Consider the following 128,988-nt stretch of genomic DNA (forward strand, 5'->3'; position numbering starts at 1 on the left):
TATTACAGGATGATTTATGTAAACTAGAAGCTTGGGCTGATAAATGGCAAGTCAGCTTTAATGGGGATAAATGTAAGGTCATGCACTTGGGTAGAAGTAATAAGATGTATAATTATGTGCTTAATTCTAAAACTCTGGGCAGAACCGTCAATGAAAAAGACCTGGGTGTATGGGTGGATGACAAACTCATATTCAGTGGCCAGTGTCAGGCAGCTGCTACAAAGGCAAATCAATTAATGGGATGCATTAAAAGAGGCATAGATGCTCATGAGGAGAATATAATTTTACCTCTATACAAGTCACTAGTTCGACCACACTTAGAATACTGTGTACAGTTCTGGTCTCCGGTGTATAAGAAAGACATAGCTGAACTAGAGCGGGTGCAGAGAAGAGCGACCAAGGTTATTAGAGGACTGGGGGGTCTGCAATACCAAGATAGGTTATTACACTTGGGGCTATTTAGTTTGGGAAAACGAAGACTAAGGGGTGATCTTATTTTAATGTAAAAATGTAAGAAGGGAACAGTACAAAGACCTTTCTGATGATCTTTTTAATCATAGACCTGAGACAGGGACAAGGGGGCATCCTCTACGTCTGGAGGAAAGAAGGTTTAAGCATTTTTCCCCAATGTGGAGCTTACTCCTTGCCACATGTTTTTTTTTTTTTTTTTTTTTGCCTTCCTCTGGATCAACATGTTAGGGCATGTTAGGTTAGGCTATGGGTTGAACTAGATGGACTTATAGTCTTCCTTCAACCTTAATAACTATGTAACTATTTAATTTCTTCAAAAGGGGGATATGGGCAGTATGTGCACCTTACATTTGCACCAGATTAAAATATATATTTATGGGTGATCTCTGATGTATTTATGTGCATGTTGCAATTTTAATTCTAACTATAGCTATGAAAATTTGGTATTGAGATTTTTTCGCTAGCCCAAACTAGCCTCATCTCTGACTGTAAAAACTATTTTGCTACTGTCGGTGATGATCCAGAGAGACAAAAATGGACACTTTTTAATGGTTTTCAGTAAAATATTTATTAAAACATTATGATTAAACACTGGATTACTACATCAAAACTCTACTTAAAAAAAAAATAGAAATAAAAGAAAGCAGGAAGGGGGTTAGTTGGTACTTTACAAAACGATAGATTCCACTTCAAATATAAAGTTTTATTTTTTTCTTTTAATAATTAACAATAATAGTAAATACAAAAAAAACATTATACATCTTGTAGTAACTTCTAGATCAATGTTCTTCAATCGGTGGTTCTCCGGCTGTTGCAAAACTCTAAGCATGAAAAGCCGAAGAGCTACAGGTTGTAGATCACTGTTCTAGAGATTCACGGTTATCTTTACATAAATGTGTTGTTATCGATGATGAACACAGATATCACAACAGTCGGCAGGGCAAGAAACTCTCTCACACGCAAGTATCATACTCTAACCTCCCAAAGAAAAAAAAAATCCCTATGTTCTACACACAGCTACATAGACTCCGGTGTCTTCAGAAAAGTAGACTTGGACTAACTTGTGCTTGACCTTGAAACCACCCCTAAACTTCACGGGTACCGCAAATTATTTTCAGCAGAAAGTGACAGCGTTGGGTTATAGAGTTACTAATGTAGAATGATTTGAGGTCATTGAACTTTTCTTTTTAAAGATTACCCAGCTTCACTGGTAGGTGGTAGCTTTTATAGGTCAAGTCAAAGAAAGCTCTGAAGGACTCTCAAAAGATGGCCATGGTTTTGGTGTCGCTGATAATTTATATGGAGTTTCTAAAAACTTCCAAAAGTAGTATCTGGGCTTTTGTGACCCAGTAAAGGCTTTATAAATTTATACAGAGTATATGTCTCTTCATGAGTAGATCACAGGACCATAAAGGTAGAGACATAACCAAAGCTGTGATGAAGGACGCCATGTCACGATGGCCTCTTATGTTTACTTATGGCCAAAGGAGGAGAATCTCCAAAAATATGCTGGCCACTAGGCTTTCGGTTAAGTTATTTATTTATTTTTTTTTTTTTAAAAGGTGGGGCAAATTTATATAAAACGGTAATGTTGAGAATAAATAGTGGATCTCCACCCATATACAAGGCTAAAACATGGCGTAATGTTGGAACATTTACTTGACACAAAAATGTGGTTCTGAAGGATACATTAAACTGAATTTTTACCGTAATTTGAAGGTCACACCAAACTGACCGCGTGGAAGTCCAAAAATAAATCTTATACTGATCTCCGATCGCATTGTTGCAATTCTAAAATCTAGGTGGAGATATGGTGGTAGTCATGCTCTTTGTAATATCCAAGAAAGGCGTGTTCTCCATATAAATATCTGTCTATAGAATCACTTAGCTCATCATATGTTACTCAGTGAAATATGTGAGTTTTACATAAATTGAATGATTATTCCCATAATTATAAATGGGTATTGTTTGATAGTGCTTTTTAACAACAAGCCATTTTGCCAAGTCCCTACAGATTTGTTTTGGCACCTTGTTAATCCTGCCTGTTCAGCTATCTACTGTCTCCACTGGAAGGAGCTCCGAGGTTGCTTGAAGGGTTATTTTCATCTTCATAAAAGGGTATTGTGAAAATAAGGACTTTTGCAATTTGATACTTGTTAAAATTTGCAGCCATTCTTGATATTAACACTTTTATTTACATCTTGTTGTCTAGGAAACCAACCACCTTTGCTCTCTAGCTTGTAAGTTCTGCCCTGACGCTGGCTCGTATTAACAGTGGTGGTCGATTTCCTAGGTAACAAACTATAAGCAAAATAAAAGTCTTAATATTTCAGGAACAACTGAACATTTTGACAAATTGAAAATTATGAAAAGGCTTGGCTTGCTTTTACAAGCACTGTCTGATGATACACTATGAAGATGGGAATAATCCTTTAAGAAAAATATCTTGGGTGGGGGTCTTCAACTTGGGACAAAGATAATTGGGCAGGATTATGAAGGTGGTGTAACATTATTAAATGTGTGAAGCCACCCACTATTGTACTGTACCCATACCCTGGCTATGCATGTATCCTATAGAGTTTCTCTGCTCAACTTTGCCCAAATCACCTAATGGTCCACAAATTGTTTTTCTCAAAACCAAGCATTTGGGTGACCAATCTCATTATATAGTTTTAGGAAAGTGAAAAATCTAAAAATATTACTTAAGCCCCTGGGGATGTCCGTTATCTGTGGCTGTTCAGATTATGGTATGGTAGTTACAACCCTACTCAAAACTGTATTTCTTAGTGAGTCCATATTGCATAGCATGAAGCAAACACCTTATTTCATCTACATGTCTACACCTCCTCTAAGAACCCTGGCATGTAATGCGTTAAATAATAAACACATCAATTTAGAAGGATTAAAACACAGACAAGTATGGTAACCTTCATTGAGACAGTTTTGGAGGGGCGCCATTGTAGTTACTGAGGTGCAGGAGAAGATTAGAGGGGAGAGATTATTTTGGAACATGCAGCCTGCAACATTTCAGGATAGTTGGCAAATCAAGTCCTTGAGCTGACAAACATAGTGTCTTATATGGCCAAGGTCTTCTCTGTTACAGTCTCTGTCTTGATTTGTTTTGTTGTTGTAACTTTTATAAAGCCCAAGGTTGTTTCTTCCTCTGTCATGGTTTCTTCTTCTTGATGGGTAGTAAAGCTCACCTGCGGAAGGCTGATTTCGAAACCTTCTTGTGAACCTTCTTCTTTTATCTCTTTACTTGATTCCGTTTCTGCCCCTAATTTTGAGTTCAGAGATAACTTGGGAAACTTATATTTTGTTGACTTGTCTTTACCGGAGTCACCCACATTGTCTTTCTGTATGCCACTATTGTCCACTGTGTATTCCCCCTTTGATTTACTTGAAAGGAATCCAAGAGCGAGACGACTCATCCCTGATTTTGATTCACCCTCACTCACATTTTCCATAGTTGCCATCTCTGTTCTTGCAGACGAGGTAATTATGCGATCTTCACCCTTCTCTTTTTTCTTAAAACCAGAGAAAGCGATTTTAGGAGACCTAAATTTAGAGGAAAAGGAGCTTTCTGTGCCTTCATCCTTTGATTCAGGCTCATCTGTCTTGACCAATTTGAGGTTAATTTCTGAGTCTATTTCTTTGCCCTTGTATGGTGATGAAAATTCAACCTTAGGAAACTTGAGTTTACCAACTTTTATAAAACCATCTTGAGATCCATTCTGAGCCGATACTTCAGTCTCACCATTCACATGGCCAGATGTTCCATTGATATTTAAATCTCCAGAATGTCCCTTGGAGGAGGAAAACCCTAATTTGGGGAACTTCATTTTTGAAGGCTTAGCAGTGACATCACTGGAGTCTGCTTCTGTTTCGTCCTCTCCGTTGACTTCAGACCCTTTACCTTTGCCTTTTGACCGACCAAAAGAAGGCTTCATTTTTATTTTTGGTAATTTAATCTTCAGTTCTGGACTTGTGTCTACGTCAGATGATATTAGACCCCCACTTTTGTCCTTGGTTTTGCTGAGTGAAAAAATATTTTTTTTCGTCTTTTTCTCTTCATGTTGATCAGACTCCTGTTCAGAGCGTAAACCTTTAATACCGATCTCGCTGTCTTTTGTCTCTGACATTAATTTGGGTGGAGAAAGTTCTACATCTCCAGCTTTTGGTATGCCGACTTCTAATTTTGGTAGTTTTACTTTATATTTCTTTTCAGCATCTTCTTCAATAGTGTCATGTTTGCGTTCTTCCTTGATTTTACTGCTCTTCTTTGGAGAATCACGGCCTTCTAAGTCCTTTGATCGTTTCTGATCCACTTCATATTCACCATGTGCTTTACTCTTTGGAGTAGACAGTTCCACATCTGGCATTTTGAACATTGATTTCTTACCTTTGGATTCCTCATCAAGAGAAATCTCCATGTCATCATCTCCCTTTCGTCCCGGTAGACCAATTGTCGGCATCTTCATTTTTGGCATTTTCAACCCTACATCTAATTCTAACTCCTCAATATTTGATGATGCAATGCTTTTAACCTTGCTAACTGCATCAGTATGACCACCTTCCACTGATGTCTTTTCGCCTTCATCCCTTGAAAATCCAACATCAGGCAAAGTGATTTTAGGCATTTTAAGCTTTAACTCTGTACTCTCTTCAGATGGATGCAAAGGTTCTGTGCCAGCTTCTGCAGTCCCTTTTGATATTCCAAATGATGGCATTTTGATCTTGAAAGTATGGCTAATGTCAGAATCTTCACGATCTGACACCTTCAGATCACCTTTCTCAGCCATTTTAATTTTGTGGTCACTTTCTAACTCTGTATCCTCCCATCCTTTCCCTTTAAGAGATCCTACTTGGAGTTTAGGCATTTTTATTTTGAAGCCCATGATTCCAGATTCGGAACTATCTTCTGTTTTGGAAGCCTTCACACCTGGTTTGATAGGGCCTTGCTCTACACCTGTCACAGAGCCACCAAATTTGGGCAACTTTATTTTTGGCATCTTGAGTTTTAGATCATGTTGTTCACCTTCAGAACCACTTGATTCTACCTTGGACGACTTGGTAAAGTCACTCCCTTTCAAATCCTCTTTGCTTAGACTAATATCTAGTTCCAGTTCTGGAGCTCTTATTTTGGGAGCGGACATTTTTGGGAGCTCTACAGATGGCAAACTGAAGAATCCCTCTGTGGTAGTTACTTCAGTACTTGAACCCTGCATTTTAAAGTCACTTTCAATGAATGGTATGTCATCTTCATCTAATTTTACTTTTGGAAGTGAAATATCAACATTAGGAAGTTTTAACTTGGGCCCTTTGATTTTTCCTTCATATTCAATGCCTTTAGACTTAATGCCACTAATGTCTACCTTGGCTTCCAAGTCCTCAAGCTTTCGCAATTCAACTTTAGGCATCTTTATTTTAGCAGATGATTTTTCCATGCGGACATGAGCTTCGCACTCCAAGCCTACTTTGGGCAAACCTATATCTAATTCAACATCTGGAACTGAAACTCCAATAGATGGAAGCGTGGGTATTTTTAAATCTCCTCCGTATCTTTTAATGTCTGCATCAGAAACATCAACTTCTACTTTTGGTATGGATGTACAGATGTCCGATTTAACACATGGAGCAGAAATTAGTAATGCAGATGCAGCTGAAGGTGCAGATATTTCCAGAGAAGGTATCTTTATTTTATCACCAAGGTGCAGGTCAGAATCTTTGGGTTGCACAAACTTTACGTCTTCCGTCTTAGAAAGTAACACTTCAGCTGTTCGATCACTCTTTATTCCAAATGTAGCTAACTCAATATCAGGAACTTTAATGTGGACATCAGGCATCTGAATATTCTCTTTTGAACCTTTTAAAGTCAGATCTACCTCTGGTGCCTTCACTTTTGGAGATGACATTTTAAATGTTGGCATTTTCATAAAAGAAGTCTTTCCATCTCCACCTTCAGTCTCTAGAGACACTTTTGCTTCCTGTGCAACTGTCTTACTTTTTGCCTCTAAAACATCTGTATCTTTTTTTGATATTCCAAATGAAGGCATCTTGATAATAGGCATTTTCATTTTTAGTTCCCTGCCTTTCCCCTTGGCTTCTGCGCTTTTTCCATCTAGTTCACCAGAGGCTTCACCGGCTTTTACTGGTTTTGATGGAGAAATTTTACCTTGAAGTTTAATTTTTTCGATGTCTGAATCCTCTTTGCTTTTTCCAAATTTTGGCATGGAAAATTTGGGAAGATTTAACTTTACATCTGGAATGTCAATATTAATCTCGGAAGATTTGTCCGTAACTGTAGAAGCATCTCCTTTTGGAAGTGCAATATCAACGTCTAACTTTGGAGCCGAGATATCAAAAGATGGAAGTTTAACTGATGGAACTTTAACTTTCCCATCTAAAGATAAATCAGTTTGACCAGCAGAAGCATCCACTTTGGTTTTGCTAGCTTTTTTATCTATTTCCACGTCCTCATCTTGCTTGGATTTAGGAAACATTATTCCAAACCTTGGCATTTTAATTTTTGGTCCTTTGACTGCAAGTCCAGTGTCTCCTTCTGTATCTGTTGTCTTTACATCTGTGTCACCTTTCTTAGCTTTGGATCCAGCAATACCAAGTTTACGAAAAGAAAACTTTGGTGCTTTCCATTTGGCATCAACTTCACCTGAAACTGCTGCTAAGTCTTCTTTCCCAGACACATCAAGTTCAACTGCTGGAATGCCTGCAGTGATGTCCACATCAGGGATTTTAGGTGCATCTATCTCAAGAGATGGAAGATTTACTGATGGCAACTTCATTTTAGCATCTTTATCTTCAACAGTTTTTTCTTGTCTTGCTTTAGGAAGTTTCACTTCTTTCATTTCATCAACACCAAACTCGGTGGATTTTCCGAGTCCAATCTCAACTTTTGGCAAACTCATCTTTAGTCCCTTATCTTCTATGTCCTTCCCCGTCTTCATTTCTGCAGTAAGGTGTGGTGGATAAATGTCGCCTGTCACCTTTGGCACATCAAGTTCGACGGCTAAATCTTTGGCTACGTCACTGAGTTTAGGAAGATTTATCTTTGGCATCTGGAATATAGTATCTTTATCTTCAATAGAAACCTCGGTTCCTTCAGTTTTCACTTTTGGCAAGTTTAAATCAATATCAAGGCTAGGAGCATCTACCTCGAGAGTTGGCATTTTAATAGAAGGAATGCCTACTTTTGAATCTCCAGTCTGTCCATCAAATGCTATTGAATCCAACTCTACTTTTGGAAACTTGATTGCAACTTTAGGCTTCTCTCCTGAAATACTTAGGTCAGGTTTTTGGAAAGGTAAATTAAGGTCAAATGTTGTTTTAGTTTTAGGAACAGAAATATCCAAATCGGAAGTAATTATTTTTTCTTCTTTTACTTTCTCACTTTTTAATTTCACATCAGTAGTAGGCATGTGAATTCCGAACTTTGGAGGAGACATGTCGGGTTTTCCAAGTTTTGTTGTCATATCAAACTTTGGCAAGGAAACTTTGGGCATTTTAAACTTCAAGTCTGTACCCTCTAATTCCGATGCTTTTTTATCAATCTTGGCTGTGGGGAGGGTGCCCTCTAGTTTACTTGGCTCACTGTCTTGGACTTTTGGTAATGAAATATCAATTGATGGTATCTTAATTGCAGGAAACTTTAATTTTCCCTCAGCTTCTAAAGAAGAATCTGATCCATCTACCTCAGTCTTTTCTTTTCCCAGGAAACCTCCAAGACTTGGTAGTTTCAGTTTAGGACCTTTCAGTTTAAATTCTTCATGTTCACCTTTCTGAGCTGCCACTTCTGACTCAACATCCTGCACATCATTCTTTAAGCCCAATTTAGGAAGACCTATTTTGGGCATTTTCAGTGTAACATGTGGAATTTCAATAGTACTTTCTGCTTCGACTTTCTCAGACTTCATATCTGTTAGTGGAATAGTGCCAGCATAGGCATCCTTAACTTTCATGCCTATCTTCGGGGTACTTATTTTTGGCATTTTAAGGGACACATCGGGAACCTGAATAGGTTCAACAGAAAGTTCTTCTGACTCTACAGATAAGTCTAGGTCCACTTTTGGTGCAGAGATGTCTATAGATGGAAACTTTAGGGTACTTCTCTTTTGACTATCAGGACTATCTCCTTCAAGTTTACCTTTAGGAAGAGAAATACCAATTTGTGGAGACTTAAACGAAGGCATTTTTAACTTTTCCTCTAAAACTTTTCCCTTAATCTCTTTTTTGACTTGAGGAGGGGTTACTTCTGTAGTTTTAGTGAACATGCTAAACTTTGGTAGTTTGATCTGTAGGCCTTGACTAGTAGAGTCTGGTGTTTCGACTTCCACTGAACCATCAACTTTTGGTATACTTAAGTCAACGTCTAATTTAGGTGCTGCTATTTCAACTGAAGGAAATTTGGTTTCAGTCTTTGACCTTTCATCAACTAGAAGAGAAACTTCTTGCTCTTTTTCTAATTGTGGTGTGCAGATTCCAACTTTGGATAAGAAAGGCAAGCTTATTTTTGCCTCTGGTGTTTCCACTTCACCAGAAGTCACTGGCATCTTAATTTCAACATCTGGAATATTAATTGAGGTGCTTAGGCCTGGTGCCTTTATCCTTTCAGAAATCTCTATCTCACTCTTCATGTGTGTTAGTGGTATATCAAGTTCCACTTGAGGAGTCTTAAAAACTTTCTCTTCCTTGGCTTCAGTTCCAATCTTTGGTGTTGCAACTTCAATCTTTGGTGCTGCAATTTCAATCTTTGGTGCTGCAAACTTAATATCTGGTTTGGGCACTGTAACATCAACTTTTGGCTTCTTTATTTTAGGAACAGAAATACCAACTTGAGTTGCAGACTTTTCTTTAACTGAAACATCTTTGGACTCCGAAACATCCACTGAATGTCCCCCAACAGCTGCTGCATCTTTGACTCTAAGCCTTGGGAACTTCATCCTCAGCCTTTTTGGTTCTGTGGTGGTTACTTTGGTGGTAGTCTCTGTACTTTTAGTTCCAGCAGTGGCTTCTGTACTTCCCTTGGTTTTTAGAATTTTGGAAAATTTGGGGAAGGAAAATTCAACATCTACTGGTGGAATGTCCAAGCTGGCAGCTGAAAGTTCTGAACCTTTTACGGCTTCTATGGAAGCTTCTGAGTCAGTAAATTGACTTGGAACCTTCTTTTTTTTCTTCTTCACGGGTGTCAAGCTCTTGACAGACTGAAAAAAAATGAAAAAATATTAGGAAATATATGTATTATATGAAATGAATAGGTTCATTTAGAAATTACAGTAAAGCAAATAATTTCTAAATCAACTCAACGTGTTTGTAGGAAGAGAAATGCTGCCTATGACCCAAAGAACACTGTACTGACTGTCAATCATGGAGGTGGAAACATTATGTTTTGGGGGCGTTTCTCTGCTAAGGGCACAGGACTACTTCACAGCATAAATGAGAGAATGGATGAAGCCATGTACCGTAAAATCCTGAGTGACATCATCCTTTCCCCCCTCTCCCCCCCGCCAGGACATTAAAAATGGGGCTGGGTCTTCCAGCAAGACAATGATCCAAAACATACAGCCAAGGCGACAAAGGAGTGGCTCAAAAAGAAGAACATTAAGGTAATGGAGTGGCCTAGCCAGTCTCTGGACCTTAAACCCATAGAAAACTTATGGAGGGAGTTGAAGCTCCGAGTTGCCAAGCGACAGCCTCAAAATCTTAGTGATTTAGAGATGATCTGCAAAAAGGAGTGGACCAGAATTCTTCCTGACATGTGGGCAAACCTCATCATCAACTACAAAAAACGTCTGACTGCTGTGCTTGCCAACAAGAGTTTTACCACCATGTTTTAAGTCTTGTTTGCCAGAGGGATCAAATACTTATTTCTCCCTGCAAAATTTATACAATGTGATTTTCTGGATTTTATTTTTGATATTCTATCTCTCAATGTTAAAATTAACCTACCCTTAAAATTATAGACTGTTCATGTCTTTGTCAGTGGGCAAACTTACAAAATCAGCAAGGAATCAAATAATTATTTCCTTCATTGTATCTTGTATATATATCAAATACATCCACCAAAAGTGTCAATCAACATAAATAATTTTGTTTAATCTACGGAATAACTTACCAATTTTGGCATCTTAGCTTTTGGACCCTTTACTTCCACACTCCCGGAGCTTGGAGACACTGTAACATCACTAGACGGCACTGTCCTTTTTAAGCAGTAAGAGACTTTATATTGTTCGGCATACTCGAGGATCCTCAAGGCGTCTTCATATTTAATGTTTTCAAAGAAAACTCTGGCACTGATGATCTGGTCCCCTGTGAAAAAAGAATTATAAGCAAAAGGTACCTATATTAATACCTCTCCAAAAGACCACCTGTATTTCCAGATTATACTTTTGGTGATGGGTATATCATGTGAAGTTTTTCGTGTATTATTTATATAATGCCTGGTTCATAGTTATCTCTTATACACGTAGGAACCTGTATATCCTAACCAGGGTATGGATAGAGGAGAGTCCCATTTGACACTAATAGAAACCACCACTAACCATCATAGAAAGAATGTGTGCTGGTTTTCCTTAAAGGGAACCTGTCACCTGAATTTGGCGGGACTGGTTTTGGGTCATATGGGCGGAGTTTTCGGGTGTTTGATTCACCCTTTCCTTACCTGCTGGCTGCATGCTGGCTGCAATATTGGATTGAAGTTCATTCTCTGTCCTCCATAGTACACGCCTGCGCAAGGCAAGATTGCTTTGCGCAGGCGTGTACTATGGAGGACAGAGAATGAACTTCAATCAAATATTGCAGCCAGCATGCAGCCAGCAGGTAAGGAAAGGGTGAATCAAACACCCGAAAACTCCGCCCATATGACCCAAAACCAGTCCCGCCAAATTCAGGTGACAGAGTCCCTTTAAATTAGTCTTCCTACCTCAGACATTTAAGGTATATCTACAGTATAAATTATGTCTGCTTGGCGCATGTCCCATCTCTGAGTCTCTGTCTCCAACCTAGAGAGTTCCTGGACTCCTTGTCCTGCATGTTTAGAATCCAGGTCAAGAATGAATGGTAAAGTGGCCACATATCTACGCGGTTCTCACTATTTACTTCCATGGATGTACTTCATGAGCACAGCCGAGCATGCACAGCCACCTACTCATTCATTTGCACCCGGATGCAGCAAAAGGCAATCAAGTAAGCAACCGGGATAGGGCAGGAAATCCCTCAAAAGGGATTAAGTTCTCATCACTAGTTATAATACATGATGTTGACTTTCTCTCTGTATACTCAAGGGCCCTGTAGCTGCTACATTTTCTTCCATTATGGCACATACACACATGACTCTAAACCATATTTACCTTGAAGCAGAGACAAATTTTTGGCGGCAGGGGAGTCCTTGATGACATCCGAGATGAAGAGTCCATCTCTGCCTCCTCCCGAGATGCTTATACCGGACATTCCAGCCTGTGCCTCAGTTTCTACGATCACCTCCACCAACTCTGAAGCTCTTAGCTTCTCCTGGAGAAAGATGACAAGATGTTAACCGAAGCAACCTAGAAATATTTACAAGTTTGTCTGCACGTAGCAGCTACTGAAAATTCTTCTTTTTCTTACACTGGTGGTTTAGTTGGTTGCAGTCAGTGGTGAGCCACTGAAAGAGGAAGACCACGTGGCTGCCATTGAATGTAATAAAGAATAGGGAACCCCTCCGCTCCACCATTCAGCCTTTAGTATCTGAGACTCAGCACAGCAGGCACGATGACATCAGTAGATTGTGTCTGCTGTCCACACATTGCACAAAACAGAGCAGCACTTTGGGGGAACTGGGCAAGGTGAGTATTTTTTTTGTACATTTTGTCAGTCATTACTTGTGGCAGCTATCATACTGTATTGGGGGTTGTGGGAGATCTTAATGTTTTTTGAGGCTGCGGAGACCGCATACTGTATGGGGGGCTCTAGTGGTCATCATATTAAGTGGGGTCCTGTGGGGACATCTGTGGGAATATCATACTCTCTGGGATGACTATGGAAGTATCATACTGTGGGGGCTTACTGTGGGAGTGTATCATACTGTACACGTGGGGGTTACTGTGGGGACAAACTGTATGGAGGAATTCTGTGCGGGGTATGATATTGAGGGGAGGGGTCAATAGACTAGCCCCATCCTGAAAAGGCTATATAAAAAAATGTGAAAACAAAGGTATGATTAGAAGTTAAAAACTGAATGACATCTCACTTCTGTGATCTTCACGTTAGTATCCATCTTGGGTTCCTCTTGTTCCGCGGAGTTTTTTTGCCCTTTCAGAAGCAAAACTTTCTTTAACTCTGCGTGTAGTTTCTCTTTTTGTGCCTGAAAACAAAAAAAAAAAAAAGTCTAATCAAAGACCATAACCACCATTATCATTTTGGGAACCATCGCCATCGTTGGCATGCATACATATCAGTGTTACTAGTAGCACCTTTTAAAAGCTTCACCTATGTAATCTATAGGCTTTAGTTCAATCCAGTCTTGTTTTATAATTGGGGGAAGTGAGAAGAGAATTTCTTCGCAAGAAGCCAAAGAAACGCCAGCGCAGGAAATGCCAAAGAAATTAATTTGGAAAAGACTTTCTTGTTGATGTAACACTTAAGACATACTGCCACTGAATAAAACAGGAAAGGAAAGATCAAGACGGTGTGAGATGGAGATAAAATTGCACTAAGTTTCAATCTGCAATCTTCATTTTCCGACCCGTTGATATGCAATTTGCAGGTATTGTAAGTTTCAGATTTTTCTCCTCTGGCAGTGCCCCTCCCAGTAATATAGGCTGGACATGACATCTGCATGTTTTCAAGCTGCTGCTGTTTTCATTAGTTCATACATTGGCATATAAAAGTTTGAGCACCCCTGCTCATAATTACTGTTATAGTGAACAATTACGGTAAGCAAGTTGAAGATGAAATGATCTCTGAGAGGGCTAAAGTTAAAGATGACACATTTCCCTTGTGTTTTAGGCAAAAAAATAAATTATACATATATACTTATTATATATATCACACAGTCATTTCTTAAATTTTAAAAATTACAAAAAGGAAAATGAGCTGATGCAAAATTTTGGACATCCTTGAAGATTTGTTTGACCAAGGTTTCAGATCTTACCGTATATACTCGAGTATAAGCCGAGATTTTCAGCCCAAAAAAATGGGCTGAAAGTGCCCCTCTCGGCTTATACTCGAGTCATGGAAGGCGGGGGGGTCGGTGAGTGAGGGGGAGCGACGCCTGTCAAACACTCACCTGCTCCCGGCGCTCCTGACGCGGTCCCTGCATATCCCGCGGTCTTCGGGCGCTGCCGCTTCTTCCCCTGTTCAGCGGTCACTGGTACCGCTCATTAAATGAATATGGACTCCACTCCCATAGGGGTGGAGCCACATATTCATTACTGTAATGAGCGGTGCCACGTGACCGCTCACTACTGGAAGAAGCTGCCGCTCCCGGAGATGTGGGACTTGCAGGGACCGCACCGGGAGCAGGTGAGTATGTCATATTCACCTTTCCATGTTCCACCGCCGCCTCGTCTTCCGCGTCCTCTGCAGTGGCCGTTCAGGTCAGAGGGCGCGATGATGTATTAGTGTGCGCGCCGCCCTCTGCCTCAACAGTCAGTGCGGAGAGACGGGACGCTGAGGAGCAGCGGGCAGCGACGAGAGGTGAGTATGTTTTGTTTTTGTTTTTTTGTTTTTTTTTTAGTGCAGCAGCAGCATTACATGTGACACAATGCTATATGGAGCGTCTATGGGGCCATAAAGAACTGCATGGAGCATTATATGGGGCATCTATGGGGCTATAACTGCATGGAGCATTATATGGGGCATCTATAGGGCCATAATGAACTGCATGGAGCTTTATATGGGGCATCTATGGGGCCATAATGAACTGCATGGAGCATTATATGGGGCATCTATGGGGCCATAAAGAACTGCATGGAGCATTATATGGGGCCTTACACGTGGCCATAAAGAACTGCATGGAGCATTATATGGGGCATCTATGGGGCCATAAAGAACTGCATGGAGCATTATATGGAGCGTCTATGGGGCCATAAAGAACTACATGGAGCATTATATGTAACATCTATGGGGCCATAACTGCATGGAGCATTATATGGGGCATCTATGGGGCCATAAAGAACTGCATGGAACATTATATGGGGCATCTATGGGGCCATAATGAACTGCATGGAGCATTAAGTGGAGCATTACATGGGGCCATAAAGAACTGCATGGAGCATTATATGGGGCATCTATGGGGCCATTAAGAACTGCATGGAGCATTATATGGGGCATGTATGAAGCCATAAAGAACTGCATGGAGCATTATAAGGAGCATTATATGGGGCCATAAAGAACTGCATGGAGCATTATATGGGGCATCTATGGGGCCATAAAGAACTGCATGGATTATTATATGGGGCATCTATGGGGCCATAAAGAACTGCATGGAGCATTATATGGAACATCTATGGGGCCATAAAGAACTGCATGGAGCATTATATGGAGCATCTATGGGGCCATAACTGCATGGAGCATTATATGGGGCACCTATGGGGCCATAAAGAACTGCATGGAGCATTATATGGAGCATCTATGGGGACATAACTGCATGGAGCATTATATGGAGCATCTATGGGGCCATAACTGCATGGAGCATTATATGGGGCATCTATGGGGTCATAACTGCATGGAGCATTATATGGGGCATCTATGGGGTCATAAAGAACTGCATGGAGCATTATATGGGGCATCTATGGGGCCATAACTGCATGGAGCATTATATGAAGCATCTATGGGGCCATAACTGCATGGAGCATTATATGGGGCATCTATGGGGCCATAAAGAACTGCATGGATTATTATATAGGGCATCTATGGGGCCATAAAGAACTGCATGGAGCATTATATGGGGCATCTATGGGGCCATAAAGAACTGCATGGATTATTATATAGGGCATCTATGGGGCCATAAAGAACTGCATGGAGCATTATATGGAGCATCTATGGGGCCATAAAGAACTGCATGGAGCATTATATGGAGCATCTATGGGGCCATAACTGCATGGAGCATTATATGGGGCATCTATGGGGCCATAAAGAACTGCATGGAGCATTATATGGAGCATCTATGGGGCCATAACTGCATGGAGCATTATATGGAGCATCTATGGGGCCATAACTGCATGGAGCATTATATGGGGCATCTATGGGGTCATAACTGCATGGAGCATTATATGGGGCATCTATGGGGCCATAAAGAACTGCATGGAGCATTATATGGGGCATCTATGGGGCCATAACTGCATGGAGCATTATATGGAGCATCTATGGGGCCATAACTGCATGGAGCATTATATGGAGCATCTATGGGGCCATAACTGCATGGAGCATTATATGGGGCATCTATGGGGTCATAACTGCATGGAGCATTATATGGGGCATCTATGGGGCCATAAAGAACTGCATGGAGCATTATATGGGGCATCTATGGGGCCATAATGAACTGCATGGAACATTACATGGATCATTACATGGGGCCATAAAGAACTGCATGGAGCATTATATGGACCATCTATGGGGCCATAAAGAACTGCATGGAGCATTATATGGGGCATCTATGGCGCCATAAAGAACTGCATGGAGCATTATATGGGGCATCTATGGCGCCATAAAGAACTGCATGGAGCATTATAAGGAGCATTATTTGGGGAATCTGTGGGGCCATGAAGAACTGCATGGAGCATTATAAGGAGCATTATATGGGGCATCTATGGCGCCATAAAGAACTGCATGGAGCATTATATGGGGCATCTATGGGGCCATAATGAACTGCATGGAGCATTATATGGAGCATTACATGGGGCCATAAAGAACTGCATGGAGCATCTATGGGGCCATAGAGAATTGCATGGAGCATTATATAGGGTATATTTGTATATGGAGCATCTTATGGGGCCATAATGAACTGTATGGAGCATTATATGGGGCCTATTTTGTATGGAGCATCTTATGGGGCAATAATGAACTGCATGAAGCATTATATGGGGCTCCTGACTCAATATGAATATTCAAAAACACTTAACCTACTGATGTCTCAATTAATTTTACTTTTATTGGTATCTATTTTTATTTTTGACATTTACCGGTAGCTGCTGCATTTTCCACCCTAGGCTTATACTCTAGTCAATAAGTTTTCCCACTTTTTTGTTGCAAAATTAGGGGGGTTGGCTTATACTCGGGTCGGCTTATACTCGAGTATATACGGTAATTAGCCTGTTAGGGTTATGGCTTGTTCACTATCATGGTTAGGAAAGGCCAGGTGATGCAAATTTTCCAGTTTTATACAAACTCAGCCTCCTCTAACCTTGTGTTGAAAAACAGTGAACATGGGTTCTTCTAAGCAGCTGCCTAGCACTCTAAAAAAGAAAATGGTGGAGGTCCAGAAAGCCAGAGAAGGTTATAAGAAGTTGGCAAAGCATTTTAAAGTTGCCCTTTCCTCAATTCCAAATGTAATTAAGAAATGGCAGTTAAGAGGAACAGTGGAGCTGAAGATAAGGTCTGGAAGACCAAGCAAAATTTCAATGAGAGCTGCTCGTATGATTACAAAAGAGGAAAATCAGAACCATCGCTTGACTACAAAAGACCTTCAGAAAGATTTAGCAGACTCTGGAGTTGTGATACACAAGACGGCCCAGGAATCTCACAGAACTGGAAGAATTTTCCAAGGAAGAATGGATGAAAATACATCAAACAAAAACTGAAATAGTCTTGGCAGGCTCCAAAAAAAGTGTTTACAAGCTGTGATACTTGCAAAAGGGGGTGCTACTAGGTATGAACCATGCAGGGTACCCAAACTTTTGCATAGGACCATTTTCCTTTTTGTAATTTTTCAAATTTAAAAAAATTACCTTCACACTGAAGGCATCAAAACTATGAATTAACACATGTGGAATTATATATTTAACAAAAAAGTGTGAAACAACTGAAATTATGTCTTATATTCTAGGTTCTTCAAAGTAGCCACCTTTTGCTTTGATGACTGCTTTGCACACTCTTGGCACTCTCTTGATGAGCTTCAAGAGGTAGTCACCAGGAATGGTTTTCACTTCACAGTTGTGCCCTGTCAGGTTTAATAAGTGGGATTTCTTGCCTTATAAATGGGGTTGGGACCATCAGTTGTGTTGTGCAGAAGTCTGGTGGATACACATCTGATAGTCCTACTGAATAGACTGTTAGCTGCTTTTTTCTTGCCATAATACAAATTCTAAGTAAAGAAAAACGAGTAGCCATCATTACTTTTAAGAAATGAAGGTCAGTCAGTCCGAAAAATTGGGAAAACTTTGAGTGTCCCCAACTGCAGTGGCAAAAACCATCAAGCGCTACAAAGAAACTGGTTCACATGAGGACCGCCCCAGGAAAGGAAGACCAAGAGTCACCTCTGCTTCTGAGGATAAGTTTATCTGAGTCACCAGCCTCAGAAATCGCAGGTTAACAGCAGCTCAGATTAGAGACCAGGTCAATGCCACACAGAGTTCTAGCAGCAGACACATTTCTACAACAACTGTTAAGAGGAGACTTAGACTTAGTAAAATAGCTGCTAGGAAACCACTGCTAAGGACAGGCAACAAGCAGAAGAGACTTGTTTGGGCTAAAGAACATAAGGAATGGACAATAGACCAGTGGAAATCTGTGCTTTGGTCTGATGAGTCCAAATTTTAGATCTTTGGTTCCAACCACCGTGACTTTGTGCGACGCAGAAAAGGTGAACGGATGGACTCTGCATGCCTGGTTCCCATCGTGAAGCATGGAGGAGGAGGTGTGATGGTGTGGGGGTGCTTTGCTGGTGACACTGTTGGGGATTTATGCAAAATTGAAGGCATACTGTACCAGCATGGCTACTACAGCATCTTGCAGCAGCATGCTATTCCATCCGGTTTGCATTTAGTTGGACCATCATTAATTTTTCAACAGGACAATGACCCCAAACACATCTCCAGGCTGTGTAAGGGCTATATGACCAAGAAGGAGAGTGATGGGGTGCTACGCTAGATGACCTGGCCTCCACAGTCACCAGACCTGAACCCAATCGAGATGGTTTGGAGTGAGCTGGACCGCAGAGTGAAGGCAAAAGGGCCAACAAGTGCTAAGCATCTCTGGGAACTCTTTCAAGATTGTTGGGAGACCATTCCCGGTGACTACCTCTTGAAGCTCATCAAGAGAATGCCAAGAGTGTGCAAAGCAGTCATCAAAGCAAAAGGTGGCTACTTTGAAGAACCTAGATTATAAGACACATTTTCAGTTGTTTCACACTTTTTTTGTTAAGTATATAATTCCACATGTGTTAATTCATACGTAAGTCAGCGAACTGCTTCTATATTCTAATAAATTTGGGTCAACATGTTTTTTTTTTCCAGAACCACATGAAGCCAAACGTCACTGCATCACTATCTCACCATCTGGCCTTTATTCCTTAGTGGTGGGTGCATTCTATCAGAATGTTATTACATAATGCTACGCATGTGTTCACGTGTAACTGCACTCTTAGGAAACTTTTGACTTCATATACAGTAAATATAAGAACTTTTGATCGATGGTGTAGAGTTGTGCTAAAATTTACAACAGTTTCTGCCCTAAACTTTAAAAAAAAATATCTCTGGTGGCTGCAGACCTCACCAGTCACACTAAGCCCCCCACCTACTTTTGGGGAAAGTGTCAAGACCCAAAATTCTAAAAGAGGTGCAACATTTTTGCACAAACATGGCTTAGAGAAAAAATGGTGATTATTGATTGTGGGAGTACAAGCAATTATTAATTCCCCATTTAGACTCTCAACGCAATGCTTGACTCAATTTAGTTTTAACCATGGAAGAAAGTCTCTGGATCTGGACCCCCACTAATCAAAACATCAGACGTGTCTGTGACATATAAAAAGTTTTCTGAGCATGCAGTAACAATTTAGGCAAAACAATGGCGCTCTAAGATCTCTGAGCCATACAAATATATATTACTAAATGAATCGGTAGCAGTTTGGACTTAAAAATTGAAAGTTGGATATTTACTACCTAAAAATTACCCTAAAGCTCCCAGTAAAGGGGTTCCAGGAATTAAATTTTCAATGGAATCCTATGGTTTATGTGTCTGTTATATTTGATATTTCAATAGGAGGGTCAGAAGAGATATAGCCCAGCAGAGATGACATCAGATTATTTCCGGGGCAGGAAATAACGAAGAATCAAGTTAATTGATATTTCATGAGTCCTGGTATCAGGTCCAATCCTCCATGACTCTTCACCTAGTATGAAAGAACAGGATGTCGGGTGGAGGAGATGACCCTGCTGCATGCTACTTCTCAGCGTAACATCCTTTTTCCTTTCTTCTAATGAATAAGAGGAAATTCTCACCGCTCGATCTGCGTCTTTGATTTCCTCCGGGGACAGGTGGGGGCGGCTGGTGGGGGGAGACCTCGGCTTCAGGGGACTGAACTTCTCTTTTACTGGCTAAGGAGAAAGTGAGCAGTAAAAATCAGATTTATATAAGTGATTCCTGAATAATGTCAGCAGCAGGAGCAGAAATACTTACAGGGGGTTCGAATACTTTACTAGACACATGACCCTCCACTCGTTCTGCCTCTGCACCTACAAAGAAATGCAATAACCATTACCAACAAATATAGAAATCCCAAGTACTTACTGCCCTGATATAGCTGCCCCCGACCCTCATAAATTATATTATTTATAAGCCAAGTAGTTAGAGCTTTTCTGATTGGGAAGAAGTGATTAATTTGGCCTGATCAAATAAAAATTGGATGAGACGAGAAGAAAGAGTACACTTTTGGTGCACATAGATTTCTGCCAAATTTTAGCAAATTTTTTTTTTCCCTTTTGCATCTCCTTCACCACTTTTCAAAAGTGAAAAGAGATATTTGCAGAATTAGCGGGAGGAGGAGAGTGGGCAGACTTATCAGGAGGAAAGAAGAGGCAGGCTTAGCGGAAGGAGGAAAGAAGGAAGGAGAAGTGTGGGCAGACTTAACAGGAGGAAAGAAGAGGCAGGCTTAGCGGAAGGAGGAAAGAAGGAAGGAGAAGTGTGGGCAGGCTTAACAGGAGGAAAGAAGAGGCAGGCTTAGCGGAAGGAGGAAAGAAGGAAGGAGAAGTGTGGGCAGACTTAACAGGAGGAAAGAAGAGGCAGGCTTAGCGGAAGGAGGAAAGAAGGAAGGAGAAGTGTGGGCAGGCTTAACATGAGGAAAGAAGAGGCAGGCTTAGCGGAAGGAGGAAAGAAGGAAGGAGAAGTGTGGGCAGGCTTGGCAGGAGGAAAGAAGAGGCAGGCTTTGCGGAAGGAGGAAAGAAGGAAGGAGAAGTGTGGGCAGGCTTGGCAGGGGAAGGAGGCATTTGGGCAGACTTAACAAGGGGAGGAAAGATGTGGGCAGGTTTAACAGAAGGAGAGAGGGGGCAGGCTTATCAGGGAGGAGAGAAATGTGATCAGGTTTAGCAGGGGATGAGAAATGTGGACAATCTTAGTGGGGGGACATGTAGGCAGACTTAGCAGAGGGAAGGAGAGATGCGGGCAGGCATAGCAGGGAGAGGAGAGATTTGGGTCAGCTTAATGGGAGGAGAGAGATGGCAGGCTTAGCACTGGGAGGAGAGATGTGGGCAGGCTTAGCGGGGGAGGAGAAATGTTGGCAGTTTTAGCGGGGGAATGTAGGCAGACTTAGTGGGGGCAGGAGAAATGTTGGCAGTCTTAAAGTGGGGAAGAGAGATATGGTAGGCTTAGAAGGAGAGGTCAGTGCCTCCTATAAATCAACCCATTCTACCATTACTTTTGCCAGAAATTGGCACAAATGTAAACCTAATCACAGCTGACACCCTGGCAGTGACTTATCAAAATACTGAACCCATATCTTGGGGGGATGTGCTCTACTTTTATATTGATAGCTTCTCATAAGAATGGGTCATCAATATCAGATTGGTGGGGGTCTGACATCTGGCACCCCCACAATCAGCTGTAGACGTAGACTGTGTACAGAGCAGGAACATGGAGACTCAGGAGTGAGTACAGTGGCCATTCTCTGGTACTACAGATCAGCTTCCATTCTCTTCGAAAGAAGCTGCAAACAACTGATAAGTCAGACAAGGGAGATCCCTGATACACTGTAACGAGCCGTGCACCAATGTGAGCAGCCCATTATCCGCAAGTGATCTTGTTCTCAGCACTTAACAAGAATGTTGTTGTTTTTTTTTTAATTGTCAGCAAGTATATTTGATTACTGAATAATAAATTAGGTATACATTATCTCTTACATTTAAAGAAAAATTGAAAACACATACTTCTAAAAGAAATTATAAAGTTGTGTGTGCGTGAAGTTGCTATTAGGGTGGAGCTCTCAGAACCCCCCAAAAATTAGCGGGGATCTCAGTGATGGGGCCCACAATGATCGGATATTTATCACCTATCCAGTTTAATTTCTGGGAAAAGCCCTTTAAAAGCGCAGTGATGGCATTAGAGTCTCCAAACAGCTTCCCATATCTCAGCTCGCTCAAAGCTTTCAAAATTAGGAATGTGAGAAAATGGAGCATAATGATTTTTGGGGGTTAATTGCAGTCACATTTAGTTAGTATTTATCTTGGAAATACATTAAGGAGCATTTTGGCTTAACTTAGATATCATAATAACTCATTCTGTAAGGTCAAGATCAGCTTCATTCTTCAGGCTGGGCAGACACGAACTGCAGCTATATAAAGTAACAGGAGATGGACGTTTGCAGAGACATGGGTGTGCGGGTGGACACCTGCTACCCTCACTCTGGGGGCATCCCGGAGAATAATCGACAACACAGGGAGGTCCCTAACATGGGTGAACACAGTAATATATATATATGTACATGTATTTATCGATGTAAAGCATCGTTTGGTCAACAGCCATTAAAGGGACTCTGTCACCTGAATTTGGCGGGACTGGTTTTGGGTCATATGGGCGGAGTTTTCGGGTGTTTGATTCTCCCTTTCCTTACCCGCTGGCTGCATGCTGGCCGCAATATTGGATTGAAGTTCATTCTCTGTCCTCCGTAGTACACGCCTGCGCAAGGCAAGATTGCTTTACGCAGGCGTGTACTATGGAGGACAGAGAATGAACTTCAATCCAATATTGCAGCCAGCATGCAGCCAGCGGGTAAGGAAAGGGTGAATCAAAAACCCCAAAACCCCGCCCATATGACCCAAAACCAGTCCCGCCAAATTCAGGTGACAGGTTCCCTTTAAAGCTAGGTTTACACTAGGAGATTTTGCAGCGCTTTTTTAATGCATTTTTTTAATGCAAATTTTCAGCTGCGTTTTACAGTACCGGCAAAGTCTATGAGATTTCAGAAATCTCATACACACAGCTTGGTTTTTTTTGTCATCAAGATTTTATGCTTTGCATGTTTTTTTGCACAGTGGAGCATGTCACTTCTTTCAGCATTTTTTTTCACCCATTGAAATAAAGGGGTGGTGAAAAAAGGCAGAAAAAAATACACCAGAAACGCAGGTGTCAGGTTTTGTTGCGTTTTCTGTGCCAAAACCTGATTCTATAGAATAGAACTTGTTATTTCACTAATAAACTGTATCAGCATGCACAAAAGACAAATCTAGCACGCCAAAACCGCAGCAAAAAAACGTAAGAAAAAAAACAAGAAAAACATACTTTTTTTCAGCAGCTTCTTTCCTGCCAAGAGATCAGGTTTTGCTGCAGAAAAAAAAAAGCGGCTAGTGTGAACTTACCCTTAGTGTGTATGGCCAGCTTTAGTTAAACCACTTAAATGTGGAACAGCACATTTGGAAAATTACTGCCCTTTTGTTTCAGAGATTGTGGGGTCTCAGCACCCGAAGCAGAGTTACCAACCGTCCAGTAATTCCAGGGCAGTCCATAAAAATAAGGCACTTTCTTGCTCCGTCCGTAAAGAAAAAAAAGAAGGCGTCCATGATTTTTTTGCAGCTAAAGAAACTTAGAATTTTTTAACTGTAATTATCAGCTTTTTGCAGTTTTTATGTAGCGTGTGAATTCGTATCAGAATTATTGGTTATAGACATGTATCTCTTAAAATCACACTGATTTGTTATGGTTTTCCAATGTGTCCGTAAAAAATATTGCCTGTCAGTGATTTAAAGAAATAAAAAATAAAAAGTCAAGTTGGCAACCGTGACCCAGACCCTCACCAATCTAAACCTGGGACATACCACATGGTAACAATTTGTAAAGGTGTTATCCAGGGAATATAAATGATTACTAAGAGGAACTGTCCTAACATAGAAAAGAGCTTGTAAGTCCTGTGCTCGTTGCCTAGGAAACCGGCCACTGCTAAAAGACTACAGCAGTGGCCAGTAGGGTTGAGCGAAACAGATCGTTCATTTTCAAGTCGCCGACTTTTGGCAAAGTCGGGTTTCATGAAACCCGACCCGATCCCTGTGTGGGGTCTGCCATGCGGTATGCGACTTTCGCGCCAAAGTCGCGTTTCGTATGACGCGCTTGGCGCCATTTTTTTCAGCCAATGAAGGGGCATGGGCAGAGTGATGACATAGGTCTTAGGGGCGTGGACGCCTATCGCCATGTTGTTGCTTGTGCGCTGTAGCGATTTGCACTGTGTAACACCAGCTTTTCAGTTCAGGGACGGACGGAGGAGAGAGAGAGAGAGAGAGAGAGAGAGAGAGAGAGAGGGAGGGAGGGAGGAAGAGAGAGAGAGAGAGAGAGAAATGAAAAAAAAAAAAAAAAATTGACTTTGCATTGGGTTTTCGTGTTTCGGTCGATCCTCGACTTTTCGCCATAATCGGCCGATTTCACTCGACTCGACTTTTGAGATAGTCGGGTTTCGCAAAACCCGGCTCGACCCTAAAAAAGTCAAGGTCGCTCAACCCTAGTGGCCAGTAATGTAGGCAATCAGTAGACTATAAAATTAAAAAATAAGTCTGTCCTTGAGAATACAGATTATGTATTAGTAAAGATTATCTCAAAAGTGTTTTCTTCTTTTTTTTGCAAGCACTTTGCAATTAAAGACATTAAGAATAGCCCTTTAAATGTTTTAAAATTAGTGATGAGCGAATATACTCGTTACTCGAGATTTCTCGAGCATGCTCGGGTGTCCTCCGAGTATTTTTTAGTGCTCGGAGATTTAGTTTTCATCTGTTAGCCAGCTTGATTACATGTGGGGATTCCCTAGCAACCAGGCAACCCCCACATGTACTTATGCTGGCTATCAGATGTAAATCATTCAGCTGCGGCAATAAAAACTAAATCTCCGAGCACTAAAAAATACTCAGAGGACCCCCGAGCGTGCTTGAGAAATCTCAAGTAACGAGTATATTCGCTCATCACTATTTAAAATGCTTCATCGCTTCATCTTCAACACACCAGAAATGGTTTATAACAAAAAAAAAGACTGCTTAGCCAATCACTGGTTAAGGCGGTTCATGCTGCAGCCAGTGATTGACAGAGTGTTCATTTTTGGCCATTTGCAATGAGTAGAGGTTGGGACCCTGAAGCACAGACAAATGGGGACCATAAATGCAGCTACAGGGCATCGTTTATTTCACTTTATTAAGCAAGTTGAAGCATTTTATAATTATTTTATATTCTTTCCTTTAAGAAAGACTACACGTCTGCGATATCCGAAACAGTCATTAGTCTCCTAAACAAAACCTTACACCCTCAAATATACCTATGGGGCTGTTGAGTTTGGGTAAAGAGACCAGCGGGCAATCGGGACATGGCGGTCCGCACACAGAGCGTGAATTGCCGATATGTGAAACCGGCCTAAGTCTACCTTCATTTATACACTCTCAAGCAACATGACGAAATATCATTTTCCCATTACCAGGTCTACAATGACAGACAATAGTCAAGTTTTAATTGCTGCCATTAATGTAAAATCTAATTAGATTGCTTTTTTTTTTTTATTATTATTATTATTATACATTTTTATAGCGCCATTTATTCCATGGCGCTTTACATGTGAATACGGGGCAAATATAGACAAATACATTAAACATTTAATACATTGAATACATTAAACATTTTTTCCTTTGTTATTGATACGGGAGTCATATATAGTGGTTACCATTAAATGGTCATGTTAATATTTGTTTTTCTGCAGTTTACACTTTTGTTTCTGGTCATAAACCATTGGAAACCATCAGCAGGCTGGTTAGCTACCACTGAAATTAATTATCTATTTTTGTATTATAATTTTGCACATGCCCATTGTGGAATGTCTATTTGACCATGAATATCCTGTTTCCTCACACCAGAACATCCAGATAGTTTGCTTATAAGTTGGATAACTAAAGATGGCATTGGATATTCCTCAATTAATGACCCTGGCATCAACCAATGAGACACTAAATAAACACATAGTATCTATAATACAGCACGGATTTCTAGAAATTACTGCGTTCATAAGGTATCTATGGTGAGAGGTAAGCCCTCATTTTCTAAACAAGCTACCCTGGACACAAAAAATGGCCTGTGTCTATACAGCTACATATATCAGCCATCAATCACGTCACTGCTTTGAACCTTTTTTTGTCTGGTTTACTGAAAGAAAATTAAAAATGCAAAATTATTTGCTTAAAACCCCCCCCCCACTAATTTTATTACTGGAGACCGACAGTCTGCTTAGTGATAAAGGGCGGCATGTTAACAGTGGACACTATGGTGGCTTAGTAGTTAACACTAGGCCTCATTTATCAAAATTGTCTTTGTTGCCCATAACAACCAATCAAAGCTCAGCTTTCATTTTGGAAACAGTCCTGGCAAAATGAAAGCTGCACTGTAATTGGTTGCAAAGAGCAACAGAGACATTTTTTTTTCTCTCCTTCATAAATCTGCCCCAAACTCTGCCTTCTCTGTGACATAAATTATTACGTCACTGTTTGTTGATAAATTCCCCCGTAAGCTCAAAACATGTGTTGACTCAGAGAGAAGCATCGATGCCCATTCCAAAATCCCACGCCTGGCACAGAACTGCCCACGCTGACTGATTCACCTAAAGGTCAGTGCTTCATAGCCGAAATTCTCGGTCCCTCTGGGGACAATAAGGATCATATTCAGACTCCCTCAAAAGGCATTACAGACATACCAAAGAAAGGGTTTTTTACATAGCTGAACAATGGCTCCCTTAATACAAGGCAGAACGCCATGCTTCTTAACTCTTTGAGTTCTGGGTTCGTGCCTCAGATTAGTTCTGACTGTCAATAACGGGTCCAAAAATAAACTCAGTGATATCTGATATCTACCTGGTTAGGGCCCAAGACACACAGATCAGGTACAATGTTATAGATATAGGAGGCACAACCGGGACTTATTTAGACACGGAGCGTGAGAAAAATTATTGCCATGTTAGATGTAGTGTTACAAAGGCAGAAATGTAACTTGAAGCTTATGGGCCTCAATGCAAAATATGTATCAGGGATCCCACCATCCATGTGACATTTATGAGACTGATAACTACTAATTTGGCAAAAGAGCATGTGGCCTGTTATGAATTCTGTTGTCGGGCTCCCTCCTGTGGTCATGAATGGTACTTCGGCTGGTTCTGTCCATGGACTTTCTCTGGTGGCTGTGGGTGTTTCTGAGTTTCCTTCCACAGGTGACGAGGTTAATTCGTTAGCTGGCTCCTCTATTTAACTCCACTTAGATCTTTGTTCCATGCCACCTGTCAATGTTCCAGTATTGGTCTAGTTCACTCCTGGATCGTTCTTGTGACCTGTCTTCCCAGCAGATGCTAAGTGACTGCTTGTTTTTCTCTGGTTTGCTATTTTTCTGTCCAGCTTGCTATTTGGATTGTTGTCTTGCTTGCTGGAAGCTCTGGGACGCAGAGGGAGCGCCTCTGTACCGTGAATCGGTGCGGAGGGTCTTTTTGCGCCCTCTGCGTGGTCTTTTTGTAGGTTTTTGTGCTGACTGCAAAGCTACCTTTCCTATCCTCAGTCTGTTCAGTAAGTCGGGCCTCACTTTGCTTAATCTATTTAATCTCTGTGTTTGTATTTTCATCTTTACTCACAGTCATTATATGTGGGGGGCTGCCTTTTCCTTTGGGGAATTTCTCTGAGGCAAGGTAGGCTTTATTTTTCTATCTTTAGGGCTAGCTAGTTCCTTAGGCTGTGCCGAGTTGCATAGGGAGCGTTAGGAGCAATCCACGGCTATTTCTAGTGTGGTTGATAGGGGGGGTACTGTTGTATTTCTAGTGTGGTTGATAGGATTAGGGATTGCGGTCAGCAGAGTTCCCACGTCCCAGAGCTCGTCCTAAATTATCAGTAACTATCAGGTCATTCTGTGTGCTCTTAACCACCAGGTCCATTATTGTCCTGACCACCAGGTCATAACAGTGGCCGACTCAGGCGCAACTGCTACCTCTACATAACTATGGTTATCCTCTTGTTCAGAAGTCCCGCTTAACCCCTTCCCAACATAGGACCTACTGGTCCTCTGAGCTGGGCCCACTGTACACATGGAAGGTGTCGGCTAGTTATACAGCAAACAGCCGCCTTTAAGAGCAGCGACCAGAGCTCAGATTGCTTCTCTTTAACCACTACTGTCATTTTTACAGCGTGATCCCGGTAGGCACTTGGGTGCCTCTTGGTCTCCTATGAAATGTGATCACGGGCGGCCGATAGGTTGCCATGGCAGCCTGGAGTCTATTGAAGGCCTCCATTTCCTTGGCACTGCTATGAAGGCCACCCACAGACTAATTTTCACTATATAGTGAAATACTATTTTATTGTAGTAAATGGATCAAGTGATCAAATGATTACAACAATTTCAAGTTCCTTATTAGGACTAAAATATATAGTGAAAAGTAAAAAAAAAAAAGTCATATCACCCACCAATGCCCAAGATGGTGTATAAGTATAAGCTTAACTGGTAGAGGTGATCCATTTTCCAAAACAAAAACTAAAAAAATTATAGGAATCCTTCAGGTCTCATATACACTCACAAAGTTAGTGATATAGCAGGGAGAACTACTACTACCGCTATGTTTTGTTCCTACGATTGTTTCTGTGGGATCTTTGATTTTACAACTTGAGATTTTATTGTACTCATTTCTGATTCGAGGTTCTGTGCATCTATATTATGTAGGAAAGTTAGCACAGTAGCAACAAAAAAAAGTGAGATTAGGGTTAATAATTTGGGAATATTATTATTAATGGCCTTCTGCCCGATCTCGAGCAATGGCAACTTGATGGATCAACGCTCTGTAGGAAGATCAATCTCATGCAAGCCTAGATAGGTCCATCAGGGTCTTCCCCGATTGTATCAAGCGATCGAGTTGCTGGTCTTCCTCTTCACCTTGTTCCTTTTATTCTTCCGACCATGATGTCCTTCTCCAGTGATTGCTATCTTTATATGAAGTCTCAAAAGCTTGCAAGTCTTAAGGCCCCTTCACATTAAGCGACGCTGCAGTGATACCGACAACGATCCGGATCGCTGCAGCGTCGCTGTTTGGTCGCTGGAGAGCTGTCACACAGACCGCTCTCCAGCGACCAACGATGCCGGTAACCAGGGTAAACATCGGGTAACTAAGCACAGGGCCGCGCTTAGTAACCCGATGTTTACCCTGGATACCATGCTAAAAGTTAAAAAAAACAAACACTAGATACTTACCTACCGCTGTCTGTCCTCCAGCGCTGCGCTCTGCTTCTCTGCTCTCCTCCTGTACTGTCTGTGAGCCGGAAAGCAGAGAGGTGACGTCACCGCTCTGCTTTCCGGCTCACAGCCAGTACAGGAGGAGTGCAGAGCACAGCGCTGGAGGACAGACAGCGTTAGGTAAGTATCTAGTGTTTGTTTTTTTTTACTTTTAGCATGGTAACCAGGGTAAACATCGGGTTACTAAGCGCGGCCCTGCGCTTAGTTACCCGATGTTTACCCTGGTTACCAGTGAAGACATCGCTGGATCGGTGTCACACACGCCGATCCAGCGATGTCTCCAGGGAGTCCAGCGACGAAATAAAGTTCTGGACTTTATTCAGCGACCAACGATCTCCCAGCAGGGGCCTGATCGTTGGTCGCTGTCACACAGAATGATTTCATTAACGATATCGTTGCTACGTCACAAATAGCAACGATATCGTTAACAATATCGTTATGTGTGAAGGTACCTTTAGCTTGGTGACCCTTGCTTCAATTGACATGTCTGACTTGATTTGTTCCACAATTGATGTGTTTGTTGTTCTTGCCATCCATGATATTGATAACATCCTTCTCCAGCACCACTTTTGAAAAGGCGTTGATTCTTCTTATGTCTTGTTTCTTTATGGTCCAGATATTGCAACCATATGTTACTACAGGAAAAAAAAAAACAGAGTATGTATGAGCCGTGTCTTCATCGCCAGTGAAATCTTCCTCGATTTAAAGTCCTTGTCCAGAGACTTCATTGTTGATTTGCCCATAGCTATTCTCCTATTGACGACTGGTGTCGTCGCTGCATCTTGAGTGATCATTGAGTAGGTTGAAGTTCTTTACAACTTCCAGTTCATCACCGTCCATCTCAAATGTGGCCTAGCTATACCTGGCAGTATATCTTTTGGAAATACTCAGTTCCATGTGGCGTTAACTGGTAAAGAAAGGGTCCTGTAGCATCATGCCGGGAACCTACAATCTTACTTGATGGAAGATAAATCAGGATCTATTTTTGGGACTGGAGTAGATTCCCCGCTGGCTTCTGAACCTTGTAATGTCTGTATGTAATGACTATGGTAAAATGAAGCATACTCATACATATAAAAATGTGATAAATGGTGACATACTTGTACTCTCAAAGTGGGTGACAGATATCAGTACTTGTAAGTGCTAATGAAAAATGAATGAGTACTGGACATGGCTGTCTCCACTGATCCTGCGGACAATGAACAGAGCAATGGTGCGTCTATAGAGACAGAAGCTACTTTCCCAGGGCACTTTTTTGTACCATCCGTTTAAAAAAATTGTCGTGTCCATAATTTTTTTAGGAAGCTGAAGAAACTCATACAAATTATGACTGCAATTATCATCCTTATACAGTTAATACAGATAATGCCTTCATAACAGAATTATGAGCTGTATACATTTGTCACTTATAATTTTCATAGCATAGTCCAGTTTTCTAATGTGTCGGTAAAATAAGTTGTCGGTCTGTGATTTTTTGAGAAACTATTGAGAAAAAATAATGTTGCCAACCCTGTGCAGCATGTAGAAGGCTCCCAATCTTCACCTAGTGGTTTCTGCAGAGACGTCTAAGTAGTAGACTTGGAGCTCTTAAGAAGTAGTGGACACAGGTAATAAAAATAGCAAGTATGGAGTGCTGCCCAATGTGAGAACAAGGGGCACACTATAAAAAAATAATCAGAAAAATGCACATATCCAAATTAGTGTAGCAAAAACGATACCTATTAAATCAAGAACAGACCACAGATCACACAAAAGAAAGTTAAAAACAAAACCAAATGTATATTCAAGCGGTTAATAAAATGCAGGCCAAAGTACCAATATGGCATAAACTAATAAAATAAAATATCCTCGCACAATGAATAAAGCACCATGTGCTATTCACAGACGCACATATAATCCATAAGAGATATAGTGTTCAAATGGTACAATGTGATATCCAATAGTGAAAACAAAACATTAATTCACATGTACTAAATATGCAAAGGGAACAATCAGGATTAAGTCCCTACGTGTATCACTGAGAAGCTTCCTCAGGGGTCATCTGATTTAATAAAGTATCATTTTTGGTAATATACATTGGATATACATTATCAAAAACATTAAACTTCACAATGTGGCGTGTTCTATAATACAATATGTGGCTAAAGGTATGGAATTTACTAATTATTGCAGATCTGTGCTAGAAAAGCTGTATCTTCTGTATATGAATGTCATTTGTCACTGAACATGTCACAGTTACAATATTTTACCACTACATAGAACACCTTTAGTATTTTGCTAAATTTTGCACCTTCTGCTAGATGGCTGCTTCACTGCGATACCACACTTAGGTCCCTGACAAATATCTCAATAGGCAAGAAACAGCTGAGGACTTTGTAGCTGGCCAAGTAGGTGACATGTCAACAGTTTCAATTCATTGGCTAGCATATCTATCTACATAGGCTACATATTCATTGCATATGGTCTCCACAGAAAGTTCTGAAGGTCATGTTTCATTATAATATGGAAGTCAATTAAGCACACTGATTTCCTAAAAAAAAATCTATTAATATATATATTTCTATGTTTATTTATTTGTGTTCCAGATGTTGGCTCTGGTCCATTTTTGGACATAAGCTGGTTGGGTCTGGCCCATGGGTGGACATACCAAAGGTTCAACCGGGGCCCAGAGGCTAGGGGGGGGGGCCCTGCAGGGGGGCTAATAATAAGGGCAATCTGGCCAGTTTATCCGGCCCCAAGCTCCGGAGGGCCCCTGGCCAGATTGCCCTCATGTGCGGCGGGCAGGGAGCAATCCCTGCAGCTCTACTGCCTGCAAGAGAAAATAGCAGCAGAGCGGAGCTGCAGGGAATGGATTCGTCCTGCCCGCACTTCGTGTCTCATCATTCAGCGCCACAGCTGTGCGAGACAGGAAGCTGCCGGCGATGGTGGGGCTTCAGGATACCGTGCGCAGAGGTGAGGTGAGGTGTGTGTGTGTGTGTGCAGAGAGGTGAATGGTGCTGTGTGTCTGTGTGTGTGTGTGCAGAGAGGTGAATGGTGCTGTGTGTGTCTGTGTGTGTAGGTGGAGGAGAGGGCAATGATGGGGCTGATGGGGCAGAAGGCAATGATTGGGTTGACAGAGAGGGCAATGATGAGTGTGATGGGGCAGAAGGCAATGATTGGGTTGACGGAGAAGGCAATGATGAGTGGTGGGGGAGGAGGATATGATGGAGGTGGTAAATGGGCAATAATGGGGGTGATGGGAGGAGGAAATGATGGAGGCAGTGTAATGGGCAATAATGGGGGTGGTGGGGGAAAAGACAATGATGGTGGTGGAAAGGGCAATGATGAGGATTGTGGGGGAGGAGGAAATGATGGAGGTCATGGAATGGGTAATGATGGGGAGAAGACAATGATGATGGCAGTGGAAAAGACAATGATGGGGTGGTGGGGAGGAGGCAATGATGAAGGTGGTGGAATGGGTAATGATGGGGTGGTGGGGAGGAGGAAATGATGGAGGTCGTGGAATGGGTAATGATGGGGTGGTGGGGGAGAAGGCAATGATGGGGTGGTGGGGAGAAGACAATAATGATGGCGGTGGAAAGGACAATGATGGGGTGGTGGGGGGGAGGAGGAAATGATGGAGGTGGTGGAATGGGTAATGATGGGGTCGTGGGGAGAAGGCAATGATGGTAGCAGTGGAAAGGTCAATTCTGGGGGTGGTGGGGAGGAGGCAATGATGGAGCTGGTGGAATGGGCAATAATGGGGTCATGGGGAGAATGCAATGATGGAGGTGGTGAAGAGGGCAATCATGGGGGTGGGGAAGTGGGCAATAATGGGATGCAGGGGGAGGAGGACAATGAGGGGTGTGGGGGATTGGGATGGGAGGAAGGGGGATTTATAATGGATTTAGGAACATGGGGAGGTGGAGGAAGGCGTTATTACTGATTATTATGTCTAAAACAGTCCCTTAGTATATAGTGTACTCACTTATGTATAGCACAGTCCCTCAGTGTATGTTGTCACAAACAGAAAATCTGCCACACATCCTTTGCAGAACATAGACATGTACTATAGATGAGTTACAACAACACAGAAAAGTCAAGGAGCTGGAGACATTTCACCCTTCTCCTGCAAGGATGTAATAAGACCTTCCACTGTCACTGGTGGTCACTGTACTACCTATATACCAACACTATATACAAAGCTCCTGTGTATAAAGTCACTGGTGATCACTGTATTACCTGTACACTGACCCTATATGCAGAGCTCCTGTGTATAATGTCACTGGTGATCACTGCATTATCTGTACACTGACACTATATACAGAGCTCCTGTGTATAATGTCACCAGTGACCACTGTTTTACCTGTACACTGACGCTATATACACAGCTCCTGTGCTTAATGTCACTGGTGATCACTGCATTATCTGTACAGTAATAATAATAATAATAATAATAATTTTTATTTATATAGCGCCAACATATTCCGCAGCGCTTTACAAATTATAGAGGGGACTTGTACAGACAATAGACATTACAGCATAACAGAAATACAGTTCAAAACGGATACCAGGAGGAATGAGGGCCCTGCTCGCAAGCTTACAAACTATGAGGAAAAGGGGAGACACGAGAGGTGGATGGTATATATACAGCTCTATATACAGAGCTTCTGTGTATAATGTCACTAGTGACCACTGTATTATCTGTACAGTGTGGAGATCAGACTGAACTAAAGGAATCCATCTTGTCTTCTTCCTGAGAAATCTCGCTTACAACAAGATACATTTCTGCTGACTTGACATTTCCTTTTATGGAAGTAATCATGTGTGCATTCCTTCTTTCAATAGCAGCCTTTCATTCACCTTCCAGATGATGTAACTTTCTACTGATAAAGACTGGTATAGATTGTTTATGTAAGAGATAGTGAAATATGAGCGCTTGTGCGCATGTCTGTAAAAGAATAATTCTTTTCTATATAAAGGGAGGGCAAAGCCCAGAGAGAGAGATGTGCTCCTGGGCTTCCCCTGTATATGATCACACAATACCTTGTTTGCGTGTCATTTACTCAGGATCCCTACCTCTAGTAAGCCAGGGACTGAGAAGGACTTAACATTTCTTTGGCGCACCGAACAGGGACCCGAGATGAGAGTATTTGCTCGAGATTCACCTGCAGATACGGACAATGGAGATCTGGGATAATGGACGGCAAATGAACTGAAAAACCTGGCCAGGTAAGAGACATTATTAGTTCTCTTTTATCTGCCTTGTATTATCCGAAAGATCTCTATGAGCCGTGTCACGCTGGGTTAGTCTAGTAGTGAGTAGATACCTATAAAACTCGGGTTACTATATTGTATAGATTTATGAGTCCTGTCCCTGGCAGTGTGTGAACAGTGTGAAGGTTGTGGTATGTTGTGAAAGAAGAGCAAAAGTGCGTAGAAAAATAAGCCGAAATAGTTGGGGTATAAGCCTTATACACGGAAGTCAGCCTAACTGGGTCATGTGGTTGCGTCCTTTCGGGGAGACCTCCGCCCATGCTTGACTCTCATTTAAGTGCTTAACCTCCTTCATTTCTGGATAAGGTTTGATAGAATGAGCCCAGGACGCGGGTCCATGAGCCTGGGACAAGTATGCTAACTGACACAGAAAGTTTTGTGATCTGTATGGTGTTGCTGGGTCTGTTTGCGTGCATAATAGCACTTAAGTACATTCTGCACATTAGAAAGAATGGAGCAGATCAGCCCTTCAATATTTTAGCTCCCTAGGAGAGAAGGCAACGAGACATCACCTAGGATAAGTGATTGTCCAAACGTCACCTGGGGTAGAAATAGCTAATATTGAAAGAAAAAAAAAAAAAAAGAAAAATGGGAAATAAACAGACAAAAACCGTCTTAGGACAAGTGGAAGCAGCAGATATCATACAGGAAAGATGTGGGAAGACAGTCAGAAGTCAGATTAGAAGGGTAAGAGAAAAATTGGGAATTTCAGAAGCACTTATGTTCAGTACAGAATGGGAAAAACTGAGTAAAGAACGAGGTGGAATTATCAAAGACAATGGGTGGGAAGAAATCATACACTGTATGATAGAGGTCTCAAAAACAGCTAAAGAGGAGAATTGGAAGTATGATCCAGACACTTCCAAATGGATTATGGGGAAGGGAAAAAGTTGTGACATAATCCCACCACCTTACCTAGATCCAAAAGCCCAATCATTTGTACCATCTGGAGGAGCAGAAGGAGGAAAACAATTTCCAGCCTTGTATCCCAATCTTGGTGGGGTAGGAGGATGGGTATGTTCACACTGTGGACAACAAAATCCAGATTGGAGAAATGATTGCCTAGTCTGTGGTACACCTAGACATGGCGCTGTACTTGCCCCTGTTAGGGTAGTACCAAGACCCTTTAGGGAACCTGGTGCTGACGGGGTAATGGGAACTAGATATCACCAGACCCGACAGTATTTTCCTTGGTCCCCTGCTGAAGGTATGTCCCTCCTGCATAATGCGCCTGATCCCACTCAATATCCCATCCGATTTGCACAATACATACAACAAATCATGCAGACTCATGCTGGGGTCTGGGCGGACGGGGAAGAATTATGTAGAATGAAAATGTCCCCCGGACTTTTTCAGGAATTATTGACACACCTACAGCCCAATAGACCAGTGGCAGAAGGGGGTGCCTTACAGACAGAAGCATCAGGTACCCAGTTCACAGAGGCATTAATAATTTTCATGAGAGAAAAACAGAGGGAAAGGGGATCTACGGGTGTGATTATGCAGAAATTTGGGCAAAGTATTGAAGAATATAGTCAAGAATTAGAAAATAGCTTTAGGGATGAAGGATTGGATTTGACTGATGCTTCAGTAAGGAGACTTTTTACAAAACAATTAATAGAGGGGCTAGATCCGAAAATCAGAGAAAAATTTAAATCCTCTACTCCAGATTGGAGAACAATTGAACAACCAAATATTGTGAAACAACGATGTTTAGGAATAGTCATGGATATGAGAGAGAATCGTAAGCCTGTTAGAATAGCACAAGCTAATACAGGAGGAAGAGTGAGACACAACTTTCCTTGCCACTACTGTAAAAAGCCAGGTCATTTCCAAAGAGAGTGCAGGAAGAAGTTGGCAGATATAAAGTCAGGCAAATTTGTTCCCAGAAATAACCCTCCCCAAACGGACAACCAGCAGAAATCTACCATCATAGATGGTCCCATACCAGATTCAGATTGACTCGATGTGTTACAAACTTCCCTACCAGCTAGAAGACCTATGATACAGGTGAATGTGGGGGGGAGAGAGATTCCATTTTTGATAGATACAGGTGCAACTTCCTCAATTTTGAATCAAGATTTTCTTCCGAATCCGGAAGATATTTCAGAACAAACAACTTTTGCTGAGGGTTATGATGGGGTAATTCGAACACTGCCATATACTGTGCCCCTAGAGGTCTCATTAGGACCTAAATGTTTTGCATCCAGATTTTTGTAACATGTTTGTTAGGAACTGATGTCCTAAAGAAATTAGAAGCTAACATCAATTTTAGGGAAGATGGCACAGTTATACTGACTATCCCTGATGATGCAGAAACATTAGAACAATATGTTAGAATTCAGGCTTTTGAGGATTATGCTGAAGAAAAAGAGTACACCACAGATCTAGACCTCTCAATGGTCCCAGAAACACTGTGGGCACAGGGTGACACTGATGTGGGATTATTGCATATCTCTCCTGTAAAACTATCTGTGCAACCAGGAACTGTTCTCCCACAGCTCAGACAATACCCTGTGAGTGCCCAGCAGGAACTAGCGATTACAAAACAGATAGAGGGATATAAAGAGAAAGGAGTTTTGGTAGAGATACAATCACCTGCTAACACTCCTCTGTATCCAGTCAAGAAGAGAACTCTTGATAAGAGTTCTATGCCCAAATATCGTATGGTACATGATTTAAGAGAAATAAACAAAGTTCTAGATCCAATCACCCCAGTTGTACCCAATCCTCATACGTTACTATCACAGATACCAGCCAGTTCTCAAGTGTTTACTGTAATAGATCTTTCAAATGCATTTTTCTCGGTTCCTTTACACCAAGATAGTTGGCATTTGTTTGCATTTACATTTAAGGGCAAACAGTTGGCGTGGACACGCCTTCCACAGGGAATGATACACTCCCCTACTCTTTATTCAAATGCCCTACAAACAGTCCTTCAGAGGTTTGAACCCGAACCACAGGTAGTAATTTTGCAGTATGTGGATGACCTACTACTTTGCTGCCCAGATCTAGAAACTGCAGAAAGGTCCACTGTGAGTTTACTATGTTTTTTAGAAAAAGAAGGGTGTAAAGTGAATAGACAAAAGCTACAAGTTTGTCAGACCAAAGTGGTCTTTCTAGGTCATTGCATTTCTCAAGGTAAAAAGCATCTTACACCACAAAGAACTGAAGCAATAAGACAGATGAATGAGCCTAGAAATCATAAACAGCTACGAGCATTTTTAGGAATAGTGTCTCATTGTAGACAATGGATTATACATGCCAGTCAACTAATGCAACCACTGTATGACTGTGTAAAAAGTGAACCTTATTTGTTGACAAAAGAAGGTCAGATTTCGTTCCAACAATTAAAAGATGCCCTTGTTTCAGCTCCAGCGTTAGGGCTACCAGACTACACCAAACCATTTCAGCTTATGGCTGCAGAAGTTGATTCCCATGCTACAGGAGTTCTTACCCAGAAGCATGCAGGGAAACAAAGACCAATTGCATATCTTTCAGCAAGGTTAGATCCCGTAGCTAGAGCAGCACCAACCTGTGTACGTGTAGTTGTTGCTGTCTCACTATTGTTGGACAAAGCATCAGAAATTGTCCTAGAGTATCCACTCACAGTTCAAACTACACATGATGTTTATGGGATATTAAACCAGGTCCAACCAAAACACATTTCCATGGCCAGACATTTGCGGCTACAGTGTTCTTTGTTGCTCCCCTCTACTATCACATTTGCTAGGCTTCAGACTCTCAATATAGCTACACTGCTACCTCTCGAGTCTGAAGGGGGGAATAAGGACACTGATCCACACGCAAATTTTTTCCCTACAGACACACATGATTGTACAGAGCTCATTTTACAAGAAACGGTAGGCTTACCCAATGTATCCGAAACACCACTTCAAAATCCAGATTTAGAGCTGTTTATAGATGGTAGTAGGTTTGCAGATGACACAGGTAACTTCCATACAGGGTATGCAGTTGTGTCAGAATCTGAAACTCTCAAAGCAGAACCACTTCCACCGAAACAGTCTGCACAAGAAGCAGAAATAACAGCATTGATTGAAGCTCTTAAAATAGCTGAGAACCAGACAGCTAATATATACACTGATTCTAGGTATGCACATGGTATTGTGTTTGATTTTGGAGTAATCTGGAGAGCTAGAGGTTACATGACAGCGTCAGGACAACCTGTAAAACATGCTTCTCTGATCAAACAGATCTTAGAGGCTGCACAAGAAACAAAAGAAGTAGCAGTAATCAAGGTAGCTGCACATGTGAGACTCGACACTAGGGAATCTAGGGGAAATGATAGGGCTGATAAAGCAGCCAAAGCAGCAGCAGTCAAACCCTTACAACAGGTCCATACTGTAAACCTCACAGAAAATACTGAAGATAGACTGAGACAAGCACAGGAAGATGCAGGAGAAGAGGAGAGGGACAGGTGGAAAAAGGAAGGGGCAGAAGAACAAGCGGGAATTTGGAAGAAAAATGGACTAATATGTCTACCTAGAGCCTGGTATCCGATTGTAGTTGGTGGACTGCACCACCCTACTCATGTGTCTGCAAATGCAATGACACTACTGGCAAAGCAAGTCTGGTTGGCTCCAGGTTTTGGCAACTATGCAAGAGACTATTGTGCTGCATGCGCTATATGCCTGGCACATAATCCCGGACAGACAACAAAGACCCCTATGAAGCACCACGTCCGACCTCTCTACCCGTTTCAGCGATTACAAATAGACTTTATCCAGCTGCCAAAAAGTAATGGGTATGAGTATGTGTTGGTATGTGTGGACATGTTCTCGGGGTGGCCAGAGGCCTATCCAGTTCGGAAGGCTTCAGCTAAAAACACTGCTGTAAAGCTAGTTGCCGAACTGATACCCCGTTACGGTCTCCCTGAAGTGATCGAGTCAGATAGGGGTACTCATTTCACTGGAGAAATATTTCAAAATGTACTGAAAATGTTGGGTGTTGAAAGTCAGTTACACACTCCGTACCATCCTCAAAGTTCTGGTAAGGTGGAACGCATGAATGGAACTTTAAAATTAAAAATACAGAAAGCCATGGCTGAAACAGGAAAGCCTTGGACAGAATGCCTTCCACTGGCCCTTTACTCAATACGCAATACCCCAAGGGGTAAGACTAAACTGTCTCCATATGAAATTTTGTTTGGCAGGACTGCCAATTTAGGATGTTATTTTCCACAGCAACTTGTGTTAAATATTGAGTCATTGACTTCTTATGTGCAAAATCTTCAGAAACAATTAACTAAGGTGCATGCACAAGTTTTTGCTTCCCTTCCAGATCCTGACAACACAGAAGGAAGTCACAAGTTGGAACCAGGTGATCAAGTCTATGTAAAAAGACACACCAGAAAGGCTCTAGAACCAAGGTTTGACGGACCCTTCCAAATCCTGTTGACAACACCTACATCAGTCAAGCTTGAAGGAAAGGCATCATGGATACATGCAAGCCATTGCAAGAAAAGCAGTATAAACTCATGATATTGATGTTAATAATGATAACCTCAACGGAGGCGTGGGATAGACTGAATTCTCTAGCCCCTTTGAACAATAGATTCGTACAACATCATAGAAAATTAGTGCATGACTTGTTAAACAATACACAAACCCTGACAGATTGTTGGATCTGTACCCATTCGCCGGTATCAGCCACAAGTATACCTTTTCTAGCAGTTCCCGTATTAGCAGAAGAAATATTCGCTTGGCCTAATTGTTCAGACAACCTGGCCAACCAAATTGGTAATGCTAGGCTGTGGAATACTACAATCGCCATACCAATTGTGGGATGGGTAGAATTTCCTTGGTGGCAGGGTAATCTCTCAGGGAGTAACACACATCTACAATATTTAGCATTTAGGGGAGGAAAATGGGTACCTAGAAATAAGACTGGATTAACTAATTTAGGACAGGTCCCCACAGAAAATCTACAGCTTAGTTTCAGTACAACCGTCCCCCCCTCTGATGCTTTCAAACCTGTAGTATTGGAAAGATACATACATAATAGAAAATGGAAACATTCTAAATTGTTCCCCCAAGGTGATGCAAACAGTTGTACAAGTAAGCTGGGGAACCTGGTTTGTAATAAATCCGATGAGTATATCAAAGGAATGCCTGTATGTGGGAATCCCGCAGCCGGGTACTGTAGCCCCTTGGGACAAAAACCCTCTTGGTGTATGCTTCAGAATGTATCTAGATTTGTGGACTTGGCTCACAGATTGGTATTGCAGCACTCAGCTCTATGGGATCTGCCTGAAGGTACATTTTGGATATGCGGAGAAGGAGCATATAAATGGCTTCCCGTAGGTATAAAGGGTACTTGTACATTAGGACGCCTAACCCCGGCTACATTCATAATTTCAAATAAACAAGTGAATATGCAAGCCGTGCCCAAGCACACACTGTATAAAAGAGCTGCAGATAACTCACCACGTCCCTCGGGGAGGCCACATATAGTACGAATGGGAATTCCTAACAAAATTGCTAATACCATTTTTATTTATCCTATGTTAACACAGATGTGGGATAAATTAGTTAGAGCCACGGATTATCTAAATGATCAGATCTGGGATATATTGGATATACTAAACACTAGTATAGCTGTACAGAATCAGCTTATAATAGTCACTAACCAACATACCCTGGTATTGGATTACCTAACTGCCTCACAAGGGAGTATGTGTCAAATCATCGGACCCACCTGCTGTCATTATATAGACCCGAATAGTACTATGAGTATGACATTTAAATTAAAGGACGTACAACGACTCAGAGATCAGTATGACAAAGACAATGACCAGAATAAGGATAGCTGGTGGTCAGATACCTTTTCTTTTCTTAACCCAGCCAACTGGTTCAGAGGAATCGGTGGGTGGGTTGCTGGGATTATGCAGAGCATAATACATATAGTTATGATTATTGTAGTCATATACGTACTATTCCAGATTGTGCTCAAGAGTATCTCAGTATGCACAGATAAACTTTGTGTAATAGATGCAAGAGTATAAAGTTTTTTTTTTCCTTCTTCTCTTATGTTATCCTTTGCTAATACTGATTATTGCGCTTATTTTGCTATCCCTTTGTAATATCTGTACTTATTGCAAAACAAAGAAAAGGTTGCGAGAGTTAAACGGAAGAATTAATACTAGATTTGATTCTCTTATTGAATACAAGCATGTACATGTGTAATACCAAATAAAGGCTTTGTCTTTGGCCCTGTGGTAATAAAATAAATAAAAGAAAATGTCAAAGGGGGGAATTGTGGAGATCAGACTGAACTAAAGGAATCCATCTTGTCTTCTTCCTGAGAAATCTCGCTTACAACAAGATACATTTCTGCTGACTTGACATTTCCTTTTATGGAAGTAATCATGTGTGCATTCCTTCTTTCAATAGCAGCCTTTCATTCACCTTCCAGATGATGTAACTTTCTACTGATAAAGACTGGTATAGATTGTTTATGTAAGAGATAGTGAAATATGAGCGCTTGTGCGCATGTCTGTAAAAGAATAATTCTTTTCTATATAAAGGGAGGGCAAAGCCCAGAGAGAGAGATGTGCTCCTGGGCTTCCCCTGTATATGATCACACAATACCTTGTTTGCGTGTCATTTACTCAGGATCCCTACCTCTAGTAAGCCAGGGACTGAGAAGGACTTAACAACAGTATACACTATATACAGAGCTTCTATGTATAATGTCACCAGTGACCACTGTATTATCTGTACACTATACACTATATACACAGCTCCTGTGCATAATGTCACTGGTGGTCGCTGTATTATGTGGCCTGGATCCAGGTCCCAGTTCAGATTTTGACCAGGGTAGTATTTTACCAAGTCTCTGCTTCCCGTAACTTCGGGACCATTGAACTGACCACTATAGTAGATGCATATTGGACGGGAGGGGGAATTTTATAATTGGGACATGTAATGAACAGTCCAGCATTTTGCAAATACTTGGTTTTGGCATAGAAGAAAACATACAAACTCCATGCAGATGTTGCCCATGGACAGTTTTGAACCCGACCACATCACTGCAACAGGGCTAGTCACTGGACCACCACACTTAGCTCAATTCTATGAAATAGGGATAAATAGCAAAAAAAGGAGAGTGGCAGATGAGCAATAAAATAAGAACAAAATGTGACCTCTTTCCTGGTGCTGGATGGTTTGGTTGATTAATGCCATCCTCAGACCAACCACCAGTTCCTCCTTTCCATTTTTTGTTAGACTTGTGGCCCTCAGACTGCTTTTTCTTTCTCTTATTTGCTAATGTTGATGTCTGTATGAAGAGAAAGACCTGTACAGTTTTACACTACCCATGGAGAATAAGTATGGGGCAATCTGATTGGACTTTCTTCCCAGATGCGTAATTTAGCAGTCATCTTACCATCTTTAATTATGTACACCCTTGTCAATTAAATGTTCTACCTTTTACAAAAAGCCCAAAAATAATTAAAGAATCTGTGTATATTTGTAAAACCACTTCACCAGGAAGGAAAAGCTCTTTCCTGTCATCCATGGTCTCTAGTCTACAGACACAAGGGCGTCATCTCTTGCCTCTCCCACTAACGCATCATGCCTCAACATCCGGGGACTGGACATTGGTCTAATATTCTATTCACGTCCCAAATAATCTACATCCGTCCGGCCTCGTCATGTCTTGACATCCACGCCAGCACAATGACATAGTAATTATCCAAGAACGCAGTTAATGAAGCATTCTTTGTTAGGGACCTTTAATGGACGGGCCACAATCAGGATCAAACAGAAGCTATGCCCGGTATGCCTATGGAAATGATTTGAGCATTGACATTACTCTGGGTCTATTATAAAGGAATTTACGGTCTATGTTCCACAAGTGACAGAAAGAAATTATTTAGCTTTTATAGGTTTTTCTTTGGGCTTCAACATAAATATCCTACATTTTTGTTTAGCCATGTAACAGACTAAAGAAAGGAACATAAATAAAATAAGAGAAAAACTGGCCACTTTTGACATGGTGAGCGGTCCTCTTTAACTTGAAGCTCATGGGCCTCAATGCAGAATCTCCAATGGGCCTAAAAATTATCACGGGTCATTAATAATATTGGTCTATCAGATGGGTCAAACAGACCCCTAGGCTCCAGGGCCTAGACACTGCTACACTCACTGTTGTTACACCTCTTGCTATACAGTTGCAATTTCTATTCTGAGTGCAGCATAGGATATTTCCAATGATGCTGAGCACGGCGATGTAAAGTTTTCCTAAAACTGATTCAGTATTTCCATGTAAAAAGCTGTGTTCCTGCTGCAGGACACAGAGAAAGCCTGTGAGCCTGTAAAAGGTATCAACCACTGAGGACTCTCATTTCTAAATATTTGACAGAGAAAGCCTGTGAGTCCTGCTTCCTCTGCCCACTCATAGAGAAAGCCTGTGAGTCCTGCTTCCTCCTCCCACTCATATAGAAAGCCTGTGAGTCCTGCTTCCTCCGCCCACTCATAGAGAAAGCCTGTGAGTCCTGCTTCCTCCGCCCACTCATAGAGAAAGCCTGTGAGTCTTGCTTCCTCCGCCCACTCATAGAGAAAGCCTGTGAGTCCTGCTTCCTCCGCCCACTCATAGAGAAAGCCTGAGTCCTGCTTCCTCCGCCCACTCATAGAGAAATCTGTGAGTCCTGCTTCCTCCTCCCACTCATATAGAAAGCCTGTGAGTCCTGCTTCCTCCGCCCACTCATAGAGAAAGCCTGTGAGTCCTGCTTCCTCCGCCCACTCATAGAGAAAGCCTGTGAGTCCTGCTTCCTCCGCCCACTCATAGAGAAAGCCTGTGAGTCCTGCTTCCTCCGCCCACTCATAGAGAAAGCCTGAGTCCTGCTTCCTCCGCCCACTCATAGAGAAATCTGTGAGTCCTGCTTCCTCCGCCCACTCAGAGAAATCTGTGAGTCCTGCTTCCTGTGCCCACTCATAGAGAAAGCCTGTGAGTCCTGCTTCCTCCGCCCACTCATAGAGAAATCTGTGAGTCCTGCTTCCTCCGCCCACTCATAGAGAAAGCCTGTGAGTCCTGCTTCCTGGACCCACTCATAGAGAAATCTGTGAGTCCTGCTTCCTCCGCCCACTAATAGAGAAAGCTTGTGAGTCTTGCTTCCTGTGCCCACTCATAGAGAAAGCCTGTGAGTCCTGCTTCCTCCGCCCACTCATAGAGAAATCTGTGAGTCCTGTATCAATGCCACTTATAGAGAAGGCCTGCGGCAGTAATTGACAGCTTTTCATATAGGAGTTTGTGTACAGGGAAAGCTGTCAATCACTATGTGTGGTTGAGGCAAGCAAGACTCACAGGATTTGTTTATTAATTGGCGAGGAAAATAAGACTCACAGGCTTTTTCTATGACTGGACGGAGAAAGAAGGACTCACAGGCTTTCTCTATGAGTCCTGCAGCAACTACACAGAAGTTTACTAGTAAAAGCGGAATGGTATCATAGAAAACATTACCTGTGAATGAGAAGGGGGAGCAGGAGTCACAACTAGTGGTCGAATCATCAGGACTCACAGGCTTTCTCTAAGTTGTTACACCCATATGTCCAATAACTACCGTAACTATAATTTGTAGACACTTCAATATTTATAACACAACATAATCCATACAGACATATGCACTGGCACTTTAGTTACATTATGCTCTTCACTATTTGCTTTTTCTTTTTCTCAGCCCGTGTATGGGGACTTATATAATTGGCGCTCTTACACATTAACCAGCCATTATTTAGTTTTGCTGGTTATTATATATAATTGATTACAGGTCTGGTTATTTTGATACCCCCCACTGGGCTAGTTGAACATCCATGCTGTGCTTTTTCCTCCCTTTTTTTTGGAGGTCCTGGTGCTGACTTTTTATATGACGTTTTTATGTTTGTGATTAATAAAATGTTATGTTTTTTTTTATGTTACTTTTGGTTGGAATCTCTTCTCGTCTAACAACTACGTGTTGTAAAAGATCATGTTGTGTTTCTCTAAGCTGTGCCAGCATTTATGTATCAAAATATTCTAAATACTTATCCAAACAACAGATAACTGCGTACAGAATCCCAGAGCTCGGTGTCTACTCCTTTATCACAATGCTGCTCTCACATAGGGGACAGAAGAGGACCCTGTGCAAGAACAGTATATGGGTCTGTAACGGGGTCTACCAAGCTGGGGTACCTCTTTCAGTAACACCCCGTGTTTCAGGAGGTCCAATCTGCTTTAGCTAGATTCTGAATGAAGGGCGCTGGCAGGAATTTCTTGATTACATGAGAGCATATAAAAGCTGACTGCTTCTCTACGTATTTCCAGTCTAAGAACACCCTTTATTTACAGCACACAGAATATAAAGCACAGATACACAGGGCAGGCCAATAGGAAAACAGCAGGCCAGACATACATTACAATAGCCGCAGGGGGCTGGAGCCTGCCGCTATTTACTGTGGGAATTACAAAGGTGGGGAGGTCAGAAAGAGAATATCTTGTCCAGGGGCGCAGCCTGTGGACTGATGCATTTCACAAGGAAACTATTATACATACATATATACTGCATAACATTCTTGGTGCTGGGGGTTCTGTAACAGGGTCCTTTTCAGTCCAATAGCTTATCATAATGCACAATACCCCCTGCTTTAAAGGCGGTAGTGGCCCCTTTAGCTCTTGGGCCCCTATGCGCAGGTTGTACCAATGATATGTCCTGTGTCCTGCCTGCTGGACATGTTGTATCCTGTGCAAACACCGAGGTCATAATACAAATGAGATACAGACACGCAGAGGAATAACCCTGCACAAGATAACATTCCCACAATGGCCTAATAGTCATTTTCCCGGCCCAAAATAACTGGGGACACAATTGTTTCTGTTATTCAGAAGGTCAGGTGGAGTAGAAGATGTGGATGCTGCAACTGTTGCAAAATACAAGGACGTAGCTGTATCTCCTGCATCGCAGGAAATGGAGGAGCGAGGATTGTGATAATTAGGAAAACCAGTACTCTGCTGAGGATTACCTGCAGCCAAATAACAGTGCATAAATAGGATAAATTAGTTATTTACTCCTGACAATTATTAGGCTCCAACCCTTACTAACATTGCTTGTACAGTCATCACATCTACATATCTGGTAAACCAGAAAATGTTGTTGAAAAATATCTTTAAGGGCCAATTCAGATGTTCGTTTTTTTCGCGTACTAGTTTAGTCCATGATCTTCACAGATAGATAATACTGGTACAGGTCCTATGGGGTTGTTCATGTCTGATTTTTGTTAATGTGAAGTGGTCTGCGCAGAAACATGTCCAATATTTACTTCTGGGCAACTCGCCTTCGCCATATCCCAGAGCATTCTAGTCTAGATGGATGGAAACAATAAACTTTGGTTAGGCCCAATACACCCTAACTCTTACCTTTGGGGGACCTCCTCAAATAAGTTAGATCCACATATGTTGGGTCCAATAAACTTTACCAAAATTATTTGGGATCGGTGCTCCAAAAAACTCCGGCTGATATCGGAACATTCTCCTTTGACCTTCCTATTGAATCCTGTGATGCCCGATAGCCTCAATGATCGTCGTTTGTGTAGAGCAGGTGTTCCAACCGAGGGTCTTATATCAGATATCTACCAGATATTAATTAACCTTTACCCAGATGACCATCTAAAAGGATCCCTAGATGAGTAAATGAGAAAGCTTTTTGGGTGGTCTTCTCTGACACTGTATTTGGCAGGAGATCGGGAGAAACAGTCAAAACTTCTACATGTTTTATCTACAATATAAACTCATGTTCTGGTATCATCCTCCCTCCCTTCTGCGTAAACTTAACTCTATAATCCATAATTATCATGTCGGAATACAGAAGGTGATCTACCCCATTTGTTTGGGACATGCTCAAATTTACAAGGTCTCTGGGAAACTGACAAGTTCTTGATCTGTAAAGTTACTGGTCTCCAGATCCCCTTGGATCCAAAATTAGATTCAATGAATCTATCACCATTTCAACTTGTCCGTAAAGTTAAACAGCTTTCATTACACATAGCAATGGCTTCTAAATGTCTGATAGCTTGAAAATTATTTCTCCTGTTGCTATCTCGAGAAATATGTTTTGACTTGAATGATTTTCTTGTTATTTTCTGTAATACTATTCTGAAAATGTAATAAAACCCAATTAAAAAAAATATGTCCAATATTGATCTAGCTGTTGGATCAATATCTGCAATGCAAGTCTATGGGTCTGTGAAAAAAATAAGACAGCACTCGGATGCCATCCGAGTGCTGTCTGTTTTTGATGGACTGATAGAGAGGAGAAGATAAGAAAAAAGGAGTTTCTCTGTCTGAGAAAAAACTGATGAAACTCGGATGACACTCATATGAAAGACGGATTAAACTGCACAAAGTCACTGATTAATCTAGGACCGCTCTTCTTGTACGTGAAAAAAAGCAGACGTCTGAATGAGCCCTAAGTGCATGACTGCTCCATTGGGCTGTAGGTCTCATTGACTCTTGGAAGGATTTTCCCACCACATCATATTTCTATGATATGTTAGTGGCGGTTGTGACCCTTTTAGATATAAAGGCTGGGACTGAAGTTCTGCAAGGACAGGGGCTGAGCCCCATTTACTTGCATGGGGCCGATGTGCCGTTCTCTAAATAGTGCCTGATGGGGAAAAGTGCTGGTTAGAGAAAAAGTCAAAGAAGCAGAAGCCCCTTAGTTTGGAGAATTGCTGGAAGTCAAAATGGTTGGACATTTACGATTCCATATTCTGGTAATATGTCATCTGTACTTTAGTAGGAAAACCCTTATGATCTATAGATTGACATATTAACACACAAACACCCAATATAAGCATAAGCCTTTTATCACATATACATTCTCCATTCAAGATTTCACTCACTTTGAATCAAAAATGAGAATAACACTTTATAGCAATATTCTTCCTGTGAACCCCAGAGGACCCCATTATAAGTCAATGGGGTCCATCTGCAACAGTGGATTCAGCACAGCGTCATAGCTTCCATTACAAGCAAATGCAATGACGCTAGTGTGAACACAGCCTAATTTGAGGACTTAGATGTTAAAGGGATTGTCCCAGTAAATATATGTATCATATATCCCCAAGATAGGGGTCTGATCGTTAGGACCCACAATAACTCCTAGAATGGGGGTCCTATAATCATCCGGAGCAGGGGTGCACGTTTGATTTTTGTGCAGCTTGGTAAGTACGGCAAATTCTCTCTCATCATTGGATTTAGAATGTAATGTTTAGCCTTTTTTTTTAAATTACTATTTAATTTAGTTTTTTTTATTATTATATCATTTACTAATTGTATTATTTATATTTTTTCTATATATATTATTGTTTTAATAAATATTATTTTATCTCTTTACTTTCTCTCCGGCCCATGTAATGCTTAACCTAAATACCAAGTTTAGTAGCCCCCGGCTCAGATGGATAGCTTGGCTACAGCATGTGATATCTTCGCATGTGACACCGTGATCAGTCAACGTGACTATAAAAGCATCTAAACAGCTTTGCGTGCGGCAATAAATATATATCATTCATTCCTAGGCATATGCCATGCAATGGCTGCCAAGGATAGGTATTAGTATTGGCGCATGGGCTGAAGCGAGCGATTACAGTCTGTGTACAGCGCTGTGGAATATGTTGGCGCTATATAAATAGTGATCGATATATTAAGAAATGAAAGCGGCACTTACCAGTTATCGTTCTCCAGTTACAGTGCCCCTGGCAGTGTGTGCCCACCGTCGGATCCCCCCAGCCGGCTCCCTCCTGGAAGGTCCAGTGACTGTGTGAGCTGTCACTGGAAGTCTGACACTCAATGCCAGAGGGAGAGGCTACAGCGAAGGGGGAGAGGGCTCAGGCTTCCCAAAAAGTTTCTGTCTGGCCAGTGATTGGCTGCAGGATGCTGACATCACTGAAACACTTCCAAGTTTTGACATTCAGCACAGAATCTTACCAGAATGCCATATTACGCCTCCGGGCTCTCATCCCATGTCCCTGATGAGAACGGCAAAGGATCCTTATAGTAAAGTCACTCCTAAAGTATCCCCGGCATTGCAAGCAATATTAGGAAATTCTGAGCAACCGTAGTTAAATGTCTTGAATCCAGCATTTATTAATCCAGAATGGCCATGCGGGTGTTTCTAGCACTAAACGTCAATAAAATAAGGTATTTCACCAGAAGTAGGACCCCGAGCAGAAAAGAATCTCTTCGAAGGGTCCCCCGACAATGAGCTGGTGACAGAGTGTTCACTAGCTCAATAGTAATTGACTAGAAATGGCAGAGGAACCCTACAGCAATGTCCCTGCAGCGCCCCCACAGGAGAAATGAAACATTACACAGTGCCCAATGAATTCCATAGACTGTGTAATGCATGGGTGGGCCATGTCCGTCAGACCAAGTGACGCTCCTTATAGCCTCTCTTCACCGTGGCTAATTAATCCAGAACTCCGGAACCCTCCATGATGAATATATCAGTCAAGGAGCACGTCGAGGGATGCTACACAGCTTGCATCTGCCTCAAACTAGCTCATCATGGGCCTAAGAACTTATATGCAAATTGTTGTGAACTACCTGCCTGTTCTGAACACATGCCAGAACCGATACCATAACATGACCATATTAATGGGAAATACTCCTGAAAGAGCAATATAGTAATCATACGAAAAAAACAAGGAGCCAAGAAAATCCCACGTATAATTACCTATACAAATATGTAACATATACCATGTGAAATCGTCATAAAAAATTACAAAATTTTATTGAAACATTAACACAGAAACATATACAGCAGTGCGCCATTTCTGTCATAATGGGTGAGACCTTACTTTCTCCAGCCTCTCTCCTCTGGTGACTTTTTGCATATACCCTATCTTCATTATGGGTCTTGTATATATTCCACATATGGAGTTATGGAGTCTGGTGTTATATATCTGCGGCTCACCCACTGATGTATATGGGTCTCATTGGGTTACTTATAATTATGTTACTGTGGTCTAGGCACATGTATTATTCTGGCTATATATTTGGGAACCTTTTCAATTATAGACAGTTTTGGCACTGCCTGTATGCATTGTCGCCTTACTCACCTGTCCTTATTTATTATATGTTTATTTTTTGTATATGTTTCTGTGTTTCTTGGCTCCTTGTTTTTTTCGTATGATTACTACCTGCCTGTTCTGCCCGATGCCGATCTCTGCCAACTCAGAATGGTCATGGACCACTCTTGCCGGCGATTCTGCTGCTTCGTTTGACCACATATCAATAGAGTAGCTGATCCTTTTCCGGTCTGCTCTGTTGACGGGACGTCACTGCTATCATCATTCTGATTGACAGATGGCTCCCCGCAATTAGGCAGCAGGGAGCCAGCTGTAAATCAGTAGTGATGTCCCATTGTCAAAGCAGAGTGGGAGAGAAGAACCAGCTCTGTTGATGTGATATCACAAGAAGCCGCAGGTGACTGAGACCGCTATGAGCAGGCAGAGATCAGCACCGGTCAGAACAAGCAGGTAGTAGATGTAAGTCTTTAGCTCCATAAGAGAAAAAAAGAAATCCTGGATAACCCCCTTTAAAATACCTCCATCAATCACTAAAAGTGTCAATTAAGCCTTGTGATCTTACAAAGCATCCATGTTGGGCGCCGATTGCCCTGCCTATGATGTAATGAGACTGCCAATAGATTTGCCCCCATTATGTAGTAATGTCCCCCATCCAGGGCTCCTTCCTGCTATATATGTCCCCCATCCTCACCCTGGGCCCATCCTAGTGTATATATGTACACCCAATCCTGGTATATATCTTCCCCATCTTGGTATATATGACTTTGTTCCCCATCCTGTTATATACAGTAGATGTCCCTCATCCTGAATCGGATGGTTCAGGGTTAGTTAGGTAAAGTGTAGGTACGGCAAAGGGAGTGTGATTAGTATATTCCGCCCAGGGAAGCCATACTTTCTCGAATTTACCAACTTTGTCCATAAGAATAGCCGACAGTTTTTCATTGATCATATACCAGGAGAGGCGTGATTTAACTGCGGAGAAGTCTATGGTTGTTTTTTTCCAAGTCAAAGCTATAGTTTGCTTGGTTGCTAAAAATATAAATGATATAAGAGCCTGAGTGTGTTTGGGAATCTTGGAGATGTGTTTGTTGAATAGGGCCTCCCAAGGGTTCTTTCTGAGGTTTATATTTGTGACAGAAAAAACTAAATGGTAGATTCTAATCCATAGTCTCCTAACAGTTGGGCATAGCCACCAGATATGGAACATGTCTCCAACAGAGTTACATCCTCTGAAGCAGTTTGGGGAGTAGCTGGCCACTGCCTTAGCCACTCTCGCTGGGGTCAGGTACCAACGGGTCAACACTTTATAGTTGGTTTCCAGCATGAGGGTATTTAGTATTCCTCCAGTTGAGGAGGACCAGATTTGGGACCACTCTGAGTCAGGCAGGGTAGACCCAATATCGGACTCCCAGCGAGAAGTGTATTTTAAACAATTCCTATGTGAAGGGGAGTTGATTTGTGAGTAGAGGAGAGATATAGTACCTGAGGCATGAGGGTTTTGACGACATCTTTGTTCAAATGAAGCAAAGGAGTATGAAGGGGTAGAATTTTTCAGTAAAGAGCTGACAAAGTTCTTAAGTTGCAAATATCGAAATATCTCTCCGGGGGGGGGGGGGGGGAAACCGTATTTTTCTCTAAGGGCTGGGAATGGGATAATCCTGTCCACATTAAATAGATGGTGGACTCTAGTTATCCCCGCTTCAACCCACTTATGGAAGTATCTAAGGGATCCCATACCTGGGGGAAATAGAGTGTTGCCCCAAATTGGGGCGAGGGGCAAAAAGGGTGATATTAGCTGTGAAGAGTATTTATGCGAGTCCCAGATTGCAAGAGAGTGTTTTATAATGGGGTTTGAAATATGTTTACGATGAGGTTGGGGGAATCCATAATATTGTACCTAGGGTGTCGGGTTGCAGCTCGGAGGCTTCTAAAGATAGCCATAATGGGGGTTCAGTGTAGGCATGGTATAGGGTCAGTTGGCCCAAAAGGGCTGCGCGGTAGTATTTAGAAAGGTTGGGAACTCCCAAACCTCCTTTTAGGCGGTGTCGGTAGAGAGTGGCTTTGTTTACTCTGGGGAGACCTCCCCTCCAAACAAAGGCATCTATTGATCTTTCTATTCTGGTAAATTTGTTCCCCATCCTGGTATATAGATGTCCCTCATCCTGGTATATAGATGTCCCCCATATTGGGCACATCATAGTATATATATATATATATATATATATCCACCATCCTGGTATATGTCCCTTATCCTAGGGCTCCTCCTGGTATATATCCCATGTCCTGGTATAAGTCCACCATTCTGCCGCTGTTCTTTAATGTATAGAAAAAAAGATGATTCTAATCACCTTCCCTTGGCTCCCCCACTGTGAGGCATCCTCTTCCAATGCCGGCAGCTGAATTCAGCGTGAAAGCGACTGGAGTGCACGACATCACTGCTATGCGTCCCCTCACGAGCAGGCCAATGTAAGTTGCTGGCCTCTGATTGGCCAGCAGTCTGTATTGCAGCGCAGGTGTGCTGCAATACACTTCAGCTGAATGTGCATCTGAGGACGCACATCCAGTTGAAGTTTGTACTGACGTTGGCAGTTCCCTCACCCGCACGGACCCAGTCGCCATCTCGACCTCTGTGACCCCAATTGTTACACACCTGCTTTTGAGACAACCACATTAATCAGGTACTATATATTTTTCTATATCCAGTAATCCAAAAATATATTTTTAACCATATTGAGGTGCATTTTTGACTGTCATTTGCTACAGAGGCATTCCTGCAAAAAAAAATGTATACAGTGTACAGGTATCAGGGTGCAGTAACGGTCGGAGGCAGAACAAAGGTTAACAGGGGATTTCACTGGAAGTGTTACTCCATGCAGGGAGAGGGTAAATGGGGGAGATAAGGATACTAAAACGGTGTTTGGTGGACGTAGGTATAGCAGGGGCAACAGAAGGTTGAGGAAAGTACAAAGGTATCAAACTTATCAGTCCGGCGGTGTTAAGGATCAGTCTCTGTGAAGATAGCGGTGGCGTTCTGGCCTGAACGCTTGAAGAATCCAGCGGCGTCCTCATCTGAGATGGGTCCTGGGTTCCGGTGTCGGCGAGGGCCCTGGAAAATGTCCTTTCGCGGGTCCTGGTTCCACGATGGGTTGGGATGGAGAGAGAAGAGTCCTTTCTTTTTAAGTGTCAGCACAATGCTAATACGGGCGGGAGAGTCTATGTACAACGGCATGCAAAAGTATTCATCCTCCTTGGCTATTTATCTATTTTGTTATATTACAATCTGTGTTTAGATATTTTTGTTTTTTTGTAATCCGATTTGTGTGTGATGCCTCAGCACTAAATAGTCTAAGTTGGTGAGGTAAGAAAAATACAGGCATAAATTACATTTATGGGATCAAATAATTAAAGATTGGCTTCATGAGTCAAATGCTTAGTGACAGGACGCCCCCTGTGTCACATATCTGTCAGTATATACACGGTACCTTTTCTGAAAGGCCACAGAGGCTGCAACACCATTAACAAGAGACAGCACTAACCAAACACCATGAAGACCAAGGAGATCTCCAAACAACACCATGAAGACCAAGGAGATCTCCAAACAACACCATGAAGACCAAGGAGATCTCCAAACAACACCATGAAGACCAAGGAGATCTCCAAACAACACCATGAAGACCAAGGAGATCTCCAAACAACACCATGAAGACCAAGGAGATCTCCAAACAACACCATGAAGACCAAGGAGATCTCCAAACAACACCATGAAGACCAAGGAGATCTCCAAACAACACCATGAAGACCAAGGTGATCTCCAAACAAGTCAGGGACAAAGTTGTTGAGAAGAACAAGTCAGGGTTTGGTTATAATAAAATATCCCAATCTCTAATCCCCAGAGCACCATCAAATCCATTATCATCAAATGGAAAGAACACAGTACCACAAGAAACCGCTGCCCACCAAAACTCTCAGCCCAGGCAAGGATAGCAGTAATCTGAGAGGCAGCATAGTGACCAACGGTTAACCCTGAAGGAGCTGCAGAGTTCCTATGCAGAGACTGGAGTAACTGTCCATACAACCACAATAAGCCATACACTCCATAGAGGTGGCATTTATGGAAGAGTGGGCAGAAAAAAGTCTTTACTTAGGCTAGGTTCACATTGCGTTAGTGCAGTCCGTTCAATGCATACGTTAAACAGACTGCGTTAACGCAAGTGCCGAAAAAGATCGCGTTTATGCGATCGCGCTAGCGCAGATGCTCTATCTGTGCTAGCGGTGACGGACCCGAAAACGCTGCAGACTGCGTCCGAGGGTCCGTCACAGAATGACGGCACATCGCTAACGCATGCCGATTATGACATGCGTTAGCGATGCGCTACATAATGGCAGTTAATGGGTGCGCTAACGCATCTGTTACATAGCGTTAGTGCCGCTATGTAACGGATGCGGTCAGCGCATTGCCATTAACGCAATGTGAACCTGAACCCAGCTTTACACATAAAAATTGTGAGGATGATTTTGAGTTTGCCAAAAGACATATGGGAGACTCCCCAAATGTATAGAGGAAGGTCAGATGAGACCAAAATTAAACTTTTTGGTCACCAAGGTAAATGCTATGTCTCGCAGCAAACCTACACAGCTCATCACCCCAAGAACAACATCCCCACTGTGAAACACGGTGGTGGTGGTGGCAGCATCGTGCTGTGGGGATTTTTTTGGCAGCAGGGACAGGGAAAATTGTCCGAATTGAGAGGAATATGGATAGTGAAAAATAAAGGGATATTCTTGCTCAAAACCTGTTTCAGTCTGTCAGTGATTTGAGACTGGGATGGAGGTTCACCTTCCAACAAGACAATGACCCAAAGTATACTGCTAATACAACACTCGAGTGGTTTAAGGGGAAACATATCAATGTTTTGGAGTAGCCTAATCACAGACCAGACCTTAATCCAATTAAGAATATGTGGTCAGACTTGAACACTGCTGTTCACCAGAGGAAACCATCTAACTTGAAGGAACTGGAGCAGTGTTGCTTCTCCAAGGTATTCCGTGGTATATATGTAGTCTGCACCAAGGATAAAACGAGAATTTGTCTGCTTACTGGATGCTTAGTGGTACCATCACAGTCTTCAGACTATCAGGCAGAGACTATGCGACTTTAGTAGTTTTGCATATGGGATAATTGGCAGGAAACTGTAGAGCGTGCGTGTGTGTGGTGGGGGCCACGTACTGTGTCACTACACAAACTATGCGCTCTATCAAAGGGACGCAGCCCCTTCCTGCCGCCTTATCTACCCAGGGAATGAGGACCGATTTCCCTCCAGGATGTATACGCTCGGTAAATATATACATGTGTGCGTAAGGTTCCCAGCGCCACAATTTAGTGAACTAGAAGCACGTAAGCCCAAATTCAGCAACTTCCAGAGAAAAGGATGGAAAAATCTCCCTCAAAAATACATAGCCACTAGCCCCAATATAGAAGCCCACCTATATTACATTTACAGTTGTCCAGGAAGCTGCGATATCCTGGACTGATCGCAACGTTTTGTGCTTGTTTCTACCTGTCATAAAGTTCACTTATGAGATTTTTAGACCCGTTATTGATCAGGGAACACAAGTGACCTCCCCAAACAACTCAATGCATTTCAGCCTACAGAAACAAACCACCCTTGTCCATGCAATGTATTTGGTATTGCAGCGGAGCTCTAATTTAGGGAATTAGACAGAGTTGCAATACTAGACACAACCCACAGACAAGGGTGGCGCTGTTACTGGGGAAAAAAACCCAGACCTTGTAATTAATATCATACAACACCAGGACCGTTCTCCACTCCTGATTTCAATTAGTAAAAATTGTATTCCTCATGAAATAATTCTGGAGTAAGTATGCGGTATATACGGTACTTTGCATAATTCTGCATTATGCCTTTCCGCTATTGTTCCTCTGACAAATGCATAAACTGGGTGGTAACTGGATGTTAGCACTCTCCCCAAAAAGAGGGTTTGTGATGGTGTGTTGTTGTCACATACTATCCAATCAGTGCCGACAGCCCCAGAACGTGGACAAATTTTCATTTTTTGTTGTTTTTTCATAGATTTCTAGGAGGATTAACAGAGGAACTGCACAATGCAAATTAGAAAAGTTGTTCCAGAATATAAAGATCTAGTAAAACAGGAGTCGGGAGTGGTGAAAGTCCTCCTTTAAGGGGACTTTAAATTAGTTATACAGCCTCTTTAATTTGGGAAAGGGGCAGGATCCAGAATCAAGGACCCTTACAGGGGTGTCAAACTGCATTCCTCGAGGGCTGCAAACAGGTCATGTTTTCAGGATTTACTTGTACTGCACAGGTGATAATTTAATCACCTACACAAATAATGAGTTGGTGATTAAATTATCACCTGTGCAGTACAAGGAAATCCTGAAAACATGACCCGTTTGCAGCCCTCGAGGAATGCAGTTTGACACCCCTGCTTTATTGACACCTTACCAGGCATGTGAGTTGAGTCTTTACCATCTTAATATTATTATATTATTTATATTCTTTCCGGGTTCCATCAGTGATGATATCTAGATGTAGAATGTAAAAGGAAGCGTTAAGTCGATACCCTCAGCACCTGCAGAGAAGGCACATGGCGGACTATCCTTTTCTATAAGCTTTCATGTCCTACCTCATGTCCTACTCTTATCAGCATGGACAGGATCGTAAATGTGATTGACAACTGCAATGACACATTTTTGTGCCCTCCTATGACAGTTTCAGTTGTCAACCGGCAGATCATCATCAGACATGTGAGTAGCAAGATGGCCAAAAATGTTAATTATTCGACCAACCATGAAGATTACTTGGCCTATTACATCTCCTAAACCGTGGGCAGATCTTGACCCAAAATGATCAAAAACAAGGATTAGGTTCCTAAAAAGTTGTAAAAAAAAAAACAACAAAACAAAAGAGAAGAAAGAGACATTGTCGATCCGAAGTAATGAACAAGCTAAAGTTTATTAATTAGAATAAGATAATAAGGTGTGGAGGAGAGGGGAATAACACGTATCACATGATGTGCCGTGAAATACTAGGGCGCACACAGTATGGGGACAACTGCATATATCATAGTATATATCATGAAAGTACTGAGAACCATTGTATCAAATGCATCAATCTAGTTTCCTAGTTATTACCGGCTAACCATGTGGTTTAGTCATATGAGTTTCATTTAGGCTACGTTCACATTTGCGTTGCGTCGGGCGGAACCGCGGCGACGCATGCGTCATGCGCCCCTATATTTAACATGGGGGGGCGCATGGACATGCGTTGCACTTGCATTTTGTGACGCATGTGTCACTGCAGCGCATGCGTCAGGGCGCAGAGGACGCTGCATGATGCAGTTTTTTCTGCGCCAAAAACCATGAAAAAGTGAACGCATGCGTCACAAAATGCTGCGTTGTGCATGCATTCACATTTGCGTTGTGCGTTGCGTCGCCGACGTAGCACCGCACAATGCAAATGTGAACGTAGACTTACTAAAAAGTTGTAAATGAAGGAGATTTCTCATGAAGACAAACCGTGACCAAATGAGCCATTAAGGAATGTGGATATTTTAGAGTATTAGTCTATTTATCTGAATGGCTGCTACAAGTAAAATGGTTGAAGGACCACGGTTTCCGCTACTGAAATCAGTTTTGTACCAAGAGCCAGACCCACATGGATCAGCTGTACGCAGCCTCTTAAAGGGCCAGTGCTCTGAATTCAGCTCAAGTGTATTCAGGGTCTTGCTTAAACCACTCAAAGTCTGAACAGAAAGGGTCCATTTGGTCACCAGTCTGCTACACTGTGTTCCTTACACTTAAAATGTGTCTTGCGTTTGACTTCTGTCTGACCTGCACTACCAATTGAACTCGATCAGACTACAAATCGTGCCTACTGTCTCTGTACTGGGATTTGGAAATTCCAGCCATTGGAAAGAGACTATTCCATGATTAGTGGTCATAAAAGTTTTTTGTGAGAAAGTCTATACCTCCTTGTACATGTCCAAAGTGAAGAAGCACAATCCCTTGATCTCGGTATCCTGGTTTATCCCTAAGCCAAAATCATCACTGACCCAATGGGTCAATGTCTCTAGTCGGCCTTTGTTACAGCATGTCAATGAGAAATAGTGAATCTCCATCAATGAATGGCATTTTATTTAAAGAGAACCAGTAACTTTGTAAAAAAAAATAGTAAGATAACTTGTTAAAATCCCTGAGCTCCATTTTGCACTGCGTTTGTTTCCTCTGGAGCTTTGCAACCATTCGATTCTTCAGAGTCTGCAAATACTGCCAATCACGCCTTAGTAAAGTCTGAGAATGCTAGACTGCAACTGAGCTGCGATTGGCAGCATCTGAAGAGAGGTGCAAGAACACACCCCCAGAGAAAACTCTGAAGAAATGCCCAGTTGTACTACTAGCAGAAATTTCACATACTGCGCTTCAGAAGAAACAAATGTGAATATCTATGCAATTGAGGGATGCAGGGTGAAACGGAAAAGAGCTTCAGGTATTTAACTTTTTTTTTTTTGAGCAAGTGACAGATCCTCTTTAATATTAATTCTTAACCATCAGAATTCTGTGATCTCTAAATTCCCTGTATTTCTACTTATTTATTATGCTTGCTTATACAGCGCTTTATAGATATTGGGGCTCACAATCTAAATTCCCTATGAATATGTCTTTGGAGTTCGGGGGAAAAAAAAACGATGAAACCCACTCAAACACAGGGACAACATACATCCTTGCATGTATGTGATCACTCTGCCCCGAGGAAGCTGTCGTGAAACGCGCGTAGAGGCGCGTGGGTATCCCCATGGACACAGATATGGGTGAAATCTAAGGGGTGGTCTCATGCCTCATCTAGACTAGATTAGCCACATGGCCATTGATTTACATATATTATCTTTATAAGGAGAGCCTAACTTTGAGATTTATGTGACCACTCCATTTCGGCTATGGATGAAATATGTTGCACTGGCACTTTAGATTGTATTTTTTAATATGACCTTTGTTTTGGTTATATGAGATAACTTCATTTCCATGCCTTTGTCTTTGGGGTGACACCATATTTGTGGTGCACCCTTAACCTAATCAACTACTCTGTTCTAATTACTTACTCTGTGATATTTATCTTTATGTGTCATAACTGATTTCTTAAATAAAATTTACTGTGTTATGATACAGTTTTTGTGGTTTAATGCTCCATTTTGGGGTGTTTTGATACATCATTGCAGATGTTGTCCTTGATGGAATTTGAGCCCAGGACCCTAGCACAAAGTAACAGTGTTAACCACTGAGTCACCGTGCTATCCATAAAATTTACCACTAACATAAAGTACAATATGTCACTAAAGCAACACTCTTGAGCTAATTAATGAAACAGTATGCAATAAACTTCTGAGCTCCCCCTAGTGAAGGCCTCGATCAGGCAAGATTTTACCATTTGGAATTATTTGTACAAAAAATCATGGCTCAAACTGCTAAAACAGTTATATTACGACGTGAATCATTACTATAAAACCGATCACTTCAAAGATAATTTTACTGGGAAAAAAATGTTAATGCTTTATTTTCCTTTGGAAAGTTTAGGATAAATTGTATCTAAAATCTAATGGAATTTAATGCCATTCATTTAGATTGGTCTTTTACTACGTGGAAACTAGACCAGAGAAGACCGGGGAAAAAAAACTGTTGCTATTTACAGAGCTTTCATTTTATAAATATGAATTTGTAAAATGATGGGGTGTGGTGAACCGCTGCCATCTCCCTCCATAGAGTGAATTCCTCAGATGAGACAACCGTCCTCCACCCATCCCTCAATGATCTGCTTCTTCAGTGACGCCAAATCTGAGCTAATTCTCCTGTCAGTGAAGTTAAACTTCCTGCTTTTATTCCCCAGTTCCGTCTATGACACGGAAAGGACCCACTCTAGAATTCGAGGAATATTAATTCAGATGAGTGGAAAGGTCACATTTTTTAGGCTTGACTTCCTTCTTATTGGGGTCCTCCACCCTTTCCTTCCTAAACGCAAAATCACATCAGCAGTTTGTTATGGCCCAGCCCGTCATTACGAATGCATGAGCACAATGCTAAAAAGGCACCAGATCTCATGTGATCATGAGGACATCTCACATGTCAGCTGCATGGAGCAGTAGACCCAAGATGACATCTGTCCATGTAGGACCAAAGCTCTGAAGCAAAAAAATAGTGGTCAGTGAATTGACATTTTTCCAGTTAAAGCATGTGACACCTTAGATCATAATGACCCCTATTAAATATTATGGGGTCAGTTGGGCATGTCCATCTTATGAATGTTCTGGAACAGGATTATGGCTTTCAAAAGAAGCAACTCAGAGATGACCAGAGCTCAAAAAAGTTAGTAGTTATTTAATAATAGTTCCAATGGTCTCTCAACTGTAGTCATCTATAGCCAATTTTGATATGCCCAAAAGAGGTCAACATCTCCCCTGGTGAAAAGAACCCAGAACCCAACCAGACAAGGTGCGGTTTAAATTCAATCTATGAAATTCCATCATGGTTCCCAGTTTGAAATCTACACCAAGACCATAAAAAATATTAAAGAGTTTAACTATTTATGACTTATACATAGGATGGGTCATCATTATGAGATCAGTGGTGGTCCAACACACACCGATCAGCCAAGAATGAAGCGACTTACAGGCACAAAGCAGCAGCTCCATATGTTGATTGGTGGCCACTAGTGAGTACTAAGCATTATCTCCCTTTCAAGTGGATACAAGCCCCTGAGATCAGTGATTGACTGCAACGATGCTGACATGACATCACTGCAGCGGTGGAAAGGCATCATTAGACCCCACAAGTGTGAAAAGAAGGTCAAGTTTGGTATTTTGTCCATCTCTGATGGACATACAGTACAGACCAAAAGTTTGGACACACCTTCTCATTTAAAGATTTTTCTATATTTTCATGGCTATGAAAATTGTACATTCACACTGAAGGCATCAAAACTATGAATTAACACATGTGGAATTATATACTTAACAAAAAAGTGCGAAACAACTGAAAATATGTCTTATATTCTAGGTTCTTCAAAGTAGCCACCTTTTGCTTTGATGACTGCTTTGCACACTCTTGGCATTCTCTTGATGAGCTTCAAGAGGTAGTCACCGAATATGGTCTTCCAACAATTTTGAAGGAGTTCCCAGAGATGCTTAGCACTTGTTGACCCTTTTGCCTTCACTCTGCGGTCCAGCTCACCCCAAACCATCTCGATTGGGTTCAGGTCTGGTGACTGTGAAGGCCAGGTCATCTGGCGTAGCACCCCATCACTCTCCTTCTTGGTCAAATAGCCCTTACACAGCCTGGAGGTGTGTTTGGGGTCATTGTCCTGTTGAAAAATAAATGATGGTCCAACTAAACGCAAACCGGATGGAATAGCATGCCGCTGGAAGGTGCTGTGGTAGCCATGCTGGTTCAGTATGCCTTCAATTTTGAATAAATCCCCAACAGTCTCACCAGGAAAGCACCCCCACACCTCCTCCTCCATGCTTTACGGTGGGAACCAGGCATGTAGAGTCTATCCGTTCACCTTTTCTGCGTCGCACAAAGACACGGTGGTTGGAACCAAAGATCTCAAATTTGGACTCATCAGACCAAAGCAGATTTCCACTGGTCTAATGTCCATTCCTTGTGTTCTTTAGCCCAAACAAGTCTCTTCTGCTTGTTGCCTGTCCTTAGCAGTGGTTTCCTAGCAGCTATTTTACCATGAAGGCCTGCTGCACAAAGTCTCTTAACAGTTGTTGTAGAGATGTGTCTGCTGCTAGAACTCTGTGTGGCATTGACCTGGTCTCTAATCTGAGCTGCTGTTAACCTGCGATTTCTGAGGCTGCTGACTCGGATAAACTTATCCTCAGAAGCAGAGGTGACTCTTGGTCTTCCTTTCCTGGGGCGGTCCTCATGTGAGACAGTTTCTTTGTAGCGCTTGATGGTTTTTGCCACTGCACTTGGGGACACTTTCAAAGTTTTCCCAATTTTTCAGACTGACCTTCATTTCTTAAAGTAATGATGGCCACTCGTTTTTCTTTACTTAGCTACTTTTTTCTTGCCATAATACAAATTATAACAGTCTATTCAGTAGGACTATCAGCTGTGTATCCACCAGACTTCTGCACAACACAACTGATGGTCCCAACCCCATTTATAAGGCAAGAAATCCCACTTATTAAACATGACAGGGCACACCTGTGAAGTGAAGACCATTCCCTGTGACTACCTCTTGAAGCTCATCAAGAGAATGCCAAGAGTGTGCAAAGCAGTCATCAAAGCAAAAGGTGGCTACTTTGAAGAACCTAGAATATTAGACATAAAAAAAAAGTGTGAAGCAGCTGAAATTAAGTATATAATTCCGCATGCATTAATTCATAGTTTTGATGCCTTCAGTGTGAATGTACAATTTTCATAGTCATGAAAACACAGAAAAATCTTTAAATGAGAAGGTGTCCAAACTTTTGGTCTGTACTGTATTTGAGAGAGGACAACCCCTTTTAGGCCGGCGTCACACTGGTGCTTTAAACGGCCGAGTGCAATGCGATAAAAAAAACTAAAAAATCGCATTGCACTCGGACCAATGATAAGTTATGGGGCCGCTCCCAGCAGCCGACTTTCTGTCAGCCGTTTTCCTCGGTCCGAGACACTCGCAGCATGCTGCGATTGTCTCGGACCGAGGAAAACTCTCGGCTCATTCGCACCCATATAAGCCTATGGGTGCGTGTGAGACAGCGCACACCACTCGGATAACATCCGAGTGGTGTGCGCTATAAGCGGACCCCAGCAATGGAGGAGATGGAGAAATTCATTTCTCCGCCTCCTCCACAGCTGTGCTCCGATCCTCCCTGTGCGAGAGAATCGGAGCACAGACGCATGACACTCGGCTCCTGCTCTGCTGCGAGCAGGAGCTGAGTGTCATTAGCATATCGCATGAGATGTTCTCGCATTGGATGCGATATGCCAGTGTGACGCTGGCCTTACTCTTAAATGCAGAATTCTAAAAGGGTCAAACCGATGACAGATTTACCTTTTAATTTTTAAAGCACTAATTTACATTAGGACTTAAAACTTAAAAATAAATACAGACCCAAAACCAACCCCCTAAAAACATAGTCCCGGGTTACACAGTTCCCACTCTAGTTCTCTGTGCAGCTTTGCAGCTCTACTCCTGGCATCAGGACCTGCACACGTGGCCTTTTCTGTCAGATTCCTCTACAGTAATCGATTCACAGGAATCGGGGATCATTGAGCACCCAGGTTTTGTGCCTTTTAATCACAATTTGGAACACAAAAATGCATTAAACTTTTACATGAAATCTTTTTAGATTTTTTTTTTTATTCATGAGGATCTCCTGAGTACTTTTTTTTGTGCAAAATCTGCCATGCAATCCTAGAGATACCGGCCTTTTTATTTTGCGATATTTTTATGGTCTTTACAAAGGAGGTGTTGCTCACAGGATCCTCTGGGGTGTGTCTTTAGGCTGCTCTGCAAAACTGCTCTGTGAGAAAAGCCCCCTCGGAAAAGACAAAATTTTGCACTAAATATAAAGCCCCATCTTTGTAGAGCGGTATGGCCAATTTAAAAAAAAAAAAATTCAGGGAAGCAGTGGGATCAAAATAAGATGAAAAACCGGGCCACTTTTGATCTGGTGACCTTTGAAGGTGTTGTCCAGGACATCTTTATTTTTACTTTGGGCCTAAATAGAGAAGCAACTACCTGCCAGTTCAACCCAGTGCTGCAACAGACTGCTCCTTCGGGGGACTCAGCTGTTTCATGTCAACTGTGCAGTTCTTCCTCTTCTTCTCTGTCGGCGGAGGGTGGCTGCCAACTTCATGCTTATTGACAGCTGGCTTCCTGAAGTTAGGCAGCAGGGAGGTGGCTGTCAATCAGCATGACATCAACAGGGCAGAGAAGAAAAGAAGCTGCTGCCCTGTCAACGTGACGTCAGCGTCAGTCTGTGACTGCTCTGTGCCAGTAAAGATGGGTGCTGGGCACAGCAGGCAGGTTGTTAGCAACTACCTGTTTGTTCAAAAAAAAAAAGTGCGGAGAAATCAAGCTGTGCAGCCACATGCAAGGTATCCCAAAAGTAGATGAATCTTCAAAGCTTGATTTCTCAGCGCTAATATATCGGATTACTACAACCTTGATAAGCCAGCTGGTATGTCACTCTCCATAAGGAGAAACGTTACCACTTAGACCCCAGTCCAGAGCCTCTCACCTAGCCAAATCAGTTCTCATGCTTCGCACTGATGAGGGCCAACAGCCCGAAACACAGTGTCTGCGAATTGAGATACTGATTTGGCTTTTATCCTAAGTCATATTGCACGACTCGTTAAAGGGTTGATTGTAACTTGTAGGATCGCTACTTCCTACAGGTGGCGCTATAGAGTTTAAGTCCTCTTTTTCTCAGAAGAGGCAATTTGCAGACAAAACAGGTATCATTTTAAGTGGTCATACCAAGACTTACACAGCCACCCCTAGTATCATCAGTAAGATCATCCTAAAAGTCCATCTGAATGAATGTTGCGTCCAGGGTCTGACTGGCTAATTAGAATATGAGAGAGGATCCTCCAATGGCTCCATAAATCTATACAGATGATAGCAGGGTCCATAGATTTCCTCCCAAGAAACCTTAAAGGGAAGGTCCACTACTTAGATAACTGATTCTTGAATACGGTTTTCCCCAATGCAAAATAAAAATAACATATTTCCTGCTCCAGCGTTGTCAGCAGCAGTTCTTCTGATGCTCACGTTACATTGTTATGCCACATGACATGAAAGCTGCAGCCAACCAGCAACCGCAAAAAAATGGCCATTTCACTCTCACTTCCCGAAAATGAAATTCGAATGTCTGAGAAAAGTGTGAGAATTTCAGTCTGTTAATGTCCACAGGGCTGAGGAGTCGGAGTTGTGAAGTCGGAGTCATGGAAATTGAGGAGTCGGAGGTTTGGCTTACCGACTCCACCACCCTGTTAGGGCGGTGGAGTCGGAGTCATGGAAATTGAAGAGTCAGATTCGGAGGTTTGGCTTACCGACTCCACAGCCCTGATTGGATGCATAGCCCATGTGGCATAACTATGTGACGCAGGATCTGGGAGGCACAGCGCTAACATCGCTGGATCGGCATCGGTGCGAGAGGTATCTGTTGTTTTCCTATTTACACCATGGAATATAATATTTAATAAGGGGTTCATCATGTAGTGGAGGATCCTTTTAATCCTGATGATAGTTGCATGCTATAAATTTCATCTGTGAGAAGAATCACCCTGTGTCTATGGAGTTCTCGGCCTTAACACTAATGTTGCCATTTACCGACAGCAACCGGAGATCTAGAACTTGACGAGAAACTGAAAAAAAAAGTCTAGAAAGTTGCATAACTTCTTATTCTCCCATGATTATAGTTTATTTACCTAAACTCGGGAAAACCTTGTGCGGGTCACGACTTTATCTCAGTGAATGGGTTATTTTCCATAAAGTAACAACAGGATGCAGATTTTCCACAATACATCCGAGTTTGGCTCAAATCTAATTTTTCCTTAAACATCCATCAGTGTGATGATAGAAATGAAAGAACCTCAGTCCTTCGCTCATCATTAGTCTTAAAGGGATATTCCCATCGTAAATATTTGGAGGCCACCACTTCATTCACATCTATGGGGGATGGTCACTCCTTTTATAGGGAAAATATATCATTATGCCAGTTATGCAAGTAATCCATGAATAGGTCCCATAGAGTAATCGTAGAAGGAGACCCTCCATAAAACCCTTATTTGCCCTAAAAGGGGACCCACAACTGAAAATCCTGCAGTAGAGATATAATACGAGCTGCGTATACATGACTAGGACCACACAACTATTTGACATTGGTTAAAAGTAAAATCCTTACGGTTGTGTGGATAAAGTAAGAATCCCTCGAACGCGCTAATCTCTGGATTGTGGACAAAAGGCGGACGTAGAGTAAGATGACTATCAACACATGGATTGTTCTTGACACATGGCCAAAAGCTATAACACTTGTGCCTTTATGGAGAAGGTTTCTCAGTGTTCACAGACTCTACTGTAATCGAATTACAAATATGTAGCTGTGACATCACCCCACCCACGGGAGTCAAAAGCCTTTCACCGTGCGATGCAGCACTCCCCGCACGGAAGCAGGGGTGAACAGAGAAGTAAAGGGGCTTGCATATCCATAAACATCTAAAAAAAATTGATTTTTGTCTACTTAAAGGGGATCCATCACTTGCCATTACTATGTATTTGTTTTATCTGGTGTAAATGCCTCTCTTCTCCTGAATCCAGCGTAGTTTTTCTTTTTCTCCTGCGACTCTCTATTCCTGAGATATAAACTCTTCATTCTTGCATGTAAATCAAGTCTTGTCATTGAAATGGGCGTGGTCATCATGAAGGCAAGGTTGAATCCCACTTGGATAACAAGACTAGATTTATATATAGGAAAGAGTGAGCCATATCTTGGGAACGGAGAGGCGCAAGAAGAAAAGAAAAACAACGTTGGATTCAGGAGAACAAGGGCATTTCTACTAAGTAAAAAAAAAACAACATATTAATGGCAATACATAAGTCTTTAAATCCATCAGAATCCTCTGCATTGATCACCAATTAACTATTTGCATGCCAATTGGCTTTGATTGGGGCACACAAGCACAAATCGCGAGCGTAGACCTCCATTGATTGAGAGGAAATCCGTAAGACTCACTAAAAACCAATACAGGTATAAAGGTTTTCTTACTATTTTGCCTGGTCTAAGGGTATATTTAGGTACCCGAAAAATGGCCTCTGTGCTGTTAGTACATAACTTACTGAACTGGTATATAGCTATATGACAATATATTACGGAAAAAATATAAAGATCTTTATATTATCAAAAAATGTATGTACTGTATTACATTAAATAGGTCGTTCTACAAAGGATATCCATCATCTATCCATAGTCTAGGTTGTAAATAAGGTTTCTCAGCCACCAAAACTCCACACTGCCTAAACCGTGGGCTCAGGAACCATGTTTAGGGATTGTAGGAGCCCCAAATGATCAAAGAAGTCACCATATACATATATAGGCTAAATGTACATTGTGGGACAACCAATTGAAATAAAATGTACTAAACATTGCTCTGACCCTGAGGAAGACGCTTTGTGCGTCGATACGCGTCGGTCCAGGACACTGATGGGACCTAGGGATACATTATGCCCGGCACAACAAAAAAGCCTATAGGCCTATGGGTGAGATACCATGAGGGACTTATAGCCTGAACTTTTCTATTTGAGAGTACCAAGCCTGCTCAAGCGTTTGTAGGTTGCTATAGTTATACTTTATATATTAGTGGTGGTCTATGTCCGATAATGAGTGACGGGCCATTTTTGATCTAGCTGATAGGAGATCATACCACATTTATATAGGCTCTTTTTTCAAATTGCTGAGCCCTGCTAATTCAGGTTATTCCCTGGCATTAGAGTCCTTTTGGCCGCTATATTTGTGCATATTGAATTATTGTGTGGCTTGTGTACCCACTAGATTTCTAGGTTGCTTATTGTAACTGTGACTATTGTTTACTGTTAATTTGTATGACCCATCAGTGTACCTTTTGTGCAATATTGTGTTCTTGTTTACATTGTAAGTGTGGACCCGCCACCTCTACCTATGTGGTGGAGGCCTTTTAAATGTTTTTTAAAAAGTCTGTTGTGTGTTCTCCATGTAATAAACTTATCATTAATCAGTATCCTATTGTGCTGGTGATCCCGCTTTTTTGCATACCTTTTTCTCTTTTTGGTTCAAAATGTACTAAACATACTTCTTCAAATCACTAAGGCTACGTTCAGACTAGCGTTGTGCGCCGCTGCGTCGGCGACGCGACGCACCGAAAAACGCGGCAAAACGCACGCAAAAACGCTGCGTTTTGCGACGCGTGCGTCGTTTTTTGCCGAAAATTGGACGCAAGAAAAATGCAACTTGTTGCGTTTTCTTGGTCCGACGCTTGCGGCAAAAAAGACGCATTTGCCGCAAAACGCAACAAGCAAAAACGCATGCGTCCCCCATGTTAAACATAGGGGCGCATGACACGTGCGTCGCCGCTGCGTCGCCCGACGCGGTGCCGACGCACACTAGCACAACGCTAGTCTGAACGTACCCTAACACATTTGTTATCCTCACAAATCTGTACAATAAATGTATGCTATAATTTATGATTATCACTTTACAATGGAAACAACAAAAAAAGGGGAAAAAACTTTTTTCTGCGAAATTTCCCGCAAATTATATATATATATATGTATATATATGTATATATATATATATATATATATATATATATATATATATATATATATATACACACACACACACACGATTACAGGGGTATTTTAATCCTTAATATCACCTTTTTGAGGGATGTGGGACTAGGGACCCATATTCTAACACTTTGAGGTCAATCCTCCAGAAATTCAAAAAGTTTATGGACACCTTCAGGGGCATTTTTGTGTACTCACGTGCATGTATTTAGTGTTTTAAAAAAAAATTGCCATTGGTTTCGTGAAAAGTTTTGCACCATTTGCCACCTCTAGACTCTACACTGCATTCTATCGCTGGCTGCAAAGCGAGTTAGTAAGTGAGCTCGCTCTGACAGAGAGTGTGCAACTCCATTACCTGTCTTTTTCTGAGCTGCTTTTAGCTCCTTTATGACCGTGTTAAAATTCAGCTCTCTTCAATGTGATCTATAGTCATAAATCAGCAGATAAAAAGAGCTAGGGAGTCTCCATCAGAATTATCTCACTGACCAATTCTTAGTTCATTTCATTATACAGCCAACAATGTGATGGGAAACATACAACCTTAAAACACAAAATTTTGTCAAATTTTTAATGAAACTAATAATAAAAAAAAAATGGTTTCTAATCTACAATTTAGGTTACAAAAAAAACAGCGTCCACATCTTTTAACTTTTATCAATTAATACACGGTAATGGTAGGATACCCCTTTAGAGCAGGCGATATTAAACCTCTTATTAGCCAAATATAGGCCATTAGAAAATACACCGGTAAAGCGTTGCCGCAATTGCATAGCACAGGATGAAAGCTGTATAATGTCCGGCCAACTCAGCCAGGAGAACAGTATATAGCGGATCATCCCCACATCCCATTAGGATAAATGGCCATTATACACAGTCTGCCCTACACTATATAGACAGGTGAACACTTACCGTAGGAGGAAGATGGAGACCAGGTAACCCCAAATATTCTATTAAAGCAGTCACACATTTTTCTGATTTTCGTTGCCCTAGGTCGATAGTTCCCCAGCTGCTGTATATCCCACCGCAGACTCGCCAACGTACGCCAGGGCACACACAGAGAATGGCATATAACCCCCGTAGATTAACACAGCGGCCCCGTCAGCATTTCAGAAAAGCTGCTCGCAAACATCCACCATTGTCCAGCACGGGCTGGGTTTAATGAAGCAAAAGCAAAATCCCTTGTTTAAAGCTTTGGGGTGAGGGAGAAGGGGACAGGCATCTAGACAAAACTGCAGCGCTAGTCTATCTACTGCGGATCATTTCACAAATGTGTGGACAGGTCAGTGAAAGGTGGTGGCAGATAAGTCAAGGGGAACAGACGCCTGCTTTGGAATCATGCACAAATGTGTCTCCTAAGTTTGGGTACGTTTTTCCTCCAATTAATTTATCTTTACAGGTCAAAAATTCTGTGCAGACATAATATGTTTATAGTGGCCAGATTGCCATTTTTGTGATACACAACTACAAGTGCCCTGTTACGTCCTAGAGGTAAATCTGTCTTCTAAAAATCATCATTATAAAATAAAAAAAACACATCATACTCACCTGATTCCCGAATGCGCCTGTTCCAATGCTTCCCCATGCCGCAACATTCTCTGTACTTTCCTGCAGCGGATTCCATACTCTCTAGTCATATGACTACTGCAGCTAGTGACTGAGCGGGATGGGACCAGGAAGCATTATAATGAGAGTACCAGGGAATCAGTAAAATGACTGATTTCTTTTCGATTTTATATCCTTTTAACCTTTTTTTTTTTCTTACCCTTTTCTATTGTCGGACATCCTCTCTGATGAAGAGCAAGAACTCAGGAACAGATTGGTATATCTGATTTGGCACATATACCATATACATGAGTACAACACCATAACCATCATCAGTACATGAATGCATCACTAGAAGCACCATCAGTACATGAATACAGCACCAGAACCATAATCAGTTCATGAATACAGTGAAGAAAAGAGGAGGATGTCCAGCTTCACGATGAGCAAGATGTGGAATACAAAAAATACCCTATAACGCACTTCAGGTGCATAGCACCCTTAATCAAGAACTATCAACAAATCAAGAACTATCAACAGTACATGAACACAGCATCAGAACCACCATCTGTAAATGGATACACCAGAACCACCATTATCATAAATATATTATTATTTCGCTTTACATGTGAAAGGGGCAAATATAGACAAGTACAAAAAACATGAGCACCAGAATCCAGAATATAGCCTCAGAATCACCATTAGTTCATGAATACAGCATCAGAACAATCAGTAACATAGTAACATAGTTAGTAAGGCCGAAAAAAGACATTTGTCCATCCAGTTCAGCCTATATTCCATCATAATAAATCCCCAGATCTACGTCCTTCTACAGAACCTAATTGTATGATACAATATTGTTCTGCTCCAGGAAGACATCCAGGCCTCTCTTGAACCCCTCGACTGAGTTCGCCATCACCACCTCCTCAGGCAAGCAATTCCAGATTCTCACTGCCCTAACAGTAAAGAATCCTCTTCTATGTTGGTGGAAAAACCTTCTCTCCTCCAGACGCAAAGAATGCCCCCTTGTGCCCGTCACCTTCCTTGGTATAAACAGATCCTCAGCGAGATATTTGTATTGTCCCCTTATATACTTATACATGGTTATTAGATCGCCCCTCAGTCGTTTTTTTTCTAGACTAAATAATCCTAATTTCGCTAATCTATCTGGGTATTGTAGTTCTCCCATCCCCTTTATTAATTTTGTTGCCCTCCTTTGTACTCTCTCTAGTTCCATTATATCCTTCCTGAGCACCGGTGCCCAAAACTGGACACAGTACTCCATGTGCGGTCTAACTAGGGATTTGTACAGAGGCAGTATAATGCTCTCATCATGTGTATCCAGACCTCTTTTAATGCACCCCATGATCCTGTTTGCCTTGGCAGCTGCTGCCTGGCACTGGCTGCTCCAGGTAAGTTTATCATTAACAGGTCCCAATACTGACCCCTGCGGTACCCCACTGGTCACAGCGACCCAGTTAGAGACTATACCATTTATAACCACCCTCTGCTTTCCATCACTAAGCCAGTTACTAACCCATTTACACACATTTTCCCCCAGACCAAGCATTCTCATTTTGTGTACCAACCTCTTGTGCGGCACGGTATCAAACGCTTTGGAAAAATCGAGATATACCACGTCCAATGACTCACCGTGGTCCAGCCTATAGCTTACCTCTTCATAAAAACTGATTAGATTGGTTTGACAGGAGCGATTTCTCATAAACCCATGCTGATATGGAGTTAAACAGTTATTCTCATTGAGATAATCCAGTACATGAATACAGTATCAGAACTATCAAGAGTACTGGAATATAGAACCAAATCTTAGTACATCGATCAATTGTAATGTTATGTCAGCCCACACCATATATCTTTGCATCACAAATCTACAACTTCCAGTATGTCCTTAAAAACTAAAAGAAGATATTGGGAGTTGTTATCAGTCATCTGACTGCTGTCATTACAGGAACCACAGTATTGATGTATTACATGCAAACAGTATCAAAAACAAACATTTAAACCCAGGTATCTTATAGATGACGTCTTCTGATTGGAGTCGCTCTCTTTCTTTTCTTCTCCATCTTGTCCAGCTGCCATAACTTTTCACATCCACAACTCTCTGCAGACTTCTGTCTTCTTCAGTCTTCCGCAGCATATTATGACAGCCTCTGTAAAAATAAGTGTCATAATACTGAACCCTGTATTAAAAATTCTGCCCATATTGTGCCGCTGAATATACTGCCACTCACTATTCTGTCTGCACAAAATATGACCCCAACAGTCCCTTTTATGGTGCCTCTTCACTGTCCTTGCCTATAAAGTACGACCTCTACACTGTCCTCCCTCATGAACTATAAATTCTAAACTCTCTGTCCTTATGAGCTATAATTATTATACATTTTTATAGCGCCATTTATTCCATGGCGCTTTACATGTGAATACGGGGCAAATATAGACAAATACATTAAACATGAGCAAAAAACAAGGCACATAGGTACATAAGGACGGAGGACCCTGCCCGCGAGGGCTCACAGTCTGCAGGGGATGGGTGATGAAACACTAGGAGAGGGTAGGGCAGGTTGTGCGGCGGTTCAGTAAGTTCAGGATCACTGCAGGCTGTAGGCTTGTCGGAAGAGGTGAGTCTTCAGGTTCTTTTTGAAGGTTTCTATGGTAGGCGAGAGTCTGATGTGTTGGGGTAGAGAGTTCCAGAGTATGGGAGAAGCACGGGAGAAGTCTTGGATGCGGTTGTGCGAAGAAGAGATGAGAGGGGAGTAGAGAAGGAGGTCTTGAGAGGATCGGAGATTGCGTGTAGGTAGGTACCGGGAGACCATGTCACAGATGTATGGAGGAGACAGGTTGTGGATGTCTTTGGATGTCACTGTGAGGGTTTTGAACTGGAGTCTCTGGGCGATAGGAAGACAGTGAAGGGCTTGACATAGGGGAGAGGCTGGGGAATAGCGGGGAGACAGGTAAATTAGTCAGGCAGCAGAGTGTAGGATGGATTGGAGTGGTACCAGAGTGCTAGAGGGGAGTCCAGAGAGTAGGAGGTTGCAGTAGTCGAGGCGGGAGATGATAATGGCATGCACTAGCGTTTTTGCGGTGTCGCAATCAAGGAAAGCACGGATCCGGGAAATATTTTTGAGTTTGGGACGGCAGGAGGAGGCAAGGGCTTGGATATGTGGCTTGAAAGAGAGGGCAGAGTCGAGGATCACCCCGAGGCACCGGGCGTGTGTGACTGGGGATAGTGAGCAGCCATTGACATTGATGGATAGGTCTGGTGGAGGGGTAGAGTGAGATGGGGGAAATATGATGAATTCTGTTTTGTCCATGTTCAGTTGTAGAAAGCGAGCAGAAAAGAAGGCTGAAATAGCAGACAGTGCGGGATTTTGGTAAGTAAGGAGGTGAGGTCAGGTCCGGATAGGTAGAGCTGCGTGTCATCAGCATAGAGATGGTACTGCATACCGTGGGATTCTATGAACTGTCCCAGGCCGAAAGTGTAGATGGAGAAGAGTAGGGGTCCTAGAACTGAGCCTTGAGGAACACCGACTGACAAGGGGCGAAGTGAGGAGGTGGTGTGGGGGAGGGAGACACAATGTTCGGTCTGTCAGATATGACGAGATCCAGGATAGGGCCAAGTCTGTGATGCCAATAGATGAGAGGATTTGTAGCAGAAGGGAGTGGTCCACAGTGTCGAAGGCAGAAGACAGGTCCAGGAGAAGGAGGACAGAGTAGTGTCGCTTGCTCCTTGCAGTTGGTAGGTCATTGGTGACTTTAGTTTGGGCAGTTTCAGTTGAGTGATGGGAACGGAAGCCAGATTGTAACCGATCAAAGAGGGAGCAGGAGGAGAGGTGGGAGGACAGTTCAAGATGGACGTGTTGCTCCAGCAATTTGGAGGCATAAGGGAGAATAGGTGATAGGCGATAGCTAGACACAGAAAATGGGTCGAGGGAGGGCTTTTTGAGGATGGGTGTGATCTTGGCATGCTTGAAGGATGAGGGGAAGACACCTGTTGTGAGTGAGAGGTTAAGAGGTGCGTTAGGGTTGGGATGAAGACCGTGGAAAGGTTAGAGATGAGGTGGGACGGGAGCGAGTCGAGCATGCAGGTGGTGAGGTGTGATCTTGACAGGAGGGTGGAGAGCTGATCTGTCATGGTGGAGAAGCTGGTTTTGGAGGAGCAGGGTAGAGCAGCTAAGAGGGGCAGTGAGCGCTGTGGGCCAAAGCTTTCTCTGATCATATCGATCTTCTATTTAAAGAAAGAGGCAAAGTCTTCAGCAGAAATGAGGGGCCAGTTTCCATCTCCACACTTTATACCTCTACCTCTCCATTACCCTTTTCACACTTTGATCCCACACTACTCCCACAAGCTGCCCTTTTCTATACTGCGCCCCCTCACATACTTCTTCACCCTCTAGCCCGCCAAGAGGTGACATGTTCATCTCGCCTCATAGCAGAAGCGGCCCTGTTACAGAGAGATTATGACGAGTAAGTATGGCTGACAATGTTGAGTAAAAAGGAAAGTTGAGATTTCTGCAATAACTCCGACGCTCTGGTCTGTACTCGCTCCTTCCCTTGCGTAAACCAAAAGGATTAAGGAGTCTCCAATTATAACAATAGGGATTGTGGCTGCATCATTGTGTGATGTCGGATCACAAGTTGAAAAAAAAAAAGTTTATCCAGTAGCGAAGTAAATCCTATTTCTCGTTGCTGTCGACCTACAACAAGCCTTATTTGGCCTGAATGGGGCCCTGCATGTTTTTCCTTGGTGTGGGGTAAACCAAGTGTTATCTATAGGAAAAGCATTATAAATTCTGTCCTTGTCACAACAGCCTCATGCAACCTGTAAACTAAGCAATGGTCTCAAGTAGTACCCTCTCATTAGCCCGTACACATGCTCGATCATCGCTGCCCCTCCTCCGCTGGGTCCGGCCTCCACACTGAAGATATTCGCTCACCATGTACTGGAATGTGCTAAACTCGTACATAAGGCTCATACGCTGCAATACAAATGTTTATTCTTAGATGGATCCAAACGTAATGTAAAAGTTATTTCAGGACAGACTCGGCTGCAACAATATGGGAACACTACGGAATACCAGTAGACTCGAATGGTAATGGCATTGTCTGGTTTGTCTCCCAATCTGAAGAAGCAGCTGCATAGTGTCTCTTTCTCTGAAAGTCCCAGGCTGTCTATATTATCCAGAAAACCTACTGATTTGAAGACTATGTTACACCTTTGCACAAAACGGAACAGAAAAACGAAATTCTTAAATAAAAAAGGGGTGAACACAGCTTTGGGGATAGGCGGCAAGAAGTGGGTTTATACACAGATCTCAAGGGCGGAGAGATGGGGATCTATCTACAGTGTCAAGGAAGACCTAGGAAAAGAGGAAAGCACATGAAGAGAAAATAAATGCAGGATAGAAGCTGCTCTGATAAATGACCCAATAAAGACAGCTGCACACATATCCCATCCAGCCTATATTACTTGGAGGGGCAATCCTACAAGAAAAAAAAAAAATCAGAAACTTGGATCAGGCTGCAAACACCATATTCGAGGGTCTGCAAATGAAGAAATGAAGATTGCTTACAAACTTAGAGACATTTTATTAACTAAAGCTAATCACAAACATATGTAAAAAAAAATCCCAAGTCAAGAGATTTTCAATGAAATTCTGATCAATTTATAGACTGGAATCCTTTCTAACAAAAAATAAAATTGTCCAAAGAAGGCAACGCTAAATCTTCCTTAGATATTCAGGAATGGATGGTCATTGAAAAATGTATCATGGAAAGAAAGTAAAATGATAAAAAGAATCTGTCAAAAGGTCAAGAGTGGCCAGCTTTTGCTCTTACTTCATCGCCACTGTGCCCGAGTATTGTGTAATTTTTATTTTGTAAATGTGCCAAACAGATTTAGGCCGGCTCATTTAGTGCTAATTTTAGGGTCTTTACAAGTGGGCGTTGCTCACATGGTAATAATGCAAAGCAGCCTAAAGACACGCCGCGGAGGATCCTGTAGGTCTTTATCCACACCTTTTTGTAAAGACCTTAAAAATGAACATTCAATAAAAAGACCAATATCTCTGGAACCATATGGCAGATTTTGAAAATAAATAGTGAAGGGAGCAGTAGGAAGAATATGAGAAAAAAAAACTGTCAGCATTTGACCTGGTGAAAGGTTCTGTAAGTACAGTGCTGCTCCCCGTTATTGGTACCCCTTCATTTTTTTTCATAGACTGCACAATATCTTCAGAAATAAATGGAAATGATCAAAAGTTATATCCTCAGGATTGTTTAATTAGTCGTCCAAAGTAATGCAACAATAAAACATTGAAATTGCAACAGGTAAGTTGAAAAACAATGAAGAAAAATAATAAAGAGCATGTGCAGCAGTAAAGGCACTCCTCAATAATACTTAGTGGTTGCACACCCTTTGGCATTGATGACAGCCTCCAAATGTTTCCTGTAGCCATCTATAAGCTTCTTGCACTTTTCAGCTGGTATTTTCTACCACTCTTCCTTTGCAGTTTGTTCAAGCTCTTTAATTTTTATAGGATTCTTTTTCCCAATTGCAGATTTCAGCTGTCCCCAAAAGGTTTTCAATGGGATTTTAAAACAGTCCATTTTTCTTTTTCAACCATTCCTGTGTACTTTTGGATGTGTGCTTTGGGGTCATTGTCTTGCTGGAGGACCCATGATCTTCGACTCTTTTTACTGTGTAGGACATTTTGCTCTAAAACCTCTTGATAATTCTGATTTTATGATTCCTGTGATACGGTAAAGTCCTCTAGCAGCAAAGCAACCCCACAGCATTATGGATCCTTCACCATGCTTAACTGTTGGTAGGGTGTTCTTTTCCTTATGTTTCATTGCGCTGTCTGTGTAAACAAACCGTTGCTTTGTGTTACCAAAAAGCTCTATTTAATCTGTCCGCAGAACTCTTTCCCAGGATTGTGGTTTGTCAAGGGAGTCTTGGGAAAGATCAGCTGTGCCTTTTTATGGCTTTTTTCTTCAGCAATGGTTTCTTCCTTAGCTTTCACCCACAAAGCTCTGCTTGGTTTAGTATGTAGCTTAGGATTGGCCTTGCGATGTTTGACGTGGTGTTTTTTTTCCACCATTCGCACCAACCTTCGAAGACATCTCGTCAATTTTCCTCTTATTCCCACTTCCACGGAGGTTCTTGACAGTAGCATGGTTGGCAAACTGCTACATTGCACAGTTTGAAACTGGGATACCAAGGTCTTTGGAGATGGCCTTATACCCTTTGGAAGTCTTGTATTTGCTAATAGCAGTTCTGATGTCCTCAGACAGCTCCTTTGTCTTCACCATTGTGACAAAGGAACATGACCTACCATTTGGCTTTTTAAAACACTGATGGTATCACTCATTGGCTATTTCTTGCACATGGGCACCGACAATTGTCATTTACCACAGGCAAGTCAAAATGTGTTTCCTTACTAATGTAATGTAAAGAGTGCCAATATCAGGGTCACGGCAAGCTTTGTTTTGCCATTTTTCCCCTCCCATTGTTTTTTTTATGTTAAATTGTTTACCATTTGCTCTTTTATATATAACATGAGTGTTCTATACCAAAAAAAACCAGCTGTTTCACTTGATTACTTTTTTTTTTTTTAGGAGATATTCCACATTATGTACTTTCACTTCACGGGTGCCAAGAAGGATGAGCAGGACTGTAAGATTTATACATCTTATCTTTACAGAAGCATTTGTAACCGATTCTCCAGTCTTGGGCACAGCTTGGTTCTGCACACCATATGGCTAATACCAGCAAGAAATTTGTATCATGGACAACAACATTTGATATTAATTGTAGTTTGTTTTATTTATGGTTTAACCCCTTCATGACTGGAGGTATTTTCATTTTTTCCTCCCCTTCTTCCCAGAGTCATATTTTTTTTATTTTTCAATCAAAATGGCCATGTGAGGGCTTATTTTTTTGCGAGTCGAGTTTCAACGACACCATTGGTTTTAACATATTGTGTACTAGAAAATGTTCACTAAATGCTAAAACTGACCTGCCGTTATGATTCTCCAGATCATTCCGAGTTCATAAATAAAAAAGAACCTATACAGGTTCGGTGTCTAAGTGGTGAAAAAAAAAATCCAAAATTTGTTAGCCAAAATTTGCGCCATTTTCCAATACCCATAGCGTCTTCAATTTTCATGATCTCGGGTTGGGTGAGGGCATATCTTTTGCACACCGTGCTGACGTTTTTAAATTATACCATTTTGGTACAGATATGATCTTTTGATTGCCCGTTATTGCATTTTTTATACAATGTTGCGGTGACCAAAAACACCAACGTAATTCTGGAGTTTTGACCTCGTTACATCGTTTAGCGATCGGGTAAATTTTTTTTATATTGATAGATCGGGCAATTCTGAATGCGGTGATACCAAATATGTGCATGTTTTATTTTTTTATTGTTTTATTTTGAATGGGGGTGATTTGAACTTGCTTTTTTTTTTATATATATATATTTTTTTTTTTACTTTTCACATGCTTCAATAGTCTCTATGGGAGGCTAGAAGCTGTCATAACCCGATCAGCTCTGCTACATACAGGGGATCATCAGCGCCTGTATGTAGCAGAATTGCTATGAGCGCTGACCAGGCATCGCGCACTATACTTCCAGTGGTGGCTGTAATTACTCCCTGGCACGTTTGACAGCCTGATCTGCAAGTGCCAGGCGTCGCTTGCAACTGCTGCTTATAGTACAGTGAGCGCTGACTGTAGCAGCTTCCTGAAGAAATTGGTAATTTTCCTCAAAATATCTGTGCTGCAGTGTAATGCCATTTACCTACAGATTAGTCCCAGTGTTTGTTTTTTTTTGTTTTGTTTTTTTAAACGGGCAGAATAGTAGTCCCCACTCTGTAAAATACCCCAAAATATAATACACATTAATCAGTAAGCAATAAGTATAATGCAGCATATGTACGGTACTCACATTCTGCCATCTGCAATTTACTAATAATCTAAGCATTTCTGTAATACGAGTGGGTTGTGTGTTCACATGCATGTTCAGCTCAAAATCATATATTAAATTTGCTATGGAATTATCCAGCTGCCGGACAAATGACATGCTACAATGGAGAATAAATTGTTGGTTTATTGAAAACACGTTTCAGTCGCTCAGTCTACACACAAATGGCAGAAGTGTATTAATTAACTGGTAACTTGCTTGCAGAGATGCATTTCCTTGCTAGCAGACTGGAGGTGTGACCACCACTAAGAACAGTCAAAAGAAGTTAGTAATCTGGAATCTTGCTTGCAGAATGGAAAATAAAGTAGGTTAAGCTTAAAAATAGCATTGATCGTAAAATGGAGTTAGAACAATTGAGGAGCAACATGGAAACATGATTCTTCAGGTCAGCATAGTTACAGCAATATCCAAAACAATTTTTCTTCCACGCAGTATATTTTACATTTATTTCAATAATTAACATGACACCATTACTTGTTTTTTGAATTTTTTAAAAAGTTTTAATTAAAGCAATAAAAAAAATACACATCTGATATCCCAATAATTAGGACATCCCCCCCCCTCTACGTTACAGAACAAGCCTCCCAAAAGACATTCACTAGTAAAGATTAATCTCCTGTTATGTTTAATCTAAGGGAGTGGAGGTAATTGTGGACAGCCATTTTATATGCAATATATACTAGCGATTGTTAATGTATAAATGATGTTCTGTGCCGAGGTGTTGTGTACAGAAGTCCTTAATTCAGGCATAAATCCACATTACACTTCTCAGCATCAGTAGTAGTGTCTCACAAGTCACCCTCTTAGATATTAATCACTAAAAAAAAAAAAAATTAAAGGGATATTCCCACTTTCAAAAATGTGTATTGTTGCGGAAAGCTTGCAAGTATCAGCAATTTTAAGATTCACTGCTTGTCAAAATTTATTCTTGCAATATTAATAGTTCCGCTTTCAACCTGTTGCCTTGGAGACCGTCCTCCTTGCTAGACAGCAGAAAATGTGCAGTGCTTACAAGTGCTCTTATTTTGAGCTTGTAAGCACTATTGTGAAACTGAAGCGCAGTTACCTGCTACTCCTGACCAGCCTCAGCGCAGTACTTACAAGCAAGGAGAGCAGCAGTGGTCGATATCTAAGGGATCAGACTTGTAAACAAAAGTAATCTCAAGAACAGCTACAAATTTTAAACAAGCAGTAAATTGCAGGAGTGCTTGCACTATCCAAAAATATGCTTCTTTGAAGAGGTTTCAATGGGATCTCTGTTTTTGAAGAAGATGATGGTTCTATTATGAGCTGCTCCTTTGGATAGGTCATCAATATCTGATCAGTCTGACACTGTGCACCCCAGGAATCAGTTACCAGATCCAGTGGTGGCTGGATGTAAACAGAGAACAATGCAATAATGGCAAATCATCTCCTCTTGAATTACAGCTAATCTGCAGTACCCTGCAGCAGTCACTACACATTGAATGGTGCTGTGCTCCCCTCCATCTGTTCAAGGTTTACAACCAGCCACAGCAGGATCTGATAACAGCCCATGGAGGAAATGAAGTAGCATTCCCACATGCCTGTTGGGAACCATCATGCATGTGTCCTATTCATTAAATAAGCACACATGCCGAATATGTGCCGACCGTGCACACCATTCTGACAGGTACGAGTTGTGGCTGGAAGCAGTCAAAACGTGGTCTGGGCTGGATGGAGAATAAAAAGGGAAAGTGAATGACTCCATTCCAAGAGAGAAAATCAGGCTTTCCCCATTAGGGTATATAAACCATTATTCCCTAAATATACATGATGAAACTTTTGTAACAGCCCCTGTATTTACAGACGTGATCTCATTTGACAAGATGGTGTGATAACTAAGTAGCTCTTACCTCCCAAATTGGGATGAGAGTGATGAACAACGCTCATAGCACCCCAGAGTTCCCAACAAATCTAGTCATAGATCCCTGGAGTTTAATGGAATCTAGAACATATGGCTGATAAGACTCAGACTACCCCAAACGTTACCAGTCCGCCGGGCCAGAGACGGTCACGTTTTGCAGCGATATCTTCCAAAGATCATTTTCCACAAATGCCATCTCTTCTGCCTGAGAAAGAATAGAAGACTGTCATTGTACAGGCAAGACGTTACAAAGTAGACATGTATCTCTAAAGCACAACATGATTTGTCATCTGCAGTTGTGTACATACATCGTAGTTACTGTCGGGGTCTTATTCAGCCAGATCCAACATCCTCTTGCTGGGCAGCAGTGAAAAGACCCCAGTTCTTATTTGCACCCTCGTCACCTCCTTGCAAATTAAATTCTCGCAAGAAGGTAATTAAGATGCAAGCAATTGTTCTGCACAGAGTACACAGGTGTTGTATCGGGCATTGCTGGCGCATGTCACTCACCCATTTTTTCTGGGGTGCCCCACTCCTACATGGCTTGCAGGGTTTCATCTTCAGCTAAATGCAGCCTCTGCCCTTCAGGCCACAGCCATGGAGAGGATGGGACTCTAAACGAGAGCAAATGTTAACTAGAATCAATCGTAATTCAGACAGTATAATATCACTCCAGAAGTCCATTGCATCTTTCTGCAAGGTTAAGGCTGTGTGCACACGTTGCGGTTTTTTCCGATAAAAACGCTATAAAACTGCATACAATAAGCATCCCATCATTTAGAATGAATTCCGCATGTTTTGTGCACATGATGCTTTTTTTGTCCGCGAAAAAAAACGCATCGCGGTAAAAAACGCAGCATGTTCATAAATTTTCCGTTTTTTTTTTTTGCGGATTTCCCACTACAAAATGCATTGGGAAGTGTCCGGAAAAAAAGCGGCAAAAACGCGTGCTTTTTTTTTTGCGGATTTCTTGCAGAAAATGTCCGGTTTTTCTCAGGAATTTTCTGCGAGAAATCCTGAACGTGTGCACATAGCCTTAGGAAGACTTCTCAGCCATGCACTGCACCCCGAGAAATAAAACATCCAAAATGGCCTCCTCAGTGAGGAAGAGGACCGAAGCTCTAGCACCAGCTATTGGGGTGGGTAGCATCTTAAGTCAATATCAACCCTTGGTCTGTCTCTAGAAGGATGTCTCTAAAAGGATAACAGCAAATATTACAGCAGAAATATGCCAGAAATGAGCCAGAAGTGAACAGAAGGCAAGACTAACCACTGTTAATAAATGGACTAAATTTCTTTCCCTTTCCGCCACACTTATTCTCATCATGCTGACATACGCTCTAACAGTTTTGGCTCCATTACTCCTCACTCTCCTTCGCTATCCTCAAACCCCAGCACCCTCTAACCAAGTAATAATCTCTCCTTCCCTCCTGCCTCCCCACCTGACCTCCTCCGCTGACCTGCTCCTCAACCTCAGATCTCTCCTAATAAAAACACAAAACAAGTCGCCCACTCTCCTTCTCCCACCTGCTCTGTCTCTCTGTGCTTCTCCTCACTGCTGGCGACATATCTCCCAACCCTGGGCCCCCACAGCTCATACCTCCTATATCTTCCCCCTCCTATCGCTCCCAACCCAATATAAACACCCAAAATCTTGCCAACCTCAAACCCGTGCCCATGACGCCAATCCCCCTGCGCCCTCTCTCTGAATCACTATGGAATGCCAGCTCCATCTGCAATAAACTCCACGTGATTCACAACCTCTTTACCTCTCGTAATCTTTTCTTTCTGGGCATCACCGAAACATGGCTGACACCATCTGACACAGCCTCCCCTGCTGTACTATGTTACGGTGGCCTCCACTTCTCCACCATGTTTGCTGCCAGGGCGAGGAGTGTGGGTGGAGTGGGCCTTCTCCTTTCTTCCAACTGTACCTTTAACCCAATCCCACCTCTACCCTCCCCTCTTTTGAAGTCCACTCTGTCCGCATCTACTCCCCCTACAACCTCCAAATGGCCATCATATACCGACCTCCGGGCCCGACTACTGCCTTTATTGACCAATTCTCCACCTGGCTCCTTCACTTTCTGTCTGCTAACATTCCCACCATCATCATAGGTGATTTCAACATCCCCATTGACACCCACCAGTCAGCAGCCTCCAAACTCCTGTCCCTTACTTAATCCTTTGGACTTACTCAGTGGTCCTCCTCAGCCACCCACACATTAGACCTGGTCTTCACCCGTTTATGCTCGCTAACTTCATAACCTCCCCTCTCCCTCTATCTGACCACCATCTACTCACTTTCTCATCCCCGTCCTCCTCACCTGTCACCCATGTCCAGCACCATGCGCACCCACGCAGTAACCTCGCACACAGACTCCCACACACTCTCTGAATATCCTACCACTGTCCTCTATATCCTCACTCCACGACAGACAGTGCCACTGCTTTCTACAATGCCACTCTTGCATCAGCTATTGACACGGTCGCTCCTGTCATGCATAGCAGAGTGCGACGAACCAATAGACAACCCTGGCACAATAACATCACTAAAAAGCTTCGGCAAGTATCCAGAATTGCAGAACGGCGTTGGAACACATTCGCAAGATGATTTCACTGCACTCAAACAAGCAACATTGTCATTCAAATCAGCTCTCACCTCTGCTAAAAAGGCCTACTTCACAACCCTCGTATCTTCCTTATCCCACAACCCCAAACAGTTGTTCAAACACTTAACTCCCTCCTCCGCCCACCACTGCCCTGTCTGAGTTCCCTAATCGTTGCCGAGGACTTTGCCACGCACTTCAAAAATAAGATAGACCATACAAGGCAAGTCTTTGTCATCCAACCACAACCCCTTTGTATGAGAGACCAATGCTCAAACCCCATAACTTCACTCTCCAAAATCTCTGAAGGGGAGCTTGCTCATCTTTTCCTCAAATCACACCTCACCACTTGTGCACTTGACCCCATCCCATCCCACCTCCTCCCCAACCTCACCACCACACTAATCCCATCCCTAACCCATCTCTTCAACCTATCACTAACTTCTGGTACCTTCCCCTCTGCCTTTAAACATGCCACAATCACACCTATCCTCAAAAATGCATCCCTTGTCCGAAGCAGTATGTCCAGCTATCGCCCCATATCTTTGCTCCCAAACTCTTTGAGCAGCACGTCCATGCTGAACTTTTTTCTTTTTATTTTTTTATATAGCGCTAACATATTCCGCAGCGCTTTACAGTTTGCACACATTATCATCACTGTCCCCGATTGGGCTCACAATCTAGAATTCCTATCAGTATGTCTTTGGAATGTGGGAGGAAACCGGAGTGCCCGGAGGAAACCCACGCAAACACGGAGAGAACATACAAACTCTTTGCAGATGTTGTCCTGGGTGGGATTAGAACCCAGGACCCCAGCGCTGCAAGGCTGTAGTGCTAACCACTGCGCCACCGTGCTGCCCAACTTTCCTCTCACTTTGCATCGAACTCTCTTCGACAACCTACAATCTGGCTTCTGTCCCCACCACTCCACTGAGACTGCCTTGACCAAAATTACTAACGACTTACTTACAGCCAAAGCTAACAGACAATTCTCCCAGACCTGTCCTCTGCATTCGACACAGTTGACCACTGCCTCCTACTACAGATCCTCTCTTCCTTTGGGGTCAAAGACCTTGCCCTATCTTGGATCTCCTCATACCTTGCCAACCGCACATTAAGGCTGTGTGCACACGTTGCGTTTTTTTCGCGTTTTTCCCCCGATAAAAACGCCATAAAACCGCAAAAAAAAAAAAAAAAAAAAAAAAAAAACACGCATCGCGTTAAAAAACGCATGTTCATTAATTTTGCGTTTTTTTTCGGATTTCCCACTACAAAATGCATTGGGAAGTGTCCGGAAAAAACCGTGGCAAAAACGCATGCGGTTTTCTTGCAGATTTCTTGCAGAAAATGTCCGGTTTTTCTCAGGAATTTTCTGCGAGAAATCCTGAACGTGTGCACATAGCCTTAGCGTTTCCTACTCCTATACTACCTCTTCATCTCGCCCCCTCTTTGTTGGAGTCCCCCAAGGCTCTGTCCTAGGACCCATACTCTTCTCAATCTATACACATGGCCTGGGACAACTCACAAGGTCCTATGGCTTCCAGTACCATCTATATGCCGATGACACTCAGATCTACCTCTCTGGCCCAGATGTCACCTCTCTGCTCTCCAGAATCCCAGAGTGTTTATCGGCCATATCCTCCTCCTCTCGCTTCCTCAAGCTCAATGTGGACAAATCTGAACTCATTATCTTTCCTCCATCACGCATATCTTCCCTACCTGTTCTATCTATCAAAATAAATGAAATCACTTTCCCCTGTCCCCAAAATCTGCTGCCTCGGAGTAACCCTTGATTCTGCCCTGTCCTTCAAACCGCACATCCAAGCTCTCGCCACAACCTGTCGCCTCCAGCTCAAAAATATTTCCAGAATCCGTCCTTTCCTCAACCCACACTCTACCAAAATGCTCGTGCATGCCCTAATCATCTCCCGCCTCGACTACTGCAACATACTCCTCTGTGGCCTACCTTCTAACACTCACCCCTCCAGTCCATCCTTGCTGCCCGACTAATTAATCTCTCTCCTTGCTACACTCCTGCTTCCCCTCTTTGCAAATCCCTTCACTGGCTCCCAATTTCCCAGCGTATCCAGTTTAAATTACTAACACCAGAGGCGTAGCTAGAGCTTTTGCCGCCCGGGGCTGTTCCCGAGTTTGGCGCCCCCCCCCCCCCCCCGGCTCAATACACACAAAGGTTACCAAAAACGGTTTTCCTGTTTTGTAGAACTTAAACTGGGCCTAATGGTGTCACCCCCACATGCCACACCTGTGACTTAATACCACCACACCATGACCAGGCCACATAGTGACCGAATAATACTACATACAAGGGACAAATACCACAACACCATTTCCAGACCACATGTTACCACCACATAGTGACTGAATACTACAATACTGATCAGTAATAAAAAAAAAAAAACACAATACTATCACCATAAGTGCCAGTATTCACAGGAGATCTGTACTTAGTATGCAGTGTCTGTGTAGAGGTAATACAGAGATCACTGGTGACATTATACACAGGACCTCTATATAGTATACAGTGTATAGTGTCAGTGTATAGGTAACACTGACTCACCAGTGACGTCTCTAGGTGAAGTCCTTCATCTTTCATCCAGCACAGACCGCCATCATTCCTTCCAGCCAGGACTCGTTTCTGCAGGAAATAACACAGTTATCTCGAGCTCCGCTTGCAGAACACATTACTTAATTTTTCACAACTTCTACATTACATCACATGAAGAAAAAAAGGTGATATAGTGTCACTCTGCACAGTAACAGGACCGCTCCCCCATTTAAAACAGTATACTCAAAAAATAAAATAAATACATCACTGCAGTAATAATATCCCTTAATTAGCCCCTATGGTAATAATATTCCCCACCCTGGCCCCGTTTCTCATTCCTGGCTCCAGCCATATGTTCTCGCATCCTGCCCTCATAAGTATCCATTCTACCCCATATGATCTCCACATCCTGCCCCACCAGCCTCCATCGTATCCGTCCTGCCCCATGATCCAATCCTGCCCCGTGTCTCCAATCATGCCCCGTATCTACATTCTGCCCATGCCTCAAGTCCTGCCCCCAGTGTGTCCAGCATATTACCCCCATGTTGTCCAGCAATCTGCCCCAGTGTGTCCAGCATATTACCCCCATGTTGTCCAGCAATCTGCCCCAGTGTGTCCAGCATATTACCCCCAGTGTGTCCAGCAATCTGCCCCAGTATGTCCAGCACTGCCCCCAGTGTGTCCAGCAATCTGCCCCAGTGTCCAGCCTTTCCCCAGTGTGTCCAGCAGTCTGCCCCAGTGTGTCCAGCATATTACCCCCAGTGTCCAGCATTGCCCCAGTGTGTCCAGCATATTACCCCCAGTGTGTCCAGCAATCTGCCCCAGTGTCCAGCATTGCCCCAGTGTGTCCAGAAGTCTGCCCCAGGGTCTCCAGCATTGCCTCAATGTGTCCAGAAATCTGCCCCAGGGTCTCCAGTATTGCCCCAGTGTGTCCAGCAATCTGCCCCATGGTCTCCTGTATTGCCCCAGTGTGTCCAGCATTCTGCCCCATGGTCTCCAGTATTGCCCCGGTGTATCCAGCAATCTGCCCCATGGTCTCCTGTATTGCCCCAGTGTGTCCAGCATTCTGCCCCATGGTCTCCAGTATTGCCCCAGTGTGTCCAGCAATCTGCCCCATGGTCTCCTGTATTGCCCCAGTGTGTCCAGCAATCTGCCCCATGGTCTCCTGTATTGCCCCAGTGTGTCCAGCATTGCCCCAGCCCCAGACAGTCAGACAAAGAAAAAAAAAAAAAAAAAAAGTAAAATCCTCACCTCTCCCGTTCCTAGCGCAGGTCCGGTGCAGTCAGCGTCTCTCCGGCTCTGCAACGCTCAGGACAGAGGCAGAGCGGCGCGCACAGTAGTGACGTCATCGCGCCCTCTGCTCTGAGACGTCGCAGAGTCAGAGGACGCTGCAGCTGCCGGCGCCGCAGGAACCAGGAGAGGTGAGTATAGAGCGGGGGGCGGGGTCCGGTGGTGGGGGGAGCTGGCCCTGGTCGTGGCGGCGGACGGCGCCGCCCGAAGATTTAAAGGGGCGTCTTTTTTTTTTTTTTTTCTTCTTCTCCTGCAGCGCCGGCCGCCCCCCGCATTGTGCCGCCCGGGGCGGACCGCCCCCCCCGCACCCTCTTCCTACGCCACTGACCTACAAAGCCATCCATAACCTTTCTCCTCCGTATATTTCCACACTAATCTCTCAATATCTTCCCTCACGTAATCTCCGGTCCTGCCAAGACCACCCCTTTCCTCCACGCTTATTGGCTCCTCACCCAATCGCCTCCAAGACTTCTCCCGATTATCCCCCATCCTCTGGAATGCAGTGCCCCAACATGTCTGGTTATCCACTACTTTTGGATCCTTCAAAAGAAACCTGAAAACCCATCTCTTCAAAGAAGCTTACAACCTGTAATTACCACACGGCCACCTCAACACCATCGGAGCTACTGCAACCCTCAACCTACTCTCTCCTTCCCCATAATCCTGTAGAATGTAAGCCCGCAAGGGCAGGGTCCTCTTCCCTCTGTACCAGTCTGTTATTGTTAGTTTTGTTTACTGTAAGTGATATTTGTATTTTGATGTAACCCCTTCTCATGTACAGCACCATGGAATTAATGGTGCTATATAAATCAATAATAACCCTACAAAGGGTCACATCACATGACTTATGATACAGCCAAACCTGGATCTACATTTGCAGGCAGATGTTTCGGGTTCTCAGGTTCCCATCAGTGCAGAGTAAGAGACAGGTGCTATCAAAACACTCCTAAAGCCTGCCGCGAAAAGTCATCTGCTGTCCCAACAGACCCACCAAAAATGCCCACTTATTTTTAAAATGAGACGTTGAGTTAGTCAAAATAACTATTCCCTTGAGACTACGGTACATGTAAAAAAACAAGTAAAATAATAAGCCCTCTGCTCTTTCTCACCAAGATGGCTGAACTGATGCAAAGTGACCCATGATGCTGACAAGTGTTTAGTAGGAAAGTCTGATGACTGTCACCTCTCCTGACAAGTTTACTTTAGTAAATACTTGTATTCCTTGCAAAAAGATTCTGAATTATGTTCTTTCAACTCTGTATTGGCAGTTCTTCCCATTTATGGAGAAGGGGAGAAACATGACAACTGGGTGTTACCACTCCCCCCTCCTTTTGTCAAGGGGGTGTGCCTGGTAACATCACCTTGTTAATTTAAAATATAATATCCTGATATCACTCCTCCATCCACATTTTTCCTGATGGAGGAGCTATAGTTGGCGCTCTGGCGTGTCGAGAGTACAGATATCCCATCACTATATTTAGTGCCGCAGGTAGTCTGTGCTATCTGGAGACATCAGGGAGGGGACGCACGGCAGGATATCCTAATTGGTGAGCTACAGATTTCGTTGACAGAGTTGCAAAAACACAGCCCCACTGTCATGAATTACCGGGTGGATATTGTATCATCTCGACCGCTGACACCAATTTGTCATGAACCGGGGTTGTTTGGTTGGCCCCGGTTCTTTTCTGAAGGGGATTCTTCTATATCCCACTTCTGGTTTGGAACTTGCAGCTCTGGAGCCCCCCATACCCTCAGGTCAGACAGTGTACTGCACCTAGGATAATTAGTCACCAGAAAGGCTGCCTTTGTATGTACTGGCTAATGGGCACACTGCAGTGAGGGCGATATTACTACTCCTACTCAGGCGGGAACAATAATCAACGCCGTCCGTCGCTACCAGTTTTCCCAATGGCTCAGGACATTTCCGCTGCCACCAGCTCCTATTCCTGAATTAATAATAGGCCAGGAGCCAACCCAATTAGTAGCGCAATTTACTTCAGAGGACGTGACATTCTTCCCATTTCCTGACACCTCCCTTTTGGACTACGCTACAGAGGCAGGACCTCTCGGTACTCCTTCATGTGGACCTCAGCAGGTTGGCTGGACAACCCGTCAGCATTGCCATGCTCGTTGCCTGTTTTGTGTTTAACTGTAAAAAGTCGTACTGCTGGAGGACAAGGCTCCAGCGCAGCAACCTTCTGTTGGTACCAGACACGGTTTGTAGCCAGCACAGAGGGTTGTGGTTGGTCAGCAGGGAAGGCGCAACCGTACAGGTAGGGCTGCAAACATTGCAGGGCCCAGACCAAGGCCAGGCACTCCTTATCGATGGTGGAATAGGCTACTTCCCTCGGCAGAGGCTTCCGTCTCAGGTACAACACTGGGTGCTCTTGGTTCCCCGAGTTGACCTGGCTGAGCACAGCGGCCAAACTCGCTGGCATCAGTCTGTACCAGGAACGGCCGACTGCTTTTCACATGGGAGAGTTGCACAGGGCTGTTTTCAAAGCCCGGAAAGCCACCTGACAGCCATCTGTCCACTTGACTGTTTGGAGTAGCTTCTTCCGGGTGAGGTCCATCAAGGGTTTTGCCAGGCTACTATAGTTCTGTATAAAAGCGCCTATAGTACCCTGAAGTGCCCAGGAAGGACATCACCTGTTTCTTGGTCCTGGGGGTGGGCCAGGACACGATCATGTCCACTTTACCAGGCTCTGGCCTCATGAAGCCTCTGCCTACCCGTGCCCCAGGTAGTGGACCTTGCTCATGCCCATCTGGCACTTTCCCGGCTTGATGGTCAGGCCTGCTTGGTGAATTCATCAGAGCACCTCCTGTAGATGCTGCAGGTGTTCTTCCCAGGAGGAACTGAAGACCGCAATGTCATCCAAGTACGCCACCACGTACTTCTCCAGTCCCTAAAGCAGGTGGTTGACATCCACTGGAAAGTGGCAGGGGCACTCTTTATGCCGAATGGCATGACCGAGGACTCGTACAGTCCGAAGGGGATGATAAAGGCGGACTTCTCCTGCGCCTCAGGGGAATCTGCCAGTATCCCAACTCAAATCCATAATGGACAGATTTTGCACCAGCTATCCGCTCAAGCAGCTCCATCGATGCGTGGCATTGAGTGTACGTCAGAGGCTGTGATAGTGTTGAGCCCCCTGTAGTCCACGTAGGTCCAGGTGGTCCGATCCTTCTTTGGCATGAGGACTACAGGCGAGGCCCACACGCTTTTGGACTGTTGAATCCCCCCCAGCTGTAACAGCTCATCGATCTTCTGGCGCATAACCTGCTGCACCTCGTCGGAGATCCGATAGGGTGGGGCATGATTCCCGATGTCCACCTCATGGACCGCTAACTCAGTCCTTCCATGTCGGTTGGAGAACGGTTCAGGCATGGTTTGCAACTGCTGAGGTTCGGATACCAAGGTGCTTACCTCCATGTCCTTGATGGACCCACCAGCCTTGGGCCAGCATATCGGGGGGGGGGGGGGGTGAGGGAAAATCTTCCTCCCCATCTTCGTGCAGGTAGTAGACCGGTAGGATGTAGGCTTCACGTGCTTGATGAGCCTTCATCATATTGACATGAAAAGCTTTGCGCCTACCCCGGGAATGGTCAAGCGTGACCACGTAGGTGACTGGGTTGAGCTGTTGGACGACGTACGGCCTTCCCAAGCTGCCTGAAGCTTATCCTTTGGAACGGGGACAAGCACCCATACTTTTTTGACCCACCTGGTTGGTCCGCTCCTGGGCATTCTGGCCGTACCAGTGCTTCTGGTCAGCCTGAGTCATGTACCAACTGCATCAAGGTCTGTATTTTGTCACGGAAGCACATGACATACTCCACGATGGACACTTCTGAAAGGTTCGGCTCTTCTTCCCAGGATTCCCTTACCAACCCAAGGGGACTCCAAACTTGCCTGCCGTACAGGAGCTCGAAGAGGGAGAACCCCAGCGAGGCCTGCGGAACCTCTCGGTAAGCAAATAGCAGGTGTGGGGGGTCCTTGGATCGCACAGGGTGGATATTGTATCATCCCATTGTTTGGTTGGCCCCAGTTCTTTTCTGAAAGATTTATCTATATCCCACTTCTGGTTTGGAACTTGCAGCTCTCTGGCGCCCCCCCAGGTCAGGCAGGGTACTGCACCTAGGATAGTTAGGCTATGTGTACGTTGCGGATTCGTGTGTGGATGTTTGCACAGTTTTTGAAAAATCCGCAGGTAAAACACACTGCGTTTTACCTGTGGATTTACCATGGATTTCCAGCGTTTTTTGTGCAGATTTCACCACTTGCGGATTCCTATACAGGAGCAGGTGTAAAATGCTGCGGAATCCGCACAAAGAATTGACATGCTGTGGAAAATACAACGCAGCGTTTGGTTTTCCATGCTGCTTTACAGTACCTATGGAAAACTGCTGCGAATCTGCAGGCAAATCCGCAAGGTGTGCACATAGCCTTAGTCACCAGAAAGGCTGCCTTACTATGTACTGGCTAATGGGCACACTGCAGCGGGGCGATATAACTACTCCCACTCAGGCGGGAACAATAATCAACACCGTCCGTCGCTACCAGTTTTCCCCAACGGCTCAGGACACTTCTGCTGCCACCAGCTCCTATTCCTGAATTAATAATGGGTCAGGAGCCAACCCAATTAGTAGCATAATTTACTTCAGAGGCCGTGACATTCTTCCTATTTCCTGACACCCACATACAAAGAAATGAGGAATAAACTGACCGTAGCTTCATACATGTAGGTATGAGAGGTGTCAGCAGACACCTATACACAGTATTATCATACAGATATGTAGACCTAAAACTTGGCGCTTGGCGGAGAGCACATTATTCTCTTTCGAGTCTATGACGCTGATAGGACAAACGATTTGTGATGACAGACGTACACCGTGACATCACATGTGTACCAAGCATCACTGGAGACCCCCACAATCACAATCCCTACATTTCTGACGGTGTGCAACAGAAGCTCCATGTGTGCGCCAGTGGTGGAACCCATACAGTACAGATGGGATTTGCCATAAATGTCCCACATGGAACAACGCCTGAAACACTGGGGGTATTGTTATGCACAAAGGGGGGCACTTATACTAATGTGGGAACACTAAAAGTGTAGAAAATAAAAGAGGGCAATATTTGTGCATGGTGCTGAAGATTACAAGAAGTGGGGGCAGAGTTTTGTCCCTTTATAGGAAATGAATGTGAGGGCTTTATTTCTCAAAAAATGGGGGTGATATTTCCCTTACTTGCTTGTCCATCCAACTGCACCCAGGCCTAACATGGAGGGGAACTTTTAGTTCAGGTGCCAATGGTAGGAGTGGTACTAACTGAAGGAAAGGATGTTCCAGTTCCTGTAGTGCTGGCAGAATTCTAATAAAAGGGAAACTGCCCAGAGGAAGAGATTGAATGGCAATTTACAGAGCATGAGAATTAGAATATACGGCTCCCAAAGCAGATTTACTTTGTTATGGGGAGGGGGCAATAAGACCAGTCTTCTGTAAAGGTTTTAACCCCTTCGAGACATGCGCCGTACTAGTACTGCGCTGCCGGCACTGCATTAGTGCCAGCAGCAGTACTAGTACGGCGCACCGATCACCGCGGTCTCGCGCTGAGCGCCGCGGTGATCGGGTGCGGGGGTCAGCTGTATATGACAGCTGACACCCCGCAGCAATGCCCACGATCGGCGCTATCGCCGATCGCGGGCATTTAACCCCTCTGATGCCGCTGTCTGATGCAATGAGATCGCGTTGCTCCGGTGACCCGGAAGGAGTCCCCGGATCCAAGATGGCCGCCGGACTCCTTCCGGGTCATGAAGTGACCTGGCTAGCCGGCGCCTGCTGAGAGCAGGCGCTGGAAGCCAGCTAAACTGCATGTCAGATCGTTGATCTGACAGTGTGCTATGCACAGTGTCAGATCAACGATCTGATCTAATACAGAGATGTCCCACCCTGGGACAATGTTAGAAAGTAAAAAAAAAAAAAAAAAAAAAAAAAATCAATAAATGTACACATATTTGTTATCGCCGCGTCCGTAACGACCCGCTCTATAAAACTATCCCACTAGTTAACCCCTTCAGTGAACACCGCTAAAAAAAAAAAAAAAAAAACACAAGGCAAAAAACGCTTTATTATCATACAGGCGAACAAAAAGTGGAATAACACGCGATCAAAACGACGGATATAAATACCCATGGTACCGCTGAAAACGTCATCTTGTCCCGCAAAAAAAAAGCCGCCATACAGCATCATCAGCAGAAAAATAAAAAAGTTATAGCTCTCAGAATAATGCGATGCAAAAACAATTATTTTTTTATATAAAATAGTTTTTATTGTGTAAAAGCGCCAAAACATAAAAAAAATTACATAAATGAGGTATCGCTGTAATCGTACTGACCCGAAGAATAAAACTGCTTTATCCATTTTACCACACGTGGAACGGTATAAACGCCCCCCTAAAAGAAATTCAGGAATTGCTGGTTTTTGTTCATTCCGCCTCCCAAAAATCGGAATAAAAAGCGATCAAAAAATGTCATCTGCCCGAAAATGTTACCAATAAAAACGTCAACTCGTCCCGCAAAAAACAAGACCTCATATGACTCTGTGGGCCAAAATATGGATAAATTATAGCTCTCAAAATGTGGTGATGCAAAAACTATTTTTTGCAATAAAAAGCGTCTTTTAGTGTGTGACAGCTGCCAATCATAAAAATCCGCCAAAAAAACGCTATAAAAGTAAATCAAACCCCCCTTCATCACCCCCTTAGTTAGGGAAAAATAATAAAATGTAAAAAAATGTATTTATTTCCATTTTCCCATTAGTGCTAGGGTTAGGGCTAGGGTTAGGGCTAGGGCTAGGGTTAGGGTTTCAGTTATAATTGGGGGTTTCCACTGTTTAGGCACATCAGGGGCTCTCCAAACGCGACATGGCGTCCGATCTCAATTCCAGCCAATTCTGCTTTGAAAAAGTAAAACAGGGCTCCTTCCCTTCCGAGTTCTCCTGTGTGCCCAAACAGTGGTTCCCCCCAACATATCAGCGTTCTCAGGACAAGTTGGACAATAACATTTGTGGTCCAATTTCTCCTGTTACCCTTGGGAAAAAAAAAATGGCGGGCTAAAACATCATTTTGTGGAAAGAAATAATGATTTTTTAATTTTCACAATGCTACATTCTAAACTTTAGTGAAACAATTGGGGTTAAAAGTGCTCACCACACATCTAGATAACTTCCTTAGGGGGTCTTCTTTCCAAAATGGGGTCACTTGTGGGGGGTTTCCACTGTTAAGGCACGTCAGGGGCTCTCCAAATGCGACATGGCGTCCGATCTCAATTCCAGCCAATTTTGCATTGAAAAATCAAATGGCACTCCTTCCCTTCCGAGCTCTGCCATGCGCTCAAACAGTGGTTTATCCCCATATATGAAGTATCGACGTACTCAGGACAAATTGCACAACAACTTTTGGGGTCCAATTTATCCTTTTACCCTTGGGAAAATAAAAAATTTGGGGCAAAAAGATCATTTTTTGTGAAAATTAATAAAAAGATTTTTTCTACGGCTCTACATTATAAACTTCTTTGAAGCACTTGGGAGGTTCAAAGTGCTCACCACACATCTAGATTAGTTCCTTAGGGGGTCTACTTTCCAAAATGGTGTCACTTGTGGGGGTTTCCACTGTTTAGGCACATCAGGGGCTCTCCAATCGTGACATGGGCTCCGATCTCAATTCCAGCAAATCTTGCATTGAAAAGTCAAATGGCGCTCCTTCCCTTCCGAGCTCTGCCATGTGCCCAAACAGTGGTTTACCCCCACATATGGGGTATCGGCGTACTCAGGACAAATTGTACAACCACTTTTGTGGTCCAATTTCTCCTGGTACCCTTGGTAAAATGAAACAAATTGGACCTGAAGTAAAAATTTTGTGAAAAAAAAGTTAAATGTTCAATTTTTTTTAAACATTCAAAAAATTCCTGTGAAGCACCTGAAGGGTTAATAAACTTTTTGAATGTGGTTTTGAGTACCTTGAGGGGTGCAGTTTTTAGAATGGTGTCACTTTTGGGCATTTTCTGTCATATAGACCCCTCAAAGTCACTTCAAGTGTGAGGTGGTCCGTAAAAAAATGGTTTTGCAAATTTTGTTGCAAAAATGAGAAATCGCTGGTCAACTTTTAACCCTTATAACGTCCTAACAAAAAAAAGTTATGTTTCCAAAATTGTGCTGATGTAAAGCAGACATGTGGGAAATGTTGTTTATTAACTATATTATGTGATATAACTCTCTAATTTAAGGGCATAAAAACTAAGAGTTTGAAAATTGCTAAATTTTCATAATTTCCGACAAATTTTTGTTTTTTTCACAAATAAAGGCAAGTCATATCGAAGAAGTTTTACCACTATCACGAAGTACAATATGTCACGAGAAAACAGTGTCAGAATCACCATGATCCGTTGAAGCGTTTCAGAGTTATGACCTCATAAAGTGACAGTGGTCAGAATTGTAAAAATTGGCCCTGTCACTTAGGTGAAAACAGGCTTTGGGGTGAAGGGGTTAATAGTGCCACCTTGTACTTCAGAGGTACATCCAGGAACCCTATACAAATACTGTAACATCCAAACACTGGATAAAAGGGGAAAAGGGGACAAACTGGAGGAATTCTGGGTCACATGGCGAAAATGCCAAGGGGCCCATTGACAGCTGAGATCTCAGGAATTCAGTGTGGGCTCCGAGAAGGGCAGAGTAGGCGGCTGGGTACAAAGGTGGACGTGTGCAGAGCAGAATAGTGCGGAGCTCAGCAAGAAGCAGTGTGACCGCTGCACAGATACACTATGTATCAGCATTACTGACAGAGCCCTTATGTGCACCCCCATTGTATACACCTAGAGCAGCCTATAGACAAGCAATGTATACCCAGGGGTCTGCTATGGCATTCCTAATCCATGGATGAAGGGACAGAAGCAAATGGAACATATCCTTAGTATGGAGCGTACAGGCTCTGGGTGCTGCTGCCTGTACGGATGGAGCTCTTCCCTGAAGATAATGATCCTTACACGAGACCGAACTGTGGCATCTGCCATATAATAAAGGGTTAGCTGTAAGCAACCTGTATAACAAAGCAGATAGGAACAGACGAGTGCTGCCACCTAGTGGCCCGACATTTCACCAGCATGACTGCTCATTCACACTGGGTGGTACTGATACAGCAAGCAATATTAGCATTTCCGTCTTTTGTGCATGATTAATATTACCCCTTTGTATGTAGCACTCCTGCCCCATTCCCACTGACTTCTCATTTTTGGAATAGTCAGAACAGCTCCAAAACTGCAATAAATTTTTTTTTATATATAATAATAGCACAACGTAATAATGTGCCATAAAGGGAATTTATTATACTGTAATCAGTATAAAGTTGCAAATTGGAGCTACGCAAAACTTAGCAAATTGTGGAGTTATCGGTTTGAATCAGCTCTGCTGAAATAAGAGGAGCCGGATGGGGGAAATGGGACTACACCTGCTTGGCCAATTCACCAAAAGTGTTCACGATTTGACATAACATACTACTCCGGTCGCTGGCTGGAGTAGCATTCCTTGTGTGGCACAAGAAGGCACATACCACACCAGAAGATACACTGATTCTCTAAGTGGGGTTCACCTCTTAGGCCTCTTTCACACTACCGTCTTTTTTAGATCCGTCACAATCCGTCGTTTTGTGAAAAAAACGTATCCTGCAAATTTGCCCGCAGGATGCGTTTTTTTCCCCATAGACCGGTATTAGCGACGGATTGCCACAAGTTTCGTCCGTCGTGCACTGGATCCGTCGGAATTTGGCAACACATCGTCTGGAAAAACAACGTTCAATGTAATGTTTTGTCTGCGTGAGAAAGACGTGCCATGACAGATCCTGCGGCATACGTCGTTGGCTATAATGGAAGCCTATGGACGCAGGATCCGTCGTATGATTGAATCCAGCGCTGCAACACGTCTTTTTACACTGAGCATGCTCAGAATAAGGATTTTGTAGCCAGTTCACCAGACAGCCCCAAATCTATATAAGCCTGGCCTGGGGCTTCACCCCCAAATGTGCCAGCAAGACTCCTGCCAGCATCCAGCCAGAGGCCAGCCAGTGTGAGTCCTGCTATTTTTGCGTGCGTCTGTGTGCTTGTGTGCGCGCATCTGTTTGCGTGCGCCTGTGTGCTTTCATGCGTGTGCATGCATTGTGTTTGTGTGCTTTTGTGCATGCATTGTGTGCTTTTGTGCGTGTGCATGCATTGTGTGTTTGTGCATGAATTGTGTGTTTGTGTGCTTGTGCATGCAGTGTGTTTGTGTGCGTGTGCATGCATTGTGTGCGTGTGCATGCATTGTGTGTTTGTGCATGCATTGTGTGTTTGTGTGCTTTTGTGCGTGTGCATGCATTGTGTGTTTGTGTGCGTGCATTGTGTTTGTGTGCGTGTGCATGCATTGTGTGCTTTTGTGCTTGTGCATGCATTGTGTGCTTTTGTGCGTGTGCATGCATTGTGTGTTTGTGTGCTTGTGCGTGTGCATGCATTGTGTTTGTGTGCGTGTGCATGCATTGTGTGTTTGTGTGCTTGTGCATGCATTGTGTGTTTGTGTGCGTGTGCATGCATTGTGTGTTTGTGTGCGTGTGCATGCATTGTGTGCTTGTGTGCGTGTGCATGCATTGTGTGTTTGTGTGCGTGTGCATGCATTGTGTGCTTGTGCGTGTGCATGCATTGTGTGCTTGTGCGTGTGCATGCATTGTGTGTGTGCTTTTGTGCGTGTGCATGCATTGTGTTTGTGTGCTTGTGCGTGTGCATGAATTGTGTGCGCCTGTGTGCTTTCTTGCGTGTGCATGCATGTTTTTTTTACTGTGATTTATTTAACAAGTAGTGGGGTGTGTGCAGCATGTGGTTTCAGCGTGTGTAATGGTGGTGTGAGCGTGTCTTGCGTGTTTTTTATTGTATTGTTGAAAACATTTACAGTTATTGTACTTGTATTTAAAATAAAGAGCACTGTAGCTCCTAATTGTGATGGTTAAAAAAAAAAAAAAAGAAAAGAAAAGAAAAGGAATTATTAATTTCGTAATTCAAATTGTCCGTAGTATCATCTCATAAAGGTACATTTTAAAGTGTGGTGTATGTACAAATGTACACACATGCAATACAGAGTTGGTTGAGGGTTTATTTTTTACTAGAAAAGGCTATTGAAAATTTTTAATAGTTTTTAGTAATTTTTAAAGGGATCTTTTCAAATCACATATGTGGTCAATACATTTTCAACTGGTGTTTAGGCATTTCAATTTTACATGAGGGTATTTTTTTTGGGGGTAGGGGGAAATGGTTTTACAGCTGGCACATATTATTGAACTAGGTAATCCAGCTCAGACTGGTGTGCCTTGGGTATATTTTTTTGGGTTGTTTCTCAAAACGTTGTTTGTTGGCCTGCTTGAACATTGCTCAGATCATTTGAGCAGGGTGGTTTTTAAATCTTTTACATTAGCTAGTTTGGGAGGTTTGTCGGTCCAAGTATAAATTCTTTATACTTACAGATCCATCAGGGACCACTCAGCCAGCAGGGACCACCAGGACAGCAGGGACCGTGCCAGCAAGACAGTTTCCTGATGTAAGTATTAAAGACCACAAAGCTTTGAATTTAATTTGGATAGTAGCTTATAAGTGTCTTTATACTTGCAGATACACCAGGGACCACCGAGCCTGCAGAAAATGTCTTCTGGGAGCCCTCCTCCACAGTGTCTGCGTAGTGAGGTAGTTTAAAAAATTTTTTGTTTTTGTTGTTCTTGCTAAAATTTCGGTTACACACTATGCATTATGTTTTCATAGGAAGCTGAAGCAGCCGAGGGCCTCAGAAGGAGACGGGATGGGTGGAGAAACGCTAGGAGCGGACGCACAGAGTGTAAGTTGTGGCGAAACAGTTGCTTCACACATCACAGTGCACCCAACACATACAAAGCAAACCATCATACATCACAGTACACATACAACATATGCCTACATCCAACATAATTCTTTTTCTTTTTTTAGTCTGCTGCACATTCTGGTCAACGCCATGAAAATCCTCCCAGCAGCTCCCAGAGTCGGTGTCATAGTCGCCGCAGCGGTCAGCCAGCAGTAAGTTCTTTTTTCTCTTGTAGTTTTGTGTTTCAGTGTACTAATTTTTTTTTTTGCAGTATTCACAGCGTGCTCCCGACTCAGATGTTGAGGATTACAGACTAGATGTGGACCGCCTCATCAAGGAGGTCCATGAGCGGGAGCCGCTGTGGAACACGGCTGACAGCAGCCATGCAGATCAGTTTGTGACCTGTCAGCTCTGGGAGCAAGTCTGCATGAACGTTGTGGCTAACTGGGAGGACCTTGATCCAAGGCAGCAGACTCGTTTATGTAAGTAGTCACATTTCAGTAATTTCGGCAGCAGGGTGGAATGTGTTGTATGTAACCCATTTTTTTATTTTTTTTTATTTAATTCTTTTCTTTACAGATGAAAGGGTTATGACGCGGTGGCGGTCACTCAGGGATCGCTTCAAGAGGGAGTTTAACAAGGAGATGCAGGCCCCGAGTGGCTCAAGAGGACGCAGGCCACAGTACAAACACAGCCGTGCCCCGTCTTCCTCTGGGAAACGATGTTGAGAAGGTATATATTCAACAGCCCATTTAATAATTCACCATGTTTACCTGTCTAACTTTTTTGTTTTTGTTTCAGGCAGGGCTTTTTCCTATCAATATAGTTATTTTTTTTCTATTTCACAGTACCTCCAGTAGCACTCAGGAGCCTGCTTCTACCTTGGACCCCTCTGGAGCGATCCCACAGGAGTCCGCCATGTCTGTAGACCCCACCCCTCGTCTGGCCCTTCCCTCACCTCTGCCCCATCCACATCAACATCCGCCAGCGCATCATCGCAGACTTCGTTACATGAAGCTGCTGGTGACAAGTTAGCGTTCCCTTTACCCCACCCCTCTGATCCTGCCACCTCTAGAACACCATTAGGTTTGGGGCAGCAGCGACAGAGGGGGTCAGGAAAGGAGTTCTGCTCCTGAGTTCTTACATCTGAATGCATCCTTCCAGAGCCCTTTCAAACTTTTGGGAGAGCAAGTGACTGCTGGGTTCAGCATGGTAAACAAAAGCATCAGTGAACTCCGCAGTCGCTTGGATAGGCTGCATTCAGATGCGAGGCAATCTCCAAATAACCTTTTCTTCCAATCAATGCTCAGGAGCATGGAAAAGCTAACTATTGACCAGCAGATGCATGTAATGCAAGGCTGCCATGCTGCTCTAGTGCAGGCCATCACCCAAGCCCCTCCAACTCCCACTGTCTTTCCTACCAACCCTTTCCAAACTACTTGTCAATTCCCAACCCAGGCCCAATTCCCTCCCCACTGTTTCCTTCCCCATCAAATTTTCCACCTACCCCTACACCACCCCCTGTCCAACCTGACCTCCCTGCTCACCCTCATGTTTCCCCCCCCTTCCACTACAGATCAACCCCAACCCAGGCTTCCCCCCCCCCCCCCCCCACTATTGATGTGGTCCAACCTTCCAGCCCCTCCGTTAGTATCTCCACCCCACAATTTACAGATTTATAACATGTAATGTTTAATAATTGTGTAAGAAACCTTTTAAAAAAATATTTTGTTTAACCCAAAAAGGGTTTCGAGAGGAAAAAAAAAAAAAAAGAAAAAAAAGTTTTACCCAAAAAGGTTAAATATTGTTTAACCCCTTTCTGACCTCGGAGTTATGGCTCTGGGAAGGAGAGGAGTGAAAAACGAACACGGAAAAATGAGAAATCCCAAGGTCATGAAGGGGTTAATAATAATGTCAAATAAAATTTGTTGTTATTTTTTTTTTTTTAAACTATTTTATTGTTAAGTGTCTTCATTTAGGTATGGTAAACATAATTGGGCAGCACCACACAGGCCTTGACAACTTCATCCACAGTCTGTAGTTTTATGGCGGTTAGCAGCACTCGCCACTTTGCTGTTAAAATGCCAAACGCGCACTCCACTCATCTGGCTCTAGTTAAACACTCGTTTGGTTCTGGTCAATCCACTGCTTGCATAAGGTTTCAGTAGGTGTGGTGACAGCTGGAATGCCTCATCGCCAACACAGACAAATGGCATAGGTGGGCCAGATGTCTGGGGAGTGGTCTTGGTGGTGGAAATCATAGGTGTCTCCATATAGACAACGGCCCATAGGACATGTTCTGAAGACCTGTGAGTCGTTTGATCTGCCACAGGCTCCAATGTCCACAGCAATAAGCTTACAATTGGCATCCGCTATGGCCATAAGTACTATGGGAAAGTACTTTTTGTAGTTATAGTGCAGCGCCCCAGAGACTTGGTCGTTGCAGTATGACGCTCTGCCACTAAGGGGAGTGATGGTACTAAAAGAGTTCATCTGACCAGGTATCACCAGCACACATTACACTTCACACTCCGGCCACTAGGGGGAGCAAACCGGTTTTTACGTACCGGTAATAGGATTTTACAGAGTCCACGACAGCACCCATACGAGAGAGGGGATCCGCCCACCATCTGGACAGGAACCTACAGGATTTAAAGGGGCGGTCCCCCTCACCACTCCAGTTTGTGTTTCAGAGTATAAGGGACACCGCCATTGAGTTAGTACACAATCATAAATACTTAAACATTACTAAATACCATCACCTTCTAGAGAGTGACAATTAAAAGCACACCTTCCAATAGAGTGCAGGAAACCAGTGATTAACTACGGGGGGGAATGTGCGGGTGCTGTCGTGGACTCTGTAAAATCCTATTACCGGTACGTAAAAACCGGTTTTCCTATCGCCACGACAGCACCCATACGAGAGACTTTAAAAGACCAATCACCTGGGAGGGACTACAGCACTAAGTACTGAACGGCCAAAGTCTAAATTGGCCTTACATGATAGATCAAGACGGTAATGATTATAAAAGGTGGAAGGAGATGACCATGTTGCCGCCTTACATATCACGTCTATGGAGACGTCCGTTCTCTCCGCCCAGGATAAGGCCATGGCTCGGGTGGAGTGGGCCTTGATGCCTTCTGGTGGAATTTGACCTTTGGCAGTATAGGCAAGGCATATCGCATCTCTGATCCATCTGGCAATAGAGCCCTTTGTTACACTCGCCCCCTTCCTTGGATTCTGAAAGGAAACAAACAGAGCCCTACTCTGCCTCCAAGGTTCTGTTTTGTGCAGGTATTGTAATACTGCTCTTCTAACGTCTAGCATATGACATTTCTGCTCCTCTGCTGAAACTGGATTATCACAAAATGATGGTAAATATATTTCTTGACTTCTATGGAATTTAGAAGCTACCTTTGGCAGATATGCTGGATCCGGTTTTAAAACTAACCTATCCTGAAAGACCATTAGATAAGGAGGGTCTACCGACAACGCTTGCATATCACTCACTCTTCTAGCGGAAGTCAAGGCCACTAGCAGAGCCGTCTTTAAAGTTAAATTTTTAATGGAGACAGAATCTAATGGCTCAAAGGGGGGTTCTGTTAAAGCATCCAAAACCAAATTTAGATCCCATGGCGGTAATCTAACAATATGTACAGGGTTACTACGTTCCATAGCTCTCATGAATCTAGATACCCATCTATTTCCTGCCACATTGCTATTGTATAATGCCCCCAGGGCAGATACCTGAACTCTAAGGGTATTTACCGCCAAACCCAATTCTCGGCCTTTCTGCAAGAATTCCAGAATAGCCGGAATTGGAATTTTATCCGTAAAGGGCTGTTGATAAAAGGCAAGGAATTTTTTCCAGATTTTACAGTAAATTTTAGTAGTGACTTCTTTCCGGCTACTTAAAAGGGTAGATATTAAAGCGTCAGAAAAACCCCTCCTTTTTAATAATTCCCTCTCAAATTCCATGCCGTCAAATGCAGAGATTCCACATTCGGATAACGAAATGGACCCTGAGAAAGGAGTTCCGGACTCACCGGCAACACCCAGGGGTCGGTCACGGACATTGCCCTGAGTAAGGAGAACCATGCCCTTCTGGGCCAGAAGGGGGCAATTAGGATTACTCTCGCCCCCTCCTTCCTGATCTTCCTGAGAACTAGAGGGATCAGACATAGTGGGGGAAATGCGTAGGCTAGAGGGAAATCCCAATGAATCTGAAGGGAGTCTACTACAGAAGGTTTGTCCGCTACCCGAAGGGATGCAAACTTCTTGGTTTGTCTGTTTTCCCTCGTAGCAAACAGATCTATAACAGGTAACCCCCAGAGACCCACTATCTGTTTGAAAACTAGCCGATTTAGGACCCACTCTCCCTGACGCAGAGAATGACGGCTGAGGTAATCTGCCTCTATGTTGTGTTCTCCTCGTATGTGAACCGCTGAAAGAGAATGAAAATGAGCTTCGGCTATGTTGAATATGTCTGCGGTGGTGATCATCAGAGACTTTGACCTCGTTCCTCCCTGATGGTTGAGATATGCGACCACTGTCGTGTTGTCCGACTGAACTCTTACATGCGAGCCCCGCAGGAACGGTAGCCATCTGAGCAGGGTATTTTTTACTGCCATAAGCTCCTTCCAATTTGAGGATCTTTGGGCCTCTAAGCGAGACCATTGTCCTTGAGCCCAAACCTCTCCTATGTGAGCTCCCCATCCTATTGGACTGGCATCGGTTGTGACCGTGTTGTCTGGAACTATTTCCCAATGTACCCCTTTTGCCAGATGTTCCATATTTAGCCACCATTCTAGACTCTTTAGAGTGGTGGTAGATAGCTTGAGTCTTCCGCTTAAGTGACCTTGAAGACTCCTCTCTGTATCCAGGACCTGGGCTTGCAATATCCGAGTGTGGAATTGAGCCCACTGAACAGCCGGTATGCATGATGTTAACGATCCCAATAGGGACATTGCGTCTCTTAAGGTCAGATCCGGTTTCTTTATCACAGCCCTGACTTTGTGTATAATCTTCTGCTTCTTTTCCTCTGGAAGAAAACACAGCTGATGTTCTGAATTTAGCAAAATACCCAGGAAAATCTGATTTGTTGATGGGTTTAGTTTTGACTTCTCTAAGTTGACCAGCCAACCTAGGTCCTGTAGGGAAGATATTATACAGTTTAGGCGATCTTTACACTGAACAAACGAATTACCCACTACTAGGAAGTCATCCAAGTAGGGTATAACTAATGTATCCTGTTCTCTGATATGAGCCATTACTTCCGCAATGACTTTAGTAAACACTCTTGGCGCCATAGATAATCCAAATGGCATTGCCGTAAACTGAAAGTGCCTGACCTGATTGTTTAAGCACACCGCCATTCTGAGGAACCGTTGGTGATCTTCGTGAATGGGCAGATGGTAGTACGCATCTTTTAGATCCAGGACTGTCATATAACACCTGGGAAAAAGAAGTTTAGTCGCTGATTTAATTGATTCCATCTTAAAAGCATGGTATTGTAGGAATTTGTTCAGTTTCCGTAAATTTATGATGGTTCGAAAGGAACCATCAGGTTTGGAGATTAAAAATAAAGGGGAATAGAATCCTTCCCCCTCCTGCTCTTTTGGAACCTCTACAATAACTTCTTTCTGTCTCAGTGTCTGAATCTCTTTTTCCAGGGCCTTCTGTTGGTCTAAGGAACCAGGGGCAGTCAATATATAATAATTTGAAGGTTTTTCCCGGAACTCTAATCTCAATCCTGACCTAATTATACCCAGGATCCAATTACTGGAAGTTATCCTGGCCCACTGAGTATAGAAATGTTTTAGTCTGCCCCCTACAGGAAGATTTGAATTAACGATAGTTTCGCCTACGTCTTGAGGAAGATGATGTATTGAAGTCTGAACTTCTCTTCTTCGGCTCTGGCGCCTCCCAATTTCGGGCTGAGTAGGGTCTCCGGTACGGGAAGCGTCTCTTGAAGGTATTCCTAAAGGTGGGATTGAACACTTTAGGAAAACCTCTATTCCTATCCTCAGCCTTAGCTAGGATGTCATCTAGCACCGGGCCAAATAAGTACTCACCCCTGCATGGAATGGTACATAGTTTAGCTCTAGCCTGTGCGTCTCCTTTCCAGGTTTTAAGCCATAAAGCCCGCCGGGCAGCATTTGAAAGTCCTGCTGATCTGGCCGCCAGTTTCAAGGAATCCACCGAGGCATCCGCCAAATACGCCACACCATCCCGAATCTGGGACAGTGAATCCAGCAACTTATCACGAGGTATTTTAGTTTTAAGCTGCTCCTCCAGCTGGGCTACCCAGACCATAACTGATCTGGCTGTGCAGGTACCTGCGATTGCTGGTTTAAAAGCACCTGACGATGCTTCCCAAACTTTTTTAAGAAACATGTCTGCTTTCCTATCCGAAGGGTCTTTCAGAAGACCTACATCCTCCAGTGGTAAGGTGCCTGATTTAGATGTGGAGGCCACAGCCGCATCCACTTTAGGTATTTTCACCCACTCTGCTAGGACTTTATCATCAAAAGGGTACCTTCTCTTTGCTGATGATGGTAGGAAACCCTTATCCTGTTTGTCCCACTCACGCTTAATAAGGTCCTTCACAGTATCTACCACAGGAAACGATTTACGGCTTCTCTGGCACAACCCTGCAAACATTAAGTCCTGGGTTGACCTTGGCTCTTTGTTCTCTACAACCCCCATGGTTGTGCAAACTGCCTTAACCAGTACGTCCATTCCATCTACTGAAAAACAAGGTCTCCCTTCTTCGTCCGAAGAGGACGGTGATGATGAACGTGAGCATTCACCTTCCTGCAACAACGGACTGGATCCTGGTGATACTTCCCTGGATCTCTCATGCCGACTGCTTCTAAGGGAACAATCAATTTCCTCCCTTATAACTGCTCTGAGATCTGATGCACGAAGGGGAGCCTCTTCTTCTAAGGTCTGGCAAATACAAGTTTGGCAGAGCCTTTTCTGATAACTATCAGGTAAGGGAACTGTACATAGGGCACATTGCCTGTGCTTAGATTTGGCTGATTTCTTTGCCTAAAACAAAGCACAATGACAGACAGACTATATCAGCTACCAGGTGATTTTCGTCATGACACTCACCAAGGCTGAACTGAGCAGTACCGGTCTCTGAGGGGAATCCGTATGTGACGTTGAGGGACCCGCATGCTGCTGCCCCCGTACCACACTGCTGCTGCTTTTGGAGCGGCTGCTGTCGCTCTTCTTGCGCTGGTCAGGCACCTCCACCTGAAGGTGCTCTGTGTCCGCAACCGAGGACATTTCTTTGCCGCACGTTGCTCTGCAGCCTCTGCCGCTTAATACCAGTAGCCGCGCCTCCTCCCCCAGAAGTCCTACCTTCCACTTCCGGGTCATCGGTATGAAGGGACGCTGAGCCAGCCGCGCTCACGCGACCCAGGGCGGCACTGCCCGACCCCTGGGATCGCATCCGTACGGCCAGACGAGGAGGGGTCTGAAAAAGAACACCCCCGACGCTGCTTCCAGAGTCCCCGATTCTGCCGTTCTCAAGGATACCGCGCAGAGGCCTGGTGGACCTGGGTAAGAGACATCCTGCAGGGTCCTACCATCCGGACAGGAACCCAAACTGGAGTGGTGAGGGGGACCGCCCCTTTAAATCCTGTAGGTTCCTGTCCAGATGGTGGGCGGATCCCCTCTCTCGTATGGGTGCTGTCGTGGCGATAGGAAAAAGGTTATTAGGCCACTCCACACACTGGTAAAACTGGGGGTTGGATAGGAAGTTAGTCAGAAGCTGACTGGGTTTTGTCCAGGCAACATCCTGTGGCAGGGGGTGTTGCGGGGAAGATTCAGGGGGGTCCCTGTCAGGCGTGGGAACCTGGCAGGTACCTAGCGACAAGAACAGAACATTACGGAACCGCGCCTGCACTACCTTGCAGCAGTATTATTATTATTTATATAGCGCCATTAATTCCATGGTGCTGTACATGAGGAAGGGGTTACATATAGAGTTATAGATATCATTTACAGTAAACAAACTTACAGTGACAGACTGGTACAGAGGGGAGAGGACCCTGTCCTTGCGGACTTACATTCTATGGGATAGTGGGGAAGAGACAGAAGGTAGGGGCGAGGCGGCGGCTCTGGCGATGGTGAGGCGGCGGCTCTGGTGATGTGGCAGGATGGTTATTGCAGGCTTTCTTGAAGAGATGGGTTTTCAGGTTCCGTCTGAAGGAGCCGAGGGTGTTGGAAAGTTGGACGTGTTGAGGCATGGAATTCCAGAGGATGGGGGATATTCAGGAGAAATCTTGGAGGCGGTTGTGAGGAACGAATAAGTGTGGAGAGTTGGAGGTCTTGGGAGGATCGGAGATTACGTGAGGGAAGATATTGGAAGATTAGTTCAGAGATATAGGGAGGGGACAGGTTGTAAGATGTAAGATGAGGTTTAACAATGATAAATGTAAGGTTATACACATGGGAAGAGGGAATCAATATCACCATTACACACTGAACGGGAAACCACTGGGTAAATCTGACAGGGAGAAGGACTTGGGGATCCTAGTTAATGATAAACTTACCTGGAGCAGCCAGTGCCAGGCAGCAGCTGCCAAGGCAAACAGGATCATGGGGTGCATTAAAAGAGGTCTGGATACACATGATGAGAGCATTATACTGCCTCTGTACAAATCCCTAGTTAGACCGCACATGGAGTACTGTGTCCAGTTTTGGGCACCGGTGCTCAGGAAGGATATAATGGAACTAGAGAGAGTACAAAGGAGGGCAACAAAATTAATAAAGGGAATGGGAGAACTACAATACCCAGATAGATTAGCGAAATTAGGATTATTTAGTCTAGAAAAAAGATGACTGAGGGGCGATCTAATAACCATGTATAAGTATATAAGGGGACAATACAAATATCTCGCTGAGGATCTGTTTATACCAAGGAAGGTGACGGGCACAAGGGGGCATTCTTTGCGTCTGGAGGAGAGAAGGTTTTTCCACCAACATAGAAGAGGATTCTTTACTGTTAGGGCAGTGAGAATCTGGAATTGCTTGCCTGAGGAGGTGGTGATGGCGAACTCAGTCGAGGGGTTCAAGAGAGGCCTGGATGTCTTCCTGGAGCAGAACAATATTGTATCATACAATTAGGTTCTGTAGAAGGACGTAGATCTGGGTATTTATTATGATGGAATATAGGCTGAACTGGATGGACAAATGTCTTTTTTCGTCCTTACTATGTTACTATGTTGTGGATGGCTTTGTAGATCAGTGTTAGTAGTTTGAACTGGATTCGTAAGTGAATTGGGAGCCAGTGGAGGGATTTGCAGAGGGGAGAAGCAGGGGAGTAGCGAGGAGAGAGGTGGATTAGCCGGGCAGCAGAGTTGAAGACAGACTGGAGTGGTGCAAGAGAGTTAGCGGGGAGGCCACAGAGGAGGGTGTTGCAGTAGTCGAGGCGGGAGATGAGGGCATGCACAAGAGTTTTGGTAGATTGTGGGCTGAGGAAGGAACAGATTCTGGCAATATTTTTGAGTTGGAGGCGACAGGAGCTAGCAAGAGTTTGGATGTGCAGTTTGAAGGACAGGGCAGAGTCGAGAGTTACCCCGAGGCAGCGGATTTCAGGTGCGGGAGAGAGCGTGATGCCGTTTACCATAATAGATAGGTCAGGTATGGGGGATACGTGAGATGGGGGAAAGATGATGAGTTCGGTTTTGTCTACATTGAGTTTTAGAAAGTGAGAGGTGAAGAAGGAGGATATGGCTGATACACACTTCGGAATTCTGGACAGGAGAGAGGTGGCATCTGGGCCAGAGAGATAGATCTGAGTGTCGTCCGCATACAGGAAGCCGAGGGACTTTATGAGTTGTCCTAGGCCAAGAGTATAGATGGAAAAAAGTAGGGGCCCTAGGACAGAGCCCTGAGGGACTCCATCAGAGAGAGGTCGGGATGAGGAGGTGGTGTGGGAGTGGGAAACGCTAAATGTGCGGTCGGAAAGGTATGAGGCAATCCAGGACAGGGCAAGGTCTTTGATGCCACGGGAAGAAAGAATCTGTAGGAGTAGGCAGTGATCGACTGTCGAAAGCAGAGGACAGGTCAAGAAGGAGGAGGATGGAGAACTGTCTGCTAGCTTTGGCTGTAAGTCATTAGTAATTTTGGTCAGGGCAGTTTCGGTGTAGTGGTGGGGCGGAAGCCACATTGGAGGTTGTCAAGGAGAGAGTTAGATGAGAGGTGGGAGGAAATTTGAGCATGGACATGCTGCTCAATGAGTTTTGAAGCAAATGGGAGCAGTGATATGGGGCGGTAGCTGGGTATAGCAGTTGGGTCAAGGTTAGCTTTTTTTGAGGATGGGTGTGATGGTGGCATGTTTGAAGGCCGAGGGGAAGGTACCAGAAGATAGCGATAGGTTGAAGAGATGGGTTAGGGCTGGAATGAGCATGTTAGTGACGTTGGGGAGCAGGTGGGAGGGGATGGGGTCAAGTGCACAGGTGGTGAGATGCGATTTGGAGAAGAGGCGAGTAAGCTCTCCTTCAGTGATGTTGGAGAGGGAGGTTATTAGGGAAGGGCAGAGGTCTGGTATATGGAGTGGTTGGGGTGATGGAACTGTAAAGGTTTGCCTTGTTTGGTTGATTTTTTTTTTTGAAGTAGGTGGCAAAGTCCTCGGAGGAGATGAGGGGAGTTGGAGGTGGCACTGGTGGGTGGAGGAGGGAGGTAAATGTGCTGAATAGTTGTTTTGGGTTGAAGGATAGTGAAGATACAAGGTTAGTGAAATAGGTCTGTTTAGCGGAGGTGAGGGCTAATTTAAGGTCAAATGTAGGTATCCTAAGAAAGGACACGAAGCGAAGGATATTGTGGACAGTGAGAAACAAGATCAAGCACAAAGGAGAACCAGTAGGAGTCGTGCCCCGAGAACGGCAACATCCTACTGAGGTGCGTAGCCGGTGACCGGAACACCGAGGAAGTAACTGACTATGCCTTACTTTAAATACCACAGGACAGTTAATTATAGGTTGGCTGTCTACCTTACATCACCTAAGCAGACATAGGGGGCAATGCGTGGAGAGGGGCATCTCTAGGGTCCCGGAAGAGCTCTGAGCCTACCCGTCAAATGGGTGCGTGCTAGCCATAACAAACCTGGGGGACGGAGAATAGAAAGAACTAGAAAGAACTGGAACGAACGAGAATAGAAGTTGTGAGGACTATCCCGAATGCTCAGCAGGGAAGCACTACAACACACAGGCGCTAGTGGTAGGCAACGATTTCCACCTGCAAAAGGGAACTCTGGATGTGCCTTCGGACTGGCCGGTCTCAGACAGCCCTGTTAACTGTGCTCTGGATTGAGGATCCTGAAGTCACCAGTAAAGAGGTTAAGAGACTGCAACCCTGTGTCCTCGTTATGGTCTGCACCTCACACCATCACCATCCACCCTACTAGGAAGCCCTGGGGACATACTTCACCTGTGGGAAGGTAAACCATCTAGCTGCCATCACATCACCCCAGTGGTCCCCAAGCAGCGTCTGTCACCCTGACCGACTACCACAGGTGGCGTCAGATCCTACAGATTTTGAAATCCGGATATGTTTGCCATCTACAGCACCCAAGCAGTTAGGGAAATGGCAGTTTTTCAAAATTCTCAGCACTCTGCAGCCAGATGTCCATAGTCGGATTTGGAATTTATTCCTGGTGCAAAGTATCCCAGAGTGTGCGGCAGGTCACTAACAATTCCTGAAATTGTGGAGATTCCCAGTTGAAACTGATAATGCAGTGATGTTAAGGATTCTCCGTAGCAAGGAATCTGGAAAAAAAAAAAAAAAAAAAAAAAAAAAAAAGGCTTACCGCAGTGTCACCATCAGCTGCTCCGCCGGTGAGATGGAAAACCTCAACTGTGTGTCCTTCTTTCGGATGACATCCCAACAAAACAAAGTGTTCCTGTGTCATTCGAACATAGTTAAAGAATTTATCCGGGTTCTGCCGCAACTCTATGTAGAGTGTTGAATACACCTCCTGGGTAATTCGCTGGGCGTTTATGGGATGTATCCATAGGCAGCACCGGCACTACCGGAGAATCCTCTCTTGCTGCTGCCTCCTTTTCCCGAACTATTATTGCCAGCCTATTGGTCTCAAAAATAACATCAGTAACTATGTTCGCAATCTTCACACGCACTCCTTCCATCTCTGCCACTTTCTCTAAACCCTGTCAAAGAAGGGGTGTAAGAACAGTCAATATATAGGTGTCCCTTATTTTCCAGTAGCCAATCACATTTGGGAGACTCCCATTTTTAGTCATGGAAAACAGATCCATAAAAAAAACAAAAAAAAAAAACAGATGCAACAGATCCAGTTTTTTGACGGAACAGTCAAGTGGATCCGTCAAAATACTGCATGCGTTATACGCTTTTCACTATTTTGACGCATGCGTCGAGCTGACGCATTGTGACGGCCACCAGATGACACAAGTGTGAAAGAAGCCTTAATGAATTTGGTGCAGCGAGTATTTGAAAACCCTTTCAGACTGGCCTAGCCAAGACTTTTTTTTTTTTAAGCCATGGGGCCTAAAAACTAAATATTCAGAAAGTTGCCAACTACTAGTGATGGGTGAGTTTGCTCTGCACTGTCCATTACTCTACCGAGCATTGGGGGGCTTGATCGAGTGCTCCAGGCCCCATAACAAGTTCATCAGCATGAGAAGCAGTGAAGTCAGATAATCCCCTGCAGGGACCCTTTAGCTGAAGAACTCCGGGGATCTCATCCTACAGAAACGTGCTCCATGCACTTCCACCATGCTCGCTAATTGAGTCGAGCGCCTGGAGTGCCATACACGAGTACAGCGCATCACTACCAACTACCTGACTGTTCTACCTGCTGCAGCGTGGTCACTGACCGCTCCTGCCAGCGATCGGCTGCACCACGTCAACAGAGCAGCTCTTCCTCTTCCACTCTGCTCTGTGGATGAGGCGTGACTCAGCATCATATTGATTGCCAGCTCCCCGCAGCTGAGGCAGCGGGGAGCCAGTTGTCAATCAGCAGTCACAGAGTCTCCATCAGGAGCACCAGGCACAACAAGCAGATAGGAAATAGCCCCCCCGATAACCCCTTTTATTAATCAGCCCCTGTGAGGCAGAGGAAGCTGGAGAGTCCAAGCCAGTGACTGTCAGCAGTCAGTAGTGAGGAGCTGACAGTCACAATACAGGGGAGCAGGACTCACAGGCTCAGAGTGGGACTCAGGCAGCATTTACAGTGTGGGTGTTACCCCTCAAAAGAAAAAACTATTTTCTACCCACATGGGGGGCTTCAGTGCCCCCTTTGTCGTGGAGAAGGGCTCAGTGCACTCACACCCCCTCATTTCTTGACTGCCACCCCTGAGCTCGCTCAGCAGCACCTCTGCCCCACACACCGTGTCCTCTCCCCCGTGCCGCCCACACCTGTCACCTCCTCCTGCAACTTCTGCCCCGAGGGGTGTCCTCCGCCTCACGAGCCGTCTCCTCCTCACGTCCTTGGCAGCAGCACTACTCCTCCTCGCACGGCGGGCAACGCCCTTATCACTGTAATTGACACCCGCCCTGGCCAATAAGAAGCCAGGAATAGACGTGACGTCATCGGCAATCTGTGCAGCTCCACCTGTCACTGCCCGTCACCTGGAGAACGCCCAATGCGTCAACAAACAGGGCGCATGCGCCGCGCTCCTTTCTTGTCCAACACGCATGCGCTTGCTGTCTATAAAATTGTCGCTGCTAGGTTCGGTTGGTTCTGAAATGGTCGCAGTTATAAATAGAGCAGAAAGAAGAACGCATCTCAGGACAGGACACTCAGCCTCCAAGGATATCACACGCATCATTCACATTTATGGTTTTTTTTGCAGCAGTTTACTGTTCTTCAATCTTCACCAGGAGCCTCGCAAGGACTGCAAGTCCTAGTGGCATCAAAAACGAAAATGTGATGTGACTTGGCTAGTCTACCCTCATTGTGTCCAGAAGACTTGAAAAATGCCAGCAAAATGTTTGTTCACACAAACAAGAGCCATAAAATAAATTCTGGCATTTTACATGCTGTTTTGTGCAGATTAACCCCTTTACCCCCAAGGGTGGTTTGCACGTTAATTGACCAGGCCAATTTTTACAATTCTGACCACTGTCCCTTTATGAGGTTATAACTCCGAAACGCTTCAACGGATCCTGGTGATTCTGACATTGTTTTCTCGTGACATATTGTACTTCATGATAGTGGTAAAATTTCTTTGATAGTACCTGCGTTTATTTGTGAAAAAAACGGAAATTTGGCGAAAATTTTGAAAATTTCGCAATTTTCAAACTTTGAATTTTTATGCAATTAAATCTCAGAGATATGTCACACAAAATACTTAATAAGTAACATTTCCCACATGTCTCCTTTACATCAGCATAATTTTGGAACCAATTTTTTTTTTTGTTAGGGAGTTATAAGGGTTAAAAGTTGACCAGCAATTTCTCATTTTTACAACACCATTTTTTTTTAGGGACCACGTCTCATTTGAAGTCATTTTGAGGGGTCTATATGATAGAAAATGCCCAAGTGTGACACCATTCTAAAAACTGCACCCCTCAAGGTGCTCAAAACCACATTCAAGAAGTTTATTAACCCTTCAGGTGTTTAATAGGAATTTTTGGAATGTTTAAATAAAAATGAATATTTAACTTTTTTACACAAAAAATTTACTTCAGCTCCAATTTGTTTTATTTTACCAAGGGTAACAGGAGAAATTGGACCCAAAAAGTTGTTGTCCAATTTGTCCTGAGTACGCTGATACCCCATATGTGGCAGTAAACCACTGTTTGGGCGCATGGGAGAGCTCGGAAGGGAAGGAGCGCTATTTGACTTTTCAATGCAAAATTGACAGGAATTGAGATGGGACGCCATGTTGCGTTTGGAGAGCCACTGATGTGCCTAAACATTGAAACCCCCCACAAGTGACACCATTTTGGAAAGTAGACCCCCTAAGGAACTTATCTGGATGTGTGGTGAGCACTTTGACCCACCAAGTGCTTCACAGAAGTTTATAATGCAGAACCGTAAAAATAAAAAATCATATTTTTTCACAAAAATTATATTTTTGCCCCCAATTTTTTATTTTTCCAAGGGTAAGAGAAGAAATTGGACCTCAAAAGTTGTTGTCCAATTTGTCCTGAGTACGCTGATACCCCATATGTGGCAGTAAACCACTGTTTGGGCGCATGGGAGAGCTCGGAAGGGAAGGAGCGCAGTTTGACTTTTCAATGCAAAATTGACAGAAATTGAGATGGGACGCCATGTTGCGTTTGGAGAGCCACTGATGTGCCTAAACATTGAAACCCCCCACAAGTGACACCATTTTGGAAAGTAGACCCCCTAAGGAACTTATCTAGAGGTGTGGTGAGCACTTTGACCCACCAAGTGCTTCACAGAAGTTTATAATGCAGAACCGTAAAAATAAAAAATCATATTTTTTCACAAAAATTATATTTTTGCCCCCAATTTTTTATTTTTCCAAGGGTAAGAGAAGAAATTGGACCTCAAAAGTTGTTGTCCAATTTGTCCCGAGTACGCTGATACCCCATATGTGGCAGTAAACCACTGTTTGGGCGCATGGGAGAGCTCGGAAGGGAAGGAGCGCCGTTTGACTTTTCAATGCAAAATTGACAGGAATTGAGATGGGACGCCATGTTGCGTTTGGAGAGCCACTGATGTGCCTAAACATTGAAACCCCCCACAAGTGACACCATTTTGGAAAGTAGACCCCCTAAGGAACTTATCTGGATGTGTGGTGAGCACTTTGACCCACCAAGGGCTTCACAGAAGTTTATAATGCAGAGCCATAAAAATAAAACAAAATTTTTTTCCCACAAAAATTATTTTTTAGCCCCCAGTTTTGTATTTTCCCTAGGGTAACAGGAGAAATTCGACCCCAAAAGTTGTTGTCCAATTTGTCCTGAGTACGCTGATACCCCATATGTGGGGGGGAACCACCGTTTGGGCGCATGGGAGGGTTCGGAAGGGAAGGAGCGCCATTTGGAATGCAGACTTAGATGGAATGGTCTGCAGGCGTCACATTGCGTTTGCAGAGCCCCTAATGTACCTAAACAGTAGAAACCCCCCACAAGTGACACCATTTTGGAAAGTAGACCCCCTAAGGAACTCATCTTGATGTGTTGTGAGAGCTTTGAACCCCCAAGTATTTCACTACAGTTTATAACGCAGAGCCATGCAAATAAAAAATATTTTTTTTCCACAAAAATTATATTTTAGCCCCCAGTTTTGTATTTTTCCAAGGGTAACAGGAGAAATTGGTCCACAAAAGTTGTTGTCCAATTTGTCCTGAGTACGCTGATACCCGATATGTTGGGGGGAACCACCGTTTGGGCGCATGGGAGGGCTCGGAAGGGAAGGAGCATCATTTGGAATGCAGACTTAGATGGATTGGTCTGCAGGCGTCACATTGCGTTTGCAGAGCCCCTAATGTACCTAAACAGTAGAAACCCCCCACAAGTGACCCCATATTGGAAACTAGACCCCTCAATGAACTTATCTAGATGTGTTGTGAGAACTTTGAACCCCCAAGTGTTTCACTACAGTTTATAACGCAGAGCCGTGAAAATAAAAAATCTTTTTGTTTTCCCACAAAAATTATTTTTTAGCCCCCAGTTTTGTATTTTCCCAAGGGTAACAGGAGAAATTGGTCCACAAAAGTTGTTGTCCAATTTGTCCTGAGTACGCTGATACCCCATATGTTGGGGTAAACCCCTGTTTGGGCACACAGGAGAGCTCGGAAGGGAAGGAGCACTGTTTTACTTTTTCAACGCAGAATTGGCTGGAATTGAGATCGGACGCCATGTCGTGTTTGGAGAGCCCCTGATGTGCCGAAACAGTGGAAACCCCCCAATTATAACTGAAACCCTAATCTAAACACACCCCTAACCCTAATTCCAACGGTAACCCTAACCACACCTCTAACCCTGACACACCCCTAACCCTAATCCCAACCCTATTCCCAACTGTAAATGTAATCTAAACCCTAACCCTAACTTTAGCCCCAACCCTAACTGTAGCCCCAACCCTAACCCTAGCCCTAACCCTAGCCCTAACCCTAGCCCTAACCCTAACCCTAGCCCTAACCCTAACCCTAGCCCTAGCCCTAACCCTAACCCTAGCCCTAACCCTAGCCCTAACCCTAACCCTAGCCCTAACCCTAGCCCTAACCCTAACCCTAGCCCTAGCCCTAACCCTAGCCCTAACCCTAGCCCTAGCCCTAACCCTAGCCCTAACCCTAGCCCTAACCCTAACCCTAATCCTAGCCCTAACCCTAGCCCTAATGGGAAAATGGAAATAAATACATTTTTTTTTATTTTTCCCTAACTAAGGGGGTGATGAAGGGGGGTTTGATTTACTTTTATAGCGAGTTTTTTAGCGGATTTTTATGATTGGCAGCCGTCACACACTGAAAGACCCTTTTCATTGCAAAAAATATTTTTTGCAATACCACATTTTGAGAGCTATAATTTTTCCATATTTTGGTCCACAGAGTCATGTGAGGTCTTGTTTTTTGCGGGACGAGTTGACGTTTTTATTGAAAACATTTTTGGGCACGTGACATTTTTTTATCGCTTTTTATTCCGATTTTTGTGAGGAAGAATGACCAAAAGCCAGCTATTCATGAATTTCTATTGGGGGAGGCGTTTATACCGTTCCGCGTTTGGTAAAATTGATAAATCAGTTTTATTCTTCGGGTCAGTACGATTACAGCGATACCTCATTTATATCATTTTTTTATGGTTTGGTGCTTTTATACGATAAAAACTATTTTACAGAAAAAATAATTATTTTTGCATCGCTTTATTCTCAGGACTATAACTTTTTTATTTTTTTGCTGATGATGCTGTATGGCGGCTCTTTTTTTGCGGGACAATATGACGCTTTCAGCGGTACCATGGTTATTTATATCTGTCCTTTTGATCGCGTGTTATTCCACTTTTTGTTCGGCGGTATGATAATAAAGCGTTGTTTTTTGCCTCGTTTTTTTTTTTTTTTTCTTACGGTGTTTACTGAAGGGGTTAACTAGTGGGACAGTTTTATAGGTCGGGTCGTTACGGACGCGGCGATACTAAATATGTGTACTTTTATTGTTTTTTTTTTTTATTTAGATGAAGAAATGTATTTATGGGAATAATATATATTTTTTTTTTTTTCATTATTTTGGAATATTTTTTTTTATTTTTTTTACACATTTGGAAAATTTTTTTTTTACTTTTTTACTTTGTCCCAGGGGGGGACATCACAGATCAGTGATCTGACAGTTTGCACAGCACTCTGTCAGATCACTGATCTGACATGCAGCGCTGCAGCCTTCACAGTGCCTGCTCTAAGCAGGCTCTGTGAAGCCACCTCCCTCCCTGCAGGACTCGGATCCGCGGCCATCTTGGATCCGGGGCTCGAGCAGGGAGGGAGGTGAGGAGACCCTCGCAGCAACGCGATCACATCGCGTTGCTGCGGGGGGCTCAGGGAAGCCCGCAGGGAGCCCCCTCCCTGCGCGGTGCTTCCCTGCACCGCCGGCACATCGCGATCATCTTTGATCGCGGTGTGCCAGGGGTTAATGTGCCGGGGGCGGTCCGTGACCGCTCCTGGCACATAGTGCCGGATGTCAGCTGCGATAAGCAGCTGACACCCGGCCGCGATCGGCCGCGCTCCCCCCGTGAGCGCGGCCGATCGGCTATGACGTACTATCCCGTCCAGGGTCAGATAAGCCCAGGGCACCTCGACGGGATAGTACGTCTAAGGTCACAGAGGGGTTAAAGGGGTATTCCCAATATTATAGATGGCTGTTGTCGGACAGTGCTTGGAAAAACGCACACATTTGCAATTTACTCCGTGTTAAAATTTGCAGCCGATCTTGAGATATTAACACTTTTCTTTTGTTAACAGCTTGTTTCCTAGGAGACCGACCACCGCTGCTGCTGTCTTGTTAGCGATGCGCTAAAGCTGGTCACAATTAGGAGGTAGCGTCACTCTCCAGCTATCCTGTCCAGCATCAAAACTGCGCTTACAAGCTCGCTAGAAAAGAGCTTGTAAGCACTGCGCATGTTCTGCTGTCTACCAGCGGTGGTCGGTCTCCAAGGCAACAAGTTGTGAACAAAAGTGTTAATATCTCAAGAACGGATGAAAAGTTTAATAAGCAGTAAATTGCAAAAGTGTTTGTTTTCACAAGCCCTATCCAATAATACCCATGTAGGTGGATGGGAATAACTCTTTAACCCCTGGTGTGTCCAAAGTCGGGTGCAGATATTACTTAAACGTCACTATCAATCTCTCACAAGCAGTTAAGTAGTGAGATCCATGGCAGGGGTCCTTTCCGATGCCCACCACCACCTCTGCCACACAGTCGCCAACTGCTGGTGGTTTGCTATGGCATCAGCGGGCTTACTGAAGGCTCCCCTGTTGCCTCTTTTTTTGCACTCCTATGAAGTCCAGCTTGTCGCTGGCTTTCTAAGACATTATTAATTTGACAGGATATTGCCATACTCATGCGCAGAAGAAATGGGCAAAAAAAATAGCAAAAAAAAGGATTTTAAAACAATTTAAAAAAATAAAAAGAACACATAAAATCATTGAGATTGAATCATCCCTTTTCCCAAAACCAGAATAGAAATAACTATATCGCCATGATAAAGTCCCATCTAATAAAATAATTATTTAACCCCTAAAGAAAAAATAATAGAAATATCAGTATTTCCATTTATCGTCCGCCGCACATCTTCCCGAAAAAAATTATACAAAAAGTGATCAAAACGTTGTGTCTCCGAAAGCACAGGCGGAGAATGAAAGCAGAAAAAATTAATATTTGCCCGGTTGTAAGGGGTTAAACAATAGGAAAAAATCTCGTTTTTCTGCAAGCGTCTCTTCTTTTTGCTGCATTGCTAAATTTAAAGGGGTTGTCTGTCCATAGTCTATGCGACTGCAGATTTGTGAATCCTCACACTGCGCACAGGGCGAGTGTGATCGCGAGCAGTTTGCATACATGCGGTCACACGCCGACTAGACGTGCATTGAGCGAGGCCGCACACGTCTAGTCGGAATGTGGCCGGAAGTATGAAAATCGTAGAATCTTTCCAGCATGTAATGTGAGGATTCACAAGTCTGAAGTCGCACAGAGTGTCTGCAGACAGGTACCCTAAGGCCGGGCAATCCCGCTAATTAAAAAAATGTTTTGTGTCAAAAATATGGTGCAATCACAATAATATATATGCCCCAATGTATATAGGATTGCTCGCAGCTTTCAAGTCATGCTACAATTATCCTGCACCCTAATAACGAGGCCATGATTGGGTGCCCCGGCTTTATTGTTGACCTTATGCTATGTCGAAAAACGAAGATGCAAGTCTGTCACCTATATGGCCGGCTTCACACTCAGCGTATGAAAATACGGTCCGTATATTACGGCCGTAATACGCTGAAATGTCCCGAAAATAGTGGTCCGTAGCTCCTCCGTAGGCAGGGTGTGTCAGCGTTTTTTGCGCATGGCATCCTCCGTGTGTAATCCGTATGGCATCCGTACTGCGTGGTTTTCTCGCAGGCTTGCAAAACCAACATACCGCTATAGAAATGATCCATGTGTCCCAAAAAGAAAAAAATATATATATATACTGTCTATATATATATATATATATATATATATATATATATATATATATATATATATATATATATGTCATTAGACACATATATGTATATATATTAATATTTTTTCCAGCGCTATACAGCTTGAAAGCCGGTAATTCAATTACCGGCTTTTTCTTTCTCCTTCCTAAAACCCGACATGATTTGAGACATGGTTTACATACAGTAAACCATGTCTTCTCTCCATTTTTTTTCCAGATTTCACACTACTAATGTCAGTAGAGTGTATCTGCAAAATTTGGCCGTTCTAGCTCTTAAAATAAAGGGTTAAATGGCGGAAAAAATTGGCGTGGGCTCCCGCGCAATTTTCTCCGCCAGAGTAGTAAAGCCAGTGACCGAGGGCAGATATTAATAGCCTGGAGAGGGTCCACGGTTATTGGCCCCCCCCCTGGCTAAAAACATCTGCCCCCAGCCACCCCAGAAAAGGCACATCTGGAAGATGCGCCTATTCTGGCACTTGGCCACTCTCTTCCCATTCACGTGTAGCGGTGGGATATGGGGTAATGAAGGGTTAATGCCACCTTGCTATTGTAAGGTGACATTAAGCCTAATTAATAATGGAGAGGCGTCAATTATGACACCTATCCATTATTAATCCAATTGTAGTAAAGGGTTAAATAAAACACAAACACATTATTTAAAATTATTTTAATGAAATAAAAACAATGGTTGTTGGAGTATTTTATTCTACGCCCAATCCAGTCACTGAAGACCCTCGTTCTGTGAAAGAAAAAACATAATAAACCAACAATATACTTATCCTCCGCAGATCTGTAACGTCCAACGATGTAAATCCTTCTGAAGGGGTTAAAACATTTTGCAGCAAGGAGCTTTGCTAATGCAATGCTGCTCCTCACTGCAAAACCCCGGGGAATGAGTCTAAATATAGATCAATGAGCTATATTTAGCTTCATTTGCGGTGAGGCGCCCTCTGCTGGCTGTTCATAGATCGTGGGAACTTGCCTAGAAAGCCTGCCCTCAGTCACTGGCTTTACTACTCTGGCGGAGAAAATTGCGCGGGAGCCCACGCCAATTTTTTCCGCAATTTAACCCTTTATTTTAAGAGCTAGAACGGCCAAATTTTGCAGATACACACTACTGACATTAGTAGTGTGGAATCTGCAAAAAAAATGGAGAGAAGACATGGTTTACTGTATGTAAACCATGTCTCAAATCATGTCGGGTTTTAGGAAGGAGAAAGAAAAAGCCGGTAATTGAATTACCGGCTTTTTGCTATATCGCGGCTGTATGAAGTAAGAATATATATACATATATGTGTCTCACTTACATATATATATATATATATACCTATTCTATGTGTACACATCGATTCTACCTATTCTACTGTAAGCTGTCAGTGTGATTTTACTGTACACCGCACTGAATTGCCGGCTTTTCTCGCTAACACCGCTGCGTATTCCTCGCAAGTCACACTGCTGGTCCGTGTGTAATCCGTATTTTTGGGGCTTCCATAGACTTTCATTGGCGTTTTATTTGCGCAATACGGTGACAAACGCAGCATGCTGCGATTTTCTACGGCCGTAGAAAGCCGTATAATACTGATCAGTTTAATACGGCAGATAGGAGCAGGGGCATAGAGAGTAATTGTGCCGTATTTTTTGCGAGTTTTACGGACGTAGTTTCTGCGCTCTTACGTCCGTAAAACTCGCAAGTGTGAAGCCGGCCTATGAGGTGGCCCACAGGGGTGCAACTGCGGCCTTTCCTCAGACATGCCTGTTTTCTCCACTAGAGGTCGCCCTCTGCACGGTGACGCGGGCTCACAATGAGGTCTTATGATCCACTGGCGTCACAACGTGACGCACGCGAGCGCGGGGAGACGCACACATTCACGTTATTTTCAGTTCTTTGATTGTCACACGTGGGCTCGCATGCATAAGTAATGCGTTACCCTCTACTAATTCTTACTTTGAACGCGAAAATATACATTAAAGTTGGAATGGAAAGTTCAATGGCATTAAGGGGCCGATGCCATTCTCTGAAAAACTAGCCACAGTATAGGGAGCACAGTACAGTCAGGCGGGTAACGTTCTCCTGGCATTCGCCAAACCCAGACTCCACCATCGGACGCCAGATAAAGAAGTGTGATCCGTTACTGCACAGAAAACGTCTCCTCCAGAGTCCAGTGATGGAGGCTTTACACCACTCCATCCGACGCTCAGCATTGTGCTTGGTGGTGTAAGGCTGCACGCATCTGCTCGGCCATGGAGCTCCAGGCAGGGGCGCAGTTTTTTTTATCTATATCCCTCACAGGTGATGATGAAATATTAAACAGGCTGTCAATCATCAGATGAAAATGATTTTACTTATTTTTACTTACTTAAAAATCTTCCTTCTCGTTTGGTGTAATCAGGACCCGTGCTGCCGAGAATTATAGCAGCCTGTGCACGCTGAACGATCTGTTTCTGATTGGTCAGTGGGCACCATTTAGTTTAAAACTCACTATTAAAAAAAAAATCATGAAGTATTTACCGATTGGAAGTGATTTAGTGCTGTCAGTCAGCATAAATGGACCTTTCAGACAGATCCCTTGACAATAGTATATTTAATATGTGTACCCCTGCTGGAACCCCTGTCAATCGGCTGTAATCAGTGCAGTAAGGGTACCGTCACACAGTGCAATTTTGATCGCTACGACGGCACGATTCGTGACGTTCGAGCGATATAGTTACGATATCGCTGTGTCTGACACGCTCCTGCGATCAGGGACCCCGCTGAGAATCGTACGTCGTAGCAGATCGTTTGAAACTTTCTTTCGTCGTCTAGTGTCCCGCTGTGGCGGCATGATCGCATGGTGTAACATATATCGTATACGATGTGCGCATAGTAACCAACGGCTTCTACATCGCACATACGTCATGAAATTATCGCTCCAGCGTCGTACATTGCAAAGTGTGACAGCAGTCTACGACGCTGGAGCGATATTGTTACGATGCTGGAGCGTCACGAATCGTGCCGTCGTAGCGATCAAAATTGCACTGTGTGACGGTACCCTAAGTGTTCGTTATCCCTGCAGCGCCACCACAGGGGACATAGGCATTACACATTGCCCACTGGTGGTTGGGACAACAGATTGCTTCAGTCGTTGATGGTGACATTTCTCTATCCATTACACTAAATTGGATGACGGATAGAAAAAATAGTTGCAACGACTTTTGCTTTCGGATGCATCAAATGTTTCATTATGGGTACACTATATGGCAGCATAAAGAATATATACCGCCCAGGATTAGCTAATATAGAAGAAGCGGACCATGCAGATTCTACGTGGCACTCGGAGAAAGGGGCGCCATCTTTGGTTGATATGATCCCCCTTTGCAGGGGCCGACACAGATGGAAGAGGGCCCCTGCATACAAGGAAAAGTACGATCCAGATCACCCAAATTGAAGTTGTCAGCAATTTTCAGCCCGGATGAAAAACCATTCTTGATTCATGGTAGATTTTTTGGGGATAAAAAAAATATGCAAATGTTTTCTCATTTTAGATGAAACCAAACATTCCCAGTACTGAAAGAAATATATAGGAGCTCTCCCTATGCGTTTCGGACTAAAGCCTACTCATGAGTAAGGACTATGCTTTAGTCCGAAACGCGTAGGAAAGCTAATTTTTTTTCCAGTACTGGGAACGTCCTCTTTTATCTGAAATTACCATAAAGCTTTTGCATATTCTTTTTTATCCATAAAACGGCTGGAGTCTCCTTACATTTTCTTCGCGTTCTACCACTGAGCAGGAGTGTTTTTTTCATTCGTGCCCGAGGATTGCTGACAACTTCAGTTTGGGTGAGCTGGATCATACATATGGATCATACATAGGTATGTTTGCAGTCCAATTGCGCATCAAAATCCGTCCTTTTATGTGTCTGTGACTAAAACTTCTTGCTGCTTTGGAGATGCTAGTAGGCCCCTTACTCCTCGGGCCCTAGGTTGCACCAATGGTGTGTTCCCCAATGACCCTTTGTGATTGAGCGGTGAGAACTGGGGTAACTAAAGTGGGGAAAATAAGTATTTGATACACATCCGATTTTGCACCTTTTCCCACCTACAAAGAATGGCGAGATCCCTAATGTTTACTGTAGGTACACTTCACCTGTGAGAGACAGAATCTAAATAAAATCCAGAAAATTGCATTGCATGATATTTACATAATTATTTAGCATTTTATTGCATGAAATAAGTATTTGATACAATAGAAAAACAGAATTTAGTATTTGGTACGGAATCCTTTTTTGCAATTACAGAGGTCAAACATTTCCTGTAGTTCTTGACCAGGTTTGCACACACTGCAGCAGGGATTTTTGCCCCCTCCTCCATAAAGATCTTCTCAAGATCTTTCATGTTTCGGGGCTGTCTCTGGGCAACATTGAGTTTCAGCTCCCTTCAAAGATTTTCTATTGAGTTCAGGTCTGGAGACTGTCTAGGACACTCCAAGACCTTTGAAATGCTTCTTACGGAGCCACTCCTTAGTTGTCCTGGTGGTGTGTTTCTGGTCATTGTCATGCTGGAAGACCCAGCCACAACACGTCTTCAATGCTCTTACTGAGGGAAGGAGCTTGTTGGCCAAAATCTTGCAATATATGACCCCATCTATCCTCCCTTCAGTACAGTGCAGTTGTCCTGTCCCATTTGGGACGATGTTCTTGGGGTTGTACTCATCCTTCTTCTTCCTCCAAACAAGGCGAGTGGAGTTGCTACCAAAAAGTTCTATTTTGGTCTCATCTGACCATATAACCTTCTCCCATGCCTCAGCTGGGTCATTGGTGAACTTCAAACAGGCCTGGACACGTGCCGGCTTGAGCAGGGGGACCTTGCGTGCACTGCAGGATTTTAATCCATAGCGGCATAGTGTGTTATTAACGGTAATGTTTGAGACTGTGGTCCCAGCTCTCTTCAGGTCATTGACCAGGTCCTCCTGTGTAGTTCAAAGCTGATTCCTGACCTTTCTCAGAATCATCCTTACCCCACGAGGCAAGATCTTGCATAAAGCCCCAAACCGAGGAGAGGTTGACAGTCATCTTGTGTTTCTTCCATTTTGCTAATAATTGCACCAAAAGTTGTTGCCTTCTCACCACTCTGCTTGCCTATTGTCCTGTAGCCTATCCCAGCCTTGTGCAGGTTTACAATTTTGTCCCTGGTGTCTTTAGGCAGCTCTTTAGTCTTGGCCATGGTAGACGGGTAAGAGTGTGACTGATTGATTGTGTGGACAGGTGTCTTTTATACAGGTAATGAGTTCAAACAGGCGCAATTAATAAAAGTAATGAGTGCAGGGTAGGAGGGCTTCTTAAAGAAAAATTAACAGGTCTGTGAGCAGAGGCGTATCTAGGGTTTCTGGCACCCTGGGCAAGAATTAATTTTGGTGCCCCCCCTCCCCACCAAGAACATATGCGATTTGCACACTCAGTCATGTACCGACGAGCCGCTCTCCCAATGCTCTCAATGTTCAGTCAAAAACTGAGAGAAGCAGAAGAGAAGCTCGTTGTCACAGGACCACTAGTATGAAAATCGCATAAGAGTGAAGTGTCCATGTGACGACTACTGGAACCTGCGGAGCTGAATCCTGACATTGCAGCTTCTGAATTCTCACAACTAATGCACTGCACACTACTAGGATTCTCCCTTGCCGGTGGACAGTCATGTCAGCACAAGTATTATTATTATTATTATTTATTTATATAGCACCATTGATTCCATGGTGCTGTACATGAGAAGGGGTTACATACAAGTTACAAATATCACATACAGTAAAGAAAACTAACAATGACGGACTGATACAGAGGGGCGAGGACCCTGCCCTTGCGGGCTTACATTCTACAGGATTATGGGGAAGGAGACAGTAGGTTGAGGGTTGCAGGAGATGTGATTTGTATACTAGACGTGCCCGGCCTCGCTCAGTTCATTTTCATTGAGTGAGGCCACACATGTCTAGTCAGCACGTGACCACATGTATGTAAATCGCCAGCACAAGAGAATCCTGACAGTATGCAGTGTGCACTGTGAGAAGTCAGAAGTCTGCAGTCACAAAGAATGACTGCAGACTCATCACAAACCTGGACATCCCCTTTAACGCTCCCAACATAAATAAAAACATGAGAATTAGTCAGTATCACAAATAACATTTACATCCCGGTACCTTATAGATGACGTCATCTGTGGTGCCGATCTCCATCTTTTCTTCATCTTGTCCAGACCCCATGATGATTTTTTTCATCCACAGCCGTCTCTGCAGACTTCCATCTTGTCCGCTCTTTTGCAGAAAATATCCATATGATGCCCTTAAAGATAGAAGTGTCATTAAAATGTTTCTGAATTAAAAATTGCCCCTCACTATATTGTCTGCACAAAATATGACCCCCACATTGTCCCTCTTATGGTACATGCTCTTGACCTCTCCTTTCCATAACAGCCCCCTTTTCACACTGTCCTCTCACACTGTATCCCCCCTATAGGGCCCGGTATTTATACTGTACTCTCTCATCATACTCCCCCTCCTTAGTATACTATCCCCTCCTGGCTGTGCCTTTACACTGTCCCCCCGTGCTACGCCCCCACTACTCAGTTTCTATTCTATGCCCACTCACTTTTCTCCCCCATACTGTCTCCTCACACTATTCCGCTCCCTCCTCATACTGTCTCCTCTCACATCCGCCTGTTCACCATACTGTCTCCTCATATATTTCCCCCCTCACTTTCTATACTGCCTACTCACCTGACTCTCCATACCGTGTCTGCACACATCCCATCTCCCTCACTCCCCATACTCTGTCCACATACATTTTTCACATCGCTACTCATACTGTGTCTGCATACATTCCCCCGTTCGCTCCTCATACTGTCTACACCCATCCCCCATACTGTTTTCTCATACATGCCCCCATTCCCCCGTACTGTTTCCTCATACATGCCCCCATTCCCCTGTACTGTTTCCTCATACATACCCCCCAGTCCCCTGTACTGTTTCCTCATACATGTCCCCCATTCTCCCATACTGTTTCCTCATACATGTCCCCAAATCCCTCGTACTGTTTCCTCATACATGCCCCCAATTCACCAGTACTGTTTCCTCATACATGGCCCCATTCCATCGTACAGTTTCCTCATACATGCCCCCCATCCCCCTGTAGTGTTTCCTCATACATGGCCCCATTCCATCGTACAGTTTCCTCATACATGCCCCCCATTCCCCCGTACTGTTTCCTCATACATACCGCCTATTCCCCTGTACTTTTTCCCCATACATGCCCCCCATTCCCCAGTACTGTTTCCTCATACCTGCTCCCAATTCCCCCGTACTGTTTCCTCATACATGCCCCCCATTCCCCTGTACTGTTTCCTCATACATGCTCCCCATTCCCCTGTACTGTTTCCTCATACATGCCCCCCATTCCCCTGTACTGTTTCCTCATACATGCCCCCCATTCCCCTGTACTGTTTTCTCATACATGCTCCCCATTCCCCTGTACTGTTTCCCCATACATGCACCCCATTCCCCCATACTGTTTCCTCATACATGCCCCCCATTCCCCTGTACTGTTTTCTCATACATGCTCCCCATTCCCCTGTACTGTTTCCCCATACATGCACCCCATTCCCCCATACTGTTTCCTCATACATGCCCCCCATTCCCCTGTACTGTTTTCTCATACATGCTCCCCATTCCCCTGTACTGTTTCCCCATACATGCACCCCATTCCCCCATACTGTTTCCTCATACATGCCCCCCATTCACCTGTACTGTTTTCTCATACATGCTCCCCATTCCCCTGTACTGTTTCCCCATACATGCACCCCATTCCCCCATACTGTTTCCTCATACATGCCCCCCATTCCCCTGTACTGTTTTCTCATACATGCTCCCGATTCTCCCGTACTGTTTCATTCCCCCGTACTGTTTCCTCATACATGCCCCCCATTCCCCTATACTGTTTCCTCATACATGCCCATCTCCTCATTTGCTCTTCATTTTGTGTCCTCAAATCTCCCCCATACATTAAATCCCCCATCTCCACTCCAAATCTCACCCCACACATAATGTCCTGATTTCTGCCCCCCTAATGTCCTGATTTCTGCCCCATAATATCCTGATTTCTGCCCCCATAATGTCCTCACATTTCTGCCCCCATAATGTCCTCACATTTCTGCCCCCCTTTCCCCCATATGTTTCTCATATTTCTCCACCGCAACTGCACCCATCCAGCCCCCTGGCCTTGCTTCAGTCCTCACACACTGTCAGTTTACTCCCCCTGCTCCCTCCCTATCCTTGTGTCTGCAGCCATATAGCATCCCTGACCCCAACCATCCCTTCTTAGCCCCCTTAAATTTCCACCATTAATCTTCAGCTCCATTACCCCGCTGTCTGGAGCTGGAGCACTTACCACCAACCGCAACGTTGCCCGTGCCCTGGATCTTCGCCTCTGAAGAACCGGTGAGTGACGTCAGCAGCGTGGTCATGTGACCTGATCACGCTGCTGGCGCTTCACTGATGTGGAAGTGCCGGCGGTGGTCAGGGCTTAGATTAAGGGTACTAATACACTAGTACATCCTTGGGAACCGACGCGCAGCACTTTCTCGGCGCCGGCTGTCAATTTGACAGCCAGCTCAGAGAACGGGAGAATCTCGGTGTGGGGGTGGCAGAATGCCGCCGAC

The 128,988-nt window shown here is 43.5% G+C and overlaps 1 protein-coding gene and 2 long non-coding RNA genes across 5 annotated transcripts; 1 reads left to right on the forward strand and 2 right to left on the reverse strand.

Annotated features, from left to right (window-relative positions):
* Nucleotides 1–2,034: 2,034 nt before the first annotated feature.
* Nucleotides 2,035–69,915, reverse strand: PRX (periaxin). 2 transcript variants are annotated; one of them, XM_069746750.1, is made up of 7 exons: nucleotides 69,767–69,915; nucleotides 20,083–20,138; nucleotides 19,905–20,000; nucleotides 12,713–12,826; nucleotides 11,835–11,994; nucleotides 10,601–10,794; nucleotides 2,035–9,689 (listed from the first exon to the last, which is right to left on the reverse strand). In XM_069746750.1, exons 1-7 carry the CDS (start codon nucleotides 69,822–69,824, stop codon nucleotides 3,546–3,548), a joined length of 6,822 nt encoding a protein of 2,273 aa, XP_069602851.1. In that variant the 5' UTR covers nucleotides 69,825–69,915; the 3' UTR covers nucleotides 2,035–3,545. The 2 variants fall into 2 exon arrangements, with proteins under 2 accessions (XP_069602851.1, XP_069602850.1); XM_069746749.1 differs by lacking the exon at nucleotides 69,767–69,915 and adding an exon at nucleotides 49,142–49,256.
* A 9,600-nt stretch (nucleotides 69,916–79,515) lies between these two features.
* On the reverse strand, nucleotides 79,516–113,175 carry LOC138661819 (uncharacterized). 2 transcript variants are annotated; one of them, XR_011317965.1, is made up of 5 exons: nucleotides 113,073–113,175; nucleotides 111,487–111,844; nucleotides 86,480–86,557; nucleotides 81,803–81,906; nucleotides 79,516–81,497 (listed from the first exon to the last, which is right to left on the reverse strand). It is a non-coding gene; the product is annotated as an uncharacterized lncRNA (long non-coding RNA). The 2 variants fall into 2 exon arrangements; XR_011317964.1 differs by lacking the exon at nucleotides 86,480–86,557.
* LOC138667179 (uncharacterized) lies at nucleotides 100,030–100,646 on the forward strand. The gene is made up of 3 exons (XR_011318626.1): nucleotides 100,030–100,143; nucleotides 100,241–100,393; nucleotides 100,510–100,646. It is a non-coding gene; the product is annotated as an uncharacterized lncRNA (long non-coding RNA).
* Nucleotides 113,176–128,988: the final 15,813 nt, after the last annotated feature.

Source organism: Ranitomeya imitator, chromosome 2 (genome assembly GCF_032444005.1).
Source record: "Ranitomeya imitator isolate aRanImi1 chromosome 2, aRanImi1.pri, whole genome shotgun sequence".
Classification (NCBI taxonomy): Eukaryota; Metazoa; Chordata; class Amphibia; order Anura; family Dendrobatidae; genus Ranitomeya; species Ranitomeya imitator.

What these genes read in the sequence shown, in the direction of transcription:
- PRX (XM_069746750.1), bottom strand. Translation starts at nt 69,824, where the DNA reads ATGTGTGACTGCTTTAATAGAATATTTGGGGTTACCTGGTCTCCATCT. An exon ending in GTCTCCATCTTCCTCCTACG is followed by an intron (nt 20,139 to 69,766) that starts GTAAGTGTTCAC and finishes ATTTCTTTGTAG; the next exon opens with GTGCAGAGGCAGAACGAGTG. An exon ending in GTAAAGTATTCGAACCCCCT is followed by an intron (nt 20,001 to 20,082) that starts GTAAGTATTTCT and finishes CTTTCTCCTTAG; the next exon opens with CCAGTAAAAGAGAAGTTCAG.